Source organism: Mesoplodon mirus, assembly GCF_964341445.2.
Source record: "Mesoplodon mirus genome assembly, chromosome: 14".
NCBI lineage: Eukaryota > Metazoa > Chordata > Mammalia > Artiodactyla > Ziphiidae > Mesoplodon > Mesoplodon mirus.
Genome location: NC_138990.1, coordinates 27760880 through 27905058, shown reverse-complemented (window position 1 = coordinate 27905058; position 144179 = coordinate 27760880).

The following is a 144179-nucleotide window of genomic DNA, read 5'->3' as shown; positions in this document are numbered from 1 at the left end:
TATTTCATAATCCTTAAACAAACAAACAAACTCCAAAAATGTCTTCTTACATTTACGACTGTAATTTCTGAACCTGAGGTTAAATATTCTTTGGAGTCACCAGGGCAACTGGCCATGCAGGATAGGACAGGGCGGGCATGCTCCAGGGACATGTGGACTGTCTCTTCTCCACGAATGACACTCAGGAACCCTAATGCTAGAGAAGTGTTTCCCTCACATATTTGTTAGGGTTACAGTCATAGTTACGTTACACGTAGTGTAAATCCATTTCACACGCATTAAAATCATGATTATGTTTTTCTCCAACTTTTTATTTTGAAATTTAAAAACAGAGAGAAAAGTTGAGGAAAGAGTCCAATGAACAAGCAAACAAAGAGGCCTATGACTTAGACTCAAGATATTTGGCCATATTTGTTCTGCTTATTGATCTATTTATATATATTTTATTTTTTTTGCTGAAACATTTGAAATCAAATTATATACATCATGACAGCCAATGCCTAAAAATAAAATAGCTACCTACAGTTAGCCCATTATTATTCTTAAACCGTAGAATACTAAGAATAATTATTTTACAATGTACAATATCTAGGCTGTATTCAAATGTTTCCAATTACACAAAAATATGTTTATAAACAAGAGTCTAAATTTAATTTGTTGCGTTTGATTGTGTTATTTCTCTTTAGAGACTAAACTTAGAACACCTCCCATTTTTATTTATAATTATAATTATTTTTGCATGCTATTGTAGTTTGAAGAGCCCAGACCCACTGTCTTACAGAATATCTAACCCTGAGTTTGAGTGTTTTTGTGGGTATTTCTCTAACCCCTCTATTTCCTATAAACTGGAAGTTAGGTTATTTGGTTAGGATCAAGTTAGCAGGTTGGGCAAGAATACTTCATAAGTGGTATGGGTTGAAGACTGTCCCCCCCAAAAAGGTATGTTAAAGTTCTAAGCCCCAGTACTTCAGAATGTACCATTACTTGGAAAAAGGGTCCTTGCATATGCAATTGGTTAAGATCAGGTCATACGGAAGTAGGGTGAGCCCACATTCCACATGGCTGGTGTCCTTATGAAAGGATGGCCATGTGAAGACAAAGACACACAGGGGAAGCCATGTGATGCTAAATCAGAGATTGCAGGGAGGCAACTTCAAACCAGGGGATGCTAAGAACTGCCAGTAGCTCCCAGAGCTAGGAAGAGAGAAGAAAGAGTGCTCTGATAGGTGTCGGAAGGAGCCTGCCCTTGCTGGCACCTTGATTCCAGACATTTAAGCAAAGCTGTTTATGGTATTTTGTCAAGGCAGCCCTAGGAAGCTAATGCTCTAAGCAGACAATGTTTTTCATGTGAAATTGTACCACATTTCAAAGCACATGTTTTCGGATGTCTCACTGTTTACTAAACTGAGTTTGATACTGGTCAAGGTTGCATTGCTCCATTGGTTCTTGCTTTTATTTTTTTTCGTTCTTCCTTTCCAATTAACCCGTGATTACTGGAACTGACTTTTGGCACTTTGGAAATTTCCTCCCCAACATAACTTCAGTGTATGACTTTAGTATCCGTTAATGATTGATGATGCTTGACTGAGTCAATTACTTTCTTTGGGGTTGAAACATGGTGTTTTCTATTTCCTTCCACATTTATTGAATTGTTCTTTGTAAAAAGAGAGACTTCTCATGCACTGAGAAAGAACTACTGTGGGTCTGCCTAAAAAAGCAGGAAAAACTTTTGTCACCAATAATGATGCCAAATGATGTGCTCCCTCCACCCCACACCAAGCTCACATCACTATGGACACATGGGTTTTTATTGATTCAATATGGTACAATAAACTACAGTGAGCATTCATTTTTCATGCTGTAATTATCCCATATTTGACCAATAAGAGCAATTTCAACCTAACTTCTCTGTCTTCTACATGTACCCTCCTTGGTCTTGGGGACCTTTTTGTTTGCTCGTACAAGTTATTTCAGGATAACTTTGCCCTTTCTTGTCCCAGAATTTCTCCAAGTGTTTCTTACTTCCTTTGTTGGAAAATGGTATTTAGAAACAATAATTTAGATTCCATTGCTTCCCACTGCTTCTAAGGTTTATTTCTTTCAGGGCCTTCTGGTAGAGAGAGCTAGAAAGTTACTTTTTATTAAAAAACCTGAGCTTATAGTCATATTTAAACTCCAATTCAACATTGCAGGATATTTTCTTAACTTCTCTGATGTTATGTCTACATCTGCTTTTCTCTTTGACACTGGAAATCTCACTTCCTTATAATTTTAACCTACATTCTTATATGTTATATGAGATAGCTTGCCATTTGTTCTAGCTTATTCTTGTGGGGTTTTTTTTTTCAGATATATTTATATTTCCATCACGATAGTTTTGCATATTTAATTTTATTCTTATTTTTTAAACTTTTTGTGGTTATAAATATTCTCTTTTCTTATATTTTCTACCTTGTGATAAAAAAGATATATTTTATGAGGGCTTACAAGGTTATTATTGTTATATCTTCCTGTGTTACTGAAGCATTTATCCTGAGGAAATTTTCCTGTTTAGCTGCATGAGGTTTATCTACTGCAACGTCCAAAGTGCTAGTTCCTAAATAGATATTTCAGTTTGTTTGTTTTGCTATTATTTGCACTTGCCCTGTATACCTTTAATTCATCCCTTCTTCTTCCTCTTTCCCTCTTCTCCTTCTTCTTCTCCTTCTCCTTCTCCTTCTCCTTCTCCTTCTTCTTCTTCTTCTTCTTCCTCTTCTTCTTCTTCTTCTTCTTCTTCTTCTTCTTCTTCTTCTTCTTCTTCTTCTTCTTCTTCTCCTTCTACTTCTCCTTCTTCTCCTTCTCCTCCTCCTCTTCCTTCTTCTTCTTCTTCTTCTTCTTCTTCTTCTTCTTCTTCTTCTTCTTCTTCTTCTTCTTCATCTTCTTCTCCTTCTTCTTCTCCTTCTTCTCCTTCTTCTCCTTCTTCTTCTTCTTCTTCCTCTTCTTCCTCTTCTTCCTCTTCTTCTTCTTCTTCTTCTTCTTCTTCTTCTCCTTCTACTTCTCCTTCTCCTTCTCCTCCTTCTCCTCCTCCTCCTTCTTCTTCTTCTCCTTCTTCTTCTTCTTCTTCTTCTTCTTCTTCTTCTTCTTCTTCTTCTTCTTCTTCTTCTTCTTCTTCCTCTTCTTCTTCTTCTTCCTCTTCTTCCTCTTCTTCTTCTTCTTCTTCTTCTCCTTCTTCTTCTCCTTCTTCTTCTTCTTCTTCTTCTTCTCCTTCTTCTTCTTCATATGTTTAGGTATGCCTACCAAACTTTTTTTTTTCTTTAACAGGAAGATTTATTTCATGTGCATAGATTATAATTACTGAATAAGTTAATCCTATTTAATTTAATTAATTTTCTTTTTGTTCTAATTTTCTTCCTGTTTTGTATCTTGCCTTCTTCTGGATTGATACCTTCTCCTTCATTCCATCCCCTTCATTGTTTTCTGTGGTCTCTGCCAAAATTCTATCTTTTTACTGGATATTAAACTAACTTTAAAATGCCAGCTTTGACAATTTATGTCAATGTCTAAATTAAATCAATATTTTAATCTCTTTATTATAAAATATAAGGGCAGTTAAATTATTTAATCATACTGCAAAAAAATAACTTTATGAAACTTTAACTCTACTACAATAATATTTCAAAATTGACACTAAGTCCTTTCTGATTGTTTAAAATTTTCCTGATCAGAAATAAAAATAAATGAACATATAGATTCCTTACCTTGCAAAGTTAAAAATCAATGAGAAAGTATCTCCGCTTTACAACTGGTAGTTCAGATCTTTTTGACTTACGTGAATATGCTCCCATTATAAAAAAAAAAAAAAAAAAACACAAAACTTTATGTCCTGAAGATCACAGTTTTACAGCATCTTACTACAAATTTTTGAGTGTTCTGACCCTGACCCCAATGATTGGTTAGAACATAAACCTGCACTTGAGGGTACAATTAATTTGAATAGGGCTGAAATGTTAGTCAGTTTTAAACTGCTAATAGGTTTAAGATCTCAACATGTAAGAAGGAATTATCCTCGTGGCTCATCAACCAGGAAAATGTTCAAATGTCCTGCATGTTTAAATTTGTTTTTCTGTAGTAAACTGGTGGGAGTGTTTTGAGGCAAATGACGGTACTATGAAGAAAGTGCACAGTGAAAGCTGCCCAGTGACCATGCATGGTGCTACAGCTACTGAGAAGGTGCAATGACACCAGCAGAATGCTCTCAGACCATTGAGTAACTGATGGTGAACTAGACCGAAAACCCTTCTCAGACCCCTCAATAGAACAAGCTGAAGATTTTCAGACATGCCCTTTTCTTTGATCTGCAATCCAAATGATCTTTAATCCAATGTCTAAAAGTGAAGACAATGGGTTCTGCTGAAGAAAGACATTGTTTTTCCACCTTATGGATGAAATGGGAGAGGAAGGAGGGAGCAAATATTTAAAAGTAATAAACTGTGAGTGCAGAGAAAATTACTTAGTTCCCTGTGGTGTATCAGTGAATTATACAGTAAACTTTCACTTGCAGAAAACATATTATCTTTTACACTGTGTTGCAATCTCAAGAGGTGGTTATAAAGCATTACTTTATATGCTTTACACTGTCATTTCTTGGTTTCAGCTTAGAGGATTGGTTTATCAGTGACACGTCATGGAAAATTAATAGTTACAGATAAAACTATTATCTGTATTATTATCTGTATATTTATTATTCCATAAATATTCATTATATCTCATTACTGCAAATTAATGAGGTATTTTAAAAACAAGTCTAGTTGCACTGGGTGCCGAGAATCTTGTTTTAATATATGATTCTCAGAGATAAATTATGATCATGAAAATGATCGAGCTCACTGGGAGAAACTTTTAGATAGGCTTTTAAAGTAACAATTTGGATAAGGGCTGACTACTATTATACCTCATTTTAGAAATGATGAGAAATTCTCTTTACATCTGTATACATCCAATCTTCTATAATAACACTTTAACTCTTCTCATATAATACTGCAAAGCAAAGAAATTTATATGTAGGATATATAATGCATTTCAACAATTCAGAAAAAAGTCTCTGCTTAGAAATGCATGCCATGATAAATCAACATATAGAACTAAATATGATTTTTTCCATTCAAATAAAGATTTCATTTTATTTCCTGCCTGAATTAGGAAACTGAGCAAATACTTGATGATTTTTCAAGAAAATAAATGCATGCAGTTTAGGATACATTATCTTTTTAGTCTTTATTACATATAATGATAATTCCTCATTTTCATTTGTAATATTAGTTATTTGCACATTTTCTCTTTTCTTTTTTTCAACTGGCATTGCTAGAGGTTTATCAATTTTATTACACTTTCAAAACAACAAATGTAGTATTGTGAATCCTCTGAATTGCATCTTTGTTTTCTATTTTATGAATCTCTGCTTTCATACTTATTATGTCCTTTCTCCTACATCTCTGAGTTTACTCTGTTGCTATTTTACTTACTTCCTGTACTGAATACTTGTTCTATTAGTTTGCAGCCTCTCTTATCCCCCAGCATAAGCACAGGTCCTTTAAATATCTTAATAAGACACTCTTTATCTGCTACTTCCACCCAGCTGATTTTGGTAGGTATCACTTTTATTATTATTTAATTTTAAGTATTTTATCATTTTAATTATTATTTCACATATAATACATGTTATTTAGAAGTGTGCTGTTAAGTTTCTGAGTGTATAGTTTAAAGCTGTGATTCTTAAAACAGTTCTCTTGACCAGCAACATAGCATCATGTGGGTACTTGCTGGAAATGCACTGGGACTCATCTTATACTGACTGAATCAGAATCTATGGTGGAGGGGACAGAAATTTGAGTCTAAAGGGCCCTCCACGGAGGCTGATGTACACTAACAAATCTTTATATTATCTACTTTAAAAGCAGTTATTTGTTTGAAGTATATTTTGAATGATAGTGACTTTTTAAAGTTGATTTATGCCTTAATAATCAGTCCATTTCCATAAAGGTTTCTTGTGTTCTCTGAAGAAAGCATCCTCTCCAACCATTTGGTTTGTTAATGTGTACACTTGTTATAATGAGACAGTGAATCAAATTGTTTCAAATCTGCTGTATCTCCCTGGCTTTTGCATTATTCCATTCCCTCAATTACTGAGAGATTTATAAGAACCTCTGACATGATGGATTTTCCAATTTCTTTTACTCTGTCCATTTCTGCTTCACAGATTTTGAAGGTACACTTTTACATGCTTTTACCTTTCCTTTTCAAAAACAATTTAATCAAGATACAACTTATATACTATAAAATTCACCCATTTAAAGTATTCAGTTCAATGAGTTAGGAAATCTATAAAGTTAATTTTTATAAAGTAGATTTTATATACTTTAGTAAATTTTAAACCTAAACCTAATCACAGTAATCTAATTTTAGAACAATTTTATCAAGCTTAAAATTTATAGTGGTCACTTCCTGTTCCCTCCACCAAAACCCTAGGTAACCATTACTTGTCTCTAGAAATTTGCCTATTCTGGATATTTCATATAAAGAGAGTAATGTAATATGTGGTTCTTTATGGCTGGCTTCTTTCACTTAGTATCATGTTTTCAAGGTCATCCATGTTGTAGAATGTGTCTATTATTCACGCTTTTATATTGCCAGGTATTATTTCATTATATACACACACACACACACACACACACACACATATATATACACACTATATATATGTGTGTGTATGTATATACACATGCACACTATATTTTGTTTATTAATTCATCAGTTGACAGGTATGTGCGTTGTTACTAGATACTATGACCAATTGCATACAGTTTTTTGGGAACATGTGTTTACATTTCTCTTGGTCTAGCAGTGGAGCTGCAGGGTCATATGGTGATCTGGTTTAGGATTTTGAGCAAACAAAACTTTCAATCTTTTCATCTTGAGCCATTTTAATAACTATATTTAGTTTGTATCTACACAAACTAAGACAGAATAAAAACACTAATAATTGTTACTAGATTGGTGTCATAACCAAATAAATCCTGATCAAACCTAACATCTTTGCACTGAGCATGTTTTCAATTCAAGTGTAGGGTCAGTAATTAATTCAAAATATTTGTTGAGTGTCTATAAAAGTATTTAGTCATCCCAACAGACACTCACGTCTCTCGCAGAAATTATATTACATTCATATGGTATAACCCAATGTAAATTGTTAATCTCTTCTAGTTACAAAAGTGTTATCATGGTTGGATTGAAATTGATATGCTTTCCATCAACTCCTAATGAGGAAAGGCTTCTGGACCATCTCATTTTCACATGCAGAATGGTCTCAGAGATTTGTTTGGTTGAAGATAATATGCATCCTGCATCACTTCATTTTTTTCCTCTATCCAGTGTGCCATCCAGATTACCAAGACAAAACACATTCTATGGTAATACTACAATTAATGGTAACATTATCTACTATAAGATCACTTACCTTGTATCTGGTTATTAGTTATATCCTTTGTGTGGATTATTTATGTTAAATCCTCACAATAATCCACGTTTGACAGATGGTGAAACAAAGCTTAGAGAAATCAGATTATTGTCTAAGGTTATATAGGCAGTAAATGGTGGATCTTGGATTCAAATCCAAATAGTCTGACCCAGGGCCTATGATCTTAATCAAGGATGCTATGCTGTCCTTAAATTTATAAACATATTTGTCCATAAACAAACTACAGAATGAAATATTGTTGATGAATTAGAGATATTGCTGGAAGTCATGTAAATATTGATATTCTCTTTATTTAATGTTTTGTGTTTATGTTTTATTTTGGCAATTATAATATAATAAATTTGTAAATATAAAATAAAATAAGTAAAATAAATTATAAAATGAAGTAAAAGATAAAACACTTATGGTGTGTATTTTGTTTCCTTTGTTTGGGTGGGAATTGAAAGTTCCTGTCTAATCTTAGTCCACCTTCCCTCTTCTCCCTACAGCATAACAAGTCTCTTCAATTCTTTTATCTTTGAGGTTCTAAATATAGTCCTTTCAGAATTAAATATTATATATATATATATATATATATATATATATATATATATATATATATATAGTATTACATGTTAAATATTATAGGAGAAAGTTGTGAAATCCAGACTGGTCAGCTGAGCTCATACAGAAAGAGTCATAGCAATTAAATAAAATAATACTGATAGGAAAGCAATGCTTTCTTAATTCAGCACCATTGGTTTAAGCTGTAGAGAGGATTTGCATGAAATTTTAAATTCCTGGTGACAGAGGAGCTCCCATAAAAGATATTGTTTAAGCAATTGTTTCTGAAATGAGCCTTAGCCTTATGTCTGCAAAACATCCTCACAGAGTCTAGAAAGCTTTGTTCAAGCATTAGTTGAAGGCTCATACTTCACCAAGCTTAAAATGTATCTCAACCTCAGGGCATCCTTAATCAAGAGTTGGAATGAAGTAGTGGATAAAACACTGTCTTTGGTGTCAGAAACGCTGGGGTGTGGCAAAAATTTACAAGTAACTAAGTATGTTACAACTTACTAGTAACTAAATGTGTTACAACTTACTAGTAACTAAACTTACTAGTAACTAAATGTGTTACATTAGTTCCTAACTAGTCACAGAGACAAGTATTGGACAGGCCAGGAGCATTGGACAGGCCAGGAGCATTACACTGGTGTGCCCCCTCATTCTGGGCACGTACGTCACGCCATCCCAGAGTTACTCACCTTCACAGATGTGACTGTCAGCCTCCACTTCCTGCCTTTAGATTTACAGGCTCCACCTGACACTCTTTTTATTTATTTTTCTTCACTATTATTTTGGATGGTAAGCTTTGGATTTTAGAACAGATAATGTGTGCATTTCATTTAATTTTATTAAAATGAAATCACAGCTGGTCAGAGTCAGGGTCGGTATCAGAATCCACTCACAGATTTGAAGTCTGCTGGGCTCCCAGGTGGGTTAGAATTGCCTGCGATGCCATAAAACACAATCTCTTGCCTGCCTGGCTGGAAGTGCTCTGTTGAGATTTGGAGGCCTCCACTTACACTTCTCCCTGAGATGGAACATTTTCTGCTCATCTTGGGAAATAGTACTGGAAAATTTTGTTCAAGTTTCAAACAATGAATGATTGGCTGGGGACAAGGCATGAGAGGATATTTGTATTAACGTCCCTGCTTGGCATAATCAGTATATTCTCTCACGCTGGTGGTGAGAACTGTACACACTGAGAGGTGTAGACACTTAGAATGCTCCATGATACATAAGAAAATTCAAAGACAGCCTTTCAAATTATTTCCAGTTGCAGCTAAGGCTAAATAAAGTTGTGAGTAGCGAAGACAGTTTTCTGCTAAAAACTTTTAAATAGTGGAAACTATGGTATTATTTTGTTTTAATTTTTCTAAGTTATTACTCTATACATCTCACCTCCTCTTGCTAGTTATGTCTATAAGGTTTATAGCAGAGTCTTCCTAGCTTATAACTAATTCATATTTTTCAGGGTTGGTGTATCTGCTTAAATGCATAGCGTTGTTCCCTTTTCCTTCAAGGCAGTAAACAGTGTTTAAAGACAAAAAAATAGTCTTCATAAAAAATAAATAAAGTTCTCACTAGATCAAGTGGCCCCTACAAAATATTATTTAATCTTGTAAATATAAATCAATCAGAAACATTAAATTTTCCTTAAAATACAGATTTTTTTTTTCTGAGAAAGCAAAAGTTTTGTAAAATGCTTCAAGGGTTTTGTCAAACCAAGAGATATTTGAGAGTTATTTTCAGCACTTGCTAAACAGTTGCTTTTCTCAGATTCAGTGATAATAAACTATAACAGTATTTTGACATTTCCGATTTGTGAAGAGGAGAAATTGAAAGGTAAGAAAAAGAAAACATACTGGCTGGGTGAAGGTAAAGAATGAGTTTCAGAGCTCAAAAAACCTTGTTCTCATTTGGTAAAATTTGGTGATTGATTTTTATTTCATTTCTCTAACAGTGGGAAGCAGAGTTCCATGACATTATTCACTGAAAAAACGATGAATATACATCATTTCTTTCGTGACTGCTTGTAATCATCCCACTTTGTTCCCCAAACTTACTGCCATTTCCTGATTTAATGTAGTCTAACTGAGAGAGTACAGTAGTAGTGTACTCTGACATTTGACCAGCATTTTCTGAAATGAGGGTTTACCAATATATCAAGGTTGTAGAGACTTGGAGAAATAGAAGGAATAAAACAAGAAAAAATATGGTTGTTATTTGATTTCTCTAGGTGAATAAGTCTGGGGGTAAAAATTTTTGAAAAAACATAAACAGAAATGAGATATAACAATTTTTTTTTAGAAATGAGTCCTTTTGGAAGTCACAGACACGTCTTATAGAAATACCTGATGTTACTAATGCATTTTATTAATGCATGATTTTATTAATGCATATGCTTCCAAGCAATTTCATTTTCACCATTTCCTTTCTGCCTTAGGGCATGTAGCAACCCAGAGCACTGAGCTGTTTGCCAGATGTTATTAGCATGCTACCACTTGCTTTGGATTCTGGGCCTGGTAAGCTGTGGGAGAAATCTCTTTGGACATCCTGTAGAATTTACATGTTTGATGAACACAGTCACGACCAATGTCTACAACAGATCTTTAAGAAACTTGTATGTGTACTCCACTTATGAAGCATTCTTTTAATCCTTAGTATTTAGTTCATATTTTATTTTTCCAATATTTTAGCTTGTAGATATATTTTGAATTCATGTAGAATTTCTACTACAATATTCAAGACATGGGCATCAAAGTCAGATATATCTGTGTTTAGTGCCTCACTCAACGATACTGACTGTGTGTCTAGTTTCTTACTCCTGCTCAGTGGCATGTACTCATTTATGCAACTGTATTTATTTCCCATAATTGTTATTAGATATCAGTAAAATGAAATAAAATTTATTGTACATAGTTATCATCAGAATTACATGAGGTTACATTTAGGAAAGATATACATATGCACTGATATGTAAATACATATATTATGTATATATATATTATTATTTATTTATTTATTATTATTATTATTTTTTGCGGTACGAGGGGCTCACACTGCCTTGGCCTCTCCTGTCGTGGAGCACAGGCTCCGGACGCACAGCCTCAGCGGCCATGGCTCACAGGCCCAGCCGCTCCGCAGCATGTGGGATCCTCCCGGACCGGGGCATGAACCCATCTCCCCTGCATTGGCAGGCGGACTCTCAACCACTGTGCCACCAGGGAAGCCCCCTATGTATATTTTTTGCTTCCCATATAAACGCAGGTTGTACTGCTGCTAAATTTTCCACTGCTGCGTAGCACGATCCCCTCTTCTCCAGTCCCCAGTAAATCTTCTTTCACTATCTTTTAAACCATCACCAAGAGCATCCTGAAGGGATACCAAGTTTGCCCTAACAGTGTCTACAAGACACTTCCCACTTCTGCCTGCCATTTGGTCCTGAAGAAATAGCCATATCCTTAGATTTTTGTTATGGCAGTATTCCATATCTTGTATGAATATCTGTTCTAAATAGATAAACAACAAGGCCCTACTGCACAGCACATGGAACTATATTCAATATATTGTAATAATCCATAATGGAAGAGAATCTGAAAAAGAATAGATATATGACTGAATATATATATATATATATATATATATATATATGTGTGTGTGTGTGTATATATATATGTATGTATATATATATATATATATATATATATATATATATATATATATATATGACTGAATCACTTTGAGGTACACCTGAAACATTGTAAATCAACTATACCTCAATTAAAAAAATACACACAAAGGGAAATTGGAAGCATGTACAAAAATATTCTTTAAAATCTGTTCTGGTTATTTATTTTTGCATAATAAATCACCCCAACACTTAGTGACCTAAGACAACAAATATCAGTTAATGTTGTTCAAATCCCTGTAAATCTTGGATGCAGGGGTGATACCTCATGATGCTGCAACCAGAGGAAGCTGGGGCTGTGGTCAACTTGAAGACATCTTCATTAATGTAGCTGGTGACTTGACCCAGAAGACTCACAGTGTTGGAACAAGTAGAGATCCTTGGTATTTCTTCCCATCTCATGTGGTACCATTCCTCACATGATCTTTCAAGCATGGAAGGTCTATAGAATAATTAAACTGTCTACATCTTGACATAGGGCTGTCATAGTACAAGAGCCAGGAGAGAAAGGGACAGGAAGAATCTCTATAAGTTTTATGACTTTATCTTGGGCATGATGTACCATCACTTCTGCCATATTTTATTGGTCAAGGTAACAACAAAGCTCTACCCAGATTCAAAGGTAGAAAATATTGACCCTATTTCTTGATAGAGGAGTGTTAATGTCACAAGGTAAGAAGAGCTTGTAGCATTGACTATGTATTTGTTTGGTCATATTTGGAAAATATGTTACAGATGTGTGTGTGTATATATATATATATATATATATATATATATATATATATGTACACATGCACTGTATGTAAGCATACTGTAAAACAATACAAGTGGTACTTATTAGTATCTCTTTCATTAAATTATAGACTCCGAGATTTATGTGGATCTTTAAAGTTCTCTCCATCAAATGGATTTTATGGAAGTTAATACCCTATTTGAAGATGTTTCCTCACTTCAAGATATATGGTATACTTGCAGAAGGTATATGTACATGGGGACACACAAAACACTACAATTTCCCCTAAATGGCCCAACAACAGAATCTTCCCATTTACGTATCAGGCTCCAAGCATTGCTACAGTAGTTTCAGCTTATTTAAGTTACTTCTCTCTTTATTTCTCCTTCTAGGAGGTAAAATAGGCTACTGTTTGCATAGATGCTCTGACAATTTCTCTCAGGGTTTGTGAATCTTTTCTACTGTCTTAGTTCCTTATCATAAGAGCATAAGCCTTTTGCTATAATATTTCTTCACCAAAAGGTATTTCTGCAATACTTTATGACATTATGAAAAATCACCTTCAATTTGTTAGATCCAAGGCCATTTGAATTAGATAATTTAAATCTGTGGAAGCAGAAACTATAATACCAATAGAAAATTTGTACTCAATAACTCATGTATAAAATCCTGAAATTGTATTTATTTTTATTCTTACTTATTTCTTCTTTTCCTTTATTTTTATTTTTTCTTTTACTTTTGATAATTTTGATGATGAAATTAGGGTGTAGTTACTGTAAAAACATAATAAAGAAGTATATATAGAGTGAAAACTGAAAGCTCTCAAAAAGTTACTAATAAATTTATATTTTGGTGTAATATATGTATATATTTATGCTTTATAAAGTTAGTTGCATCTTTGGTAAATATTTGAATTCTGTTTGTTTGTTTGTGAATATCAAACTATTTCCCTGGAATCTCATACCTTGAGTTATGTGCTTGTATCATTTCAGCAAAATTTAAAAACAAATCAGTTTTGCAACCATCAGCTATGTTAAAAGCATAGGTATTTCTCCAAAGAAGATTTACAAATGCCAATAAACATATGAAAAGTTGTTCAATATCACTAATCATTAGGGAAATGTGAATCAAAAGCACAATGAGATACCACTTCACACCTATTAGAATGACTGTAGTTACAACAAAAAGAAAGAAAAAAATATTGGTGAGGTTGTAGAGAAATTGCTACACTTACACATGCTGATGGGAATGCATAGTGGTGCAGCCTCTATGGAAAACAGAATAGAGGTTTCCAAAAAATTAAAAATAGAACTACCATATGACACAGCAATTTCACTTCTGGGTATATAGAAAGACTTGAAAACGAGATTCAAATAAAACAGATAATTGTACATCCATGTTCATAACAGCATCATTCACAACAGCCCAGAAGTGGAAGCCACCTAAGTGTCCATCAGTGGACAAATGGGTTAACAAAACGTGCTATACAATGTATATGTGTAACAGAATCTTATTCAGCAGTAGAAAGGAAATTCTGACACATGTGATGACATGGATGGATCTTGAATCTATTATACTAAATGAAATAAGTCAGTCACAAAAAGACAAATACTGCATGATTCCACTTATAGGCAGAACTTAGAGTAGTCAAATTCACAGAGACAGAAAATAGAATTGCAGTTGCTAGGCGCTGGGGGAGAGGGGCACAGGGATTGTTGTTTAATGGAGTTTCAGTTTTGCAAGATGAAATGTAGATGAAAAAGAGTTTAAACTTTGCAAGATGAAAAGAGTTTTGGAGATTGGATGCACCACAATGTGAATGGACTTAACACTACTGAACTGTGTACTTAAAAATGGTTTAGATGGTAAATTACATATATGTGGATTTTACCAAAATTAAAATTAAAAACAAAAACTTTTAAGTACATTATAAAGTGTTTTCTCAGGTAAAATTGTTAGGTTAATGAAGTCATTTAGGAAAGGATGATGGTAGCAATAATGCTAAAGAACATGGATTCTGAAGTCAAAACATTTAATACTTGACTTTCACCCTGACTTACTCACTCTGTGAACTGGGACAAATTTTTTTTTTAATTTTTAAAATCTTTTTTTTTTTTTTTTTTTTTGGTTTCCCTGCATGGCTTGTGGGATCTTAGTTCACTGACCAGGGATCAAACCCAGGCCCTCGGCAGTGTAAGTGCAGAGTCCTAACCTCTGGACCACCAGGGAATTCCCTGGGACAACTTTTTAAAATATATTCAAGGCAGTCAGTGTTTCCTTGTCGATAAATGGATATAATGATACCTAACTCAGAGTGAGAGGATTAAATGAAATGATACATTTTGAAATGCTTAAAATAGTGTTTCACATATATTGTGTTCAATAAACTCAATGCATTTTTGTGAAAAGATAATAATAATATTTTAAAGTGGGCACTGCAGACCTTATATGTCACACATGTTTTTCTAAGAGTAAATAATGTGAGTCAAGAAGGAAAGTCTGTGATCTTAGTATCTGTTCATTAAGAATAGGGGACATTTTGAGATCACTTTTTTTTTTCCTTTTTTTTTGCTACATGTGGGTTTCTTACTGTTGTGGACTCTCCCATTGCAGAGCACAGGCTCCGGATGCGCAGGCTCAGTGGCCATGGCTCACGGGCCCAGCTGCTCCGCGGCACGTGGGATCCTCCTGGACCAGGGCACGAACCCGCGTCCCCTGCATCGGCAAGCGGACTCCCAACCACTGCGCCACCAGGGAAGCCCTGAGATCACTTTTTAATATTTTTTTTTCCCAAGTGTGCTGACTGTTTAAAAAAAAAATGTGAATTTTCTATTCACGTTTTACTTTTCCAATTGTACAGAGTCAGTGTACACAAATGTCTCACATACAACAGCTATACCATAAAATCTTCATGGAGGAAGTTGGCACACACTTTAGGAAACACTGTTATTTTATTAACCCTTCTGGCTCTATTTTCAACAATTTTTCTATTTTTTGCTTTATAAATAAAATAGCCCATTAATCCCATACACCTTCCTGAAGTTGATCTATTTACTGAGAGACCTTATAATCTCGAACTTTCTTTATAATATTTATTGAAAACGTTTACTATATTCACCATAAATTTACTGATATTTGTTCAAGGTGATATTTATGGCATATTTCATATGTTTGATATTTTTATTTTTAGGCAACTACAGATAGGATCATGTTTCTCACCAAAAAAAGTCTTATTCTAGCACATATGACCATTCTTTCAAACACTGCAATGCCATTCTTGATTTTCTTCCCTATTTTTACTATTATCATAATAGAGAAAAATACAATTGTGGAGTAGTTAACTTACATCATCAAATCAGTAAACATTATTGGATTAAAATATCTCTTTAAGAAAAATAAAAATGCTATTTTAAACATCATTAAGGATAAATTTCCTAAATCAAATGATCTTCATGGCATGAAATGAAATACTAGTTTGTTAATCACATAAAAACATAATAGAAAAAATGGGGTGGTGAGCTTTATCTTTTTAAAATGTTTAGCCTCTAATCTGTTCTAACATAGAGTACTTTGATTATACAACGTCCTAAGTTTTAAATTACAATAGGATTGTTAGCTAAACATATCCTTTAAATCCTCAAAATATTTCTTTAAGCAACTTTAGGTTCTAACAGATTTATTATGTGAGAATTACATAGCATGTGGAACACTCATTAAAAGGGATTTGTTTATTTTTTTTTTGTTTTTGAGCACCTTGTGTACACCAACTAAACAATATTCCTTGATTTTGCTGAAATTAGACCATCTAAATATAATGTGCATATAAATCTACATTCTTATTTGTTTTCAGGTTTTAAACATGCAACTCACTATTTAGTGTTGAGTTTCCTAACATTACATTTGAAATAAGCAAGATTATAGGAAGAATAATTCCTGTAACATGGAAGTGAATATCTGTTACCAGTGGGGGGTGAGGGAGGGAGGGAGGGAGGTGAAGGAGATGGGAAGAAATTTTATTTTGAAATATTGTCCAAAGATGTAAAATTATACTTTCCAATATGTTAAAGTCAACTTAATCTAAGTTTCATAAGCATGTTAAAATAATTCATATTTCAATAAAGGGCAAACACTTGTATGAAGATTCTTGAAAAAATCATGGAAAATGCATTTTTTAATATGGAGTTTTACGTAAGGGAACATGCATTAATATAAAGCAACATTATCCAACAATATTAAGTTTCTGCCCTACTTCACTTTCTCTGAGCCCGCTTGATATATATCATCCATTGGAAAACTCTATCAACTGTGCTTTGTGATTTGCATCCAGTGTGACACTTTGATGTTTTATTCATCTGCTTGAAATTGAGTTATTTTTCCTAAAATCCTTTGCTGCCCTGAATTTTTTTTCTGCATTCTGACACATATATCAACAGTTGTCTAAATAAGAGAGTCTACAAACTACAAATAATTGGTAAAGTAGCATATTACATAGAGTTCATTACATGTAATAAGTGGCAAATGAATACTTTTAAATGGATGCATGAAATAGTCTTACCTAAACAAAGAACGCCTAGGGATGGATTTTTGTTTAAAGCCCTTATGATTTCCACTTTTTATGCTTTATTTTACAATACATATCATGGAGCATCTAAGGCAGCTTAGAGATCAATTTGTTCAGAATTGATTTCAAAAGCACATTATGTCAAGTGCATTGAATGAAAACAAGTGGGAAACTGGAAATTTGAACCGACTCAATGAAACTGAGCAGGACCCTTCTGGACTCTCTCGGGTATATGAGCTCCCCCACCCCTGTGTCTCCTGTCTCTTAAAGTAACAGGCTTTGCTTCAGGCCTCCCCTGAGTCTCAAAAGGCTGGTTCAAGAGTTAATGATGAGGGAAATGACAGCATGTAGAAACAAAGAATAGCTATTGGGCCAGGAAACTGGTAACAATTTAAACAATAGATCAGCCATGTAGCAGAGTCACAGGACCTTTAGATTCTCCCTGAAGGACATAGATAATAATGTCTGGTGCATATTCCTAAGATGTTTTTACAGAAACCAGACTCCCACCAGATGGAAATTGCTGACATCAAGCACATAGACCCCAGACCAGTTGGAACCAGAAGGTTGGTTATTGAGATTCCCAAAACATGACCCTGTTTCATCACCACTAACCAATCAAAAGAATGTCCAGGAGCAGAACAGGCAACCTGCAACCCACAGCCCTAATGTTGCCTTACAAAACCCTTCCCTGAAAACCATCAGGGAATTCGGGTCTTTTGAGCACTAGCTGCCCATTCTCCTTGCTTGGTGTCTGCAATAAATGCTGTACTTTCCTTCACCACAACCCAGGGTCAATAAGTTGACTTTGCTGCACATTGGGCTAGCAAACTCAAGTTCAGCTCAATAATATCAGTTTAATAGATTCAAATAAATCTGCATGTTCTTCATGCTCACTTCCACTGATGACCCTTTGTTAGCAAAGCCAGTCCTCTTCCTATGTCTAATGAGGCCTTTCTGATATTACTTAAAGCCTATGATGACCTCACCTGGTGTAGTTATCATGAAAGGCATGCCAATTATCCTTTTGCAAAAATATCTTTTTCTCCCCTTTTCTGTCTCCAGACTTGTAATTACAGTGAGATCTCAGCATGATCCCAGGGCAAAAATGCAACTTCTCACCCAGTAAAGAAGAAAGCTAACACACCAAAACTTTATCTATCTATCTATCTATCTATCTAGATCAATGTATCAATATTTCCTTGGCTATAAAATGGAGATGCATACATAAACATACACATATCTATGCCTGTATCTATATACACACAGAAACTTGGGTGACATGTGTGCAAATGGGCTGTAAATGTTCTGCACCAGTGAAGAAGGAACATAATTTGAGATCATGTTGGCATAAACAGGATGATTTCAGTAGAGATTAGAGTTTTAATACTCTAGTTCAAGCACCTGGGTGTGTTCTCACTGTGTTCTTGGTTGTTGGTTGAAACCTAGACTCTAGGGAGACATACTGTTTTTGTGGTTGAGTTGCCAGATATTCTCATTTCATTGTGGAGTAATAACACAAACCATTTAGGAAATAGGTGGGATTCACCCATCCACCCAGTAATGTTGGCCCCAAGGAGATAGAGATAACCATTCTTTCACAGAGTCAGTAAGAAGCAGGTTGGTAAATGGGGTAAGTGGTGGACAGTCATTATCCTTAGAAACACTTTAGTATTTATCTTTAGGTTATGAGTGAAGAATGTCACTATTGCCATTCAAATAGTCTTGCTAATTTCAAAGAGGATGATTTACCCAGAAGTCTCAGAGGATAATAGGAAGCACTCAACTCTCTTTTGGGATAAAATAGATGAGTAGACTTGAGTCATCATGATTTCTCACCAATTTCTAGACCTACTGTGTCGACTTCTGCTGCAGAGATCTCTCTCTCAACCCATACTTATGATATCATGGAAATACTTTTATGAATGAATTATTGAAAAAAATGAACCTAGTGTATGAGTAGTCCTGTACAATAGGCTAGCACTTATGAAACAACACAAGGTTATAGACTACACAAGCCTGAGGGAAGGTAAGGGGGGAATTCCTTCCAGGGATGAACTTCAAATGGTATTACCACCTGTGGACTTTCTGAATGCCTTATTCATCACCAATTATCCCACATGCTACTGCCCTGATCAAGTGATTTATCTCACTGCAAAAGTAGGGTGGTAGTAGGTAGAAGTCACGAGATTCACTGCTGACCACATTCTCCATCACCCCTATGTAAATGTCCTTAGAGAACAGTGAACTAGTGAAGACTCAGTGATGATGCTGGTTGGAAACAGCATTTTAATATTTGGAGTGATGCCAATAAGGTATGTAATGTGCTTTAAGCTGTTGACCAATCTGTTATGTTTATTCTTCCTCAGATATATGGATTCAGAACTAAGGTGCAGGAATGGACCTAACATCTCTCACAATTACACCTAATAATCCACTTGCAAACAATAATTCCTCTTCCGTGACTTCATGCTCTGCTTGTTTAGAGATCTTAGTGCTCATGGGGAAAATACATTCACCAGGAGACACAATAACTATCTCATTAAACTAGAAGTTAGGACTACCATCTCATTATTTTGAGATTAAAAGGAGATTACTGAATTATCTGGAATTATTGATCCTGGTTATCAAAAGGAAATAATTTGCTGCTATATAAGGTAGAGAAGGAAGTCTACATTTGGAAACCAGGGAAACTGCTGGGGTAATTGTCTTCACTTCTTGGTACTTTATAATGGTAAAAATTCATGGAACAGTATCAACGCAATAAAGATTTGGACGTCTCAGCAATGAAGTTTTGCTCCCTCTTACCAGATAAAAAATTCTGCTCAGCCTAAATATTGGCTGAGGGCAAAGGGCACATTAAAACAGGTAGTAACGGTAGAAAGCTATGCCTCCTGATTGGTAGCAGATAGGAAAGTTGTAATATTGACCTAGTCAGGGCAGACCAGGTTTGGTTGAAACAAAACCATTCCTGGAAATCTCAGTAGTTTAATACATCACTTTGCTGATGCCAAGTTCAGTGCATGTCAGCAGTTCACCAAGACAACTGCCTGTCCAACTTCTTCCAGCTGTAAACACCTGGCACACATGGCTTCCAGACTTGCTATAAGAAAAAAGAAAGAATATGGGGAACTCACATCAGCTGTCATGTATCTTGGATTAGAAGTGAAACTCACCACTGCAGCTTACAACCCATTGTCCATAAAATAGTTATATGGCTCCACCTAAATCAAAAGAGCCTAAAATATGCAGGAACACAAAATACACTGCATTGAGTGAGTACTCTCTCTCCCATACACTATCCTTTGTTATATTTTACACACACACACACACACACACACACACACACACACACAAATAATTTTCTTTAGTTGCCTCTCCTTTTCAATTTCTATGTAGAACAAACCATGGCCACGGTGACTAACATAATTTAGTGGAAGGTCACAAGAAGTTGAAGTAGAATTGCATCAGAAGTAGAATAATGATTACCCAGAGACAAATATAAGAAACCATAGACATTTGTAGAGATGGATTCTTTATGGTAAAAGTGTCACCTGCTTCATATTTGCTAAGAACCAATGGGAACCTCTGCCCTGGTTCTTGAATAATAATCTCATTCAACAATCATTCAAGCACTGGCTTTCTAATTTCAATTACTCAAGTCTCTTCAATTATTCTGTAAATACATAATTTATGTTTTAAAACCCTTTTTGCTAAGAGTACCTAGGATATTTTTGATTTTCACATTGAACTCTGATTAATATGGTTATGTGAAAAACTGTTGTCAGATCTAGGACTGAAATCCAGTCTTTTGATAAATATTATACTATTTTGTCCCACTATATCCCATTGTTTGGCATGGAGAGCAACAACTACAAAAATTATCCATGTTTTAGCATCCATGAACAAGCTTTTCCTATATTCCATAATTCAGAGATCACAGATACTTCCTAAAATTGATGACTGATCATTGAGCAGAAGTGTGTACTGCATGACTTTACTAGAGAAAACTTATACATCTACACGTTCTTAAATCAAATGCAATGGAACATCACTACTATGAGTCATCACTTTTACACACCTGAACACTTAAGACCATTTGATTTACTGACTTGCTTAAAAGCAAGTCAATTTATTTGATAGCCAATTAGACTTAGATTCAGAAACGAAAGACCAAATCACTTGTCATCCAAGCTGTACTTCCTGAAATTGAATTTAGGAGAAATTTGTACTGTGTGACATAGACTTTAATACAGTCTTAAAAACCAATATGATTTAGTAACATAAACAAAATGCTAAAGCCTAGTGTGGTACTAAGCATAGATTTCAATGACTTGAGGAAGCACCTTAGTGCTGAAGGAGATCAATCCAAGCAGTTTCTGGGAGCCAATACAGTAACCTGAAGATTTAGGATATGTACATTTGCTAGATCTAACATTATGGACCATTGGTGTTCGATGTTATGTATTTCAATGGCAAAGTGAGAAATGAACATTGTGTTTGAGGTAGACTATTACCACAGAGAGGAAAATAGGGTGAAAGAGGAGGGAACTAAAGACAATTTTTAAAATTAATTTTTATTGGAATATAGTTGATTTACAATGTTGTGTTAGTTTCTACTGTACAGCAAAGTAAATCAGTTATACATATACATATATCCACTCTTTTTAGATTGTATTTCCATATAGGTCTTCACAGAGTGATGAGTAGAGTTCCCTGTGCTATACAGCAGGTTCTTATTAGTTATCTATTTTATAGATAGGAGTGTGTTTATGTCAATGTCAATCTCCCAATTTATCCCTCTCCTTTTTCCCCTTGGTAACCATAAGTTTGTTTCCTACATCTGTGAGTCTACTTCTGTTTTGTAAATAGGTGAGAATGTAAATTGGTGCAACCACTATGGAGAACAGTATGGAGATTTCTTAAAAAACTAAAAATAGAGCTACTATATGATCCAGAAATCCCACTCCTAAGCATATATCCAGAGAAAAACATAATTCGAAAAGATACATGTGGAATCTAAAAAAGTCAATTGTCTTATGTGTTGTGGTGAGCTGGGTGGATGATGGCCCCATCCAGGAAATCTGAGCCATGATTTGGAGAAGACAGCATTTCAATGAGCTCTGTGTGGTGACGGAAGACCAGAGAGGGGAAGGGGTTCTCTCTGCTGTTTCTAGCATGGGGAGGTCATGACTGACTGGCTGAGCAACCTTTTTATGCCACACCTTCATAGGTCAGCAGGTCTCGTTGGAAATCACAGTGAAGCCAATAAGAACTTCAAACTCAAATGATCCTCGCAGTGTTTTTATTTTTTCTGCTAGTTAATGATTGAATTCCCTGTAATTTAGCTACAGAGTAATCACCATTTGATAAAGAAAGGAGTTAATTTGGTGAGAATATCAGGTTCATTGAAATACTGATTTTTTTCTATTACACTGTGAGGGGAAATTACATGGAATGAAAAAAAAAAACACAAAAAACAAAAAACAAAAAATAAAAAACCTGCACCAACCCTGAGATGGTGGCTGCTAAGTTTCTGGTCTCACCAGCACTGCTAACATTATGGGAAGGATCCCCAAGTGTCACCTTGTTATGGGAATGTGCTTCCTAGAGCAATAGCTAGAGAATTGCAAGGTAGAAGTCCATGCAAATAAGATGGTTTTTGGAATTAATGTGCTTAATAATATAATATCTGCTCTACGTTTGTTTCCAAGAAAGATCAGTAAGGTTTAAACCTTTTAATAAGCTATGTTCCTACGTTGACAATGTACAAATGAGATTCTTTAATATGTGTTTGGGCTATGCTAGCAGGGATGTTTCTAAATATATACTTATCCATGATTTTACTTACTCCATAAATGCAGAGTTAAAATCAATGTCAACAAACTCTTTTTGTATATTTTTATCTCTACTATTTAAAACTGAGTTGTATCTCAAAGGAGTAGAAAGAGAATAGTGACAGTGATGGAGAGTTTCCACATTGATTTAAGGAGAAAGGTGAATCATATTTATAATCTTTGGCAGAAAGTTATGGTAAGAACTGAGTTTTCCATCCCTAGACCTCTCAAGTGAAATGATGGTGCCTGCTCTATTTATTTTAACTTTTTGATATTACACATTCATAATCTGGAAAACACTCAACATAATCCTTCCAATGTTAATTCTTCCCTTATGACATTCTGGACATACTGAAAGTCAATAAACAGTTCAATATTATTCATATACTAAACATAGCACTCAGTGTACTTCTTATCTCAGAAAACAATAGTAATAAGTCCTGAAAAGTTTAGAAGTTATTTCCATGAAGCAACTAAACTTAAGCCTTAAAAATCAGGGCCAGGAATAATGTTTGGCATATAGAATGTGCTGAATTAATGTTCAATTACTACATGGAAAGTGTAGCATAACACATATTTAATCAAAGATAATTTAATATTAAAAATATCTGTTTCTTAACATGAATCCACTGAAGCAAATGTTTATCTTAGTTTATAGCTTTGATGGGGTTTTTGAATCCTTATTTTGTTTCATGCCTAATATCAGTAAATGCCTATGATACAAACACCCCTGAAGACTCATCTGTGGTTTTATGCTACCATTATTTACCAGCACAATTTGGGTATCCTATAAGACACTAATGGACATATCAATCATTGGTGAAATATGGAAAACATTACGATGGAAACAGATTAGTCATCCAAGGTATAATATAATAATGTGCTTGTTGATATCAGAAATTTAGTTGCAAAGGTCCATGAGGTGTCTCCCTTCTAAAACCAATAATTGTCATCACCTCCAGAATAAACACACATTTGTCACTGTTAACTTCAAGATTCTCTCTGAACTCACCCCAAATCACTTTTCCAGGTTTGCTTTTATGGACTGCGTTATTGTCCACAGCCCAAGTCACAACAAATATTCTCAAACATGTGAATCAGAACTCTGTGGTTGTTCTCATGTGTACCTCTCTACCTTCTCCAATCTGCAACTCCATTAGAGTCTTAATCAATTCAAAATATTTTCTATTTTATTAAATATTCATTTTCATCTCATGGGTTAGTTAGAAGTGTGTATTTAATTTCCAAATACTTGGGCATTTTTCCAGATTTATTTGTTATTGCTTTTTAATATAACACATTTATGGTCAGTGAATTTTTTCTTTATGATTTCAACTTGTATATATTTAGAAAGAATTGTTTTCTGACCTAGTACAAAGTCTATCTTAGTGAATTTTCCCATGTATAGGAAAAAATATATATTATTCTGTTTTGGGGTTCAGTGTTCTATAAATATTAATTAAGTAAAGCTGGTTGATAGTGTTTTACAGGTCTTTTGTACCTTTAAGAATTTTTAAAAATCTATTTGTTCTATAAATCACTGATAGAGAAATATTGAAATCTTTTACTGCAATGGTGATTTTTTTTCTATTTTTTCTTTCACTTCTATGAGTTTTACTTCACATATTTTGTATCTGTGTTATTTGTTGCATATATTTCGAATTCCAATGTGTTCTTAATTTATTAACCATTTCACATTATGAAATGTTAATTGTTATCTTTGGAGACATCTCTTATTCTGAAAGTTATTTGCTCTGACCTTAAACATCATCCCAGATTTCTTAAGGTAACAATTTGCATTATTTATTTTTAGTTAAAATCTGAAAAATGGTTTTATATTTTTGTATGAAAATATAGTTACATCTATATGTACACCTTTGTTTCCCAGTTATTGTGCTCTTCATTCTTAAATGTAGATCTGTGTGTCTTTTGGGTATCATTTACTTTTTTACTGGAAAGCCTTTCTTTAACACTTTCTGAAATAAAGATCCGCTGAAGACAAGTTTTCTCACATTTGATTTAATGAAAAAAATATTGCATCTTTAACTTTTGAAAGATATTATCACTCCATGTAGAATTCTAATTGACAATCCTTTTTTAGCACTTCAAAATTATATTCAAATTTCTTATTCCTTGACTTGCTTTTGCTGAAAGCTATAAGGTTATTCTTATAGCTTTTCACCTGTATATAAACACTTTACACTTTTGTACATAGTCTATTTACATCTTTTTTTTTTCTGGCATTCTTAAATATTGTCTCTTTATCACTAATTTTTATCAATCTGAGTATGATATACCTTCCTGGTGCTTTCTTTGTGTTTATTTTGTTTGGAGTTTGTTTTGTTTCTTGTATCTGTGTGTTGAGAGTTTTCATGAACTTTGAAAAACTGTTGGGCGTTCATTATTTCTTCAAAATTTTTTGTGTCACTTTCTCACTATTTTCTTCATCTTGTGTGACAACTAAATGATGTTGAACCTTTTTATACTGTTCTACTAGTCACGTAAGTTTTGTTCATTTTTTGTTTGTTTTTCAGCCATTTTTTTTTCTCTTTCTTCAGTTTGGCTCACTTTTATTGCTGTGCTTTCAAGTTTACCAATTCTTTCTCTTGTAGGGTCTATTCTGCAACTAATTTTATTTGTTTTATTTTTCATTTCAAATATTACACATTTCAACTCTATAAGTGCCATTCAATTTTTATCCTCCATTTTATCTCTCATTATGTTCATTTTCTAAAAATTAATAAACTCATTTATAGTAGCTGTCTTAAAGTTATTGCCTGGTAATTCCATCATCTCTTTCATTTTTGAGTTTGATTCTATTGACTGATATTTTTGAAAGTTATGAGTTACTTTCAGCTGATATTTTATTTTGAATTTTTTGTTGTCTTTCTGAGATTTTGAATGTAACATGGTTGAATGATTGGATTTTACTGTCTTTCTTTAAAGATTTAAAATTTCTTTAGAAGTTCCTTTCAGATCGACTTAGTCCTTTCAGTTTTGTTTTTAAGGTCTGCTAGAGAAGTTTTTCAGTAGCTTTTTCTCCAGGCCATTCTGGAATATCTACTGACTTTGTCTATTCAACACAGTCTCTGGGTTTGGTTGTGACAAAGTCTAACATCTTCTTTCCACACCCACTTAGCAGTGGCCCTTTGCCTCGTCTTGTGAAGTTTTACTCTATCTGTGAGCAGGACAGTATTTAGTCCAAAGCACCATAAGAACCTTATGCAAATTTATGGAATTTTTTTTTCTCTGTAGTTCTGTTCTCTTTGATATTGGCCATGCAGATTCCAAGTTCCACAGCCTCACTGATCTCCTAATTCTGCATCAGTGAGATGATGAGTCTCTGCTGGGATTCCTCATTCCTGAAGCCCTGCCCAGAAATTGCCTGCAGGCAGAAAGCTGGGACAATTGTTTGTCTTACATCATTAATTTCCCTTATCTTAGGAATTACAGTCTAGCACTGCATGTTGTCCAATACCTAAATACAATTCTTTTATATATTTTGTCGAATTTTTTCAGTGTTTCCATAGCACCATAATCCCCATACCAGATATTTCTTTACTGGTGGGATATTTTCAGTTGTTTATTAGAAGAGTGCCATGTTATTAATATATTGACTATGGCTAAGACACTGCATAAAATTGCAAATATTTTATAATTTCTGTTTTTTTTTAGATTAAATGAAAATTTTGAATGTCTTTCCTAAAATTCTGGTGTATTTCCTTATATGTAAGAAATCTTTCTTTTCCTCCCAAGAAATTTGTCTTTTTTATAACAGCATTATTGAATAAAACAACTTAACTTGGCATAGTTAATTTTGTAACAAATCTTGTAGATATGCATCCATTTCACTGACTGGGGGTAACAAAAATTCTTTAGTGTACATTTTTTTAACCCCATGGATACCGGATTTCATAGATGAATTACTATGGAAAACTTTGTAATATTTTAGATTCTTGCTACTCACATGGTTGCCAGCTGACCAGCAGCATTAACATCAGCTAAGAAACTGTTAGAAATGTAAACTCTCAGGCCACATGCCAGATTTACTGAATGAGGATCTGCATTTTAACGAGAACCCCAGGTGTTCTGCATGTATATTCAAATCTGAGAAGCATTTCTGTACGGGATCATAGTTCCTGTGAATGTTCCCAATCTGTCTCACCTGACAGGTATATATTTAGATTCTGCATTAATAACAACACCTGGTAGAAAAGCAATCCGTTTGCTTGAAACACATTTATGCAGACTTTCTGGTCATCCTCAGGCTCCTATATATCATTGCAGCACCCAGAAGTGCTCCTAGGTGGCAGGACCTAGCTATGTTCCCATCCAAAACTCTATTTGAGGTCTATAACTCAGCTACTTCAAATATGAGGAGGCAACAACTTGACCTATATATTCTCCTTTCAGGTGCAGTTCTTTTCAAATGAAATTTGATTTAAACAAATGCAGCCACTGTGACTTAACAATACATTTATTTTATACATTCAACAAGATCTTCCAGCCAAGGGAGAAAATGGTACAACTCAAAATATTTATATTCTTCCATAGTTAGCCCGATAGAAGAGAAACATTTGGAGAAGTCACTTCTTTCTGTTCTGGAATTTAATAGCAAAGAAAATATAGAAAGAAGCAAGATAAGCTTTTAAAATGTGAAAATAAGTATATACTTATCTTGTAACCCTCCTAATACATTTCACCAGCTGCTGTTTATGAAGTTAGTCTTTTGCCTGACCACACTCGGCATTGTTCTTCTCCACTCCAGGTGCCTTAGTAGGACATACATATGTAGATTTGAGATTGGTCAGCACAACACCTTTTGAGGGGGCAAGTAAATGGTTTTACTCATGTCTGTGGACTTCAAGGAACAGTGTGGACATAGATAGGGCAAAGCAGGAAGTAACTATAGAGAAAATTAACTATTTAAATGTCATGAATATATTTTGACACACACACATCATTTAGCACAAGTGAAAAACAGACAAAGGAATGAACAAGTTACTGATGATTTTTTATTTGCTTCTTTTTCAGGATAGTTAGTCTTGAAATACTTAAAAAATCCAAAGTTAGTGGACCTTTCAAACTGCTGAAATAATAAGCTTTGCTAAGACCTGAATACAAGTAAATTTGAGTTTGTGCATTTACCATTGTGATCAGCAGGACATATATTTTATTCTTGGAGATGGTTTCTCTCTGTTAGATATATTTCCAAATGACTAATTTCATGGACTTTTTTTTATGTCCTTTGTGATCTTCATAAGGAATTATATATTTTAAAGAACAAGACAAATGTAAAATAATCTACTTTTAGGACACGTGTGTCAAAAGGAAATTATAGCTAATTTTTACATGTACTAAATATCTGTAAGTAAAGAAAGAAATACTGAAGAAATGAGCTTTACCTAAGGCACAAGTTTAATAGAAAATATATCCCAGACCTGATTGAAATCCTCTGCATTTAGAACATGATGTACTAGAACTGCGTACTCAGTAGCTTGCACTGCTTGTTAGCTTCTGGGTACATTTAAAATTGTAAAGTTAATTTATAAACCTTGAATTCTTTGATCATGAATTTTGGAAAAAAGTCTCTTTTTCTCCCTCTCTGTCTCTCTTATATACACACCACACACACACAGTTACTTTTAGACTAATTGGCATGGCTGACATTTTGGTGTCTACCTTTATTATCAGTTGTGCATTTATGGAAAGAAAGCCAAAAATTCATAATTCTACTTTTTAATTTCAATTTTCTAACTTATCCTCTAAAGTTATTTGGGTAAAAAAATTTTCTTACTTAGTGCAATGAGAAGTATTTAATATGATGTTTTAGTGTATTTTATGTATTTTAAAATAATTTATTGTAATTTTAGTATGTTAAAATACTTTTATCTTAGACTTAAGCAGATATAAATTACATAAGCAAACAATGAATGTATTTTGCATATGTATATATACATACACACACACACACACACACACACACATGCATATGAACTCACAACCCTAATAGAAAAGTATCTCTCTGGCTTAATTTCTTTTCACATTGTTGCAATTTTCATAATCCATATTTATTTATTTTTATTTTTTAATTTTTTTGTGGTACACGGGCCTCTCACTGTTGTGGCCTCTCCTGTTGCGGAGCACAGGCTCCGGATGCGCAGACTCAGCAGCCATGGTTCACGGGCTTAGCTGCTCCGCAGCATGTGGGATCTTCCTGGATTGGGGCATGAACCCGTGTCCCCTGTATCGGCAGGCAGACTCTCATCCACTGCACCAACAGGGAAGCCCATATTTATTTTATTTTAGAAATCACTTTTTTTTTTTTTTTTTTTGTGGTATGCGGGCCAGTCACTGTTGTGGCCTCTCCCATTGCAGAGCACAGGCTCTGGACGTGCAGGCTCAGCAGCCATGGCTCACGGACCCAGCCGTTCCATGGCATGTGGGATCTTCCCGGACCACCTGAACCCATGTCCCCTGCATCAGCAGGCGGACTCTCAACCACTGCGCCACCAGGGAAGCCCTAGAAATCACTTTTACTGAACATTTTTCAATATTTTATCTTGTCATTCTGAAATTTGACATTCATTTTTTCCTGTACCATGGGGAAGGAATAACTCAAGCTAAGTGGGAAGGAGTTAATTTATCAGTGTGTATCTCTTTATAATCTCCAACTCCAAAGTTTTAAGAAATTGGAATTTAATGCAGCCTATTTCAATTGGTAACTATATGACTTTGGTAACTTTCAAAAATCTCTGAGTCTCAATTTATTTATGTCATCTATGTCAGACTATACTACAAAGCTATAGTAATCAAGACAATATGGTACTGGAACAAATACAGAAATATAGGTCAATGGAATATGATAGAAAGCCCAGAGATAAACCCACGTACCTATGGTCAACTAATCTATGACAAAGGAGGCAAGGATATGTAAAGGAGAAAAGACAGTCTCTTCAATAAGTGGTGCTATGACAACTGGACAGCTACATGTAAAAGAATGAAATTAAAACACTCCCTAACACCATACACAAAAATAAACTCAAAATAGATTAAATACCTAAATGTAAGACTGGACACTATAAAACTATTAGAGGAAAAGATAGGAAGAACACACATAGACATAAATCACAGCAAGATCTTTGTTGAACCACCTCCTACAGTAATGGACATAAAAACAAAAATAAACAAATGGGACCTAATGAAACTTGAAAGCTTTTGCACAGCAAAGGAAACTACAAAGAAGACAAAAAGACAACCCTCAGAATGGGACAAAATATTTGCAGACAAGTCACCAGAAAAAGGATTAATCTCCAAAATATATAAACAACTCATGCAGCTCAATATTAAAATAAAACAAACAACCCAAGCAACAAATGGACAGAAGACCTAAATAGACATTTCTCCAAAGAAGACATACAGATGGCCAAGAGGCACATGAAAAGCTGCTCAACATCACTAGTTATTAGAGAAATGCAAATCAAAACTACAATGAGATGCCACATCACCCTTGTTAGAATGGGCATCATCAGAAAATCTAGAAACAACAAATGCTAGAGAGGGTGTGGAGAAAAAGGAACCCTCTTGCACTGTTGGTGGGAATGTAAATTGATAAAGCTGCTATAAAGAAAGTATGGAGGTTCATTAAAAAACTAAAAATAGAACTACCATATGACCCAGCAATCCCAGTAATGGGTATATACCTTGAGAAAACCATAATTCAAAAAGAGTCATGTACCCCAATGTTCGTTGCAGCACTATTTACAATAACCAGGTCATGGAAGCAAACTAAATGCTCATCAACAGGCAAATGGATTAGAAAATGTGGTACTTAGGGCTTCCCTGGTGGTGTAGCAGTTGAGAGTCCGCCTGCCGATGCAAGGGACGCAGGTTCATGCTCCGGTCTGGGAGGATCCCACATGCCACAGAGCAGCTGGGCCTCTGAGCCATGGCCGCTGAGCCTGTGTATCTGGAGCCTGTGCTCCACAACGGGAGAGGCCACAGCAGTGAGAGGCCTGTGTACTGCATAAAAAAAAAAAAAAAAGAAAAGAAAATGTGGTACATATATCTAATAGAATATTGATCAGCCATAAAAAGGAACAAAATTTGTTCATATGTAGAGACGTGGATGGACCTAGAGACTGTCATACAGAGTGAAGGAAGTCAGAAAGAGAAAAACAAATATCATATATTAACACACATATGTAGAATCTAGAAAAATGTTACAGATGAATTGGTTTTCAAGGTAGAAATAGAGACAAATATGTAGAAAACAAAAGTTGGACACCAAGGGGGGAAAGCAGGGGTGCAGGGGTGATGGTTGTGGGATGAATTGGGAGATTGGGATTGATATATATACACTAATATGTATAAAATTGATAACTAATAAGAACCTGCTGTTTAAAAAAATAAATAAAATTAAAAACAAACCCAAACAAAGCAAAATTTAGAAGTCTTGGACAATAAAATCAATCAAATTGAATTACTTGACATTTATAGGATATCCTTCCCAATAATAGTATGATGCACACTACTGTGAAATATACATTGAATAGTCTCCATGGTATACCATATTCTGGGCCACAAAAGAAGTTTTAATAAATTTAAAAACATTGAAGTTCTACAAAGTATGTTCTCTGATCATAATTAAATTTAGTGATCCATAATTGAAAGAAATATTGGAATGCTGCAGATATGTGAAAATTAAATATTAATTCTAAATAATCAATGGGTTAAATAAAAAATAATGAAAGAAATTTAAAAAGTACTTTTAAATGAACCAAAAAACCCCACAATATATCAAAATATAGGAGAAGCAGGTAAAATAATGCTTAGATGAAAATTTGTACCTTTTTAGTATTCAATCTTAAGAAAGTTCAAAAGAAAAAGCAAACTGAATCCAAAATAAGCAGAAGGGAGTATACAATAAAGATAAAACAAAAATTAATAAAATGCAAAAGGTAAAATAATAAAGAAAACCAATTAAATCAAAAGTTGATATTTTGGAATAATTAACAAAGTTGAAAGACCTTTAACTAGTCAAGAAAAAGTAGGAGAAACAAATGACTAAAGTCAGGAATTAAAATAATAATAATGAGATATTGTCAAAAACTTTATATCAACAAATGAGACAACTTAGATAAAATGGATAGATTTCTACAAATTACTAAAAGTCACTCAAGGAGAATTTAATTTTATGACTATATAATTAACACAGAAAAAACATAAAATAGTAATTAAAAATCCCTCCCCTCCCAAAAAGCTGAGGCCTGAATGGTTTCACTGGCATACTATGTCAAATATTTAAAGAAGAAATAATGCCAATTCTACACAAACTTTTACAGGTTATAGAAAATGTAAAAAACATTTTTGAATTCACTCTTTGATGCCAGCATTACCCTCATACAAAGAGATCATGAGAAAAAATATTACAGACCAATATCCTTCATAATCATACACACAAAATTCTCTAACAAGATATTAACAAAGAAAAATCAGCAGCATAAGAAAGGTTATATACCATGATGAAATGGAATTTACCTTTGGAATACAAGGTTAGTTTAACATCTAGAAATCAGTCAATATAATATACCACATAAATGGAGTCTGACATAAAACAAAACACATGACTATCTCAATAAGAAAGTCCTTTTGCAGTAACATAATGAAGAAGAAAATATTTAGGGATAAATCTTGTACAGAGAGAGGGCAAGCTTCCTACATTAAAAATTACAAAACATCATGGAAGAGAAATTTCAAACTGAACAAAATAAAAGAATAAAACATCTATGATTATGAATCAGAGGACACAGTATTAATAGATTGGTATTTCTTTCCAAAAAGAGCTACAGAGTCAATATTTTTAAAAATCCGACTATTTAAAAAAAATAATAAATTAAAAGGCTGTTCCTATGAACATGCAAAGGACTTAGATATCCAAAACAATTATTAAAAAGAAAAATACAGTTGTAGAACATGTCCTACCCAGTTTCAAATATGTTATAAACCTACAGTAACCAAGACAGTGTCGTACTGTCGTGAAGATCAGCATATGGATCAATGGAAGAGAATTGAACGTCCAGAAATAAACCCTTACATTTTTGACAAAGGTGCCAAAACAGTCCAAAGAAATAAAGCATAGCGTTTTTTTGGAAAAAGGTCCTGGGAAAATTGGATATCTATATCTTTTAAGAAAAGAAATAAACTTATTTTTTTGTAATTTTTATTGGAGTATAGTTGATTTACAATGCTGTATTAGTTTCAGGTGTACAACAAAGTGAATCAGTTGTACATATAAACATATCCACTCTTTTTTAGATTATTTTCCCACAGAGACCATTACAGAGTATTGAGTAGAGTTCTCTGTGCTATACAGTAGGCCTTTATTAGTTATTTATTTTATATATAGTAGTGTGTTTATGTCCATCCCAATCTTTCAATTTATCCCTCTCCACTCCTTACACCCTGGTACTCATAAGTTTAGTTTCTACATTTGTAATTCTATTTCTGTTTTGTAGATAAGTTCATTTGTACCCTTATTTTCTTAGATTCCACATATAAGTGATATCATATGATATTTGTCTTTCTCTGTCTGACTTAGGTACAGGATCAAGATGGTGGAATAGGAGAACCTGGAGTTCACCTTTCCCCACAGAACATCAAGAATACATCTACAAATGATAAACTTAGTTTTTATCTCACCTCATTAACAAAAGTAACTCAAATAGGATCATAGATCTAAACATATGAACTCAAAATATAAACTTCTAGAAGAAAATATAGGAGAAAATTTTCATGATCTTGAGTTAGGCAGAAATCTTCTTAGACCAGATATCAAAAGCAAGAAGCATAGAAATGATTAATTGAGCTTTATTAAAATTAAAAATAAAACTTTTGCAGTTTAAAAGTTTCCATTAAAATAATGAAAAATAGGCCATATACTTTATCTTAATCCATTTGGGCTGCTATAACAAAATTCCAGAGACTGGGTAGCTTAAACAGCAGATATTTATTTCTCACCGTCCTGCAGGCTGGGAAGTCTAAGATCAAGAGCTCAGTAGGTTCTGTATCTGGTGAGAACCCACTCCCCTTGTCACTGTAACCTCACATGGTGGAAGGGGTGAAGGAGCTCTCTGGAGTCTCTTTTATAAAGGAAATAATTCCTTTGAGGGCTCCACCCTTGTGAAATACTCACCACCCAAATGTCCCACTTCCTAATACCATCACATTAGGGGTTAGATTTAACATATAAATTTTGAGGGGAAACAATTATTCAGACCATAGAAAACTGGGAGGAAACACTTGAATATTGTTATGTATTGAATTATGTTACCCCAAATTCATATGCAAGGTATTAATTACTCCAGTGCTTCAGAATGTGACCTTATTTGGAGATAGGATCCTTAGAGGGCTAATCTAGTTAAAGTGAGGTCATTAGAGCAGTCTCTAATCCATTATGACTGATGTTCATATAAAAAGAGGAAATCTGGACATGGACGCACAGAGAGAAGACAATGTGAAGAGACACAGGGAGAGGATGGTCATTTGCAAGCCAAGGAGAGAAGTTGGGAAATGATTCTCCCTTGCAGCCCTCAGATGGTGCCAACTTTGTAGACACTGATTTTAGACTTCCAGTCTACAGAACTGGGAGACAATAAATTGGTTGTTTAAGCCACTCATTTTGTGGTACTGTGTTACAGCAGCCCTGGGAGACTTAATAGGCATATAATATATCAGATAAAAGCCTCATATGAAGAATATATAAACAACGTTAACAACTCATTTGAAAGAAGACAAACAACAAAAATTAAAATTGGACAAAAGACTTGGTATGAAAATGTGCTCAGCATCAAGTCATTAGGGAAATTTAAAACCACAGTAAGTTGCCTCCACACCTATTGGTATGGCTATAAGAAAAAAGTAAAACAATATCAAGCGTTGTTGAAAAGATTGGAAGCCTCAAACATTTCTGGTGGAATGTAAAATGGTTTAGCCACTTTGGAAACAGTTTCCTAAAAATTTGACATGTGACAGCAAGTCTACTTCAAGAATCTACTGAGTGAAGATACATGTCCACAAAAGATTCGTACATAGGGCTTCCCTGGTGGCGCAGTGGTTGACAGTCCGCCTGCCAATGCAGGGGAGACGGGTTCATGCTCCAGTCCGGGAGGATCCCACATGCCGCGGAGTGGCTGGGCCCGTGAGCCATGGCCACTGAGCCTGTGCATCTGGAGCCCGTGCTCCATGGTGGGAGAGGCCACAACAGTGGGCAGCCCGCGTACCGCAAAAAAAAAAAAAAAGACTCGTACACAAGTACTTACTGCATCATTATTCATAATAACTAAAAAGTGGAAACCATCCAAATTTCCATCAACTGGTGAAAGGATAAACAAAATATGATATATCCATGCAATGGAATACTATTTGGCGTTAATAAAATGAAATACTGATACATAGGTATGTCTTGAAACTATGTTGATAGCTCTTATGACATTGCCTTTACTGCTGTGTGAGGGTCCTGTCAGCCCTCCTAGTTCTGATTTCTCAACCTGGCTGTGGGACATACTGATGCCCAAGACTCATTTTGTTGTAGGGAATGGAGGAAAGTCTTTGTTCTGGCAAATAGGGATAATAACATCCTGAATGGGTGATAAGACATTGCTTCAAATTTCCACCACCGTATCAAATGTCTATCTAATAAATAGGTAACTAGCTTTTTTAATTCACTTCTGACAGTTTTAGTCTTAGTAGAATATGCCCAGATTTTAATTAAATGTCATAGCGACTTTACATTGTTGTATATCTCAGAGCAGCTGATATTTAAGAGAGATGTTTTCTTCATGAGATTTTACTATAACAATCCCTTGACCATTAAATATGGGAAAGGACAATGTACAATTATTATGAGGTTCTTTCCAAACAACACTATGTCATTAGTAAGATGAAAGTATACTTAAATCAATGGTCCAATAAATATGCAACTAGGGCTTCCCTGGTGGAGCAGTGGTTGGGAGTCTGCCTGCCGATTCAGGGGACGTGGGTTCGTGCCCTGGTCTGGGAAGATCCCACGTGCCACGGAGCGGCTGGGCCCGTGAGCCATGGCCGCTGAGCCTGCGCGTCCGGAGCCTGTGCTCCGCAACGGGAGAGGCCACAACAGTGAGAGGCCCGTGTACCGAAAAAAAAAAAAAATGCAACTAAAGTTTATATGTTATATCCTTTGCTACATATTACATCACAATATGATTATACCCTGATTGTAATGTGACTGCAATCTAATTTAGTAATGAGGTTTTCCACTTCATGGTTTTATTTAGAGAAAAAATATTTGGTCAAATTGATACCTATATTTATCAAATAAATTAAGCAAAGTTTGGAAAAATACTCGCTGGCATTATTTTCTCTTATTCTATTCACATAATGATCACAAATCTTTCATTACATATTATTTTGATATAAAAATCATTTCCCCTTTATATTAACGGTAAAATAATTGTATAAGAGAATGCATTGAAAGGCCAACATTCAGTAATAAACCTGTAGGCATCTTTCGTGCTGTTACTGCTCTGAAAAATAGACCAGTTTTTTTTTATAGGCTGGTTTTCTGCTTATTCTCAATGTGCTATTTGAATTTTCCAAACTTAAATGTTAAGAGAGTCTCCAAGGGGTACTTTCAGTCTTAGCCAAAGCAAACAATGAAAAGTGAAGAAAGTGTTTCCTCTGTAGAAAAATCACCAGCCTTCTCCAGTCAGAGTTTCTCAATGAATATGGCACATCTTCCATGAGGGAGATGAAAGATGCACAATCTCCACCAGGTGATAGGGACCAACATCGTCAGTGGTGAGTCATGTTGATAACATGTGCCCTGGATGTGATGTGATAAGAAGGGCAGGCACTTTACCTCTGTGGTCTTCCTCCCCCGAAAATCATAATCTCAATCTAAGCATAACAAAAATATCAGACAAATCCCAATTCAGGGACATTCTGCAAAATACTTGGCTGGTACAGCTCAAAACTGTTAAAGTCATCAAAAACAGGAACATCTGAGAAGTTTACACAGTCTAAAGAGCCTAAGGAGACATAACAGCTACCTGTAGTGTGGAATCCTGAAACAGAAAAAAGGGCATTAGGTAAAAGGAGGTAAATGTATAAACTCTGGACTTTAGTAAATAACAATATATCAACATTGGCTTACTATTAATTGTGACAAATGAACCATTACTAATGTAAGACATTAATAATAGGAAAAAATGGGTGTTGGGCATGGGCAAAATCTCTATACTATTTTCATTATTTTCCTAGAAACTTAAAACTGTTCTAATTTTTTTTAAGTTCATTACAACAAAACAAGCCTAGAGTAGGAACAGTTTCTATTATATCACAAGCAGGAGTTTCACTGTGGCCAAGGAGTCTACGATCATTACGTGAACAAAAAAAATGAGGCTTACTTTGCCTGCAGGGTAAAGACCCTTGGGCCTGGGAGTATGACAGAGAAAGATCTTTTGGAAGTTGAGGAGCTGGTGCTAAGGTCCCATTTATTCTGTAATTTGTGCAGCAGGACAGGGCATTTCAGAAATTCCTCAGCAAAGACAGCATGATATATTGCTCATCCTCCTTCACTATTGTTTCCTCAGTGTCTGGCAGAAGAACCAGAAAACACAGGTGATTAAAAAAGAAAACAGTGAAGGAATGAATGAACCAAATCAACATCAATTCAATTGAATGATTAAAACAAAACAAAGAAACAACCACCAAGCCAAAAAATAATCAACTCAGTGAAAAGATATCAAAGATGTTATTTAACATAAGGTTGAGAAGAACACCCTGTGGATTGATCTTTTTCTCTCTTCAATCCCATGTTTGGGAATTTTACAGGAATGGATTGTGTTTCCCTAATGTTCTAACAACTGTTTCCTTAATGATCTCCAATTCAATGATGCATTTAAACCTATACCAACCAGATCCTCATCTTTGCACCATCAGCACAAAGTAAATTTCCTTTCAAAATAGACTGAAATGAGTCTTTTTCTTTAGGAGAATGTGAAATAAAAATGTAAAAAATGCTGTTTGAAAGAAAGAGGATGCATGGGGAAGATTAAGTAGCTAGGGATGTTAGCACTATTTTCAGGCAAGTGGACAAAAAACATTTTTGTTGTGCAGTTCTCTTTCTGTACGACATCTTTCTTCTACTTGAAATTTGCTGTCTATTACATGTAAGTAAACGGAAGTGTCTACAATGTGCCAGAGCTATTTCCTGTTGAACACAACAGTGCTCGTTTTTTTTATAAAAATGTTGAACTTCATTTTATTGATCCTTAAGTTATAGTCTGCTGCAAAATTGCACACCAGGACATTTTTGTGAAGAAGACCCATCATACATACAAAGCCACAAGGCAATGAATACTGATTCTTCAATAACTCCGAGGCTTGCACTGATTTAGAATAAAAATGGGGGACAATAACGAGAAACACAACCTCATGTTGGACTGTGTTTAATGTGGCTAATGGTGCATAATCTAGTTTTCTGATATGTCATTATATGAACAATCTGCCTTTTGTTTATTTATTTGTTTTAGTTAAAAATGCAGATATTTCTAAGAATGTAGTTAGTAGAACTTTCTTACTGCAAGCCCTGAACCAGGTTCTTTTGACCCATATTCCTGAAGATCTGAGAAGAGTTGCCCTGAAAATATCACACATAAGAAAGCAAAGAAGGCAAAGCCCCAGTGCAGCCCCAGAGGGACTGCCACTGCCACCCAAGCGCAAGCAACAGCTTCCCAGCTGGAGGAGTCACTGCCCCACGCGCCAGTGGGCCATGCACTGAGAAATACAGAGCAAAATTGGCTTTCTGCTGTGCCTATAAAATCCTATGTCTTCAAAGATCTAAAGAATCTTAGATTCTTTAGAATCGAAGGGGCGCCTTCAAGATGGCAGAGGAGTGAGACATGGAGCTTGCCTTCCTCCCCAAAAATACATCAGAAACACAACTACATGTGGAACAACTCCTACAGAACACCTACTGAACACTGGCAGAAGACCTCAGACTTCCCAAAATGCAAGAAACTCCCCATGGTTAGGGCAAAAGCAAAAAGAATAAACAGAGACAAAAGAATAGGGACGGGACCCATACCAGTGGGAGAGAGCCTTGAAGGAGGAAAGGTTTCCACACACTAGGAGCCCCTTCGCGGGTGGAGACTGCGGGTGGTGGAGGGGGAAAGCTTAGGAGCCGCAGAGGAGAGCGCAGCCACAGGGGTGCGGAGGGCAAAGCGGAGAGATTCCAGCACAGAGGATCGGTGCCCTCAGGCGCTCACCAGCCTGAGACGCTTGTCTGCTCACCCGTGGGGGCGGGCGGGGCTGGGAGCTGAGGCTCGGGCTTCAGTCGGAGCGCAGGGAGAGGACTGGGGTTGCCGGCGTGAACACAACCTGAAGAAGTTAGTGTGCCACGGCTGGCCAGGAGGGAGTCGGGGAAAAGTCTGGACCTGCCGAAGGGACAAGAGACTTTTTCTTGCCTCTTTGTTTCCTCGTGCACGAGAAGAGGGGATTCAGAGCACCGCCTAAATGAACTCCAGAGACCAGAGCAAGCCGCGGCTATCAGCACAGACCCCAGAGATGGGCATAAGACTCTAAGGCTGCTGTTGCAGCCACCAAGAAGCCTGTGTGCAAGAACAGGTCACTGTCCACACCTCCCCTCCCGGGAGCCTGTGCAGCCCGCCACTGCCGGGGTCCCGGGATCCAGGGACAACTTCCCCGGGAGAGCGCATGGCGCACCCTGGGCTGGTGCAATGTCCCGCCGGCCTCTGCCGCTGCAGGCTCACCCCGCACTCCATACCCCTCCCTCCCCCCGGCCTGAGTGAGCCAGAGCCCCCGAATCAGCGGCTCCTTTAACCCCGTCCTTTCTGAGCGAAGAACAGATGACCTCAGGCGACCTACACACAGAGGCGGGGCCAGATCCAAAGCTGAACCCCTGGAGATAAGCGAACAAAGAAGAGAAAGGGAAATCTCTCCCAGCAGCCTCAGGAGCAGCAGATTGAATCTCCACAATCAACCTGATGTGCCCTACATCTGTGGAATACCTGAATAGACAATAAATCATCCCAAATTGAGGCAGTGGACTTGGGAGCAACTGTAGACTTGAGGTTAGCTTTCTGCATCTAATATGTTTCTGGTTTTATGTTTATCTTAGTTTAGTATTTAGAGCTACTTATCATGGGTAGATCTGTTTATTCATTTGGTTGCTCTCTTCTTTTTAAATTATATATATATATAAATCTATCTATCTATATATATTTTTTTATTCCTTTTCCTCTTTTTGTGAGTGTGTATGTGTAGGCTTCTTTCTGTGATTATTTTCTGTATAGCTTTGCTTTTGCCATTTGTTCTAGGGCTCTGACTGTCTTTTTTTTTTTTTTTAGTATAGTTTACAGTGCTTGTTATCATTGGTGGATTTGTTTTTTGGTTTGGTTGTTCTTTTCTTCCTTTATCTATTTTTATTACTTTTTTATTATTAATACTTATTTGCTTTTTAAATAACTTTATTTTATTTTATTTTTTATTTCTTTCTCTCTTTCTTTTTCTCCTTTTTTCTTCTGAGCCTTGTGGTTGACATGGTCTTTGTGCTCTGGCCGGGTGTCAGGCCTGAATTTCTGAGGTAGGAGAGCCGAGTCCAGGACATTGGTCCACCAGAGACCTCCTGGCCCCACATAATATCAAACAGCGAAACATCTCCCAGAGATCTCTATCTCAACACTAAGACCCATCTCCACTCAACTACCAGCAAGCTCCAGTGCCGGACACCACATGCCAAACAACTAGCAAGACAGGAACACAAAACCACCCATTAGTAGAGAGGCTGCCTAAAATCATAATAAGTTCACAGAAATGCCAAAACACACGACTAGATATGGCCCTGCTCACCAGAAAGACAAGATCCAGCCTCATCCACCAGAACACAGGCACTAGTCCCCTCCACCAGGAAGCCTACACAATCCACTGGACCAAACATATCTACTGGGAGCAGACAACAAAAACAACGGGAACTACAAATCTGCAGCCTGTCAAATGGAGACCCCAAACACAGTAAATTAAGCAAAATAAGAAGACAGAGAAATACAAAGCAGATGAAGGAACAAGGTAAAAACTCACCAGACCAAACAAATGAAGAGGAAATAGGCAGTATACCTGAAAAGAATTCAGAGTAATTATAGTAAAGATGATCCAAAATCTTGGAAATAGAATGGCTAAAATACAAGAAATGTTTAATAAGGACTTAGAAGAATTAAGAGCAAACAAACAATGATGAACAACACAATACTTGAAATTAAAATTTCTCTAGAAGGAATCAATAGCAGAATAACTGAGGCAGAAGAATCGATAAGTGACCTGGAAGATAAAATAGTGGAAATAACTACTGCAGAGCAGAATAAAGAAAAAAAGAATGAAAAGAACTGAGGACAGTCTCAGAGAACTCTGGGACAACATTAAATGCACCAATATTCGAATTAAGGGGTCCCAAAGGAAAAAGAGAAAAAAAAAAAAAAAAGGACTGAGAAAATATTTGAAGAGATTACAGTTGAAACTTTCCCTAATATGGGAAAGGAAATAGTCAATCATGTCCAGGAAGCACAGAGAGTCCTATACAGGATAAATTCAAGGAGAAACATGCCAAGACACATATTAATCAAAGTATCAAAAATTAAATTCAAAGAAACAATATTAAAATCAGCAAGACAAAAGCAACAAATAACATACAAGGGAATCCCCATCCCCATAAGGTTAATAGCTGATCTTTCAGCAGAAACACTGCAAGCCAGAAGGGAGTAGCAGGACATATTAAAGTTATGAAAGGGAAAAACCTATAACCAAGATTACTCTACGCAGCAAGGATCTCATTCAGATTTGATGGAAAAATTAAAACCTTTACAGACAAGCAAAAGCTAAAAGATTTCAGCACCACAAAACCAGCTTTACAACAAATGCTAAAGGGACTTCTCTAGGCAGGAAACACAAGAGAAGGAAAAGACCTACAATAACAAAACCAAAATAATTAAGAAACTCGTAATAGGAACATACATATCTATAATTACCTTAAATGTAAATGGTTTAAATGCTCCAACTAACAGACATAGACTGGCTGAATGGATACAAGAACAAGACCTATATATATGCTGTCTACAAGAGACCCACGTCAGACCCAGGGACACATACAGACTGAAGGTGAGGGGATGGAAAAACATATTCCATGCAAATGGAAATCGAAAGAAAGCTGGAGTAGCAATTCTCATATCAGACAAAACAGAATTTAAAATAAAGACTATTACAAGAGACAAAGAAGGACACTACATAATGATCAAGGAATCAATCCAAGAAGAAGATATAAAAATTATAAATATGTATGCACCCAACATAGGAGTACCTCAATACATAAGGCAAATGCTAACAGCCATAAAAGGAGAAATTGACAGTAACACAATTATAGTAGGGGACTTTAACATCTCACTTTCACCAACGGACTGATCATCCAAAGGGAAAATAAATAAGGAAACACAAGCCTTAAATGATACATTAAACAAAATGGACTTAATTGACATTTATAGGACATTCCATCCAAAAACAACAGAATACACATCCTTCTCAAGTGCTCATGGAACATTCTCCAGGATAGATCATATCTTGGGTCACAAATCAAGCCTTGGTAACTTTAAGAAAACTGAAATCTTATCAAGTATCTTTTCTGATCACATTGCTAAGAGAATAGATATCAATTACAGGAAAAAATCTGTAAAAATACAAACACATGGAGGCTAAACAATACACTACTAAATAACCAAGAAATCACTGAAGAAATCAAAAAATACCTAGAAACAAATGACAATGAAAACAATGACCTAAAACCTATGGGATGCAGCAAAAGCATCTAAAACTTCTAAGAGGGAAGTTTATAGCAATACAATCCTACCTCAAGAAACAAGGAACATCCCAAATAAACAACCTAACCTTACATCTAAAGCAGTAAGAGAAAGAAGAACAAAAAAACCCCAAAGTTAGCTAAAGGAAAGAAATCCTACAGGTCAGATCAGAAATAAATGAAAAAGAAATTACAGAAACAATAGCAAAGATCAATAAAAGTAAAAGATGATTCTTTGAGAAGATAAACAAAATTGATAAAACATTAGCCAGACTCATCAAGAAAAAAAGGGAGAGGACTCAAATCAATAGAATTAGAAATGAAAAAGGAGAAGTAACAACTGACACTGCAGAAATACAAAGGATTATGGGAGATTACTACAAGCAGCTATATGCCAATAAAATGGACAACCTGGAAGAAATGGACAAATTCTTGGAAAGGCACAACCTTCTGAGACTGAACCAGGGAGAAATAGAAAATATAAACAGAGCAATCACAAGCACTGAAATTGAAACTGTGGTTAAAAATCTTCCAGCAAACAAAAGCCCAGGACCAGATGGCTTCACAGGTGAATTCTATCAAATATTTAGAGAAAAACTAACACCTATCCTTCTCAAACTCTTCCAAAATATAGCAGAGGGAGGAACACTCCCAAACTCATTCTATGAGGCCATCATCACTCTGATACCAAAACCAGACAAAGATGTCACAAAGAAAGAAAACTACAGCCCAATATCACTGATGAACATAGATGCAAAAATCCTCAACAAAATACTAGCAAACGGAATTCAACCGCACATTAAAAGGATCATACACCATGATCAAGTGGGTTTTATCCCAGGAATGCAAGGATTCTTTAATGTATGCAAATTAATCAATGTGATACACCATATTAACAAAGAGAAGATGAAAAACCATATGACCATCTCAATAGATGCAGAAAAAGCTTTTGACGATATTCAACACCCATTTATGATAAATACCCTCCAGAAAGTAGGCATAGAGGGAACTTACCTCAACATAATAAAGATCATGTATGACAAACCCAAAGCCAACATCGTTTACAGTGGTGAAAAACTGAAACCATTTCCACTAAGATCAGGAACAAGACAAGGTTGCCCACTCTCACCACTATTACTCCACATAATTTTGGAAGTTTTAGCCACAGCAATCAGAGCAGAAAAAGAAATAACAGAAATCCAAACTGGAAAAGAGGAAGCAAAATTGTCACTGTTTCCAGATGACATGATACTATACATAGAGAATCCTAAAGATGCTACCAGAATACTACTAGAGCTAATGAATGAATTTGGCAAAATAGCAGGATACAAAATTAATGCACAGAAATCTCTTGCATTCCTATATACTTATGGTGAAAAATCGGAAAGAAAACATTAAGAAACACTCCCATTTACCATCGCCAGAAAAAGAATAAAATTCCTAGGAATAAACCTACCTAAGGAGACAAAAGACCTGTATTCAGAAAACTCTTAAGACACTGATGAAAGAAAATAAAGATGATACAAATAGATGGAGAGATATAACATACTCTTGGATTGGAAGAATCAATATTGTGAAAATGCCTATCCAACCCAAAGGAATCTACAGATTCAATTCTATCCCTATCAGACTACCAATGTAATTTTTCACAGTACTAGAACAAAAGAAAAACCGAGCTAGAGGAATCAGGCTCCTAGACTTCAGACTCAACTACAAAGCTACAGTAATCAAGACAGTATGGTACTGGCACAAAATCAGAAATATAGATCAGTGGAACAGGATAGAAAGCCCAGAGATAAACCCATGCACATATGGTTACCTTATATTTGTAATGGAGGGAAGAATATACAATGGAGAAAAGACAGCCTCTTCAATAACTGGTGCTGGGAAAACTGGAAAGCTACATGTAAAAGAATGAAATTAGAACACTCCCTAACACCATACACAAAAGTAAACTCAAAATGGATTAAAGACCTAAATGTAAGGCCAGATCTATAAAACTCTTCGAGGAAAACATAGGCAGAACACTCCATGACATAAATCACAGCAAGATCCTTTTTGACCCACCTCCTAGAGAAATGGAAATAAAAACAAAAGTAAACAAATGGGACCTAATGAAACTTCAAAGCTTATGCACAGCAAAGGAAACCATAACCATACAACAAGAAAAACCTCAGAATGGGAGAAAATATTTGCAAATGAAACAATTGACAAAAGATTAATCTCCAAAATATACAAGCAGCTTATGCAGCTCAATGTCAAAAAAACAAACAACCCAATCCAAAAAATGGGTAGAGGACCTAAATAGACATTTCTCCACAGACGATATACAGATTGCTAACAAACACATGAAAGGAAGCTCAACATCACTAATCATTAGAGAAATGCAAAGCAAAACTCTAATGAGGTATCACCTCACACTAGTCAGAATGGCCATCATCAAAAACATCTACAAGCAATAAATGCTGGAGAGGGTGTGGAGAAAAGGGAACCCGCTTGCACTGTTGGTGAGAATGTAAATTGATACAGCCACTATGGAGAACAGTATGGAGGTTCCTCAAAAAACTAAAAATAAAACTACCATATGACCCAGCAATCCCACTATGGGCATATACCCTGAGAAAACCATAATTCAAAAAGAGTCATGTACCACAATGTTCATTGCAGGTCTATTTACAATAGCCCAGACATGGAAGCAGCCTAAGTGTCCATTGAAAGATGAATGGACAAAGAAGATATGGCACTTATATACAATGGAATATTACTCAGCTATAAAAGGAAACAAAATTGAGTTATTTGTATTGAGGTGGTTGGACCTAGAGTCTATCATACAGAGTGAAGTAAGTCAGAAAGAGAAAAACAAATACCGTATGCTAACACACACACACACACACACACACACACATATGTATATATATATGGAATCTAAAAAAAAAAGGTTCTGAAGAACATAGGGGCAGGGTAGGAATAAAGATGCAGAAGTAGAGAATGGACTTGAGGACACAGGGAGGGAGAAGTGTAAGATGGGATGAAGTGAGAGTGGCATGGATATATATACACTATCAAATGTAAAATAGATAGTTAGTGGGAAGCAGACAATAGTACAGGGAGATCAGCTCGGTGCTTTGTGTCCACTTAGAGGGGTGGGATAGGGAGCGTGGGAGGGAGACACAAAAAAGAACGAATATGGGGATGTACGTAAATGTATAGCTGATTCACTTTGTTATACAGAAGGAACTAACACATCATTGTAGAGCAATTATACTCCAATAAAGATGTTTAAAAATAAAGAAAGAAAGGAAAGAAGAAAGTCATGCATTTTCTGTTCTGTGCTCACACCCCACTCACACTGTGTGCAGGAAAAGGGGATTCTCAGTGCTGTGAGAATACTCATTCATTCTGTTGAGTACTGTAACTGTCATCCAACGCACACTCTTCCAAGGGGAGTTTAGGCTCTAATTCTTTCTTTTTCTAGTTTATTTTTATAAATTATCAAAGTAAACACATTCTAAGCACGCACATATACACACAATGAAGAATAGACAGCTTCCAGTCTCAGAGGAAAACTACATAGCAAGTGCTATGTTTCTAGAAATTTTCTATGCTTACATTAAAAATACATAAATGTTGACAAATCTAGGTATGTATTCATTTTCTATAGCTTCCATACATTAAGTACCACAAGCAGAATGACTTAAAATAAGATATATTTATTCTCTCCCAGTTCTGGAGGCCAGAAGTCTGTAATCAAGATTTCAGCAGGGCCTCTTTCTCTCCGGAGGCTGGAGAGGAGGCTGCTTCCTCGCCTCTCCCAGATTCCAGTGGCTCCAGGTGTGTCTTGGCTTATGTCCATACCCTAGTCTCTGTTCTTCACGTGGCTGTCTCCCTGTCTCTGTGTGCTCAAATCTCTCTCTGCTTTTCTATTATAAGGGCACCAGTCATTGGATTTAGGGTGCACCCTAAACCTAGGAGGAGCTGATCTCCAGATACTTAATTTAATAACATCTGCAAAGACTGTTTTCCAAATAATATCACATTCACAGGTTCTGAGGTTTAGGACATGAACATGAATACATTTTTTTGGGGACACAATGCACCCCACTATAAAGCACAGGTGTGTGTATATAAACCCATACAGAGAGCTAAATATATAGTTGCAGTCAGATTCTCAGCAGGAACCAAATGGAACCCTTAAACTAGGGTCCTCCAAGGAGGCTTTAATACAGGGTCTGTCTGCAAAGGTCTGGGTGGGATATAAGAAAAGCAGACAGGCTGGGACAGCCCCCAAGGCTCAAGGGGCAGAGGGCAGGGACACAGAGAGGAACAGCATTGTTTGTCAGGGAAGCTGGAGAAACAAAAACCCTGACTTCCCCTTTCCCACCCCGTCATCTCTCCCACCTCTTGTAAGACATCCCCTTTGGCCAAATACACATGGCAGCCAGAAGACAGGGCCCCCATCCACCCAGGCCAAAGCTCAGAGTGGAGGAGGGGACAGAGAGGATCTGGAAATATGACCAGAGCATTTTCACTCATATGAAGCTACTGGGCATGGATTATATATATATATATATATATATATATATATATATATATATATATATATATTGCACAAATGAGATTATTCTACAAATCAGCATGTAGGACTACGTGCTGGGTATAGTTCTTTAAAAACACATAGGTCCACCTAGTTCATTTTCACTAAATCTCCTGAATAGATACAGTATAATTTATTGCAGTTGTCTTTTGCTAAAGGATATTTAGGTTTTTCCCACTCTTTTTCAATTACAATAAATCTGCAATAAACATTTTTCGACATGTCTCATTGAGAATGCAAGTGAGTAAATCCCCAAGATAAGTTCTAAGAGTTCAACTTCTAGGTAAGAAGGGTGTGTAAATGTTACAGTTAATAACTTTGTCCAAAGGGAATTTTGCAGATGTTGTAATAGTCTCTACACCTGCCTTTAGTGCACGAAAGTACTTCTTCCCCGACAAATTAATAAACACCAAGAATCAGAAAGCTTTACAAATTTCAAGGATCTGAGAACTAATCTCTAATTCATCTGATTCTTTCCTTTGCAACCATCTCTCCTTCCTTCTTACAGGGTGTGCTATAGTCTGGGAACAGTGTATTAGAAGGAAAAATAAGATTCCTTAGGATTTCAGGACTTTGGTTCAGGTCCCAGCTGTAACTTTTACTTTCTGTGTGACCATGGCAAGTCACTTTACCTCTCTGAACTTTCATTACCTACACATGAAATAGGAAATATAAAAATCTACCTCAACCTATGCCATAAGACTATGAAAAAACATGAAAATATGTATATGAAAACATTTAAAAAATATTCCCCGTAATCATACAAAATGATTGTCATTCTCATGGTCTCTAAAATATAATTAAGACCTACTCTTTGAAAAGAGTATTTGCCATCAGGGAGGTTTTCATTTACTTTTCCCTAATGATTATTGAATTCACTGTATTTCTTTGTATTAGATTCTTGGTTTAAAAATTAGATCAAATCCTAAGAATACTCATAAAATTGAAACACCCCCCAAGTGGTAAATGATGAATATATAAGTAGGAAGTATTCTGTTCCTAAAATATTAAATGCATTTTCCCCAAGGTACATATTTTTTAATTTAAATATGTAAGGCTCATCAAAAGGATATTTAAATTTGTACTTGAAGTAGAAAATTTGGCCAATATTTCTCATTTATTGCGGACGAGAATTTCCTCTTTTACTGAATGATGTACCTAGAGAGCACTTTCAGGGACCTCATCTGCAAAATGGGCTAGTAACAATTACCCTCCTACCCCAAGTCACAATCCCAAAATATCTGAGGGTCACAGTACCAGTTTGTTGTCAGGACTAAATAAGAAACCTACAGAGTCTAACTTTGGAAATTTTTTCTTTTCCTGCCCTATACAGACCGAGAAGGCGAGTAGAGCCCCTCAGAGATCAGATGGAAATACGGTAGGCAGACAGGTAGAAATTTTACCAGGATATTTCAAGGGACTATGCAGAACCACACTTCTAGATCACTTGCCTGCTGTACATGCCTGGGTTCCTATTTTCTCCACCTTTCAGGAGACAGCAGAACATACAAGATATACATTAACAAGGTGAGGAGGATAATCATTTCCCTAGAAGGCCCAGGAATGAGAGGTCAGAAAAGGCAAGGTTTAGAACTATTTGTTATTAAAGTTATTTGGAGCCACTATAGTATTTAAAAGGCATTTAGATATACTTTAAATGACTAAATATTTCTGAATCACTCAGAATTTTTTTTTTTGAGTTGGAAATTTTTCCCTGGATTTGGAATGTAGATTTCATGTTTACTCTTCCCTAAAATTAATTGTGGAGACAGCATTTTGTTATGTAAACAATGACTGAGGATATTATTATGATCTACTCCAAATCACAGAATAGAAATTAAATACATCATCACAATGGAAATCAGGTCTCATAAATATGTTGGTTAAGAAAAATGGCAGATGTATTATCTGGCTATAGTCTGTTCTGGCTTGAGTTTTGCTAGTAAAAGACAATGATTTATGTTGCTTTACATGTTTGGTTAAATTGCTATATATTATAGTTTGTCTATTCTGTCACCAACATAATGCATGTTAAACAGATGTCATTCTGTAGTGGAGTGCCAAAATTGGGTCTCCTTCATGTAATAAATTATTTTTTTTCCTATACCAAAAACACTTAATGTTTTGCCTCAAGCCCGTAAATTTGTATTTATTTATGTTATTTGCCCTAAAGTTTATGTGAGTCTCTCCCATGAATAAAGAGATCGAGTTTCACTGAGTCATATTGTCCATCTGTTTTCTAAAAATTAGAATGTAATCAAATACACTCAACACTAAAATCTTAATGAATTAACTGAGTTTCTCTTTGCCGATTCCTGTGTCTAAAATATCTGAAGGTCATCTTTCATTCTGACGTGACAGTGTACATTAATGAACATTCTTTGAAAAAGGAAATTTCTGGTGGTAGCAAGTTGAGTGGGTTTACTCCTCTACCACGTTTCACATCTGGAGCAAGATGTTTCTTAGCGTCTCAGAACAGAACAGTTCAGAAAGCAGGAGACGTATCTCCAGCAGCAGCCTCTCCTCCGCCCTTCCATTACCACTTGTGCATTTCCCACAACGTTGTTACAGGATGCTAGATTACCAACTTTGACTGGGGCACTAGGATAGAAAAGAACAAAATGAATTGTGAGATGGGCCATCTGTCGAACTTTTAAAGGAAGAAGGCTGAGAACATTCCCCCAAAACATCCAGAGAGTGCTCGAAGAGTTAAGGAGTGGAACGTTTCCTTGATGAGAGCTTCTGGAATACTTGTACCTTACATCCAAGGGGGAAGGACAGGAGCTTCTGATTCTCACCTCACACGTAAGGAGATACGCTTTGACCATCCCCCCATGAGAGCTGAATAAATAACGTAAGGCTAAAAATCTCCTAGAGAGTTTGTGTCTGGTGTGTGTGTGTGTGTGTTTGGTATGTGTGGTGTGTGTGTGGTGTGTGTGTGGTGTGTGTGGTGCATGTGTGTCATGTCTGTGGTGTTTGTGGTGTGTGTGTTTTGTGTGCCTGTGTTTGTGTGTGGTGTGTGTGGTGTAGTGTGGTGTGTGTGTTGTGTGTATGGTGTGTGTCATGTGTGTGTGGTGCGTGCATGTCATGTCTGTGGTGTTTGTGATGTGTGTGGTGTGTGCCTGTGTTGTGTGCCTGTGTTTCTGTGTGGTGTGTGTGGTGTAGTGTGGTGTGTGTCTGTGATGTGTTTGGTGTGTGTGGTGTGTGTGTGGTGCATGTCGTGTGTGTGTGTGGTGTGTGTAGACATCACATTGGTTCGTCATGAGGGCCCAGTCCCAAGAATGTTTTCCTCTGTGACTCTGCGTTTGCCTCCAGGTCACGGAGAGGAGTCCCCCTGCTTGTGTTCTTAGTAAGTGTGGCCAGGAAAGTAAGAAAGGAGCTGAATCTTTAAAGCCAGGCTGAAGGAAGAGCAGAAAGTCAACATCAGCCACAGGGTTTTGTACAGGGGAGAAGGAAGGGTTCCTTTGGGTTTTCTTCCCAAGTCCTAGGGCAAGGAGCACAGAGCAAAAATAATTCATGTGGGACAAATGTATGGACACAAAGCGGAGAAAGTGGCAGGGGGTGATGGTTGGATGAATTGGGAGACTGGGATGGACATGTAGACACTAATATGTATAAAATGCATAACTAATAAGAACCTGCTGTATAAAAAAGTAAATAAAATTCAATAATTCAAAAAAAAATCATGTGGTGAAAAAATGAGGAAACTCAGGACTATGGCTCTAAAGAAACTTGGGCTTGGTGAGCAAAGCAGGGTTCTCTTAGAAACTCCAGCAGTTGTCACAGCGGGTCACCAGTCTCAGCCGTCCTGCAGGAAGACAGAGCCAGACCCCATGCCATCAGTTCATTGGCCTTGTGGAGACCAGGACCGGCTGGGCCTCACGTCTGCCAGGCAGCACTGAGTGAACCACTAAGAAGCCTGCCTCTGTGGGAGAATTCAGTGGGCAGTGGCTAATGGGGTCATCCAAGGGCCTCACAGTGTGACTTTGCCCCCAAGCACAGCCTCAACTTTTAAGAATTCTTGCCATTTTCAGGATAAGAATTTCTGCTAAGTGGGCCTTTGTTGGTTCTAAGTGACATTGGTTCTAGGCTAGTAGTCTTCTAAAGTCAGTGGGTGTCTGTTCTGAATACCTGAGCGAGGGCTAGAACCAGGACAAAGATGCACCCACCACTTATGTGGATCAAACGTGCAGCTTATATTAACATCTACTGAGCATCACAGTACCCATCATGGTGTGGCTGTGTAAGGTGAGGTATGGCTGGACCTTCAGTTCAGTCCAAAATCAACCTGTTCTACGTTAATTTTTGTGCTTCTAAATATAATACTTCACTGGAAAAGATCTCTTCTTCAGCTCACATACGTGCACACACACACATACTCTCTCATACACACAGTCATGGCTTGCATGCTACTGTTTAACTGCATATAAATTGCTTGGGATGCTTTATTGTGTTAAGTATAGAAAAACACGTCTTAGGATGAGAAGCTGTCCTACTGGCTTGTAAGGCTCTGCAGAGTTTGACCCTGGACTACAGGGAAAACATCTTGTTTTAAATCTCAGCCACATCTGTCCGCAGCTCTTATGAGAGAGCTTTCACAGGCACTAAATTAACTAACTTCATTTTGAGTACAACACTGGTCTTCTTAAACTCGGTGTACATTGGGTTGAGGTAGATGACCATCTACCTCACCATCTCAGGGTGCTGCTGGGTCATGGTTTCAAGGATAAGCAGGGGATAATTCCTTCTCCTTTTTGCTTTGGATTTCAGACAGAGCCAAGTGAGATATCAGAGAGTGAGCTTGGGTGATGTTTTAAATGTCCTTGATCCACTGAAATTCTTACTCTCATTTTCCTTCATAGTCCTTTGAATAGTTAGTGGTACTCTTGGTTAGATGCCCAGGAACTACTCAAAAAATTGATAAACTTTCCAGGCTCCTTATGGACAAGGCCTCTTTTAGAATAATTCATATCCATTACTGAACTTGTAAATTATTCATCTTTTGATTAATATGCTAATTAAGAATTTGTTGTTAAAAATATAAATATCTTCCATTGCCTAAAGTAATTAAAATAAATAATTACTTAAACATTATGATTTTGATGTTAAATAATGACTGTAAGAGAAAAAAGAAAGAAGATACAAAAATATGCTTAATAAAATTTTAACTGTTGAACCTAGAAACAATATTTTATGTTGTTTATACAAATATATACATATGTTTTGGAAGACTTAATACTTGCTTCTTTTTATTAAAGTCATTTCAATTTTCATTTTACTGACAATCTAGAATAATAATTTTGCTCTCTTCAAGTAGCTTTTTAAAAAAGAAAATATAAATGATTTCAAATATTTATCATGTAACTGTACCTATTTTATGTTAACATTTATTTGATAATTAATTTTTAAACAGCCATTCTTACTAGGTGTGATGCTCAATGCTAGGAATGCTGAGTTGAATAAGGCTTTAGGGTGACCTGAGCCATTTGCAAATTATTCTGGATCATTATGGAATATTCTGGATTGGTATGGAATATTGCCCATCTCTTGAGGCAATTATCTCCAAACTTCATGTAACTTTATTGGTTAAAAAAAATCTTTGGTTCACACCATGTAATTTACATACATTTATTTTTAAAATAAATACATTCACTATCATTATGACCTAGTATTCTTAAATTGATTTTTCTATAACAGTGTATTTGGTCTCTTGACCTGAATCATTTAACGTTTAGTCTCAGTTTACTTAGATTGTAAAGAAAAAACATAAATTCTAGATTTTAACTATTCATTCATCCATCCACCAATACATTTTATGCATACATATTTACATGTTAAATATACAAGCTCACAATATCCATTTAGGTTGAAGCATAAAATGAATAACAGGGGCTATCAATCTATAATAAAAAAGTCTTACTGGTCAATTGGGGTTTTAGGCTGTCGTTGTCTACAGTGGGACCCTAACAGAACCTGAACAAAGAGTGGAAGAAATCTGGATTCTGCCATGCTCTTACTGAGGACATGGTAATATTGTTACATTTCTCTGTTAATTAACAGAGAATAATCTAATGTGTAAATCTTACTAACTAGGTGCTCTGTGATGTATACATGTAGGACAGATGAGCCAGTGGAAGTAAGGTTTCCTTCCGTCCCACTGTGTCCTGTAAACCCATCCTTCCCTAGGGATGACTCAAGTGTCAAATATGACATTTGGTTCTGGATGAAAGTACCAGTCTTAATAGTAAATCAAATATTAATAAAAAGAGGTTTTTCTTTATTTTAAATAAAAATTAAGAGAATTATAAAGTTAATATTTTCTTCCTGTAACATAGTAGGTCACCCTGCACATGTCAGAAGTGGGTGCATATGCATTTAAGGACACAACATTCAAGTACAGCACACGTGTTCCATTAAGATGTTCATGATATGTCCACCCTGAATCATTTCTTCTAAGGCCTCATGGTCTTTTATGTTATCTCATTTGTGACATTGTTTACTTTTATGTAATAGTAGCTAATATGTGATAACTGCTAACCATGGGTAGTCATTTCATATCCTCCTCTGATCTGGTGGTTACTAAGATCAGAAATTTTCTCCTATTTATGTTTGCATCACCATGGCACACAACTGAAAATCATATACCAGGAAAGTCTTTAACAAATGCCAATAAAAGAGTGATCTGAATCTTCCAGTGAGTATTATAGCAAGATAGGACAGCAGGTTTGAGACCCTATGTTGAAGGATGCAACTAAGGAAAAAAAAAGGAGTATTATGACGGTTTTTTGTGCTGAGGGAAACCCTGAGCTAGGATTCATGATTTTTATGCAGAAACTCTGATTAGCAGTTAGTTGATGTACATAGTTCATTATCATGCATCTTTTTGACTGACTAATAGAGGATTCTTCAAATTCAAATGGAAAAGATTATGAACCATATTTGGAGGCAGGGCAGGTAATTTTTCTGGATCAAGTTAGAAAAATATGACTGAGTGCCTTGAATACTATTTATCTCATTGTACATTTATCTGCACAGTAGCACTCAGTGGAGTCTTTGAAACTTGACATGCCCAGATTGAATCCCTGAACCATGCTCTCTGGCTGTGTGAAATTGGTAAGTTACTCTTCTAGTGTCTGCCTTGGTTTCCTCCTCTGTGAAATGGGACCAGACACGCCAACTACAAGGTGTGCTTGTAAGCTTTGTGATGAGTGTAAAGGATCTGGTACAACATAGGTGCTTCTAAATGCTGAATTTCCTCTGATCTTCATGTATATGAACTCACAGTGAATCACACAGAAGATCTTGGAACTAGATCTCTGAGAAAGAACCAAATAATTCACTGCCAAAACGATTCCATTAAGAAAAAAAAAGTTCATTTTTAAACAACATTGACAAGTTAGTCTAAAAGAACGATTCAAGAGTTTTGTGCATATAGTTTTTCTACCATGGAAGAAATTCATACATTATAGAGGGGAAGTATCCCTTGGTAATTGTTAGAGAAGGGTACGAAAGTAGGGTCGACAAGAGACACACATTTGAAAAGGTGCTTTCTTGGGATTTGCTATCTCCCATAATATAGTTGGCAAAATACTATAGTAAAACCCTTATGAGTGTCTCCATTTCTCAAAGCAAAGCCTGTTAAGTGGCTCGTGAGCTGAAATACAGAGATCAGAAGGCAAATAATCAGGAAAAATCTTAGTACCTAAAAGAGGTTCAGGCAAATCCCATACACAGAGTTTACACACTAAGCTATGAATGCAACAGTGGTCACTTATAAAGTCATATTGTGTATATATGGGTTTTTACAGATTTTTTTCCTGTTTCTCATTTATCTCATTCACCCAAGAATAGATATAGCGTAATGAAGAGATGCCCTACAAAAGCTTGAACTCCACAAGGGAAAACAATACTTGTAAAAGTTTACATGAAAAATTTAGGTGGAGAAAATTTGTTGTTACGGTACATTTTTACTGATGAGAAAGGGGATTGGGAAATGGAACAGGCTTTGCTCATTTAGTCTGGTCTCATTTTCCATATATTTCATTCTCAAGGTGTGGTCCCTGGACACATTTGACATATGAGTCATCACAATCACTTTCCCACAACATAGCTCTAGGATTGGGGGTAGCCAGCAAAGACTCAACATGTGATGGTTTCTATATCACCCTCTCCTATCACCTGTCTTTTTTTGTTGAGTTTCAGTATGTATTGCTAGATAGATAGATAGGCATAGATGTGGACATAGATGTTAGATATAGAGAGACATTGATCTGGATCTCAACTTCACATCAGTTATTTATCTTAGAAACAGAGCCCTGCTTGAGCTGCCAAAATGGAAGTGGACTTGGCTCCAGGTGGAGTAAGATTCTATAAAGGCTGCATTCTCTCTTCTCCTCTCTCCCTTGCTCTCCTTGGTCCTCAATTTTTCCCCCGCCCCTCGAAGCTGATGGTGGTTGTGTCAGTGTATGTGAGACAAAGATGCAGGTTGAAGAGTCTCTTACATGAAGGGATGCATCTAACCTTCACCAACCCATTTATTTAACAGATGAGAAATCCAAGACTCAGAGAGATGTTCTTCTTATTCTTTGTTTACGTGCTGTTCACCCAGGGAACTCCAAGCAAAGAACAGCTGTTACTGCCTCTTGCTCTGTATTCAAACTTCTTGATGAGAGTGGGCAGCAAATCTAAGTTAACAGAGATGAGAATTTAATTCTGTTCTCAGGCTCTGGGCTGTTTAATTTTCATAATGAATGAAATGCTTTCTACATCTTCAAAGGAATAAACTCACTTAGAACCTCTTTCTAAAAACAAACAAAAAATATCTACAGTATTATTTAGAAGAGTACTTATATAAAAATATTAGTCAATCTACACTATGAAAAACTTGCCTATGAAAAATCTGTGATGCTTTCTCAAAATTTTTTTTAAAAATGGAAATATTTTTCTTCACCAAGCTTAATGAATAGAATAAGAAAGCTTAATTCATTTCTTTGGCTCCAGAGATTTGTCTCATATGTGGTATATAATAGATGCTCACATAATTTTTTAATTGGATGATTGAATAAATGAATACAGAACAAAGTAACCATATTTTATGGGTTGAGTCTCAATGTCTAAGCATTCGTCTATGTAAGACTACTTATCATGTCACCACCCGAGAGAAAAGGTGTTATTTGATTCAACAAGTTACTACTGGGTGTCCAATATATATTCCACATGGACTTCTAAAATAACAAATGTCAAAATATGGTGATAAATGTGTCAAAAATAGTATTTACAAGACAATGAAACAATACAGGTGGTGTGATTTATTTTTTCCAGAAAGTCAAAAAATTCTTCCACCTGCAAATGAAATTAAAGCTTGGTTTTAAGGGGTGAATGTGAGTTGAGGAGGGCAGCGGGCAGAAGGCATTCCAGGGCAGGAAGGCTTGCATGGAATTTTGGAGGCATGCCCCAGCAGGCATCCTGCACCATCCTGCCATGTGCCTTGAATGGACAGCAGTGGTCCCATTTCTGGAATCAAAAGTAATCGGTGCATTTCTTCTTATACATTCTAAGGAGAGTGCCACATGGACCCAATATGGTACTTGCCCCAAACTAACTTCTGAATATTTCCTTGGATGCTGTGTTGCCCTCCAAGAAACCTGTGTGAACTTATCAAGTCCTCCTGAGTGCACAGTGCACACACAGCTCTTTAAGCAAACTGGGTTACCTTGTTTTTAATAATAAACTGCCTGATGTTCTCTTTTCTCCTGGCACTGATGTAGCCTTTTCTGTAACTTTATTAAACACAGGAGTTCTAGGAACACCTTCCACCGTAGTTGCTATTGTTAAAGAAGTGAGCTTCTCACTCCTGTACCCAGACCTGCAAGATTTTATCTCAAAATCAATGTTGAATTATTAGATTGTAATGATAGCCAGTTTAGTGAGGAAATAAGCAGATGTAAGCCAGACTGCAGAGACACAAATCAGCAAAGCCTGAAGATTGGAAACTCACCCCGTGAGGTCATTCGACAGGCATCGAGCTATGTGGTGTTACCTGAAGAACTGCCTGGTGTCATCACGATAAAATATACTCATAGAAACGTCTGGTCTCATGACCAGCCTGTACTCAGACCAGGAAACAAGGGAACATTTGCATGTTCATTGACAGAGTAGACTTGCAGAGGTTTTATTACATTTAGAACTTTCGGAGTTATTTTACAATGTTCATTACACATATTATACAACACAGATGCCTTTCTTGTGAAGATCTGCACTAAAACCAGTCACTGCACCACATTCCTCATTCCGTAGATTGGTTCATTTGTGGATTAGATGGCATCCCTATGACAATAACAACTTGAAGCAAGTGACTAATCCTTACTATTTATTAAGTACTGTCTTTGTCCCAATGTTCCAAGTAGACACTTTGTACCTCATTTACAGAACACCCTCTGAGGTAAATAATACTTTCTCTATTTTAATGGAGAGCCTAGAAAACACAGGTTGTTTAACTTTTTGAAATCCCCGTTAGTAAGTGAACGAGCCATGATTCAAACTCAGCTGATGTTCAAGCTTTCCTCTTCACATTCTTGCGTTCAGAGGGTACCCTGGGCACTGGCCAGAAGCACATCTGTGTGTCTTCACCTCTGCATCCGTCCCCTTTCTTCTTGTCACTTATCTTGGGTCCCGTGTCACCTAACCATTCTGATGCCCAGTTTCCTCGTTTTAATAAAAGGTCTGATAATTCACTGCACAGGGCTGTTCAACTTAAATGTACAATGTCTGCAGAGAGCCCAGGACATGAAATTGGAATTTCTTCCCTTTCATATGATGTGCCTGTTACCGAAATCCGCTCAGAGGGTTGTGTGTCTTGTGTTTCTCATTGCTGCTTTTAATTCTTTTGTACTACTGTTTATGATTATCAAGGAACCACCACCTTCTGGGTAACATGCTAAGTTCTGGCTATAGGAAGATAAACGGGGAGCAGCCTGTGACTTTGGGGTTTTCATGACGTTGTTGCATGATCCACATCAGGTCCTCTGCATGTGGAGTCTGTGGGGTCACAAAGAGGGCAATTGATTTGCAGGCACGTCTTAGGAAGAGTGTCGTCTTGACTGTATACGCCTCCCTTTCCTCTCTTTATTGCCTTATGCTATTATTTATTTAATGCACAGCCCTGAGAGAGGTTAGAAAGATTTAACCATCAGGACTTTACAGTTCATGGGAAGATTCTCCCCTGACTCTTATTTCTTTTTAAAATATATTGTTGGTTTATAAAGTACACAAAGATAGACACAGTTGGAGCTCCTGTTTTAAGTAAGCAAAAAGTAATACCTCTTTATCCATTCCTTGTCAGCTATGTTAGCTGCTACGTATTTGTAGACAACATGATTGTTAGGACTTCTAAAGAATGAGTCAGGGCTGCACAGAATTGCTGACACTTGCTGAAAAAAAGGACGTCTCTCTCAAATGCACCTTTTCCATTATCGTTCCCAATAATTCCCGGAATTATTGCAATCCCGTTTTCTGTGTGTCATCCAAGTTGGTGCTTTCATTTTTAACACTGGAGTCGTAGCACAGGGTTCTCCAGGGCAAACACCCAAAGCTGACAAACCCCAGCCCTGCAGCCATCAGGCCTCTCACAGCCCAGTGCCCTCCAGATGTTAATCATCCAGCCCTGAGCTGGTTTGTAGCAGCTCCTTTATCTCCCCTCGAGAGAGAGATCGCAGGCAGCAAGATAAAAGAGTTGATTTTCCTAGAATAGAAGCTCTCAAATGTAAACATTCCGAAAGCATTGTATATATAGGTCTATTTTCCTTTGACCTAAGATTACAAACAGGCAAACATTTCTTGGGGAGTCTTGATAGCACAAGGGTGGTTTGCAGAGTAGAAAGGATTTTTCATGTTACCATGGGGACACCTGAGTATGAAAAAATATAACCTTTCCCTCCCCTTAGCTTTTAAGTGCAGAGCTTAAAGCCTTTTATCTGTGGCCATTTATTTATTTTTATAAGAAAAACACAACCTGCTTCATTTTCTTTCTTTACGATTTTTAGGAAAGGCAGGATTTTTGCGGAGGCAGGGGTGCAAGCTTTCACTGGCAATGGCTTAGATGGACTCAGCTGGGCTTCAGCCCTGCCCCTTACCCACTTCAGTCCCCAGATTGGGTGCCCCCTTCATAAGGCAGGGCAGCGAGTGAGGGCGGCTTTACCAGGTGTGAGCGTCTGGGCAGAGATATCCGTGTGCAAATCCTGACACCCGTGCATCTCAGAAGGGTCGCTGCAACTCTGCCTTCCTTGCAACCGAGAAAACGTTTGTGGAGAGCCTGACACAACCAGGTGTGTCAATGAATGTGAGTTATTATAAACAAAGTGAATTTTGACTCAGTATAGACCTCAGCAGATGACACAGCCACCCTGGATTCTGAGTCAAAAAAATCTGACCGTTTATAAGGTTTTCTCACTTGCAAAGAAGAAAACGCTGCCCTTTTCTCCCACCTCCACCTTCTCCCCCCAGGAACGGGAACAGAGAGGGCAGTTCATAACTGGGAACCTCTTAGAAGGTGGGCTTGAGAATACTTCTGTGTCCTGGTGAAATCCAGGCATATCCAGGTCTTCTGAGGGAGCATAGGACACCTTAGGAAAGTCAGTCATTCTCTCAGGAAACAGCCTGTTTCAGCACAGAATTGGTCTTGATGTTCAGATGTGTTTAATAAAAAGAATCTGAATTTATGAATGAGGAATGAGGGACCTTATGTCTGAAAAGTTTCCTTCAGAAAACATCTAGGGAGGATCTGGCTGTAGAAAACAGCCAGAAAACGTGGCTCACGCCCACAGAGTAAGAAAAATCTAATCCAAGACAGAATATAAACTTAGTCCACTGCAGAGCTGACAAGCCTCACCACGGACAGATGGGATGCAGGACCCCGTTTGTCTTCAGCAAAGCCTAGCAAGTCAGGGAAACTGATACATGAAAGCAGCCAACACATCCTCAGGGTCCTGAGGTGCCTGGTGTGAGCCAAGGTCACAGCGCAGAGAACTTGGGACCCCAGACCCAGGGCGGGCACACTCAGGTGCACCCCCTGGTGGCGCAGGCGTGCAGGTGCTGATCGGCTGCTGCTGAGAAGGGGACTCGGATCCGACGCCTTTCAGAAGTCACTGGGCTCCTTCGCGGCTGGGCAGGGGCAGGGAGACCTCCAGGCCCGGAGACTGGAAACGCCTTTGCTGCTTCTGGGAAAGGTCAGATGCAAAGCTGTCTGTCCCTGAGGAGGCGAGATGGACCTTGTCCTGGTGGTACAATGGGTTTTGTTTCTGCCAAAGGAGGGTGGACACTGCCCAGTCCAAGACGTCCCCAGATGCGAGCCAGCACCAAAGAAGAGGCAAAACCAGTCTTCCCCTGGGGAGGGCCAAGGTCAGGAAGGGGGGCCCCCTTTGGGTCCAGGCATGGGGGGTGGGCAGCTAGAGCAGAGACAGAGCTGCAGCCCTGGGAAGGAGAGCCTGGATTCTCCCATAGCACCCCCAGCGGTGGGTGCTTTTCTCTGACCTCACTGACTGTTTTTCCATTTTTTAAGAGCATTTCACTCCCTTCTCCCTTACTGTGAAGTCCCCCTGAACCCTGTGGGGTGCAGTACGGATGGAAAATGCCTATTTTCTCCAACTGGTTTTCACGTGCAGAATTGAATTAATTATACTTCTAGGTTCATTGCATTTCTGTCGGCCTATGGATAGACAGATGATAGATGATAAATAGATGAATATAGCTATATAGATATAGTAGTATCTACCATATCCTTAAGGATATAGTATTAGACACACACACACTTACTATTGTTATATCATTCCAGTAATTTTAACACTGCATCATTTAGGAAGTATATTTCATAATGATAATTATTTTTCATAAAGGGTATTTTGCCTGATATTCAAATTTATATATCAACTTTGTCTCGGTGGAAAACTGCTAAGATTATTTTTTCCTTATTTTTTAGAGGTTTCTCGTTAAAATCATTTAGTGGTTTCTTAAAATTTCGTCAGATTCTATTTGCCTTTTCACTGCTGTGTTCACTCCATTACTTTCAATTTAATGATTTGGAGTTACATCTGCCATTTTCTCTGGTACCATCCCTCACACCTGCCCTGTGTTTCTTTTTCTCTTCTCTCATTTTGCTTTTGGATTGACTATTTTTTATCATTCTTTTCCTTTCTTCTTTGACTTTGGGAGCTCTACTTTCCCTTTCTCTTCATTTAGCACTTAACCTGGAATTTACACCCCATGTTCCTAATTTGTCAGAGCATAAAATTTGTGGGTATATTTATCCTCCTTCCAAAGCAGAAAGACTAGAATATTTTAGTCCCTTTTACTCCTTTCCTGATTATATGTAATTGTTTTGTGTATTTTATCTACATTACACTTTTAAGCTGATAAAATGTTATTTTATGTGTCAGAGCTTATTTATATTAAAATAAATTACATTTAAATATGTAAATGGACATATTTATCACATTCTTTACTCTTTATTCCTTGTAATATCTCTGAACTTTCATCTGGGATTACTGTCATTCTACCTGAAATATAACCTTTAAAATTTCTTTTAGGGCAGATCTGCTGGTGGTAAATTCTCCCATTTTTTCTTTGCCTTGGAATGATTTATTTATTATTTTTGTCCATAGGTTGAGAGTTGCTTTTTTTTTAGCAATCTGTTTCATTGTTGATACTAAAAATTGTGTCAGTGTAACTGTTCCTCCTTTTCCAGATATGTCTTTTATGTCTAACTTCTTTCAAGATGTTCTCTTTGCCTTTGGTCTTCTGCATTTTAACAAGATTGTGTCCAAGTGTGAAAATTGGCTTTCCGTTTGGTCACAGTGCAGAGTGGAGATGCAGAGGAAGTTTACTTTTGATATGTCCTCACAAAGAGTCCCAGCTTTATGGGAGATGCTCTTATGTGTGACACCCGCAATGGGCTCTGTCTTCTGACCCTCACACCCTAGGAAAATAACTCAGGCTCACTGGGTCTCCAGACGAACTTAGGCATACTTCAGATTCCCTCGGAGCTCCCTTTTTTCTTGAACTACATCCTCTCCTTCATTCTCAGTATTTGAGTATTCAGATGATTGCTCAGAGCTGTAAGTCACATTTCATGAATGACTCTCAGATCATTTCCTGTGCTACCCGGGTTTGGCCCTGATTACCTTTCTTCTCTTAACTTTCTCTGTATTACTGTGAAATTGACCTGAGAATCTGCCTCTCCTTGATTCTAGAAGTGGATCTCTACATCATATAGGCTGTTGCCTGTGGTCTTATGGGTTTTCAGTGCTTTTCCAGTGCCTATATGGTAAACTCTCAGCTTCCTGGTTAAAGCCACACTCCCCCTGTTTTCCTCTCCTCCTTCCTGCACAGACCCTACAACCCAGCCACACACAAAGACTGCTGCTCTGTGTCTGCCTGCATGCTGCCCCATGCCTTTGCATGTGCTGCACCCACTACCTGGAACCCCCATCTCCCTCTCTCTCTCTCTCTCTCTCTCTCTGTTTTGTAAATCCACTCATTTTTATAGGAATTAACTCAAAAATATGTTCTTCCACAGAAGGCTATCCTAGTTTCAGCTCTGCTCCCAGACTCCAGATTAGACCTAACCTGTCCTGCCTTGGATTCCCTCTGTTCCTGCATTTAGTTTGTTCTGACATGAGGGCATTTGACTTTGTTTTCCTGTTGGAATTGTCTTCCATAGGATATATGCCTTCAGTAAGAGCCTTCTCCACAATGCTATAAAAGGGCAACTCTCTTCTCATACTTTATTTTCCATTCTTACCCTCCTATATTTTTCTTAGTTTATAGTTTGTGGTACCTATACAATTCACAGCCCCACACTGTAGTTGTAATTGTATATGGGAACAGCTGAGGGACTGAAATGAATTTAACCATGCAGCACTTTGATTTCCCTGACTTAAAGTGGCTCTCTAAATTAGAACAAATGGCTTGCTATGTCCTAATCGGAATTACAAAATCCTTATAACCACCCCCCTTCCAAAAGGTATATACTCATTTTGAAATCTTTCAAGACACAGAAAAGCACAGAAAGGGACAAAAATAATTATCCATAACTCATTACTCAAAGGCAAATATTTCTTTCTTGTATTGCTATAACATTGATTTATGATCCTTTTAGTGCTTAGACAGTTATCAATTTGTCTAAAGATTTGTGTTTCCTGCACTTTTCCATACATATACCATATACATTTTCTCTGCACTGTAAACTCTTTATAAATATTATTTTTAAATTTCTCCACATTACTCCACTAAATGGAAACATCAAAGTATACTTAGTCATTCTCATGCAGTTGGAACCATAGGCTGTTTCCAATATTTTATTAATCTACATGAAGGTGAGATGTATATTTTTTTCCTATATTTGTATTTGTTCTTTAGGAGAGTCACAGGAAGTATCAGTATGAAAATAGGGGCCATAAATTGTTCAAGTTTCTTTGTATAGTACCAGTTTATTAAAAAAATAATCTTTTAAATTGAGAAAACTCAAATAGCTATGGACTACATTACTGATTCCATTTTCCTTTTGCAATAACAGTGAGTTGTTTTATTTGTCTTTATGTGGGTGAGATTATTAATAATGTTCGTCTATTCACACAAGAGAAAGGATCAAAAGAGATTCTGATATTACTGACTTGTCTCCTGAACTCTTCAGAATGGTGAAGCTTAGAGCAGTTAATGCCCCAAATTCTACCATAACTGACAATATAGTTACAGATTCTCTCTCTACCTTTTCTTACCTTAACATTGTTGATCTTGATTTTTCAAGCACTTGAGATACTGCAGAGCTAGATTAAAAAAATATTTATAGCATATTCTATGAATTTTATATATCCTATATAATCTCTCCATATACAACCTACATAATCTATAATATACAGTTAGTATTTTATAAATAGGTATCTATAAATAAGTATCTATGACCTATTGAGTTTACAAAAAGAGGTTTGTTTTTCCAGCTTTACTAATTTCTAGGACATGACCTGCATAGAGAGAGTGTAAGCTTTTCTGAGATGTGTTCTGTTATATATGGTGATCACAGCTGAGTGGGCATTAGTTAATGGCTTTTATTATCAAAACCACAATACATCATAAACAAGCATAATTAGCTAAGGTTAGCTGGTGCTTTCCCAGTAGTTCTTGAGAGTAATCTGTTTTATTTTCTTTACATTAGCTAAATACAGTTGTAGCAGACCTGAATCTGAATCATCGTTAACTGCATGTCCCAAGGCAAACTGGGCTGACTTATAATCAAAAGAAAATAAAGAATAAAAGCTATGGAAGTCATAAAAAGAACACATTTCTATAAATTACACCACAAAAAGTCAAAGTGTATGTTAGTTCCATTTTGGATAATGCACAGCCAAAACTTGTTATGAATAGCCAAACATGATTTAATCCTCACTTGATTTATATGGTTAATGGTGGTTTTGCCTTCATGGGGTAATTTATGGATAGTTTTAAGAATCTCTTTTATTGGATAAAAAACAAAATTAGAAAGTTAAATAGAAACTCTAAAGAAATACTTGAAAATTTATTTTTTAATCTTTAAAGGAGCCTTTTAAGGCAGTTTAAAAAGCCTTGCTTTGAAGTTACAAAATGAAAATCCTATTGTACAATCCACATATAATACTATATTTTTAATCATATTTTTCTAGCTCTGTATTTTCAACTTCAATTTTCAAAAATGCAGCATTATTTATGTGTTTAAAACCTGAAAAACACTCTTTCCAGTGTTGTAAAATATATTGAAATGAGAAGTTGAAAATAGCATACAATGTTTTAAGCAAGGGATTATGAATTTTTACTTTTATTAAAGAATATGTGTGCATTAAAAGAAGAGGGAGTTCTTTCTTCTTTGCCAGTAATTGTTGGTTTTAATGCCATCAGCCATCTCACCATTTTTTTTCCTGCTGTTGTAAACATCAAGGTCATTTTAAGGTTCTGCCAAAATGAAGATCATTATCTGCAGAACAGTGTTAAAACATAGTGGCTGAGCCCTGGGGCTGTCAGGAGCCATGAGAAATGAGCCACCCAGTTGATGCTGTTTTTCTATATATAAAGGCAGGCTGCTGCTTAGGAAACATTCTTTCAAAGTCAGATGAACTGACAGTAACTACTACTGAAATGTCTTCCCTCTCATGCAGATAATGTGCCCAGTGCTGCTTTCCCCAGGAGGCAGGAAAAGAACAATGGTGGAGGGGTGTGTCACTGGGGTCCTCCAAGAAACAGTGGCCAGCAAATCAAGGTCCAGCATGATGGCATGAGGAAATACACTGACCCACTCTCTTGTAAAACTGACAAAAAATGCTCCAAAAACAACCATCCAAAGGGTCTGGAAATGGTCCTAAGGAAAAACAGCAAGTGGGGAAATACCTATTCAAAATAATCTACAAAATTTGGGAAGACAGCAAGTGTCTGTGATATTTGAACCAAGATTTCTCCATCATTGTCTGTCCCAGCACAGTGAGGCAAAGTCTCCACTCCAGACTGCAATAGCCAAGCACACAGGGCTTTTGACTCTCTCCCTCAGCTCCTAGTTGGAAGGCTTTATTCCTTTCAGGAGCAGGATGTGAGAGTTTCTCAACATGCCCCCAGCTGACTTTTGCTGGAGAAGAGTTCCGGGCAAGTGCAGTCAAGAGGTGGGGGGACTACCTTTCCTCATCCGTCACCCTTGGGTCTGGCAAGACTATTTCTGGGGCTTAAGAGTCCTCCCCCTCACTTGTGAGGTGGGAAGGTCCATGCTGGGAGAGGAATTTATAAGGACAAGGCTACTGTTTCTCCCCTTTCCATCAGACTCTCAGCATTTAGGTCAGAATATCCCTACAGAGAGCTTTTTCACTGTCACTACTCCCACCTCAGAGTCCTGGCTCAGGGATTTTGCCTGGGAGGGGGTTGACTAGACCAAAGAATAGATAGCTGTTAATCTCTTCTTGGAGGAACACAGCTTGGAGAAGTTCAAGGTGAAGGTTGTCCTCAAGAACAGGGAGGATGTGGTAGGACATAATTGTGAGGAGACTCATGGATCTAATGAAGATGCAGCCTATGAATGTGCATCAACAAATTAGATAACTTAGAAAACATGGACGTATTTCTAGAAAGACACAAACTACCAAAACTGACTCAAGAAGAAATGGAAAATCTGAATGGACCTATAACAAGTAAAGAGATTGAATCAGCAATCTCTAACAACAAAATAACACAATTCACACAAAGAAAAGCCTAAATTTAGATGGATTCACTGCCAAATTCTACCAAATATTTTAAGGAGAAATAATACTGACTCTTCACAAACTTTTAAAAGAAGAAGAAGAAGAAGGAACATTTCCCAATGTATATTTGCAAATCATATATCTACAAAGGACTAGTAACCAGAATATATAAAAAACTCTTACAACTCAATAATAAAAAGACATAACCCAATTTAAAAAAAAATGAACAAAGGATCTAAATAGACATTTTTTCAAGTATGCATACGGATTGCCAACAAGTACATGAAAAGTTGTTCAGCATCAATAGTCATCAGATAAATGCAAATCAAAACTTCAGTGAGATACCACTTCATACTCACTAAGATGGCTAGAATAAAAAAGCCACACAATAACAAGCATTGGCAAGAATGTGGAGAGCTCAGAATCTTGTGCACTGCTGGTAGGCCTGTAAATAACACAGCCAGTTTGAAAAACAGTCTGGCAGTTTCTCAAATGATTAAACACGGGGTTACCTGGCAATGTCACTCCTAGGCATGTACCTAAGTGAAATGAAAACATGTGTCACATACAAAAACTTGTTCATGAATGTTCATAGCAGCATTAGTTTTAATAGCCAAAAGGTAAAAACAACTTGTCTATAAACTGACAAATGGAAAGTAAAATGTGATATGTCCATATAATGGAAAATTATTCAACCATAAAAATGAATATAGTACTGATTCATCCTGTAACATGAATGAACCTTGAAAACATTATGCTAAGTTAAAAAGTTTGTCTACGTATGATTCCATTTATATGAAATGTCCAAAAGAGGCAAACCCATAGGGACAGAAATTAGATTAGTGATTACTTAGGTCTGGGGGTGAGATGAGAAACACAAAGGTAGGGGAGTAACAGCTAAAGAACAAAGGGTTTCTCTTTGAGGTGATGGAAATGTAAAATTGATGGTGTTTGATGGTTGTATATATTTTCAAGTGTACTAAGAAGTGATGATTTGTACACATTAGATGGGTGACTTGTAAGTTTTGTGACTTGTATCTCAACAAAGTTGTTTAGAAAGGAGAGTTACATGTTTTAAGACAACTTCCCAAAACAGGAAAACAAGTCTTTACCTCCTTTAGCCTTCCTCACTCTTGTACTGTCTTTTGACAAAACCTAATCGAAAGCTAGCTGGTAAAGCAGAAAAAATGGTTTGCAGAGTCCTGATCCAGCATCCCAAATCAAAGTAGAATATTTGGAGCTAGGCGATTATAGCTCAATCACTAACACAAGTAGTCTATAAAAAGTTAGAATTGATAAACCTCAGTTATTTTTATATCATCATGACCAGTGGAAAATCTAGAAGTGGAAGACCTCTAGAGTCAGCAGCCATAAATAAAAGTCTTTCAATTTGGGAGGTTTTAGTAGTTTGAGAGATTTTTGCTTTTTCATATGCCATGCATTCATACCAGACTTGTCAAATAGCTAATGTTCCTTTTCATTATTTTACATTAAGAAGACTAGCAAAAATGTGTACTAGCTGTGCCCAGTCAATATTCCAGCGTTTTTAGAGTGTTACAAAATCTTTGCTAGGAGGAAATATTTCTAATCCATGTGACAGGAGTAAGTGTTACACGATTTGCTAAATAAAAACAAATTCATGGTCATGTCATTTATGCTAATTTGGGATTTAGGAAATATGTTCAGTACAGTCATAATACTGGGTTTACTATATTTTCCAGCAGATTCCTGGTATTTCCACTACAATGAAGATTTCAGGATCCAAACCATGATTCACTTCAACATCCTCTGTAGCAGACGTGAAGGTATCATGCTCAGAACTCCCCTCACAGAAGAACTCGCTGATCATCTGCAAGAAGTGAAGGAGCTGATAGCCTCCAGCAGCTACACCTTAGGGTCCCCCACAGCATTTGAATTGAGGTCCCATTCTTCCCAGGAAGCTCCCAGCCAATGACTAGTTGAGACACCAGTATGAGTGTAATGGAGCAATCTTCCTGGGGAAGACCCCACCATGTCCTCCACCTGCCTCTCATCTGCGGAAAAACTTTAGACAAAGAATAAGTTTAATCAGATAAGTGAGTAAATGCAGAAACAAAGGAAAACAGTCAAAGGAGACCAAATAATAATAGTTTACCCATTAAACAAAGTCAAGGACCTTTAGTTCCTCCTCAAGAGCTATAGATGATATTCTGAGTCATATTCTTTGAGCTGTTTTGCCGATACTGAAACCCCCAACAGGTGGAAGAAGTTAATTGCATGATGAACAGACTGTAGCCATGACAGAAGCTGCTCCATCTTGCACAATTCCAAGAACTGGCCTCAGGGAAACAGGAACAATTTGACCCTGTAGCTGAAGATTAACTGCATTTAAAATAACAAGATAACACTGATCAGACCACAGCATGACCAATTTCAAGATGACTGTCAGAGCTGACTGTGCTGTTCTACATGTGGTGCCCCCCACCCCTGCCTGTGCACCCCTGAAATTCCCCTTTACAATCTCTTGCCCTCTGATTGACAATGGGGAGTTGGTTCGTTGGGACATGAGTCCACCTTCTCCCCAAGATTACCAGCTTCCTCAATAAAGATATCTTTCCTTTTACCAACACTTTTCTCTCAGTATTGGATTCTTGAGTGACAAGCAGCAGAACCTGAGTTCAGTAATATGAGGACCCTTTCTACCCAACTCATGTACAGGCAGCTTTATACCTAGTTCCTCATTGGACTGGGTGAGACTTTCCCAGAACTGCATGCACCCTGAGGGTTTTGTCACCCAATCCTTCACTCTCTCCTTCCATCACTCTCTCCTTTCCCAGGGCTCAGGTCTTCACCATGCTCTGAACTCCTGCTCCCTTTCCCTCTATTCTTCATGAGCATATGACCCCTGAGGACTTTTTCCCTTGTAACACCATCTTTTTTTTTTTTTTTTTTTTTTGGCTGTGGCACGTGGGATCTTCGTTTTCTAACCAAGGATCGAAACCATGTGCCCCTTGCAGTGGAAGTGAGGAATCTTAACTACTGGACCTCCAGGGAAGTCCCTGACACCATCTTGGCAGCTATTAATATTTTTTCTTTCAATGTCCGTAAGTCTAACATGCTCTTTTTTTTTTAACAGTTTTATTGAGATAAAATGTACATACCATATAATTCACATATGCAAAACATAAAAGGTAATGGACTTTAGTATATTCACAGATACATGCAACCATCACCACCATCAATTCTAGAACACTTTCACCCCCTTCCTCTCCAGCTCCAACTCTAGGCTACCACTAATATGCTGTTTGTGTCTATAAATATCAGTGTTCTGGATATTTAATATAAAAAAAATCATATGACATGTACGCTTTTGTGACTGGCTTTTTCATTTAGCCTAAGGTCTTCATGGTTATCCATATATTAGCAGGCATGTATCAGTATTCCACTCCTTCTTAGGTCCAAATACAATTTCATTATATGGATATATCATTTCCTGCTTACCCATTCATCTGTTGATGCACATGTAGGCAGTTTCCACCTTTTGGAAAATTATGAATAATCTTTCTAATAAACATTCATGTATAAGCTTTTGTGTTGTCATAAGTTTTCATTTTCCTTGTGTATATACCCAGGAGTGGAATTGTTAAGTCATATGGGAACTCAATGTTGAATCATTATAGAAACTGACAGACTGCTTCTCAAAGTGGCTGTACTATTTTACATCTTCCCTATCAGGGCACAATTGTTCCAACTTCCTCACATCCTTACCGACACTTGTTATCTGAATTTTTTACTCTAGTCATCTTAATGGGTGTGAAGAGCTATCTAAGTGTGCTTTTGATTTGCATTTCCCTGAAGACCAATGATGCCAAGCATCTTTTCATGTACTTGTTGACCATTTGAAGATCCTCAGAGATTGTGGCTCTGTGGATGAATTCTTTTCTGAGGTCCGTGTTTCATGTTAGTTCTGACCCCAGGAGGACCCTTCCAGCTGTTTTATCCCCAGTTCTCTCTGCAAACTAACTGGCTAATAGCTGAGGCTGCATCATCATTGGACTTACTAACTGCTTCCAGCTACCTTCACCACAACTTCACTATCCTTGCGAGCGCCCTGAGGCTTGACTCTCTCCATTCTTAGTTGCCTTTGAAGGCAGTTCGTTTGGGATGAGATCAGGATATATCTTTTTGAAGGCCTGTTTCTCCCCCTAGGCACCTTCTGGGTCAGGGCTCTTGGGGTGCGTTGAGGACCGTGGCTAGCTTCTCTCTGAGGGCACCACACTCTAGCAGCTTAGTGGTTGGTGGGGCCTGGGGAGTAGTTGCATGTGGTCCTCCTAGCTTGTATCTCAGCATGGAGCCAACACCTAGGGAGGGGGCAGGGGCTATGGGAACACAGCATCTGCAGCCTGCCACTCCCAGGGTAGAGCATGTCATTCAGTCCATGAGGGGGTGCTGTCCTGGACTCAGCCTCTGCAAAAGGTAAATGAAGGCAGTGGAGAAGTGCTGGCATCCTGCTCCTCCAGGAAAGAAAGCCTTCCTGCAGGAAACTGGGGAGAAAGGCCCAAGGCCAGGGGACACTGTGTTCTTGGCTGCAGTGTCTGGAGCCTCCAACTGCCTCACTGAGCTGGGATGTGGAGGAAGGTGCAGTCTGGGTTCAACTGTCACAGACTCTTGTCTTTCTTACTGAATTATTGTAATGCTCTTGAACAGATGTTTCTTCATTTGCTATTTGAACTTAGTACCATTTCCAGAGACCTTAAATATATTTTTTAACAGTTTTCACGGGGGAAAGTGAAGCTCCTCCCATCATCATGCTGGGATAACATTTTTAATTGAAAAAATATATTATATACAAACAAGACCAGTTTGGAAACCAACCAACAAGCAGACATTGGATGACATAATGCCTACCACTGAGAATTCTAATTGATCTTGTGTCATGGAGATGAAGTGATTACCAAAATGTCTCTTGCGTAGTACTTACTGATGGATACCTCACAAGATAATAGAGCGAAGAATGATGGATTATTCTTCTAGTAACAGCCAAAGAAATGGGGAGAAAATGCTCCCTCAAAAAGCTTGTAATGGCGCAGGTGCAGAGGAAATAAGATCTCTGATTTGCCTAAATCACTCTACTAGTCATGTTTGGAGACAACCACAACATGAGATGTGGCCCCCATCCTCTAGGAAATTAGAGATTTGTCTAGGATACAAGATGCTGACTCTCAAAATACTTGAGCTGTATGGTCACCTAGGGATCATCGAGTACAACTTTTATTTTATAAGTGAGGAAACGAAAGCTCGGAGATTAACTTTTCTAAGATTGCTTTGGTAGAAGTGGTCTAATCTAAAATGGAAACCTGATTTGACCTGGTGCTTTTTCCATGAATAGCTATATTGTGAAGATGTCTGTGATCAGTGTTCATAGGAAGTGATTGCTCTGAGGATTCAGAAACAGGGGCCATTTCTCTTGGTGGTGCAGTCAGGGAATAATGCTACATGAGAGAGGTGTCATTTCACCTGAATTGTAAAGCAATAGTTCTCAACCTGGCTACACAATAGAATCGACTATGTGGCTGTTAAAAATCCCAATGCCCAAGCCATGGTGTCAGTAGTTTGTAATGTTCCCCATGTTAAGAAACACCATTGTAGTAGAAAGATAGGAGTGACCAACAAAACTTGGAGGAGGTATTTTAAACACAGAAGATTGATTACCTAATAAAAAGAAGTTGAGAGGTGAATATGTTTTGTAAAGACTGTACACATAGACATTTATGAAGGTATTTATTGTTGTACGAGTCAGGGCTACCTGTGTATTTATGTGGACATATATCATGGAGGATTGAAAACCACTTATGTTTGGGGAGAGAGCGATAGGGCTAATGCTGTGTGTTAGAAGACTAAATAGGGGAAACCGTTGTGAAGCTCCTCCTCAGGTGAATGCCAACGTGTCCTACACTTCCTGCAGTGGCACTTCCTGCAATGACAGTCCTACAGTTTAGTTCTTCCAGCTGGGGGTATGTTAGCCATTCTTAGAAGGATTTGTTCTGCTCTCAGGCTTTGTCATTAGTCTTGTCCATTTTGGGATGAGGACAATCATGACAATAGGATGAGAACTAAGATACATAGCTGACCTGCCATGTGCATGTGTTTCTCATAACTTATCTCTTTTTGTTTTATAAGTTAGGGATACATAAGGAGGTAGCAGATATGGTGCTCAGCCTTTGGCCAACCTAACTATTGGTCCCTTGATGTCATGTGCTGAGACCCTAAGTCCAGGGACATCATCTCCCAAGGAAGGTTTCCTTCACTCTAGGGCTGACCTTCCCTTCCTTGATTTTCTCAGAATACCCTGGTTACTTCGTATACCTTATCATTGTGTGCTTACATGCATATTTTCTACTAAACTGAGACCTTGCCTTTTTTTGTATTTCTTTTAGCTAGCACATGATGGGTATATGGAGAATATCTGTTATTCCTACTTTATAGATAGGAACTCTGGAGTTCAAGGAAATAGCTTGCCCAGGGTGACAAAGTAACCTGTGGCCGAGCTGGGGCTGGCATCCTGGCTGTTTGACTACAGATTCATGCTCTCACAAACTACATCCTCTACTATCTGGTTTGGACCTCAAGCTGGTTTGGACTGTGCCTGTCATGCCTGTCCTGTTTATTCCTAAAGCCTGGCACACCTGGAAGGTAATAAATACCAAATAAATATGTATGTGTTGGGCTTCCCTGGTGGCGAAGTTGTTGAGAGTCTGCCTGCCTATGCAGGGGACTAGGGTTTGTGCCCCAGTCCGGGAAGATCCCACATGCCGCGGAGCGGCTGGGCCCATGAGCCATGGCCGCTGAGCCTGTGAGTCCGGAGCCTGTGCTCTGCAACGGGAGAGGCCACAACAGTGAGAGGCTCGCATACCACAAAAAAAAAAAAAAAGAAAAAAAAAAAAAAAAGAAGGTGGAGGAAGAAATGCTTAATTTTAAAAAGCTTCCCATGTGATTCAGATGAGCGCTGCAAGCCCTCAGAGATGGACTAGCATCCAGAACCTACAATGGGGCCCTGCCCAGGGCACAGGCCCTGACCAGGAGCTGCACTGTGTCACCAATGCCATGCAGGCCTAGCTCATCTCATTGTCTTCTCTCTTCAGGTTCAAAACATGCTTCAACCCACTTCTACTCATGTTGACTTTCCTGAGTTCTCTCAACATTGTCCAACCTTGTGAGGTCCCAGAGGGGACTATTCTCCAAGGAGCCAAGGTGCCTCCCTGAGGGAGGCACATTTTCCCAGTCTCTGCCTTGACAGGAAAAGCTCCTTACTTCTGGGTTTAATTTTAATTTGCTTTGTAATATCAGTGTTCTCCGGGTGACTGTCAGGTATGCGTGATGAAGGGAGATATGGAAAAGATCAAGTTATTCTATGCCAGGCCTTTGTGAACTATAGCACAAAGTAGATGGGGACTCACTTTTACAACCTCTTTCTACAGGAGGCGAAGGCCTGAAACTGGCCATTCTTTTCAATAACGAGTGCTTTCACGTGACAGGAGGAAGAGTCTTCCCTTTAGGTCACTTGGGGTCAGCCGTCAACTGCAAGGCACACAGACAGAAATTCATGGGTCCATCACCAGGTAGCTCTTGAGCATATCTGCAGCCAGTCTCCTGGGACTTCTACTTCATCCCAGGTAAATACAGGTGAGCCATCTGTCAGAGCTCTAGCCATTGTCATCTTTTTTGAAATGTGCCATTTTTTAGTCCCAATAAAACTTCTTACAATGTGAGAAAAGTTAAGCATGTTGATAAACTAGTTTGCAGGTATGGGTGAATTTTATAGATGTGCATAAATATAGTGAATATACACAAACCAACAGACACCCCAAAATTATGAACTGATAAGTGTTTGCTAATCACTGTATATTGTGCAATTACCTGAGATCAAAGAATTTTGGCTGAGTGTAAAATAAACTCACTTACATTTGTCATTTTCTTTTGTTCTCTCTCTCAGTGTCCCTGCCACACAGAAGTTCAAAATCATTAAAGGCAAACAGAGTCATTATTTCTGGAATGCAGTCACCAAAACCGGTATCCCACCCTACCCCCTCCAAATGCTGCTTACAGATGCTGAATTCCAAGAATTTTCACATTAATTCAGACCTCGTGGTTAGTTCACAGGGTCCAATTTAAATGCTGATAATGCTTTTGCATTGGCTTTTAAAGAAAGAAATTCTTTACTGGAAACTCTACTGCTTTCCAGCAGGACTGATTTAGATATACTCAAATCTATCATAAACCAACCATAGAGTTTTTCTTTTTCAATAATAGTAAAGTCAAATATTGTTATGTTTACAAAGTAAACCATACAGGTATAAGATTAGGTGTCATTTAATCTGTATCTGTAGCTGGATACTGAGATGACCTTTTTTTGTAGCTTTTGAATTGGTTTCTGGGGATCACTCTGTGATTGGTGGCTGTTCAGTGTGACCTAATGGCCCAATTAGAATCAGGCCATTTGGTGGCTAATATAACCAGATCTACTGGGCTGCTCATCTTTGTCAGGGCTTTGTTTTCATTCTTGGAAATATGACTTAAATGTTGAATCTGATTTTCACACTTTACACAGGTAAGCATCATCACCAGGATAAAATAATATGAAACACAATCATATTTGTGTGTGTAGTAAATAACTACTATGCATTTATATCGTCTACGGCACTTGCCATTTTTAGAAACCCATTCAGGTACTAGGTTTCAATATACAAGTTTCATTGTCAGTTCTGTACAAGGACTTTCCAAATCCAATACCTGAAAGAAATAGACAAGAAAAAAAATTCAGGGCTAGGACCTGTTTTAAGACAATTCATTTTACCCGAGACCAAGTTTTGTAAAAGCTGAGCATATTTTGATTCACCTAAATCTGTCTCTTTGGAAAAGAAACTAGGGATTAATTTTCGAACCAGCGTCTGTGTCTCCAACTTTAAAATCAGATTTATTTTACTTTCCATTTGAGAGAGATGTTCGTTTTAAAGCCCATCTCTATTTAAGCAGCCTTTGGCCGAGGTTTAAATTGGAGTGAAGTATGATCTGCACCATGAAAGTATTACTATGTCTAATATCATGAACCTTTCATTTCTGAACATGCTTCAACAAGGGAGAGTGAATCATGCAAAAAATGTGAGCCTGGCAAAAGGTTAACTTCAGATTATTTTCAGCATCACCAGAGAGATTCCCTATCAATTTCCCTTACATCTTGATCTTCTTACCATTTCTTGATTGGAGGAAGTAAAGAGAGAGCATGCTTCTCCACTGCCTTGACGCAGTGCCTGCTTCCTCAGGTCTCTTATTAAGAAGGAGGCTTTCAGGGCTTCCCTGGTGGTGCAGTGAGGTTGAGAGTCTGCCTGCTGATGCAGGGGACATGGGTTCATGCCCCGGTCCGGGAAGATCCCACATGCTGCGGAGCGGCTGGGCCCGTGAGCCATGGCCGCTGAGCCTGCGCGTCTGGAGGCTGTGCTCCACAATGGGAGAGGCCACAATAGTGAGAGGCCCGCGTACCACAAAAAAAAAAAAAAAAGAAAAAAGAAAAAAGAAAAAGAAGCAGGCTTTCAGAGAGCACATCAATGATATGTCTGTCATTTGACATGGGGAATGGAGGATGCAGAATCAGATATAGCACTAATGTGTCTTTAGACATTTTAATAGAAGAGATCATGTAGCTAAATGGGTAGACATGATTTTGCATGTTGACGTGATTTAAGCTACTTACTAATATAACACAATGCATGCAAGTAAGAACACCCATGGCTAATGGATATTTTTAGAACATATGTAATTCCTTTGTCTAAAATGCATGCAAGTACTAGAAAATAATAGTAGAAAGCTCATCCACTCTATTACATTTCAAGAATTTTTAAAGTTTTCCCTCTGGTATATATTAATTAATATGTTGTTATTTATTACTTTGTATTTTTTTACCTGAATTGAATTGTGCAAGTTGTGGCCTGCTGAATAGTAACCTTTTAGTCACCAAAATATGCCTATATAGGTAGAAAATAATATGCAGTACATGCACAGATAAATACAGTCATGTATATAGAGGCAGCCATGGTCAAAGGTAAAAGAAAACTTGACTTAGCATTGTAAAACTTGGACTTAAATTCTATATCTGTCCCCTATGCTACTCACCCTCTGAGCCCCTGTGTGTTTAGGGTGTTTATCCATCAAATAACATTTCTATGATAACAAGTATCTACATATGTGTTCCTAAAGTAGTGAATAGAAGGCTAGACCTCTTCTCCTTTCTCATCTTGAGCCTAAACTCCACCCTCACCATCAGCTTACTTATTAATCTCTCACAGTTAAAAAGCACCTCTAATGGAAAACTGCCAAAAAGAAGACAAAAGCAAACCTTAAATACAAGCAATCTCTCTCAATTGATGTTTCTCAAATTTGTATTTTAGCTCAAACTTATTAAATGCTTATTTGGTGTCATGAGCTCCTTTAAGCACTTTGAAATGAACTCCTTTAGTTCTAGGACAACCTAAAACAGAACCACTGAGGAGAAAACCAACAACCAACGCACAAAGAGCTCAAGTAATCGATCCAAGTTACAGACACTTGCTGAAGAGCTTTTGTTTCATTTCTCTTTCATTGCTGTTGTTTTGAACTAAAGTAATTTGGTTTATGTCAGTGCGGTCTGACAAACGAGCTAAAACACCCTTCATACAGCCACATAGAATGTTCACTCTCCAACGCCCTAAAACACGTGGGAAGATGAAGTGCCGTCTGAGAAATGTTTACTGCCGGTGATTTTTGTAAACATCCTCACAGTGGGAGAGATAAGGAGAAATCAATTTGGTTTTGTGTTTTTACCTGAAATAACATTAAAATTTGCTAACTAAACAATGGAAAGATATGTTCTAAGGGGTAAAAATGATTATAGATAAAATTAAATGGTAGATATTGGAATCCGGAAGAGGCTCTTTTTTTTTCTTTTTTTTTTTTGGTTACATTTCTATTGAAATGTTGGGTATCTGCGAAGAGCTACCACTGCCCAAGCCTACACTATTGTTTTTCTACAAAATATTTCTAGATTGTTTCTCCAGGAAAACCTATAAATAGCTGTTTGAGAACTGTAATTCAGAATGGGTAGAAAAATGGACAATACTCACTTTTGGAATTCCCAGGCACATTTTTTGTTGCCAGAGTTATTCAGTGATGAATGCATTCTTATCCCAGTTTTAAAATGAGTTAAATTATTTGACTAAACACATACTTATAAGGAGTAAAAATTTAAAAAAAAAATTTTTGTACTGGCTTCTTTAAAAAGCAGACTGTTTTAAAAAAAATTCCGAATTACTATTAAATTTGTCGAAACACATTACAATTAACTTTCTGGCATGTAAGATAACTTATTAATGCAAGTTTAGATATAAATACTCTTAGATATATTTTACTGAATCTAATTTGTGTCTTCCGATGTAGGTCTTTGAAAATATCCACATTAACTAAAATGGTTATTGGTTTCAATAGCTTAAATTTGGCTCTTAAAACATGATGTTCATGTTAACATTTCTGGAAACTAAGCTTTTATTCTATTATTTTTTCTTTTTAAAAATTTTTTATTTTTTAATTATTTTTATTGGAGTATAGTTACTTTATAATGTTGTGTTAGTTTTTGTTGTACAGCAAAGTGAATCAGTTATACATATACATACACAAGGGCCTGAGAAAATAATTTTTAAAAGCAGCAGTCTTTTGCATCTATTGCATGATTACCCTGTGCTAGGCATTATCTGCTAACCCTCATGACCACTCCATGAGATGAGGATTATAATCCACAAGTTCATTTTAGGAATCGGATGAGAATGAGTAATTAAGACTTCTCCAGGACTTATAACAAACTCAGTAGTGATTCCAGGGTTTATATTCAGCTTTCACTGATTCCAGGCATAGGGTGGTTCTACCACCAATGACATATGGCTGAGTCCATGAGCCCATGTGGGTTTCATTAGTGTCACTACTGGCCTTAGTGGCCCCCAGTGCTTGAGAAAAGGTGGGATGACTCTCCCAGGCCCACAGAGGGCTCTGAACCATCACATCTGCCTTAGCGGCCTCTCCTCCCTTGGTTGTTTTACCACATCAGCCCATTGCATTCATGAGAGACCAGGCATCACCTGCCACAGGGATCAATGGCCAGCATTTGTTCAAAGGTGCACAGAGAGTTTCTTTCCCTCTGCCAGCTTCAGGGTCCAATGCCCACATTCAGCGTGAATTTGAGAAAGAGAAGTCAAGGGCAGCTGGTGTGGTGGAGAATTCCAATACACCATTTACCTTAATAAACGTTTACTTAGCGTCCCCATGTCTAGAATTCTGCTAAGTCTCCTTCCTTCTGGAGATGGTCAAGTGCTATCCATTTTCTAGGAAAAGGAGCTTTTCACCGTAGATGGATGAAGAATAAGATATTCAGAGGAGAGAGTGGCTAGAGATACATGTGCAAATTAGGGTCTGTATGCTTTTTTTTAGGAGTTTAAACTTTATACTGTGAGCAACAAGGAATCAAGAAGTTTTTAGGTAGAAGAGATGTGTATGTTCAATTTAATATTTTTAACTGCAGCTCCTGTGCAAAAAAAAAGGAAACTGTGAATATTGTGGACTGGCCATTGATGACATTAGGCAAAAAGTACAGAAGAAAAGAACTAATAAGTAAATGAAGTTAAATAGTAGAATAATACTCATGAGTTATTTTGGTGGGAGGCTACAATGAAATTATTATTATTATTATTAATTTATTTTTGTTTTTTGCAGTATGCGGGCCTCTCACTGCTGTGGCCTCTCCTGTTGCAGAGCACAGGCTCTGGACGCGCAGGCTCAGTGGCCATGGCTCACGGGCCCAGCCGCTCCGCAGCATGTGGGATCCTCCCGGACCGGGGCATGAACCCGCATCCCCTGCATCGGCAGGCGGACTCTCAACCACTGTGGCACCAGGGAAGCCCGAAATTATTAAAAGGTGAGAGAAGGGAGGGGCTTTAGGAACACATTGGGAAGAGTGAGACTTCTGATTTGAGTGACAGTATGGGTGGTGGAGCCACTATCTAATTGGAAAAGGAGGTATTTTGACAGGTTGTTAAGAGTTACTGTTTGGAATTGTGAGTTAAGGGTGTTTTTGAGTGTCTAAATGAAGATGCTGTTAGAAATAAATGTCTATCTATAGTTAATTGAGGTAGAGGCTGGCACTTGAGAATCTGCCTATTGGGTAATAAAGAAGGATTTTCAAAAAAATAACGGATTGGGCAATCTTTCTACCTAGCACACAGCTGGTCGTCTTTCCAGCAACATCACATCTTTTTAACAGGATGATGCATTTAGCTGATATTTTTAGCATAGATTGATATCCATTAATGAGGAGATGGCAGTGAAAGACAATCCAAGAAGTAGGATGGTGCTGCTAGGTGCAGACTCTCAGCAAGATAAAGGAAAAAGTCAACTGCTTCCAAATACTACGCGTAGACTCAGTGGGTGCTGGCTCGGAAAATGGGCGGCCAGAGGGTAGGGAAGCTCAGAATCTCATAGACAGAAATGGAGTAAAAGGGGACCAGCATCCCTGTGCATAGAAGCAAGAGATGGTCTAAGGAAGCAGAATTGAAAATAGAGCATAATTTCCCTTTCCTGGGAGCAGTGTTCTTCCCGATGAGATGAGCAAATGGCATAAATCATCTATAATTTTAAAGAATATCATACATTTCAAAATAAACACTGCTATCAAATATTTTCTAAGATTAGGGCAACTAAAAGTGTTCTTTTAACATCTTGATTATTAGGAACAGTTCCCAAGTAGATAGAAGAAAAGAGTGCAAAATACATAATCATTTCTGTGCCAAACATTTCAGGGCTGCTGGGCCCTTTGGTGTAATTTGTGCTGTTCTGAAAGGCTCTGACAGACCTTCAGTTAAATAGATAAATGTTGTCCTCTCAGCATACCAACCACGTGAGTTTGTGTGTGTATATATACACATATGTACACTATGCATATGTACACACACATACTATATGTATACACTACATATACTCTATAAATAGCATGTATATATGATATATAGTGTATATATTTATAATGTAACATAATTTTTTCCTTTCCACTGCTTTTTAAATCTTTAAAAATGCATTTATAATACCTGTGTCTGCTCAATACTCTGTAATAACCTAATTAGGAAAAAATTTTGAAAAAGAATAGATACATGCATATTCATAACTAAATCACTTTGCTGTATACCTGAAGCTAACACATTGTTAATCAACTATACTCTAATATAAAATAAAAATTTAAAAAAATAATAATAATATTTTAAAAATATATGTTTTAAAAATACCTGTTTCCTAGGAATATAGCTAGGATCAAAATAAACAAGTTCTGTAAAGAACATTAATGATGATCCCTTTGTGTTAACTTGCTGACTTTCAGTTTGTGAATGTGCTTAAAGGGCATACACGATGGCTATCTACTCTCTACAGACACTTCAGAGACTCCACTGTCCACATAGAGAAACTGTTTAGCCACTGACCTGTTCTATTAATTTCCATACTCCCTGCCTAATGCAAAGGCTGTTTATTTTCCCCAAGATGTCTCAGTTTGGGAGATGAGCCATTGTCTTCTAGTCAGAGTCCCATCAGGAACATGTCTTGATATCCATGAAGAAATCTGACCCCCTATCAGCAGCTTCCTGGCTTCAGTCATTTAAAATATGTCCGCACAACTACACCATCTAATCACAGGAAGTATCTTCCTCCAGAACCTCCAGGGTCAAGAGAAAGGACCTCTCTGAATAGCCCTTTACTTTACACAGGATGCATATTATTGAATAAGCAAAATTATTTCTCTCTTGTCTTTTGAGAACAAGAATAGCTGACTTAGACAGATGCAAGACCTATTTCTTTTATTGAATCAGAGAACAGCAGTGAAGTCAGCCTAAACTGCCTAATTGCAGAAGCTGACACTGACATGAGATGAAGTTTGGGGCCCTGAAAAACTGCCTGCCCAGGAAATACTGTGGAGTTGAATCAGGACCCAGTTGAGGTTCAAATCTGGCCCTTGTGAGAAGCAGCACTTGAGTAAATAGACAGGGATGGTTCTGCAGAGGCTCAAGTGAAGCAAGAGGACAGGTAAACAGGAGGTATCAATTTGGCAGGAAGGAAGAGAGGCAAAGACAGTTAGCTCAGGGAGGCCAGATGCATCCAGGAAAGTCAAGCTACACAAGATGCAACCCTTATATTCTCAGGATGGTGTCTTGATGCCTTCTGCACAGACTTAAGGAGGATTCCCTAAATTAAACCAGGAATGAGAGGTGCTTGTGGTGATGGTGATAGCGTGAACCCTCACTGAAGTCCAAGCACTGCATCCTCAATGAAGCCTCTCAGGTCTGCCATCTTGCATATGCACCTACTTCCATTAGAGCAATTATTTTAGCTACTTTTCACCCAAATTCTTACTCATTTTCTATTATACTATAAATTCTCAAAGCACAGAAATTATGTTTACCTTGATTGAATTCGCATCCATAGCATTTAACAAAGCAATTGGTACACAAGAGTACACGGGAAATGTGTGTTGCATATAAGAACACAATGGTGACACAACTCTGTTTACCATATGGCTGCGAACTATACCAATTTGTAAGGCTGGAGAACGTTGGTTCAGCACGGGTGCAGCATTGCCATGTCCTGTGGTTCCTATTCCATTCCATTCCATTCCTATTCCATGTATGAATATTGAGAGCACTCTTGTTTCTGAGCCCAAGGTGCATCAAACACTAAATATTTCATATACAAAGTTTTCTCTTGTATAATCAGTACAAATTCTTAATGTAAACAATACACAATTAGTTGGCATAGATTTTTTATGGGAAGATCTGTAGTCTAAACAAGGTAGCTTATAAAGGAGGAAAATTTTTTTCTACCTCATTTCCTTATAAAATAGTGGCTGTAAGGCAAATTGTAGGTAATCAATATAATATTAATAAGTTATTTAAAATAAAATATTTAGAAGCTGCCACTAATTTCCATATTAAACAAAGTGAGATTGGAAAACCTCAGTTTGACTATTTAATCTGGGTTATAAAGTATACAGACTACAGATAAACGTTATAGAAAGAAACCCACATTCCTTTGTATTTACATGAATCCTTTATGCCTGATGAGTTAATGTATATAAAAGCATCTAGCACACAGTCTAATTCATAGATGTTCAGTATTAGTTTCCATCCCTTTACTTCTAACTTCAAGTTGATCATCCAAAATGTGCCTCATAGAAGTGTTCTTGGATTTCTCTTTAACTAACAGATTAAAAATTAAATCAATGAAGAAAATTATTTGCCATATTCAATGGTTCATTTTGCTTTTTTTAAAAAAACAGTCTTTCAGTATGATCATCTCCAGGTATCATAGTAAATGAAGTAAGTCAGATAGAGGAAGACACATATTGTATATCGCTTATATGCAGAATATTAAAAAATGCTCCAAATTAACTTATTTACAAACAGAAACAGACTCATAGACTTAGAGAAAGAACTTATGGTTACCAGGGGGGAAGGGTGCCGGGGGAGGTATAGATTGGGAGTTTGGGATTGACATGTACATACTGGTATATTTAAGATAAAATGCCTTTCCAAGAAAAAACTGGAAAAATATTGAATAAATAAATAAATAAATAAAAACAGCTTTTCAGGAGGCATCTAAGTTTATAACATGCAATTGTGCTATTATGTGAAATACACATTGGTGATTTTTGCATTAGAGAAAGTATGTACATGCATTTCCATCTCTGCAGTTTTCTCCTCCACTTTCAAAAGAAAGAATTTTATATTGTAATCCATCATTTTTAACCTACACCTTCATTTCGGAGAGGAAGTTTAAGTCAGATGAACTCTGTGGCTCCTTCTAACTCTGTGGCATTCTAATTTATTTTCTAAAGGCTTCTGAAATAAGGGCAAAACATTTAAAACCAACCCCTGGGAATAGTCTAAGAGATATATAAATGGTTGCGTTCAATGATCTCTTTCAAACATAACCTCTAGTGTGTTTATGAAAAGAATGTGTAAGTGAATATGATTGAAGTGCAGAAAAGGTTTGGCCTTTGCATTTATCATTCTCTGGACACAAATCCCTCCTGAGCTGTGTGTCAACAGCAAAAACACCACCAACAAAAACCACATTAATCACAGGGCACAAACTGCCCGCCTCCTTTATCTGCCTAATTCTCCCTCACAGGATTTCTGCCCCTCATCCTCACAGGACTATTTTGTTTTACTCCATAAAGTTACCTACAGGTCTGAGTACAGGTACAGCTCAGCTGGCTCTCAGGGGACTGGGTAATTTCAAGTCAAACCTTGGCCAACAAAATATGACTCAAATTTTCTCTTTCCTCTATAGTTCTTAATCTGCTTGTTTTCCCCCCAAAAGTGCTATACCCATTTACCTGCCACTAAACTATGATCCGTAAATGAGTCACAGTCACCATGACAAAACCCATTACTTCCCTCAAGTGTAAATATTGCATAATCAATAAAACTGACCATTTAAATGCATTTTATAGGTAATGTATTCCAAAATGAGAAGAAACAGCTAAAAGGAGCATTATATATTCATTTAATGAACCACTTAAAGATTTATCATTTTTTTCTTATAAGAGGAATATATTAATGGTTTAGTTTTTTTAATTGATTGATATTAAAGGATAGATAATGGAAAAATGGTATGGAAAACTTATTCTTAATTCAAAGATAATGAACAAGGCTATATTTTAAAAGAACTTTAATGCTCAAAAAGCCAATCATGAAACAGATAATTAGGTCACAAAATATCATTTTGCAGTGCATATACAGCAAGTGAAAGTACAGTGAAGGTAATTTTTAAAATATTTTTTCATCTCTGTAACCTATCCACTTACATCTTGTTCAGAGAAAATAAGAGTCAAAGAATTTTGTTTGAGAGTCAGATAATAGCTGAAGTAGGAGAGAGATAATTTGATATGACAGAGCCTACATATGAGGCACTTATTCAGTGTGTGTTATGAAAGCATCACGGCAGAGTGGAAGGAGGTGGTCTTGGGAACAGGTGGTCAAGTGTTCACGACTTGGCTTTACCCCTTACTTTCTGCTTATAATACTACTACCAATAAATGTATTTAACCTCTTTAGGTTTTAGTTTCCTTGTATTTAAAATTAATTTCACCCTACCATGCTCTTAATATGGACTTCTGAGCTGGTTCTCATGAATGGATAAATGGATAAATATTAATCAGCTTCTTCAATCTTTTGTTCTTACATCCTCAATTTATGTGTTCATTAAATGTTTGGAACAGCACATTTAGTAAATAAAAGATGTTAGAAGTAAATACTTCTTAATCATGTGTGCATGTGTTTGTGTGTGTTCCTCTGAGTAACAGACTATTCTCCATTTATTTGAGATCAAGGTCCTAACAAGGAAAAATGAGCAGAAGTAAACTGCCCACCAATAAGAATTATGAAATAGCAACTATGAGATGAGAAAGAACGGAAGCTAGTCTTTCTTAAGTTTGGAACTTGTGTACAAATCCTACCTATGTTCAAATCAAAGGTTGTACAGATCCCACATATGTCCAAATTTCTACTCAAGTACACCTCCAAGTTTGGAGCTTGTGTATAAATCCCAGAACCATCTACTCCACTGAATGTGGGCATTGCAACCTTTGTAGATGCCGTAAGGATCTTAGCTTTCCCTATAGATGGTAGAGTTAGGTCTGTATAAATTTTTTATTCGGGAGAGGTTAGTAAAATTATAGAACTTTACCTTATGTCAAAGCCTATAGAGGTCAACATTCACTCACCATCAATTCACAGGCAGGTAAAGTTTACTTCCCCTTTTCCTTTCTTGGATCTACTGCTCCCTTCAGATAACAGCTGTGGGACTACCTTCTCCTCTTTCCTTTTTCCTCTCCCTCTTCTCCCTGGGGTCTGCAGTGGAGAAGTAAGATATGTTAGTGTGGTACAAGATAATATGTCAAGAATTTAGATCTCAATCAAGTCCCTCATTTCAGGATGGAGTGAGCTGAAGCCCCAAGGAAGAAGTGGCTTTCTCCTGCCATGGAGCCACATGCCTTCAGGGTCCACGGCACCTCGTGCCAGTGATTCCACACGGCCCTTACTGTGGCATCTGCCCTTTACCTGTACATTCCTCAACACCTCCCATCAGGTCCCCCACCAGGCAGACTGTGGAATTTCTGTTTTAGTTTCCCTGATCTCCATCAAAATATCTCAGGCTTGATTCAGACAAAGCCACTATCTAGGCAATCAGCTAATTGAAAAAAGCTTTCTTAACTAGATTTATCAATGGTTAATTTTTCAAGTTCAACTAGATCCAGCAGTGTGGAACAATAGAAATAACTCTGGTGAGGCAGTTAGCAGACCTTGTTCAGCTTGGCAGCCTCTTCATTGTGTGATCTTGGTAAAATTATTTACTCTAAGTGGTTATTATTTTTGTGATTGGTGAAAAAGAGTTTAAGTAATCTCCAAAATTCCTCCCACGGCAAAATTTTTATTTTCAAATTCATAGTTGATAAGTATATACTTTTCTTGCTAAAACTTATTTCTGAAATATTTCAAAATACAGAGAAAAAATACTCTCTTCTATTTAGGGTCAATTTCTTTCTTGATGAAATATATTCTTTGGTAGTTCTTTTTATATGCAAGAATATTCTAATAAACTTTTTTAAAATTTATTTTATTTATTTATTTATTTATTTTTGGCTGTGTTGTGTCTTCATTGTTATGAGCGGGCTTTCTCTAGTTGCGTTGAGTGGGGACTACTCTGAGTTGCGGTGCACGGGCTTCTCATTGTGGCGGCTTCTCTTGTTGCATGGGGTCTAGGCGTGCAGGCTTCAGTAGTTGTAACACACGGGCTCAGTAGTTGTGGCTCATGGACTCTAGAGCACAGGCTCAGTAGATGTGGCGCACGGGCTTAGTTGCTCCACGGCATGTGAGACCATCCCGGACCAGGGCTCGAACCCGTGTCCCCTGCATTAGCAGGTGGATTCCAAATCATTGTGTCACCAGGGAAGCCCCTTAAACTTTTAGTTTTGAGACATCTGTAATCTCATATGTGGCTGTAAGAAATAATATAGAGAGATCCCTTCTACCTTCTCCACAGATTTCTCCAAGGGTAATATCTTGGAAACTCTTACACAGAATCACAACTAGGATGTTGCCATGGACATGGTCAAGATAGGGAACATTTCCATCCCCATGAGGATTCTTCTAGTTGCGCTTTTATAGCCACAACCACTCCCTTCCCACTTCTGCCCCCCTCTTTCATCCTGGCAATGGATTTCTACAGTTTTGTCACTTCAAATGTTATATCAATGAAAAATTACTTACAATCCTTTTAGGATTGGTTTTATCCACTCAGCACAATTCCCAGGAGATGCATCCATGTTGTCACAGACATCAATAGTCTGCTATTTTTACTGCTGAGTGATATTCCAAGGTGTAGCTGCACTGGAGTTTGTTTAACCATTCACCTGTTTAAGGACAGGTGGGCTGTTTCCTTTCTTGGCTGTTATGACTAAACTGTTATGAACATTTGTGTATGGGTTTTTGTATGGCCATACCTTTTCAGTTCTCTGGCACAAATGCCCAAGTATGCAATTACTGGGTCATATGGTAGTAGCATGTTTAGTCAACCAACAATAAGAAAAACTGCCAAGCTGTTTTCCAGAGTGGATGTGCCATTTTATATTCCCACCAGCTCTGTATTAGCATCTTCACCATGCAGTATTTGGTGTAGTTACTATTTCGTTAGCCATCTTCATAAGTGTATAATAATATATCATTGGAGATCTTTCCCCAGCTTTTTGAGGTATGATTGATAAATAAAAATTGTATATGTTTCAGGTGTACAACATGATGTTTTGAGATACCTATTTATCAATATATACATATTTTGAAATAATAACCAAAATCAAGCGAATTAACATATCCATCACATCACATAGTTACCATTTGTGTGTGTGTGTGTGTGTGTGTGTGTGTGTGTTTTATTGAAAACATTTGAGAACTACTTTCTTAGAATATTCATTGTGGTCTTCTTTGTTTTGCCCTGATGGCTAATGTTGTGGGCTGAATCATATTCCTCCCAAATTCATATGTTGAAGCCATAACTCCCCATGTTTAAGAATGTGACTATATTTGGAGACAAGGCCTTTAAATAGGTGACAAAGTTGAAATGAAGTTGTCAGGGGATCCCTAATCCAATCTGACTGGTGTCTTTATAAAGAGATGAGGACACAGAAATGTACCAGGAATGGGCAGACAGAGAGAAGATCGCATGTTCACTGTTAGTGTATCGTAATGTGCCTGATCTTTGTGTGTTGATTTTGTATCCTGAAACCTTGCAAAACTCACTTATTAGTACCAGGAGTAATTTTAGTTTTTCGTTCCTTGAGATTTTCTACATAGACGATCATACTTTCTGCAAATAAGAACAGCTTTTTTTTTTTTTCAGTCTGTATGCCTTTTATTTTTTTCTGTGTCAAGGTTACTGAAGGGAGTGTGCCCTCATATACTTGTAAGGGAAAGAGACTATATGCTAAGGTTCTACTTGCAGTATTAGAAGTACAATTAGAGCATTTGTGTATTAGAAAGTTAAGGCACTCTTCACAATCGACAGAGAGAGAAAGAGAAGGAAGGAGAGAGAGTGAAGAGAGAACTCAGAACACATATCTCTAAGACTCTATAGCTATTATATCAATTAATTATGAAAATATAGTACCAGAGCATTTGGGATGTGTTAGCATCCTCCTCTTTCATAGGAATAGGGCAGCCAGAAGAGTGGAGTTTTGAATTTCAAGAAACTGCCTAGAATAAAATAAACTCTTCAGGATATACTTAACTATGGAAACCAGTAACTTGTGTTCAAGTCCAAATCCCCAGTGAGAAATCAGGACATAGTCCAAGGTGCAGAAGAACTGTGAACTAGAGAAAAATCACACTGCTTTATCTTGGTTCAAAAGAGGGATGTGTAACAAAAGTGTGTTAGTCAGGACTCTTTTAGTTGCAAATGACATTAAACAACTCAACTGGGCTTAAACAAAACAGGAAATGTGTTAAACCAAGAAACTGAGATGTCTGAGATACAAGTTCAATGGCTCTGGGCACTCAGCTACCGTCATTACTGTTCTTGCGGGTTAGATTCTTCTCCTGCAGACCTTATCCGAGCATAGCATCCATGTCTGTCGGCAATTCTGGGCTTACATTCTCTAAAGTGAATGAGCCTCAGCACAAGGAGAATGGTTATTTCCCAATATTTTCAGCACAAGTCAGTGGGAGGACTTCCTGGCTTGGCTTTGCTCACACGACCCTCATTGACCCAGTTCCTATGGTTGCTGAATACAATCCTATCATTCGACTAACATTCAGTTAAAATGTACTCATGAAGAATTGACACTCTTTATCATTCTATGCAATGTTTTGGGTGTAGGGGTTGGTGCAGGAAAACTAAGAAATGAGCTTTCACATTTATGCAGAGAGAATTCAAGTCCCCTGCCTCCTTTCACCCAGTCAAGTCTCACGCCAAGACAGTGCCAGGCTGTTAAACACCTCCTTGGTTTCTCTGTGAGTCTCCACAATACGTTGAGTGTGAGCTCAACAGCAAGTGAGATAAGATGTCAGCCTGTCTGCCAGTGAACTCAGGGCCCTCCATCTGAGTTTCAATATGCAGAGTGCATTGGAGGCAAAGACATCTCTATAAATGAGAGCACCAGAGCTTCAAAAGCAAAACACACAGCATCACATTTTATGGATTTGCAGCAGCAAAGTTAAAATCTATGGGAATTCTTTTCAGGAAAGACATGTTGCAAATTTTAAGCTGTCCTTCATTACTTGAAAGAATTCACATTCAGCACACGAGAGGAAGTATTTTCAGGAGGAAATCTACATTTGAAAATGATCACGGTGAACAAAAGTTATCTTGCGAAAGGGATACAGCACCTGAGATAATTGAGGGCACTGGGAAAGATCAAACTGCCTCCGAATTGCCAACATCAGCTAAATGCACTCACACCCTCCCCGTGGTTTCCATCACACATCCTTCAGTGAAGCGTAGCTGGGAAAGGTTCATGTGAGCCCAGCTCTACGATGCCTCCCAGCAGAGACCATACACTCGGAGGCAGGGTTGAATTTTCCCCATGAAAATTGAGCACAAGACACACAGCCTTGTTGTAAAACTTCAGTGGCATCACCTACTGTGCTCTACACAGCACAGCAGGTATAATGTTGCTGTTTTAAGCATAAATAGTTCTATAGCCTGAACGGGAAAAATGTTGACTCTGCCTTTGAAGGGTCCACATTTGAAAGAAAGAGATGACAAAAGTGACCGACCTCAGACCGGGAGGGACAGGGAAGATGCTCATACAGGAGGAGGGAAGGATTCAGGGATTCCTCCTTCCAGGAGGTAAGTAGAGCTGAGACTTAGCAAAGCAGAGATAGGAAGAGAGTCCTAGGAAGATGGATGGGACTACAGGAAAAGAAGATGTGGTTAAGGTAAACTGCAGTATACAGATACGAGAAAGTGCAGTGCATGACCACAGCTGCCAGGGACTTTGAATGTTCAAGGTCCAGAAAGGCAACTGTATTTTCCAGTGAGTGTCTACATATGGGCACTGAGTTTTGATGCTTCAATCTGCAGGAAATTGGATAAGGAGATGTGCATGCTCCATTTTGCTCCTGCTTCCTTTTCCATTTCTTTACCCAAGTATTTGTGTCTTAAGAGGAGAGCCTTGGAGGCCTGAAAGCTTCATTTCAAGCCCCGTGAAAGTCAGCAGGAGGGAAACGGATTCAGGGCTCAGTGACACCCCTTCCACTACATGTCCTCATCTTGTCCACAGGGAGCCATGGTGTTTCTCTTGTCAAATGAGAAGTCCAAAATGATTCAGCAGTGTAACGCCCTGAAGAGTTTGTCAGGAACGCCTAAGAAACAATATCAATCTCCCACCCACCAACCATTTTTAACTGTCATATGTGTGTGTGTGTGTGTGTGTGTATATATATATATATATATATATATATATATATATATATATAAACATATATATACACATGTACATATATACTATATATATGCATCTATATCTATCTACCTATCTATCCATAATTAATCCCAAGATGTTTTGTCTTTAATGAAACACAAGAAAAACATACTGATGGGTACCTTTGTTAATGTCAATGGTCTTCTGGAGAATTCACTATCACTAACCCAGGCCCAGTCCTGAATTCCTGGTACCCTTTCCCACTTCACAGACTGTCTTCTCTGATGTTTGCTCACATGAGAAATCACTTCAGGTTTTCCTGTCCACACTGTTATTTCAGTTCCTTCTTAATAGATAGCCTGGCTCTAATTCCAGGAAGGAATTATATCTATATATATATCTGTATAACTATATATTACATAGATATGTATATATATGAGAATAAAATTCCAGAAAGAAATATATATATCTGTATATTTATACCTATTTATATGGAATGGAATAAAATTCACCTATTTTTATTATTCAGATCCTTCCGTAGCTATGATATAGTGTTGTCCTTGAATCTGTAAAACCCAAAAGCTAGACTTTGAAGAGCACTAACAGTTAAAAAATATACATGAGAGCACAGGAGCTTCATGAATTGCTTACATCTTCCTTCTAAACTGTACACTTGGATACGTTTTAAAGAGAGCTGAAGGAAATAGTTGAAACATTTTCTTTCTCAACTCTTTGCTGTTCTCTTCCATGCACATGGGGAGGGCAGAGGAGAGCGTGGTCACAGCCCACTGAATCAATCACAGAGAGGCTGTGCACCTGCTCAGCACTTAAAATTATGTTTATGTGAAAACCACAAGTAAAGTTAATGAACCATAAAGTTAGGAACAGGCCAGGAAGGTCCTATAGTAATACTTTTGCTGCTCTGCTGTATGTTTTTAAAATTTGTATTTAATTATGTTGCTGTTGTAATTATGGGGAGCTTTAAAATGACTGCGATGTTTGTAAAAACCTTTATTTATTACCCCTAATTGCATTCTGAGCAGAAATGTCTTACATTCATCAAGTGGGATAAGAAGAGAACAGATGAAGCACAGCGGTACTTGGTGATTCAGCTCATGCTGGTGGAACATGTAGAGCTGCCAGCTTCTTTCTTTTTAAATATCCATCCTTAATGTGTAACAAATTTAGAGCTAAGTACCTGAGGGAGAAGATAACACATGCCATATCTCTTTTTCCTGAGTAGCATGATCTCGACTGACCTCAGGATGCTAGTCCTTTAGAGTACTAATTCATTTTACCTCTATTCACAAGACATGAATGGAATTCATTGGTATTTTAGCTCTAATTAGACATGAGAGGTTCTGTGCTGATAATGAAAACTTCTATGTATTCTCTCTACTAAAGTACAGAGAATGGCCGTGGACGTCTACCTGAGCTGCCTATGATCCTCTTTGTTTAAAATTAATTTTTATTGGCATATAGTTGATTTACAATGTTGTGTTAATTGCTGCTGTTCAGCAAAGTGAATCAGTTATATGTATACATAAATGCACTATTTTTTAGATTATTTTCCCATATCTTATGAACCTCTTAATGAGACTTGATTTTGAGCATTTTGACTTCTCTCAGATAGCCAAGGCATATGTATACATATATATAATAAATATATATGTCAGACAACAACAAACAGCCCCACACTAGGTCACTTAGACTCCAAAGATCTTAAGCAGTGGCCCTCAACCCTACTGATATTTTAGAATCACCTGGGAGCTTATTATACACTTGGTCCACACCCTAGAGGACTTAGCTCAGAATTTCTGGAGGTGGCCCCAGGTGTCAGTATTTTTGAAGTGCCTACCTGCTTCCAAGTGCACTCAAAACTGAACTATTACTGCATGAAAGGAATTTGGAGTACATTTAGTTCTACTTAAGGTAGAACTACTACCTTAATTAACAAACTTCAGTACATTTTAAAGTGGTGTGGTAAATCTACTATAATAATGAAGATCGTGATGATGGTGGGGATAGTAGCTATTTAGTGATAACTATTTCTGTTTTCCAAGCCCCTGATAAGCTCTTTATGTTTATTCTATCACTGGCTTCCCACAGTATCTAACAAGATAGGAATTTTTATTATCTTCATTTCATAGATGAGGGAACTTGGATTCAGCAAGTGTAGCTAATTTTACAAGACTGCATACTTATTTATGGGTAAAGCTGGGCTAGGATTTACTTCCAGATCTAACTCTAAAATCATAGAACTTGATCACTGAGGTTCTGCTTTTTTAATATCCTGCAAAGGGAGATCCCAGAGAGAGGACTGGGGTTGGTGGTGTGAACACAGCCTGAAGGGGTTAGTGCGCCTCAGCTAGCAAGTAGGGAGTCCGGGAAAAAGTCTGGAGTTGCCAAAGAGTCAAGAGACTTTTTCTTCCCTCTTTGTTTCCTGGTGCATGAGGAGAGGGGGTTCAGAGCACTGCTTAAAGGAGCTCCAGAGACGGGCGCGAGCCGCGGCTATCAGTGCGGGCCCCAGAGACAGGCATGAGACGCTAAGGCTGCTGCTGCTGCCACCAAGAAGCCTGTGTGCGAGCGCAGGTCACTATCCACACCTCCCTTCCGGGGAGCCTGTGCAGCCCGCCACCGCCAGGGTCCCGTGATCCAGGGACAACTTCCCCAGGAGAACGCACAGCGCACCTCGGGCTGGTGCAACGTCACTCCAGCCTCTGCCGCCGCAGGCTCACCCCGCATCCATACCCCTCCCTCCCCCCGGCCTGAGTGAGCCAGAGCCCCCGAATCAACTGCTCCTTTAACCCCGCCCTATTTGAGCGAAGAACAGACGCCCTCAGGCGACCTACACGCAGAGGCGGGGCCAGATCGAAAGCTGAGCCCCGAGAGCTGTGTGAACAAAGAAGAGAAAGGGAAATAACTCTCAGCAGCCTCAGGAGCAGTGGATTAAATCTCCACAATCAACTTGATGTACCCTGCAACTTGATGATGCCTGCATCGGTGGAATACCTGAATAGACAACGAATCATCCCAAATTCAGGAGGTGGACTTTGGGGGCACCTGTAGCCTTGGGGTTTGCTGTATGCAACTGACTAGTATCTGATATTTATGTTTATCTTAGTATAGGTTTTAGCACTTGTTATCATTGGTGGATTTGTTTATTGGTTCTGTTGCTCTGTTCCTTTTTTAATTACTTTTTATAATCTATAATTTATTTATTTTTTATTTTTTATTTTATTAACTTCATTTTCTTCTTTCTTTCTTTCTTTCTTTCTTTCTTTCTTTCTTTCTTTTCCCTTTTCTCCTGAGCCATGTGGCTGACAGCATCTTGGTGCTCTGGCCAGGTGTCAGGCCTGAGCCTCTGAGGTGGGAGAGCAGAGTTCAGGACATTAGACCACCAGAAACCTCCCAGCCCCATGTAATATCAAACAGCAAGAACTCTCCCAGAGATCTCCATCTCAATTTTAAGACCCAGTTCCACTCATTGACCAGCAAGCTGCAGTGCTGGATGCCCCATGCCAAACAACTAGCAAGACAGGAACACACCCCACCCATTAGCAGAGAGAGTGCCTAAAATCATAATAAGTTCACAGACACACCAAAACACACCACCAGACGTGGTTCTGCCGACCAGAAAGACAAAATCCAGCCTCATCCACCAAAACGCAGGCACCAGTCACCTCCACCAGAAGCCTACACAACCCACTGAACTAACTTTACCCACTGGGGGCAGACACCAAAAACAATGGGATCTACGAATGTGCAGCCTGTGTAAAGGAGACCCCAGACACAGTAAGATAAGCAAAATGAGAAGACACAGAAAGAGACAACAGATGAAGGGGCAAGGCAAAACCCACCAGACCAAACAAATGAAGAGAAAATAGGCAGTCTAACTGAAAATGAATGCAGAGTAATGATAGTAAAGATGATCCAAAATCAAAGAAATAGAATGGAGAAAATACAAGAAATGTTTAACAAGGACCTAGAAGAACTAAAGAGCAAGCAAACAATGATGAACAACACAATAAATGAAATTAAAATTTTTCGAGAGGGAATCAATAGCAGACTAACTGAGGCAGAAGAATGGTTAAGTGATCTGGAAGATAAAACAGTGGGAATAGCTACTACAGAGCAGAATAAAGAAAAAAGAATGAAAAGACTTGATGCCAGTCTCAGAGAGCTCTGAGACAACATTAAATGCACCAACATTCAAATTATATGGGTCCCAGAAGAAGAAAAGAAAAAGAAAGGGGCTAAGAAAATAATTGAAGATATTATAGTTGAAAACTTCCCTAATATGGAAGAGGAAAGAATCAATCAAATCCAGGAAGTGCAGAGATTTGCACAGAGGATAAATCCAAAGAGAAACACGCCAAGACAAATATTAAGCAAAATATCAAAAATTAAATACAAAGAAAAATATTAAAAGCAGCAAGGCAAAAACAACAAATAGCATACAAGGGAATCCCCATAAGGTTAACAGCTGATCTTTCAGCAGACATTTTGCAAGCCAGAAGGGAGTGACAGGACATATTTAAAGTGATGAAAGGGAAAAACCTACAACCAAGATTACTCTACCCAGCAAGGATCTCATTCAGATTCGACGGAGGAATTAAAACTTTTACAGACAAGCAAAGGCTAAAAGATTTCAGCACCACCAAACCAGCTTTACAACAAATGCTAAAGGAAATTCTCTAGGCAGGAAACACAAGAGAAGGGAAAGACCTACAAAAACAAACCCAAAGCAATTCAAAAAATGGTAATAAGAACATACATATCAATAATTACCTTAAATATAAATGGATTAATTCCTCCAAACAAAAGACAGAGACTGGCTGAATGGATACAAATGCTAGACCTGTATATATGCTGTCTATAAGAGACACACTTCAGATCTAGGGACACACACAGACTGAAAGTGAGGGGGTGGAAAGAATTTAAAATAAAGACTATTACAAGGGACAAAGAAGGACACTACATAATGATCAAGGGATCAACCCAAGTAAAAGATATAACAATTGTAAGTATTTATGCACCCAACATAGGAGCACCTCAATTTATAAGGTAAATGCTAACAGCCATAAGCAGGGAAGTGAACACTAACACATTAAAAGCAGGGGACTTTAACACCCCACTTTCACCAATGGACTGATCATCCGAAATGAAAATAAATAAAGAAACACAAGCTTTAAATCTTTAAATGATACATTAAACAAGATGGACTTAATTGACATTTATAGGATATTCCATCCAAAAACAACAGAATATACTTTGTTCTCAGGTGCTCATGGAACATTCTCCAGGATAGATCATATCTTGGGTCACATATCAAGCCTTCATAAATTTAAGAAAATTGAAATCATATCAAGTATATTTTTTTACCACAACACTATGAGATTAGATATCAATTACAGGAAAAAGACTGTAAAAAACACAAAGACATAGAGGCTAAGCAAGACACTGCTAAATAACCAAGAGACCACTGAAGCAATCAAAGAGGAAATCAAAAAATTCCTAGAAACAAATGACACTGAAAACATGATGGCCCAAATACTATGGGATGCAGCAAAAGCAGTTCTAAGAAGGAAGTTTATAGCAATACAATCCTACCACAAGAAACAAGAAAAATCTCAAATAAACAACTTAGTTTTACACAGAAAGCCATTAAAGAAAGAACAAAAAAACCCCAAAGTTAACAAAAGGAAAGAAATCACAAAGATCAGGTCAGAAATAAATGTAAAAGAAATGAAGGAAATGATTGCAAAGATCAATAAAACTAGAAGCTGGTTCTCTGAGAAGGTAAACAAAATTGATAAACCATTAGCCAGAGTCATCAAGAAAAAAAGGGAGAAGAATCAAATCAACAGAATTAGAAATGTAAAAGGTGAAATAACAACTGACACTGCAGAAATACAAGGGATCATGAGAGATTACTACAAGGAACTATATGCCAATAAAATGGACACCCTGGAAGAAATGGACAAATTCTTAGAAATGCACAACCTTCTGAGACTGGAAGAAATAGAAAATATAAGCAGACCAATAACAAGAACTGAAAATGAAACTGGTTGAAAATCTTGCAACAAACAAATTCCCAAGAACATATGGCTTTACAGGTGAATTCTATCAAACATTTAGAGAAAAGCTAACACTTATCATTCTGAAACTCTTCCAAAATATAGCAAAGGGAGGAGCATTCCCAAACTCATTCTACAAGGCCACCATCACCCTGATACCAAAACCAGAAAAAAGATGTCACAAATAAAGAAACCTACAGGACAACATCACTGATAAACACAGATACAAAAATCCTCAACAAAATACTAGCAAACGGAATCCACCAACACATTAAAAGGATCATACACCATGATCTAGTGGGGTTTATCACAGGAATGCAAGGATACTTCAATATATGCAAATCAACCAATGTGATACACCATATTAACAAATTGAGAGATAAAAAACATATGGTCATCTCAATAGGTACAGGAAAAAAAAAACTTTTGACAAAATTCAGCACCCATTTATAATAAAAACCTGACAGAAAGTAGGCATAGACGGAATTTACCTCAACATAATAAAGGCCATATATGACAAACCCACATCCAACATCGTTCTCAATGCTGAAAAACTGAAACCATTTCCACTAAGATCAGATAAAAAAACGTTGCCCACTGTCACCACTATTATTCAACATAGTTTTGGAAGTTTTAGCCACAGCAATCAAAGAAGAAAAAGAAATAAAAGGAATCCAAATCAGAAAAGAAGAAGTAAAACTGTCACTGTTTGCAGATGACATGATACTATACATAGAATCCTAAAGATGCTACCAGAAAACTACTAGAGCTAATGAATGAATTTGGTAAAGCAGCAAGATACAAAATTAACACACAGAAATCTCATACATTCCTATACACTAACAACAAAAGATCAGAAACGGAAATTAAGGAAACACTCCCATTTACCATTGCAACAAAAAGAATAAAATACCTAGGAATAAACCTACCTAAGGAGACAAAACACATGTATGCAGAAGACTATAAGACACTGATGAAAGAAATTAAACATGATACAAACAGTTGGAGAGATATACCATGTCCTTGGATTGGAAAAATCAACATTGTGAAAATGGCTATACTTCCCAAAGCCATCTACAGATTCAATGCAATCCCTATCAAACTACCACTGGCATTTTTCACAGAACTAGAAAAAAACAATTCACAATTTGTATGTAAACACAAAAGACCCCAAATAGACAAAGCAATCTTTAGAAAGAAAAATGGAGCTGGAGGAATCAGGCCCTGGGACTTTAGACTATACTAGAAAGCTACAGGAATGAAGTCAGTATGGTACTGGCACATAACAGCAATATAGATCAGTGGATCAGGACAGAAAGCCCAGAGATAAACCCACGTACATATGGTCACTTTATCTTTGATAAAGGATGCAAGAATATACAACAGAGCAAAGACAGCCTCTTCAGTACATGGTGCTGGGAAAACTGGACAGCTCCATATAAAAGAATGAAATTAGAACACTCCCTAACACCATACAAAAAAATAAACGCAAAATGGATTAAAGACCTAAATGTAAGGCCAGGCACTATAAAACTCTTAGAGGAAAACATAGGCAGAGCACTCCATGACATAAATCACAGCAAGGTCCTTTTTGACCCACCTCCTAGAGAAATGGAAATAAAAACAAAAATAAATAAATGGGACCTAATGAAACTTAAAAGCTTTTGCACAGCAAAGGAGACCATAACCATACAAAAAGACAGCCCTCAGAATGGGAGAAAATATTTGCAAAGGAAGCAACTGACAAAGGATTAATCTCCAAAATATACAATCAGCTCATGCAGTTCAATAAAAAAAAAAAAATGCAATCCAAAAATAGACAGAAGACCTAAATAGACATTTCTCCAAAGAAGATATACAGATTGTTAACAAACAGATGAAAGGATGCTCAACATCACTAATCATTAGAGAAATGAAAATCAAAACTACAATGAGGTATCACTTCACACCAGTCAGAATGTCCATCATCAAAAAATCTACAAATAATAAATGCTGGAGAGGGTGTGTAAAAGGGAACACTCTTGCACCATTACTTGGAATGTAAATTGATACAGCCACTATGGAGAACAGTATGGAGGTTCCTTAACAAATGAAAAATAGAGCTACCATATGACCCATCATTCCCACTACTGGACATATACCCTGAGAAAACCATAATTCAAAAAGAGTCATGTACCACAATGTTCATTGCAGCAGTGTTTGCAATAGCCAGAACATGGAAGCAACCTTAGTGTCCATCGACAAATAAATGGATAAAGAAGATGTGGTAAATATATACAATGGAATATTACCCAGCCATAAAAAGAAATGAAATTGAGTTATTTCTAGTGAAGTGGATGGACCTCGGGTCTGTCATGCAGAGTGAAGTAAGTCAGAAAGAGAAAAACAAATACCGTATGCTAACACACACACACACACACACACACACACACACACACACACACACACATATATATATATATATATATATATATATATATATATATATATATATATATATATGGAATATAAAAAAAATGGCTTGAAAAACCTAGGGGAAGGACAGAAATAAAGATGCAGATGTAGAGAATGGACTTTAGAACACGGAGAAGGGGAAGTGTAAGCTTGGATGAAGTGAGAGCGTGATATTGACATATATACACTACCAAATGTAAAATAGCTAGTGGGAAGCAGCTGCATAGCACAGGGAGATCAGCTCGGTGCTTTGTGACCACACAGAGGGCTAGGATAGGGAGGGTGGTAGGGAGATGCAAGAGGGAGCAGATATAGGGATATATGTATACATATAGCTGATTCACTTCGTTATGCAGCAGAAACTAACACAATATTGTAAAGCAATTATACTCCAATAAAGATGTTAGAAAATAAAAGACTCAAAAAAACAAAACAAAACCAACACTGCAAAGGTGCCATTCCATCTTCACACTATTTGGATGCATTTATTTTATCTAATGCAGCATTGCTTTCCTCATTACTCATCATGGAAGTGTATCCAGTGATTCCAAATATACCATAATAACTTTTATCCCCCAATTTTTCTGATATCAACACAGACATCATACATTCCAGAAATAGACACTACTCTCCCAATATGTAACTGTTTCATTCTTTCCTTAACGCACACACACATACACACACACAAGATTTATGATTAAATTTAGAACACTTGCTCTGTGCCAAATATTTTGCTATATATAGACACAAAACCTGCCCTCTCTTAGTTCCTTAAGTGAGGTACACTGTCATTAAAACATACAATTACAAAATATTATACATACAATAAGAGCAAAAATAGAAATGTTTCAGAGGATGGTATGATTAAGATGGCTGAGGGATGTTGGAACCATGGAAAGGTTATATAATTTAAAAAAAAAAAAAGGAAAAGAATCCCTAAAAATAGAAAAAAAAATGGAGATAAATGTACCTAAAACTATATCAAGTGGGAGGCAGAGAGACTTAGATAAGTATTAAGTGATTTTATAACCCAGTATATCCAAAATAATCACAAAGAAATCTTATATTGTGTTTTTAGTCTATAACAATTTTGTCCTGTCATTTTGTTCTGTAAATAATATCAATATTGCTATTTTACTATTTAGAAACTATTTCATATATGCACACTAGTTAAAATAGGATAAAGAAAATACACACTATGTCAATATTATTAGGAAATAATATTTTCATAAGAGAAAATAAATATAAAAATAAAATCAGAGAATTTTAATAAACATCAAATCATATAATCTTCACGAGTTGTAAAATGATTTATGAATTCATTATTTTTTTCTGTTCTGAAAAGTATACATTGAAGTAATGACAAGCCAGTACCATTTAACACACCTACTACCTATGGTTTCTAAATACTATTTCCCACTAAAAGGAACCAGGGCTCCTTGGAGAAAATGGCTGACTCCAGAATGGAGAATAAAATATACTTATTTGGTCTGTATGAAATTGCCTCTGTGTAGGTTCAAAATGGTTGAATATTGGAACTTTCAAAGGATTCATCTAATACAAAATCAGCCTGGGACATTTGGACATGCAGAAAAGTAAATAAGTTAGATTAAGCAGGAGGATATATTCTGAAGTAGTCATGGATGTCTGAATTTGTCTTGAAATACCCCAACAAACAAACAAACAAACAAAAGCAACATGTAAGTGAAGGACAGGGTGCAAGAATCAAAAACAACAAAGATTGATGAGGGTTGAAGCTCTACTTTGGATGTGCTCAAACATTTTCATAAATACACAATTTTTTTAAATGTTTAAAAATATCGGAAAGCATGCCAAAGAGACAATACTCTGAAGACTTTTATAGGATCAGTAGGAGTTTAATGGCTTCCTGGGAGAAGTCCAAGCAATGAAAACAGCCTGAGGCAGGTGTGGGCATGTGGAATCACATAACACGGTCTGCCAGCCAGCAGCATCTATGTACAAATGGGACATCCACTGAGAGGACTTGAAGATGGCAGAAGGAGTCAGATTGTTAATGAACAGGGAAACAGTGCTATAAAATGGGAGGGAAAACAATCATTGAGGCCAGAATCCTAGCCTGGCACATTTTATTTATTTATTTTTTTTTTAAATATATGTCTTTTTAAAAAAATCTTTATTGGAGTAAAATTGCTTTACAATGTTGTGTTAGTTTCTGCTGTATAACAAAATGAGTCAGCTATATGTATATATATATATATATCCCCATATCCTCTCCTTCTTGTGTCTCCCTCCCACCCACCCTATCCCACCCCTCTAGGTGGTCACAAAGCACAGAGCTGATCTTCCTATGCTATGAAGCTGATTCCCACTAGCTGTCTATTTTACATTTGGTAGTGTATATATGTCCATGCAACTTCCGCACTTCATCCCAACTTACATTTTCCCCTCCCCGTGTCCTCAAGTCCATTCTCTACATCTGCATCTTTATTCCTTTCCTGCCCCTAGGTTCTTCAGAACCATTTTTCTTTTAGATTCAATATATACATGTGTTAGCATACGGTATTTGCTTTTCTCTTTCTGACTTACTTCACTCTGTATGACAGACCCGACGTCTATCCACCTCACTACAAATAACTCAATTTCGTTTCTTTTTATGGCTGAGTAATATTCCATTGTATATATGTGCCACATCTTCTTTATCCATTCATCTGTCGATGGGCACTTAGGTTGCTTCTGTGTCCTAGCTATTGCAAATAGAGCTGCAATGAATATTTTGATACATGACTCTTTTTGAATTATGGTTTTCTCAGGGTACATTCCCAGTAGTGGGATCGCTGGGTCATATGGTAGTTCTATTTGTAGTTTTTTAAGGAACCTCCATACTGTTCTCCATAGTGGCTGTATCAATTTACATTCCCACCAGCAGTGCAAGAGGGTTCCCTTTTCTCTACACCCTCTCCAGCATTTATTGTTTGTAGATATTTTGATGATGGCCATTCTGACTGGTGTGAGATGATATCTTATTGTAGTTTTGATTTTCATTTCTCTAATGATTAGTGATGTTGAGCATCCTTTCATGTGTTTGTTGGCAGTCTGTATATCTTCTTTGGAGAAATGTCTATTTAGGTCTTCTGTCTATTTTTGGATTGGGTTGTTTGTTCTTTTGATATTGAGCTGCATGAGCTGCTTGTATATTTTGGAGATTAATCCTTTGTCAGATTAATCCTTTGTTTGCAAATATTTTCTCCCATTTTGAGGGTTGTCTTTTCATCTTTTTATGGTTTCCTTTGCTGTGCAAAAGCTTTTAAGTTTCATTAGGTCCCGTTTTTTGTTTTTTTTTTAATTTCCATTTCTCTAGGAGGTGGGTCAAAAAGGACCTTGCTGTGATTCATGTCATAGAGTGTTCTGCCCATGTTTTCCTCTAAGAGTTTTATAGTGTCTGACCTTACATTTAGATCTTTATTCCATTTTGAGTTTTTTGTGTATGGTATTAGGGAGTTTTCTAATTTAATTCTTTTACATGGAGCTGTCCAGTTTTCACTGCACCACTTATTGAAGAATCTGTCTATTTTCCATTGCATATTCTTGCCTCCTTTATCAAAGATAAGGTGACCATATGTGCATGGGTTTATCTCTGGGCTTTCTATCCTGTTCCATTGATCTATACCTGGCCCACTTTAAATGCATCTTTTTGGGAGAGTTCCTTAATCTCCCTCTGCCGCAAGTTTATCATTTGGAAACTGGAGTAGAATATATGTACCTCACAGTGTCAACAGGATGGTTAAAGGGGAGAACTCGTGGAAAATGTTTCAAAGTCCAATGAAACAGGCATATGCTAGTTTTGTCACCATTGTTGTCATCTGTGTACAGTGCACACACATAAAACTCTATGACCAGAAATGTTTCTGACGTTAGCCAAGATCTAACTTCATCTCAGTTCCTTTTTTTTTTTTTTTTTTTTTTTTTTTTTTGCGGTACGTGACCTCTCACTGCCGTGGCCTCTCCCGTTGTGGAGCACAGGCTCTGGACGCGCAGGCTCAGTGGCCATGGCTCATGGGCCCAGCCACTCCACGGCATGTGGGATCTTCCCGGACCAGGGCACGAACCTGTGTACCCTGCATCGGCAGGCGGACTCTCAACCTCTGCGCCACTAGGGAAGCCCCCCCCTTTTTTTTTTGCTGTTATTAAATAATGGAGCTATCGCTTCTTAATGCACTTTGATGAATTATAATCATGAAGTTGGAATTATGGAATAATTCTACTTCTTTCTCTCAGTAAATACCAAGCACAAAATTATGTCATATAATTGAGTATATTCTGGGATTAAAAACCTAATTTACTAGAGATCAAAGTTTGTCTCTGTTCCCTGAAAAGAGTAAATTTAATTTTTGGTAACTTTATTTTAAAAACACTTACAATTAATTTACAAAATTGTTAATTGTATTTTCACATTACACATTATTCTTATTACAAAGGTTATAGGGAACATGTAGAAAGCAGTTGGGGGACTCATAAGGAGAAAATTAAATACTTTTATCATTGACTTTTTACTTTTTACACTGACCTGTAATCCTTTCCAGTGCATACGTTTGTGTAGTCATGTGTGTGTGTGTGTCAACACAACCTTCTTGATTTTGGTCACAGCTTAGTCTTGATATTCGGAAGTGATGGCTGCCAGAATACAGATCTCTTTAGGTTCCTAGGAGACTCTATGTCTCATATGCAGCCCCATTAATTCAACCTTCCCTATTCTTTTCACGTGTCATATAATGATTATAATGAATCAGGAAATGGCTATTTGAGAAATGTACAGTAGACTGAACCAATTTATCATATTCTGTTAAATGAAAGAGTAACAATAAAAACAAAACTGCCCATGACAACGCAAAGCCTTCTGAAGGATTTAGGATGAGCTGATGGCAGCACGACAGACTGACCAGCAGTGGTTTCTACCCAGAGCACCAGATGACTCTTTAAAATATTTGGCATACATCAGTAGCTTTAAGGCATGCACACATAGCTATTTTGGGGCAAACGTCCTTGCCTTAAGTCTGTAATGTTAGGAGTTTTTGCAAATAGATGTCAGAGTCTTTAGAGATAAACTAAATGAGGAAGGAGTTTTGGTCTTCCACAGGGAGGATTTCACAAATTCTAGATTAAATAACAGATTCGTATAAATATCAGAGGGACTGCAATCATAGATTAATAGAATTACAGAGTTGGAGAAAATCTTCAAGATTTCACCATCTGTACTGGACACGTTGAACTACCTACAACCCAGACACTTGTGTCCTTTTATGCACAGTCCTAATTATTAAAACTTTCTCTCTTGTGCTGAAATCTGCTTCCCTCTAATATCCACAAATTCATATTAGTTTTACCCTCTGGTATCAAATAGAATCATTCTATACACTCCCAGGTATTTGAAGATGTAGAACCAGCTCTTTTATTCCCTTAGCTAAATGTTCTGCTATTTTCTCCTTCAAATAACTTGTTTTCTTATCCCTTATTATACTGGCCATGTGCACCTTGATTTAGTCTAGCTTGCAACAAGAGTCTACATAACTTATTTAATAGAAGTTGGATATGAGTTCTCAGGGAATTAAAGTAAAATAGAAGAACATAGTCAGTTACATATTCATCTTTGTCTTTGAGGAGATGACATGTCAGGGATATGATCACCAGGCTTTGAAGTAATGTTCTCCTGTGGAGCTTCATGTCAGGAGCAATGTGATGATGTGATGGAGTAAACAATTTCATCTGCAGACATCTCTCCAAGAAAATGTATAAACAGATTTTTGAGACTGCGTAAGACCAACACCAAGGCAAGGTCTACTTCTTGGTCTTCATTGTCCACTCACCTTGTATCCAATCTACTTCCAAGATTTTGCCATTATATTCTAGGGCCACTAGAATTCCAGCTCTCCACTCACCTATTCTTGGGTTTTTAACCCTTCCACCACACATAATTTAATTCTTTAAGGTATTGGCATCTGACCATCAGAAAGTACCATGCTGGCTGCAGGGCTGTGGTTGGGTTCTGTGGGATTAGTAAAATAATCACAAAATACTCTCACATAGCATGTTAACAAAAATAGTTCTAATGTCACATTGTTGTGGCTATTTATTTTTTGTAGGCCCTCTTCCTGAAAATCAAAACAGAACTCCAAATGTATGAAGGAATGAACTCTGGCATCAGGGCACAGAAGTGATCACGAATTCATATGATCTATCTAAACAGTTTTCTGTTCATTCAGCTTGATTTCCCAAACTGTGTTCTCAGAAAATGATATTAATGGATTCTCCATTGGAAAAACAAACAAACAAACAAACAAAATGTGTTCCATGAGAAATACTGAGAAATACTAAAATACCTTTGAGAAATACTGAGTTAAAAATCACACTATATCCTAAAAAAGCAAGTTAATATGTGATGGTTCCAAAACATCTTTCTTTTCTCTCTATGTTAAAAAATTAGAAAATATTTCAAGCATACAAAAATGTATAGAAAAAATTAAAAGAAATCCATATATGCACAGTTGAGATTAAAGTATTGTTAACATTTTGAATTATATGCTTCAAATTATTCCTTTTTTAAGGAATAGATATACACAAGTTACCAACTTTTTATTCTATCCCCATCCTCCATCCTCAGTAGTAATCACTTTCCTGAAATTGGAGTATGATTTTTTAAATTCATTCTGCCATTCAATCAACCACTATTTATTTAATACCAACTATGACCTAGACATTGGTCCAAGAACTAAGGATAGAGATGTTAAAAAAAAAATACAGCAAGTCATCACGTAGGCTCTAATCTAGAGCAGCCATCCCCCACCTTTTTGGCACCAGGGACCGGTTTTGTGGAAGACAAGTTTTCCACAGATGGAAGCCGAGGTGGGGGAGGGGGCATGTTTCAGGTGGTAATGTGAGCGATGGGGAGCAGCAGATGAAGCTTCACTCTCCCGCCACTCTCCTCCTGCTGTGTGGCCCAGTTCTCAGGGTTTGGGGACCCCTGATCTAAACGGAATAGATAAACAAGATAAACAAATGAAAGAATGAATGACTTATTAAGTAGTGATGAATGTTCTGGAGAAAAATAAAGCAAGGAAGGAAGATAAATGGTGACCAGGGAGAGTTTATTTTGAACTTCCATGATTATAAGAAGGTTGGTCACATTTCTATTCATCTAATGGAATACAGATTTTTTTATTTTCTTTAATTCATTAAATTTGTAAAGTTTTATCTATGTTTCTATTTGTTTGTCTTTTCCATTGATATGTTGTTCTTTATATAGCCTGGGTATTAGTTGTTTGTTGGCTGTATGTATTGCAAATTTTTCTTCCCATTCTGTGGCTTGTCTTTTCATCTTCCTTATAGTGACTTCTAAAAAAAGAAAGATTCGTTTTAATGAAGTAAATCTTTCAACCATTTACTTTAAAGTTAATATTTTTTTTATCCTTTTGAAAAACTCCTTTCACTGAGGTCATGCTATTCTGTTATATTTTAATTTAGTTTATAATTTTGCCATTGATACCTACATTTTTAATCTATGAGGATGAGGACTTGCTATTTGTACATAGTGTGAAATTGGGATTTAATTTCATTATTTTTTCATCTGGACACCCAATTGTTCCAATGACATTTATTGAAAATACAGTCCTCTCCTCTCTGATCTGAAATGCCAAAAACAACAAATTGCAAGAACAATGCAGCTGGTATTAAAAAGATAAAAACGAGTAGAATATTTACAATTTTATTTTAGTCAATTTGCATGTTTATACCAAATGGAAAAATTCCTAGATAACTTAACAAATAAAACTAACCTGGGGGGGGTGGAAACAGGAAACCTTAAATAATTCTGAATCCAATAACATCACTGAATCTGCAATGGTATCTCACAAAGAAAATACCAAGCCCAAAAGCTTCAGTAACAGTTTTGCCAATTATTTAATAACTAATTTTAAAACTTTCAAAACATTTCCAGAATATAGAGAATGAGAAAGCACTCTCTGACTTATTTCATAAGGTTATCATAATCATGCTAATAAAAGAAAAATAACAGACAAGGACACTGTGATGAAGGAATATTACAGATAAATACCACCAGTGTTGACACAGATGGAAAAATCTAAACAGAATATAGACAGTAAATCCAACAATACTTAACGTGACTGAGTTACATCCCTCACCCTCCAGAAATGACAACATAATTTGATTTTTGAAAATCAATAAACGTATTGAAACAGATTAACAGATTAAAAGTCACAGAATGGGAGAAAATATTTGTAACACATATAGACAACAGAGAACTAATACCAGACTATATATAAAAATTAGAACATACCAACTAAAAAAAGACCAAAAAAATGGACACAAAAACTTAATTTAATGAACTTAACAAAGTAAGATATATTTATCTCATTAAATGTATGCAAAGGAGAACACACACACACAAACAGGTCTTGGTAGTGGAAGCACAGAATGGGTCCTTCACCTGAGAAAGTGTATCTACAAAAAACCTGCATATACATGTATCTATTCTTTCTCAAATTCTTTTCCTATTTAGGTTGTTACATAATATTGAGCAGAGCTCCTTGTGACACACAGTAGGTCCTTTTGGTTATCCATTTTAAATATAGCAGTGTGAACTAGAATAGGTACATGCATATGTATAACTGAATCACTTTGCTGTACACCTGAAACTAACACAACTTTTTTAATCCACTATATTCCGATGTAAAAATAAAAGTTAAAATAAACAAATAAATAAATACAATATTTTTTTAAAAAAATCTACAGGAGTCTTTCCTCTTCCTCTCCTCTTTTTCCATCTCCTCTTCTCTCTCTCCCCTCCCTTTCTTTCCCTTCTACTCCTGAATCATTCTGTGCAGAAACCATTATGTCTTGCAAAACAAAGTACGCTTCTACATCCAGTTGGAGTGAAGGGGGCAGTGGGCTGTGGGGAGTGGAAGCCTGACAAGGGTGAGGCGTGTGGCCACTTAAGGGTGATGCTCTAGCAGGGGGTGTGGGAGATGGAGCTGGGGAAGCAGGCATCCATGTGAGGATGGCTCGGTGGGGCTCTCGGAGCCTGAGGGTGCAAGGAGGGCATTAGCACAGTTGGGGGAGAATGAGGAGAGGATCCAAGACACCTAAGTGTGTAGAGTGGACACAGGAGTGGGTTGATGAGGGTTTCGAAGTGGGGGGTGCCTGTGGAGGTGATATGATATTGGACACATACAGGGGGATTGATCAAATAAGGACGTATGTTCCAGAAATGGGAGCCAGCTTTCTCAGCACTGAAAAGGGAGCTAGTTACCAAGATGAGAACGGGGAAACTAGGATGAACTCTGAGTGTGGACTGAGATTGGAGTGTGAACTCATGGTTAGATAGAGGGAGGGGGACAGGAGATGAACATTCACATATGTACATTGAGTCTTAAGGACTACATCCTCCGTTGTGCAAGTAGATTGAGAACATGCTCACTGCCGCTTCCCTGTGAAACAGTGCGCTGCTTTCACAGTGTGGATTCTGGGCCCCGGGTGTGTCAACTGCACTGGAAAGACAGAACTGTTCCCAGAGAGAATGGAATGGCAAATTCTAGTTTGTTTTGTTTTTTCTTCCATGGTCCTTGAGGTAGAAGAAAGTCTTAAGCTGCAGCTACTTAATAAAATGTCCTTCATGTTTCATCATGATGTTACCTAATGTCAGCAACTCCCATGAATCCTGATTTCAGCATACTTCAATCTCATAGCTCACATAGTGTCTAAAAGAATGTGAGTATCTGTATTTCCCTTAAAATATCTTTTGGAACCCATGTGAATTTATTGTGGTGCCCTGAGGAACCTTGGCACACAGTTTGGGAACTGTAGTTTTACATGTATAACCAGAATCAAGTTCAGGTGGTTCCTGAAGAAACAGGAACAAGGTGGTACCCAAAAGCAAATGCAATACATACCAAAAAAATTGCCAGATTCTGCTAATTTACACTGGCATGCCGGACGAATATGTATGGGAGTGGTTTCTACGTGAATTAAACTAAGCCCTGCCAAAATGGCAGATTCATGTGCAAACCCACTAATTACTCTTGTTTTAAGCTACTCAGTTTTGGGGTGGTTAGTTACACTTCAATAGATTACCAGAATATTGCTGGTCTAATATATCTATTATATATCTAATATTAGATCAGCAATATTATTATATTTTTTGTTTTAGACAGACCACATTGGCTTTGAGAGAAAAAAAAATGTATTGGAATTAGGGAGCAAGACTGGACCCATAGAAATAAAGTTACTCTTAGATAAAAATGATTGAGGGCATTCTTAAGAGACATTCAGCAAATATTCATTAAAGCACTTTGTTATGCATTGGAGATGTGGGATGTACAGAATAGTCTTAGGCCTTATGTTTTAGAATTTATATTTAACTAAGAAACTGGGTTCTAGACAAGCAATTAAGTAAATGTGAGAGACATTTTTATATGACAAATGCAGGTGCCTAACTTGTTGGTAAGTCAGTGTTAGAAGTAGGGAATGTTTCATCTAAGGGATTGCTATTTAACCTGAGATCTTAAAGATCTGAGGAATTGGCCAATGAAATACAGTGTGGAGCGGTGGACAGAGATGTTTGAGCCTCAGGAAAGAGCATGCCGTCCACATGGTTGTGTGAGTGGTATGCCACGTTCTAAAGTGCAAGAAAGGGCATGTGCCAGTTCTGAAATTCACTTACGTGGAATTCTCCTTTCCCCAAATGTGCCAAATGAATGAAACTTATGACTATAGTAGTTTTTCCTCGATTTGAAGTGTTACTTAATAGGATGCAAACTTGGAATTTTTGGAGTAAATTTCATATTGGCTTTCTTTCTATCTAAATGAGTACAGGAATATCGTCTGTGTCCTTACCCATATGCCTTCTTGTCATATTAAAAACACTGGCAGTCATTTGTACATCTCATCAATCTCCCCCATTAATTCACTCAGAGCTAGTGCTAGACAGCAGATGGGCAAAAATGTGCTCCAACCAGCCAGCCGCTCCCCGAAGGCTGTGGCTGTTATCTTCCTAAGCCCAAGAGCTATTAATTACCTGTACTGCTAGTAGATTATGACGTGCTTCGGAGACAGAAGGTTGTCAGTGTCTCAATTCTCTGAGGTTTGTGAAGGTAATGAGTGGCTTCTTTTGGAACCTTCCTGGTTCACCATTTCTCTCAGCTTCTAGCCCTTCCTCTAATCTTACTAAGAGCTCTTTGTGTTCTTATCACCTGTAATTACAGGGTGGCTCAAGAAGATGTTCAGGCATCCCCAGGTCTCACCCACACTCAGCTCTCCTGTAACATTGTGGCACATCATCTTGGCACTCGTGGAATAAGCTTTGGAATTAAATAAGGGAAGTGGGTATGGGGGCAGCCTTTCCTGATGTTCTCAATTTGGGTGTCCAAACATAGGAGAAGACTGCAAAGTTATCCTAGGGAGTTGGTGGGCATCACCTCAAACCTTTCAGTGTAACTTGCTGCAAAAAGGAAGTGTCACTTTGGGGAGAGCAGATGGTGGATGCCCCACATGTGAGACCCAAGTTCACCTGAGACCAGGAGAGGGCTGTCCAGGAAAGGAGCTTTCTCCCCTTCATTTGGAGCACTCCTAGGATGAGGTGGGTTTAAGATGACAATCTGTTGTCGCCTTTTTCATCCATACCCCCTAAAAACACCTCTATTGTCTTTCCAGATATCAGTGAGAATCAAGAATGCTGGAATAAGTAGGGAAGGGCAATAGAGGGGTAGGGGATTAAGAAGTACAAACTACTATGTATAAAATAAGCTACAAGGATCTATTGTACAACACTGGGAATATAGCCAGTATTTTATAAAAAGTGTAAATGGAGTATAGCCTGTAAAAATTGTGAATCACTGTATTGAACACCTGTAACTCCTACAATATTGTACATCAACTAAACTTCAATAATAATAATAATAAAAGAATGCTGGAATAAACCAACTAACCTTAGAGGAGAGGTACCTTTCACTTTAGTTATGGTGACTAGAATTCAGTCAGTTTTTCAGTCAGGCTTTTTGTTTTTTCTTTCTCTCTGTGTCAGTGAATTTTGAGAGCACTGACTCTGAATTAATCACCAAGGATACAGAACTAGATATAATGGCTTGAGGACTCCATAGCCTAGAGAGGAATTAGGACAGTGAAGGCAGTGATCACTGGCCTGTGGTAAGTACTACAACTGAAAACCAAGCAAGGAAGCCAGAGGGTGCACACTGTCTGGTGCATTTCAAGATAATTTTCAGGGAATCCGGACTTTGAACTGAGTTTTGAGGAGTGTAAGTATTTTTGTCAATAAATAAGGAAGAGCTTCATTAAAGTCATGGGTGAGTAAAAGCCCATGGCTTGTTACACAGCACAATTCCGCTTGTATGCGATGAATGCCTGGTGTGGACAGGAAAGAGATAGTAGACAAGACTGGAAATGTCAGAGTTGCTGACCAGATAGTGAGGCTGCTTGAACCCTGAAGATGTCACAATTTATCCTGTAGGCAGTGGGTTAGTGTGTGTTTGTGTGTGTGTGTGTGTCTGAACAATGGTAAACAATGGAAAAATGGGAAAAGATTTCCTCCTGGGGACACTAGGAGTATCATCCCCCTCCTCATCTGAGATGTATCCTAGCACAACTCTGAAATATGAACAGGACCACAGCAAAATTAAGTGTATGGTCTGTGCTGTGTCACAGTTTGGTGAAAAGACCAGAGGAGTCTCTTCTCACCACAAAGCTACTCACCTCTGGGGTTCTCAGAAGCCACCGGCTCTCAGCCTGGGGACCCTCATCCTCCGGTAAACAGTCTGCCACTAGTTTATCCACGACCTCTACTTAAGGTCAGAAAGGACCAGACGGTGTGTAGCATGTATCCTACAATTAACTGAGAATTAACTCCCAAGACAAGGGTTAGGTGTCTTAACTGAAGCAAATCTGAGAGCACTTAGGATAGAAACTTTTAGTTCTCTGTCCGAGTGACTTTGAGAAGATCACTAAATACTCATCTTTTATTTCTCAAGCTGTGTACTGGGGGTGAAATAATACTTATGTCATAGATTCGTGTTGTAAATGAATGAGATGGTGCACAAAAAGTGTTCAGCATGGTGCCCAGCTCATAGGAATGGCTTGATAAACATTAGCATTTCTCTGATACAGACAGATGCAAAACACAAAAAAATAGCATTGTCTATTCCCACTTCACCTTTGAAATGTACCAAATCTTTCGTAGTGTTCTGTAAAATCCATAAGAGCCTCCGTGGGAGATGGGTTCTGACCACTAGATTCCTGAGATTGATGTCTGATGCTCATCATGGGCTCACTGAATGGAAAATGGTAAGAACTGGCAACCAAATAAATGGATCTTAAAATACACAACTTTTCAAAGGAAGTGTTTAGAGAGTACACGACTGATCTATGATTCCCCAGGGCTCCCTGTTAGACCCTTGGTAAGGAAGAGAGAAATAATTGCCCTAAACAATTGAGCATGCTTGTAAGACCAGAAATAAAGTCAATCAAATGTCTAGAAAAAAACAGAGCTGCCTACAAGGTTGGAAATCTTCCCTTCCTCCCCTCCTTATTCCTTTCTTATTTTTTTTAACTTTGCTTTTCCTTTCTTTTCTTTCTTTCCTTTTCCTGGAATTCTAAAGACTTATCAGCTCGTTGCTAGATACTTCTCTTACCAACCCATCATTTGGCCTTGTATTAACACCAGTTCATCAAAGTACTAGTCAACCAGAACGAGAAGGGTTGGATATTTATCCATTAGTTGCAATTATAATCAAACCTGCTAACAGTCTAATGAAAAACTATCAGAATAAAATAGATGTTAAGTGGGTCTGGAGACTAGAAGGAGGTGGAGCGTAGTCTGCAGCCGTCCAGCTTCTCTTCTTCGCAGCTTGTCTTCTTTAAAATTCTATTATTTTAAAATAAAATATTTTATTTTAAAATCCTGATTATGTGTCACCTAGGTTGCTCATGCCAACAGAACCTTCGTATTATAGTATTTTGGCAGTAATTCTCTTTCCCTAGTTCAAAGTTGAATGCCATCTGATTTGCCTTCTTCTCCAAATTTTCATTAGAATCTGGGCTCCCAGACCTGTGGAAAGTCACATGGGGAGGCTGGGTTGGACTTACCCTGAGGAGATGGAACAGGCAAGCTTGGTGGTATTCATGAGGTCACAGAGATCTTGGGAGGTTTGGAATGAGTCACCAGGTTTGAACTAACAAGGGAGGTAAAAAGCATCACCTGCTTCACCATTTGGCTTTAGCTGGTCAGCTAAAGGGGAAAAGTCACTTATTAGATATAAACACCTCACAAGAAGCAGCTGATCTAGTCTGTTATATTCATGTGACTAGCAGTCAGAATAAGGTCCTGGAAAGACAATAAAATCATCATCAACACCATGCAGAGGGGAGTGATAAATGAGTCCCTTATGCCTTTGAAATATAATAATAATAATAATATTTTTACAGTATAATTATTATTATCATCTCTTGCATTAGTAAGTGTCAAGGAGTATACCAACAGCTTTAGAAATACTAGTTTTTAAGCTTTACCCTATGAGACAGTTTGTGGATTACTAGTCCTCTTGAGAGCTGGTTCTTCTGTATTTTTGGACACTTGGAAAGACCCTCCAGCTTCTCTTCGAGCTACTCTGAAGCCATCAGACTCATTCCAGCTGACAGAATGTGAGAAATAGTGTCTATCCTTTCCAGTCAAAGGCAGTTATTTACAAGTGCAAGATTTTCTCATAATCTATAGTGGCATCCTTTGACACGGCTTGAGTCTCTGAGTCACTATGTGGAGGGGAACTCTGACCTGCTTTGGACTTTCCAAGAGAAAAAAGTAAACATTGATTATGTTAAGCCATGAGGATTCTGAGCTGTGTTTATTATAGCAGCAGAGTCTCTCTATCCTGAGTAATACAAATAGAAGAAACCATGGTGTGGAGAGGGTAAATAACTTATCCTAGGTCACATGGTCAGTAAACTGTGGGACCAGGATTTGAAATCACATTAGTCTGACCTCACTGTCAAGTGCCTAATCAATACACTTTTCTGGATTCACTCAGAAAGGGAACCAGCTCAGTCTCCAGGAGCAAAGAGAGAGAGCTCCCCGATGAGCAGGGCTACCCATATCAACAGATGGCTTCCTGTGCATTTATGTGCAAGGCCCATTCTGGGGAACCTACTCTAACAATTTTTCCTCCAGTTGGGTGACTTCTGACATTGACTTAAGCCCATGTTTGTCTTAGAAATAATGTTAAAAATATGAGTTCCCATCCTTTGCTAAGCTAATAGATTGTAATGAATGTGAGTGATATTTGGCATGTTGTTGTAGCTTAGAAGCAGCGATGTTAATCAAAATACTTAAAAACCAGTGAAGCAGACATGCCAACCAATCAAATGAGACCCTTTTACTATAGGTACAGAATAACTTGTTTGATCATATAAATACATACTCGTTGGATATTAGCTCTCCCTAGAAAAACTTCAGAGTCATTACCCTGACAGTTATCCTAGGATAAGAGTGGATCTAGTGAATATGTAGATCAAAGTAGAAAGTTAATAACTCTGGGATAAAATTGATTTTTAAAATTTGGCTTGCTTTTTCGTTGACTTTTAATATTAATATCTGATAAGATTTTTTTAGTATTTTCTTCTTTATTCTAAATGTGTATTGCAAGGAAAACATTCTGTCTAATTGACAATTTTGGTTATTTGGATTCCTGTTGATTACAATGTTGACCTTTTAGCATATATCTGGTAAACTAAGTTTTTATTATTCATGTTGCTGTAAAAATTTTAAGGAAAAGTCTTAACTTCTTGTGTTTAAATGCATGAACATTTAAAACTTCAAGAGTATATATGTGTGCGTGTATGTATGTGTGTGGGTATGTACCCAAAAAGTATATTTTGGAGAGAGAATTCTTATAATTCAAGATTGTAATGATGCATTCATTTGCCTTTTGCCATTTCAGAATGATCTTTAAATAATTAAATATAGAGTAACATTCCAATCCAATAATTAAGCTGTTTGGATCTTTCTAAATGGAGAACTGGGTTCCTCTAGGCTTAGTGTCAGATTGTGGCTGCTTCTTGATAGCAGCAAAATCACTAGAAAATGTTTGGGGTATGCTGGGATCATCCATGACTGTTTGATCTTCACCACATACTATTAGACTGGAAGGTGGCAAGGTCAGGTGTCCTTGTCTCTATGAGCTTGGTTCTCACTAGGGAAGGTGAAAGGATCCCTAATCCAGCCTTCCACAGATCACATTACATAAACAGAATTTGGCTATCTTCTTCCACAGGAGCATCTGCTCCACCGGTGGTCCCTCGTGTACACATTTTGTTTTGTCCAAGACAGTTATGAGTAATGGATCGGGCTGAGCCTGCTAATGCATGATGTAATTGTCAGAGGGATTTAATTATCAGCACATTACACGTGGGATTGCTGTGCCATGTGATCTCCAGTTCGCTCTCAGGCAATTTAGAAGCAGCATGAATCACAGGAGGTGGAGTTCTCCAAAAAGTCAGTAATGATGCATTTCCTCATATCTTACCTGTCTGAAAACATTGAACAACAGTGACTTATTTTACTTGCTAATTTAAGTAGAAAATGTATAATAGATTACTGCTGCTCAGGTATCATCTCACCACTGCATAAAAACCATTCAACTACCATGCAGGTCTTCTTTGAAAATACTCAGGCTTGAAGACATTCACTCACTGAGTGCTAGCTACTCAACACAAGCTCCATAAAAAGAATAATTTTCAAGCATACTTTCATTTCTCTAGAAACAGACCATCTAAATAATGAAGTAGGACTCTATCTGGTTTCAAGATAGAATAAAGAAAGACATAGTGAGTAATAAAATTATATGTTTTATGTAAAAAACTAAAATAATTATCAATTCAGTTGTTGATAGCTATAATTTTGAGTTTATTTATAAAGCACAGTAGGTAAAGTGCTAGACTAATGTAGTAGAAGGTTTTTTTAAAATTGAGTGTTATATACTAAATAGCTGTAGCATATAGATATATAAGTATTCTATATATTAAACATTTACATTCATAATTATGAAATCCATCTTATGGATTAGGGGACAGATTCAGGGATGTTAGGTAATTTGTCAACAGGAGATAAGAAGAATATATGTAAGAGTAATAAAGACAAATGTCAGAGTTTCATTTTAAAGAATATAGTTAAGGAAATTAACTTATTTTATTTTATTTTATTTATTTTATTTTTATTTTTATTTTTTTTTTGTGGTACGCGGGCCTCTCACTGTTGTGGCCTCTCCCATTGTGGAGCACAGGCTCCGGACGCACAGGCCCAGTGGCCATGGCTCACGGGCCCAGCTGCTCCACGGCATGTGGGGTCTTCCCGGACCGGGGCACAAACCCGTGTCCCCTGCATCGGCAGGTGGACTCTCAACCACTGCGCCACCAGGGAAGCCCAACTTTTTTTAAAATTTAGAATTTTTTAAATCTTAGAAAAGATTTTTGTTGCTTTTTCCTTTAAATACCAAGCTAATGTACAAATATCAATCCATGCTGAGATTCAGAGTTTCTACTTCAGGATCTAGATGTCCTGAACCATGTTCTTTCCATCCAAATTTTCCAAGACTCTTTCTCACTTGGTTAGTGCTCTTCTGTCTGCTAAGAAACCCAAAACAATGCTAATAACTCTATTGACCGACAGCAGAGAATTAAATATAAACATAGTTAATCATTATGCAAATCATTAAAATTATGTTTTCAAAATAATATCTAATCAAATGGAAATGTAATAAAAATATAAACTTAAATGTAAGAAACATTAAACTCTTTATATGTTCAGAGAAAAATAATCTGATTTTTAGTTATCCTTTACTGTATAATTTCAAATTTCTACAATGACTATGTACTTGTTAACTACCTCCACTATTTAGTAAAATTAGAAAACATTTAACTTAATGTTTCATTCATCTTCTAATGTATCACCTGATAGTTCTCTTAGCTGCCTCTTATATATATAAATATATCTACAATTGTATCTATTTATGTGTCTGTAATATATATCAATATATATAAATATATATTTGTATGTATATATATAATAATATATAAACATATATTTTTGTGTATGTGTGTATGTAAACTGTAGTTTTCTTATACCTGTGTATGGAAAATATGACAGTTGATAAACTAAGGTGATTTTTCCCTTAACTCAGAAATACTTGGTCTGATCTTTAATTATAAGTTATCTGTTTAATGCACATGAATCAAATATCAAATGATGATTTAATTTTAGAATAATTATTTTCTTAAATTTTGAAATTCAAAGGGTAATATTTTATTAACATGCTGATATTTTATACGGCTACTTAAACATTAATACTAACCTAATATGTGTTGTTTCATTGAAGATATATAATATATAAAATCTCTCTTCTTGGATCCTATACCCTAAGTTGTATAGTCTATTGGACTATAAACGCTCTCTCATTTGTGAACACTAGTAAGAAAGCCTGTGCTTAAACATCTTTGCTTTTTTAACATCAAGTGGAGCTCCTTATATATAGTAAACATTGGCTGATATGAATTTTGTTTGTTCTTTACAAAGTCAAATATTTGTGAGCAAATTGAGAGAAGTTTTATTTATCTTATTATTAGCTTTCATTAATCTTCACCTTTCACAGTCATTTATTTCTTTATTTTTTCACATCTTTATGAGTCATCATTCCTGGAACCCTAAGTCTTCTATATTAATACTTTTTGGAACCATTGAGATTCTGGAAAGAATGCTGGATTAATTTTGATGCAATCCAAAGCCTCATCACTTACTTGCTGTGTGATCTTGGGTAAGTCAGTCTCTTTGAGCTGCAAATGCCCCCTGGAAAGAAAGTGATATTAACATATACTCTACCTAAGTTCCAAAATTCTTGAAAGCATTTGGTAAATTAATATTTATGAAAGCACTTTATAATCTGAATCATGCTATATGAATGCAGATGTTAGTCTCTTTTCTATTATACTAATATGAATTTAGTTGTTTTCCTATTTGAATGTTTGAAACTATTAATTCAATGCATTATATTTTTATTTTATCTTATCCTGCAACAATTACATTAATTTTAAAATGATGTAAAATTTTAATCTTTTCTATTATATACATTTCTTACCATATGATTACAAATTCAAGACATTATCCAACTTTATGAGCATGTCCCAGTTTTTTAATAAGGCAATATATATTCAGTAATTTAAAGAAATCACTATTCCAACTCCAAGAAATAAATATTATTTGTTGAGAAGGAGGTGGGCTATATTACTTTGTTCTACTTTTTACAATAAATCTGGAGTTATAGAGAGTTGTTCTCAACCTTAAATATCCCCTCAATAACAGAGGTGAATATAACAGAGAAAAGTTAGAAAATCAACAAAGTGAAAGACATATGTTGACAATACCAGCTAGCTCACACTCCATTTAAGTGCATCCTCCAAAGTCTTGTAGCAAGAGCCTGTGCTAGATTGAAGAGCTGTTGTGGCTGGTCTTTTACTAACTAACGATGAGACCATCTGTAATATGATTAGCCTTTCTATTAATATATCAGTAAAATATGAAGATGGGATTGAATTTTAAAAGTCTGTTTCAATCCCAATATATAATTCTATGAATATTTTAGGAAACAAAACAAGCATGAGAGATATAATAATTCTTTGGAGCCACTAAGCCCCACTAGCTCTCTGACATAGGTATCTGTCTTTGAATATACATATAGAAATAAGATCACACAGTGGCTTTTCACCATCTAAAAGTCATCTAAGGTTTGAGATGAGTTGATAATTTCATTTTGTGGGCTCAGTTTATTTTAAAGACATATTTATAACATGAGAATGCCACATATGACAAAGGAAATGTGCTTGAAATGTTTTCTACTTTGATATTAAACATTAAGTTTTGAAAATCCTACTGAAAACAAAAGGTAGAACCTTCATCAAAATGTTCACATTTGACCTTGGACATGTTGTTTATTCTCTCAGTGGTTTACTTTTTTGTTTGCTTATGAAACAGGGAGTAAAGTCCTATTTCCTCATAAATCTTTCAAGATTCAGCCATTTAAATAACAGATGGACCCATTTTAATACTGTAAGTACTGAGAAGAGGCACAGTGTGCATGAAAAAGGTGAATCATTTTGCTCAGATCTCCATGCTAATTTTCAGCTCTGCCCTGCCATGTGCAAGGTTAAAACAGCCATCTGATGTTTACCATGTCAGTTCAACAACCCTTTACTTGAGCACTTGTCATATACCACATAGTGTGTTGGTTGATGGAATGAGCAGTCCCTGTCTCTAGAAGGTCACAAACATACACATATATAGTCATCATCTTCATATCCAATTTCATTACCTCAACCAAGCTCCTAGAGCCTAACAGACCATTCACAAAACATTAATTTAGTAGTAGGTGCCTCTGAGAGGTGCAAACTCTTTGGAGAGATACATCAAGGAAGAAAGAACAGGGAAATATATATATACTTTCAAAAATATATTCAAAGTCAACATGATTAAAGAAAATAATTAGAAATGGATCCAAACAGACAGCAGTGAGACCTGTCCCAGATGGTGCTGAGTTGACCTCTATGGGGTGAGCAGTGCATCCCTCCAGATTTAGCACATCCTTGCTTTTTTCTTGTCCTCTCCAAGATGAGTTTAAGAAATATTAGTGAGTCCAACAGCACTGACCTTATTACAGAAAGAAATGTCTGCTGGGAGTGGTCATTATTTGGAAATATAATCACCAACTGGTCAGGGGTTAAGGAAGGGAAGCTTACATTTATAGTTCTTATTTTTTAGACCTGCTTCCATAAAAGTTTAATTACTATCATGTAAGGATGTCATGATTTATTAAATATTAATTAATACAATATGTGGAAAACACTCATTACAATACACACTTGTTTACTCAATTGAAAGTGATAACAACAAATGTGCATTTTATACTATAGAGCTATATATGGATTATCCTGTTGAATGTTGGTACAATTCTGTGAGATGAGAACTGTCTTTATCACCATCACCATCACCATTCTTACAAACAACAGCCCTGAGGGAGGAGAAGTAACTTGCACCTGGTCTAACAGGTGGTAAGTGACAGAACAAGGATTCAGACTAAGAGTCTCCTCCAGTCCCCGTGCTTAATCATTACGCTCTGCTCCCCCATCACATTTCACTTTGAGTTTAGTTCACATGGTCTGATATTAACATGGTTTCTCCCAACTTCCTCATCCTTCAGACAATTTGGAGTTCAGGTTACTTAGTATGATGGTATCTTCTTCCCCTGAGCAGGACAAGCCCCAGACATCAGAGCCTGCTCTACCCCCAATAACAGTATGGTGAGTGGGTATTACAGAATATTAGGAGGACACTAAAGAACTAAAGATGTTGGAGCATGGTCCTAGACAAAGGACATGAGATCTCAGCTGCTCGGGCCAGTACAGGGATCAGCTCCCCCAGAGGTATTCTGGGTCCAGGTCAGTAGGAGTTAACAAGAAGACAAAGCATGGGCTTGGTGGTGTAGTGGTTGAGAGTCCGCCTGCCAATGCAGGTGACACGAGTTCATGCCCTGGTCCGGGAAGATCCCACATGCTGTGGAGCGGCTGGGCCTGTGAGCCATGGTCGCTGAGCCTGCGCGTCCAGAGCCTGTGCTCCACAACGAGAGAGGCCACAACAGTGAGAGGCCCGTGTACCGCGAAAAAAAAAAAAAAAAAGACAAAGCATGGAACTAAGATCATCAAGACTAATGAAATCTATTTTCTATATTTACTTCCCACACTTTAAAAATATGAGGGTTTCTGTTGGTCTTCAGGTGAATTTCCAAGATGGTATGACACCTAACATTATAGCCTGATGCTTAGCTTAAGAAGCCCTTGCTAACTTGCATTTTATATATGGCCAAGGCAAGGGCTTTAGAGTCACAAACCTCAGGACTCAAGCCACAGCTCTGTCTTTTACTGGTGGGGTAACTGGCAATTTATCCCTCCCACACCATTTACCTCAATCTGACAACTGACAGTCCTGGATGTAGTTTTGAGAAGATGCAGTCTGACTTTAATATATGTGTTTATTTTCATTTTCTCCTTCCTTGCCCCATCTCAGTATCAAAGATACTACCCCTCCTAATTCACAGATGAGGTGTGTGCAGTGGTCTCTCCCAAGACTCCAGGCTTGTAGATCCCACTTTTTCCGGCAGCCCAGGCAGCTTTCTATCTCCTCCCATTGTCTGCATCATCCTCTATTATGGTGATGGACTCAAGTTCACAAACTTGATCTTTTGCAGGTGCTCAAAATGTCCTTCTTTCATTATTGTAATATGCTGTTTCAGTTGCTTCAGTGCTTGTGTATATCAGTCTAATTGAGTGCTAACTGATGCAATACAGCTATCGTTGCTAGAGCTTAATTTGTATATTAAGTACTTCCCCTGAGTTGTGGATATCTTGTTGCTGCTTTAGCACCAGAATGGATGGAATAGGTACGCTTATCTCCCCATACCTGATTGTGTTGTTGTCCTATATGAATTTTATGATTTCTTTATGCCCCCTGACTGTATTTGTGTTTCTAATTTTAGGTCTAAGTATCACTATTTTAGTGCTTAAATTTAGGACAATTTCATGTGAGATTAATTGATGTACTACTTTGTAAATCAGGCAAATTAGAAGAGATCTATAAAATCCTTTTACAGTTAATCAAAATATATTATTCTATGTCTTCTTCTAGATCCTAAATTTTTCTTTCCTCAAATATTTCTGAATGCTTGTGTCAGAAAGCCGAAAAACATCTCTTAAGATTAGAAAATCAGTAATTAGCCAGTAAGAAAGGAGACTTGGGCATATCTGTTGTTTATTGGAGGTAGTTGTGTTATTATCTTTTTTTCAGAAATATTGAGACAAATTTTTTTTGTCACAATATTCCATCACTATATGTAGCATTTGTCAGTCAAGACATTGTTACTGAAATGAACGACCTGACCACTTTGGCAAATTAATTACATTCATCACTTAATTTGCCAAAGAAAATTTTAGTTTCATTTCACAAGATTTCTCTGAGGATTCAAAAGAACCTGAACTTTATTCATTCAACATAAAATTTATTGAAATTCTACTGTTTAGTGAGTAATTATCCACAATATTTAAATGCATGGAGAAAATTACAGTCAATTCAGGCACATTATATAAATTGCACTTCCAAATTCTTGTCCCCAATTTTCTTCTTTATTGAGTAGTTATAATTTTTCAGAACAGTTTCCAATCCCAGGTTCTGATTTCTTAGATTGTTTCTACTCAACCGTCCAATCCTTTATTCAGTACGTAAGTACTGACTGCCTTCTGACCACGGGACCCTATTTTGGGAGCCCGCTTTTCTCTGGGAAATGAAGAACTTGGGTGAAGACTTGAGAAAATTGTGACGTTTCTGTCCTCTACTGACATAAGAAAAAAGATTCGAGGGGGCCTGGAAGGGATGGAGAGGGGTTTTGTGGACCTCACTCAAATAGTTTTTTTCTCCCTAACTCACAAATATAGATTTCACTAATTAGGAATCTGACACTCAAAGCAAATAAATAGGAGAATGATCTGTCTTCTTTATAAAACCTTCTTCAAGGATTTAAAAAGTAGCATTTACATGAAATGACAGGAGCTGGTCTGATGTTGAGTTAATCACAGATTACTCTCACTTCATGTAAAGTCAGCACAAAGTCTGCTACTTCAAAAGCTCTCAGGAAGAATAGCATACTCGTTCAAAAAATTCCGCTGTTTGGGCTTTTCTCTGATTTCAACTGATTCTCACCCAACTAACCACAACAAGCTGCTGTGCAGAGGAGGCCGTATATAAACCGACAAGATTAAAAATCTGGAGCCCAGGTTTACTTTTAGAACATTATTTTTTCAGCTGGATTTTTAAAGCTTCCTAGAGAGGTCAGTCTCAATTGCACTTTCCTCAAGTTTCTGCACGAGTTTAAACTCAGATGGCTGTCAGGGGATCCCAATTCATTCTCCTTGTCGGTGGAGCATTACACTCTAAGATCGAGTGGAATCTTTAGTCCCATCCTTTCTACCCGCAATCCCATGGGGGGGAAATCAGTTCACCTCTGCACCCTTTTAAGAATTAACCTGGCACGTGGCAAGGTTAGCTCTTGTGGCTGCTACTGCCATGATCATCCCTAAAGGAGAGGGATGGCCATTCACTGGCTCTTCCAAAGAGGGGATACCCTTTAAAACTCAAGACTTCAGACTGGAGAGCTTACCAGGTTATACCCCTCTCCTCTGAAACCAGGTAGCATACCCACTGCCCCCACCCCCCCCGGGACTCACATGGCAGAAAATGCCCCCTGGGAGGTGGGGAAGAACCAGGCAGCTATGTCACTTGGCAGCATCCAAACTCAGGGTGTCTCTGAATTGGCTCATCTGCCACCTTCCAGGACGGGAGACCCAAGGTTGGTTTGTTTTTCACTTATACTTATTGTACTCCATTTCCCTCTCAAGGCAGCCTCAGTGCCCTGTGAAGGAAACCGACAGAGGGAGGGGCACAGGGTGAGGGCTGGGTACCTGGGTGCTTTGTCCCTCTGGTCCCAGTGTGGGCTGAGGAGCAGGATTTCCTGGAGAGCAGACTTGCTGGAGACCAATTGCACTTGGCAGGTCCTGGACCATGGCTACCAGCCCTCCAGGGACTGGGCCCTGCTGGCTCCTACTGCCATTGTGGGCAGCTCCCCAGGCCCAGATGCTCTCAGGAGGACCCTGTGTCCCCAGCTGACTTGGCAGGGGGAGGAAAGGAAAGACAAGATGCCCAATTCCCAGGGCACAGGAGATTTTCCATGAAAGCAGTTTGATGGCATCAAATTGATTGCTATTGCCTTTTTTTCCCCCTGAAAATCAGCCCCAGAACAGAAAGAGAGTAGTGCTCAGGGTGTGACCACGGCCAGGATGAGTGTGATGTGATGTCATTGTGGATGAGAGCAGGGCTGCAGCCATTCACACCATGCAATGGGCCCAGCACTGCCACCTTCCATCAGCATTTCTCCACCTGGGCACTACTGACATTTGGGATTGGACAATTCTCCATGGGGGTGGCTGTCCTGCACATTGCTGTTTGTTTAGCAGCATCCTTGGCCTCTACCCACTAGGTGCCAGTAGCACCCACTAATTGTGACAATGGCAAAAAGGCTATAGACTTTGCCAAATTTCTCCCAGGGGACCAGAGAGCAAAATCACCTTGTTAAGAACTACCACATTTGATATCAGATCTCCTCCTTACGCTAACCCGGTGGCTTAGACATCCTTTCCCCGATTCTTGCATTGTGGTTGAATAAGGGTGATGGTGGTAGTAATAGTAGCTAACATCAGTTAAGTGCAAGAAGCATTCTAAAAGTGTTCCTTGCAAGACCATGTCCGCATTGTCCCTCTACCCTCACAGAAGTCCTGGGGGGTGTTGGTGTCCCAAGTTAAGGAACTGAGTGTAAAAAGCACCAACAAAGCCAAGGAGTGAAAGCTGTTTGATTCTAAACCCTTTCCACCAAGTGATGCTGCTTCTTTGGAGAAAAAAAGAAAAATCATATGTATCTGTCTTTATAAGCCTGAGCCACACAAAGTAGGGTGTCCTTAAAAGGTTTCCACAAGTATCTGCTGTATTGATTCAATGTAAAGTAGCCTTTTATTTCCCCTACTTTAGTGTTTTCCTATCACTCTTGTTTCACAGAAAGAGGTATCATCACAGAATGAACAGTTGAAGCATTTCCAATATGCTATCATCAGAAGGTTCCAGAAGTCTACTTTGCTGCATGTCAGATCAATGCACAGCTCAGATTCCAACTCTCCCATGACGTTGTCTCTGATTACTGACTGGAAATGCTCTATACCTCTTCTGAACTTGCACAGGGTGTGATCTGAGCCATCCTCTTCTTGATGCCTCTCATGGTCTATGCAGTACCTGGATAGTTATAAATATTCCTAGTAACCCTGTACAAAAGTATGTCCTCTGAGGACATGACATAGACTCTTGTGGCACTCTGCTTTCTCTCTGTGCATTCTCCCCATGTCCTCCACGCTTATGGAGTGTGGTCGATTGCCTGACTAAATATAGGTGTGATCGAACCCATGTGCAAAACCTGAGGGTTCTGTCTGGTTTCCAAAGCGTGCTTACAAGACATTGAATTAGTGTGGAAGGTATTTAATGCTCCTGTCCATGCTTTACAGCCTAGCGATGGGCAAGGCTTTTTCTTTCCTTCCTTCTACATCCTGCCCTCTTGATTAACAGGTGCAATTTCTGCAAGAAAAGGTAGTAAACAAATACATAAATCTTTACTGTTCTCTTAGAGATCTGTGCTGGGTTTCAAAGAAAGACAGAATATAATTCATACAATGGAGTCATTTTTCCTATGAGGTCGCTAGTTCTTCAGAAACCAGGCAAGATTTTATTTTATTATTTTTTTTAGTGTGTGTGTGGACACCATTGTGGGCCAGGCCAAATTCACTGGGACTGTGCTGTCACTCATTCATTGAGGTGACAGATGCTACAGTGTCACTCCACCCACTCAGGATCAAATGGGCTGGGTGGTGCAATGGTTTTATGGGGAAGAGACTGACAATGGGGTTAATGCTCTAAGACAGACAAAGGCACTACCCCGGACCAGGACCACTAGGCAGATCATTCTAGGAGATGGGATTAAAGTAGCACCCTGAGACATAATGAGGCATTAAACAGGAAACAAAGTAGGAGAAGGGCATTGCTAGAACAACAGCACATGCCAAAATCTAGAGGTGTGCAAGTCCATAATGTGTTTGTGACACACAAGTAGTGTGTGCAGTCCATCTGCAGTGCAGAGAAACTTGACAAAAGCAGGGTAGGTCCAGACCACTGAGGGTCATTTGCCTCGTTTGCTGAACACGTACTAGTTTCCAGGCAGGGTTAGACATTGAGGGGAAGAGACTCACCTGGGAAAGTCTAGTGCCAGACTGAAGGCTGGAAGGCAAGATGGGGGTCAAGGATTGCTATGACGTTCTCAGTGTGTTCTTCATCGGAGAATGCCTTATCTGATTTAGGGCTGTGTTTTGTAATTAGACAACCTGATGACATAAGCCGAGGTGCTGGTAGAGGATTACAATGCTCCATCCTGAAGGTACCATGTCCACTTTTACAGGGGCCTTCAAGGTGCCGAACAAAAGAAATTACTTTATACATCATGGTAAGGCCAGTGGGAGAGGCAATTGGGGCAAAAAGTCTCCTGGGTTCTCAGATTTCATTTCAGAAAACATTCATTGTACATCTCTGTCTAAAGGCTTGTGCCAGGTGATATGGCAGTACCGATGGCATGAGGCTGCCTCTGTCCTCGAGGAATTTACTAGGTCAGAGGAGACAGAGATGTAGAGAACTGAATGCATCTCTTGTCCAGAGCTGTGTAACCTTGAGATGTACAGAGATAGACATGAATATACATATAAAGATCAGCTTCTCAGTCTTGGTACTATTGGTGTTTGGGGCTGCACAGTTACATTTTCAGGGTCTGTCCTGTGCATGTTGGCTGTTTTTCAGTGTGTCTGGCCTCTATCACTAGATGTCAGTACCCTTCTCACACCCCTGAGTGTGACAACCAAAAATGTCTCCAGACACAGGCAATGTCCCCCGAGGGACAAAGACACCATGGGTTGACAACCAGAGACACATGATCCAGATCTAGGTAGATGTATAGATAGATCAATATAACATTTATCTACCCAGTGGTTGTATCCAGCCAGCCTTCCCTCAAACCCCAGGTGGAAAAGGTTGGGGGGAAATAGACCCCGAGAAATGCGTGTTTCCCATGCACAGGGGAGAGTGGGATGATTGCTCATTTTAAAGTAATCAAAGCAGAACAAATTGCAGTAAGCAAAAAGCTCTTCTCTCTCATTGGATTCAGTTTTAATTGTCATTGAGAAAATCAAGAGAAAAGCATAGGAAGAGGTAAGACACATGGGAAAAGCAGATTGAGAGCAAACAGGCACTGATTCTTTCATAATTGGTAGTGAATGTGAAGAATATCATGCACATTATTTACCAAGAAAATCACAGGTGCCAGAAGCATCCTTGAATATTGTCTATGCTCAAACTCCAAAGCCATTGTACACCGAGAATTAGAAGTATACTTTTGGAATAGATTCATTTTTATAATTGTGAAATAATCTTTTTCTGCCTATGAAGAAAATGCCAGTTTTAAAAATATGAATAAAATGCCATTTTTTTACACATTTGAGGAAGTTTTACCTTACCTAACACTAAAATGCCTTTAACTGTTTTTAAGTACATAAATATCAGTAATATCTACATTGTATCTCTTTCTAAAATAATTATCTCAAAAGCCTTGGCTGTGTCTTCCAGGTGGGAAGTTGATATTTCATGAATGCTTAAAAACACAAAATATACCAGGACACTAAACTTCCCTTAATAGTAATAAGCTGCCCACATGATACAATTGGTATGAAACAGAAGGTTTAATCACAAATGTCCTCCCCACCTGCCCTTCCCCAGCAGGGGAGGCATTTCTTTGGGTTAAGTCATTGTCTGCAGATGGTCCTGTAGAAATGCAAATATGATACTCAGAACAAGATAATGCATTAATCAACACATTATCACCAAGTTATTAATGAGGTAAGCCAATTAGGATATTCACTCGATCAACATTTATTGCAGGATTACCATATGCCAACCACTGGCTAAGTGCTGGGAACGCAGAAGGAAAGCAGACATGAGCTCTAAGGGAGCCTATTGTTTATTGAGAAACACAGACTTATGGGTCTATAAGCTGCAAGTGCAAGAGTTTATGCTTTCACTTAAAATGTCAATTTTCCTCTTGTTCTGTTGTCCTCCTCCTCCATGCTCAGTACACCCATCAGTGGCCCCTGGCATGGGCTGCATATGAGAATCTCCTAGGGTGCTCTTCAAACCTACAGATGTCCAGTCTCCCCCAGCCCCTAGCCCAGACAAATTAAATCTGGATCTATGGGATGACTGCTAAGCAGCAGAATTTGTAAGTTTCCCAAGGTGATTCTGCTCACAGTAAGTTTAGGGAAACGCCATTCTACTTGCTCTCCCTTAGATAATTAAACACCAAGTCAAGGATTCAAATTCCGCACTTCCTAATCTTGTCTATTTGCTGAAAAATAATTTCTCAAGGATCTCCCTAGAAGGACTAATTCAGTCCATTTGGGTTGAAATCAAGTATGTACTTCAAAGAAGAGAGTCTATGTGTGATTGTTATGATAAGAAAAGTTTGAAAATAACTGAGAAATATACTTAAAACTTCAAAATTGACTTCCCCTGTTCAGTGTGCTTAGCATTTTCTTCCATCCCCACCTGAGAACTCACTTCAGAACGTTCACCACAGACTGCACAATAACTCTTTACCTTACCCCCACACCTCCCCTTCCTACTCTCCCCTCCAGACATCGGGGGAAGATTCCTTGTTCCTCTGTCTGAACTTCTCACCTCATACCTCCCAGAGTGATGAGGAAGCCAGCAACCCCCAGTGTGGCTGGAGTCAGCCCCTACCAGCTCACAATGTGTTCATTTCTTCCCAACTCCAAACTCAGTCAAATTGGTGGCTTGAATTCAGCAACAGAGGGAGTATTTGCACCACAGAAGTTTGCAAAGACCACAGAAGTGATTTTTTTAATGGATAGCTGGTAAACGTTTACCAGTAAACCACTACTATCCATCTGTTTCCCCAAGGGACAGGAGAGAGTTCCCTTGCTGAGGTGCAGTGGAGCAGAATCTAGACTTAAGGTAGAGCAAGTCAGAGAAGTCCAGGAAATGGGTGTGATGGAAAGTGTCAAACTTCTGACACTGACAGACGAGGTGCCAGCAGAGACAGGGGATCCAGAAAGATGCTTCACTGGCTTAAAGTAGGTACTTCCCAGTTTTTTCTAGGATTGTTCCTGAACAGCATCAATCCATTTTAATCAGTTTCGTAACAAAACGCTTCCAGATTAAATTTTATAGTTAGTTTGGGTCACATCTAGAAAGTATTTACTTTTTGTTAAAGGTGGTGAGTTTTCCTGCTCTCAGGGACTTAATGTAAACATTCTCTTGGCAAAATAATGTACATTAACAATGTTTAGATATAAATTATCTGTATCTTCACAGTTCTTTTCTTTTTAATCAAGATTCAGCAGTGACAGATACTTTGTGATTGGACTGATCCATTTGTGGTATAAGTTCTGAAAATGTTGTTTTACTTATAAAGAAAAGGTGGGGACTAGTGGAGTCCACCACTGGCATTCACAAAGCCTGGGACGACTGATGTGTGTGGAAGACAAGGCGGGGGGGATGTGGTCTTGCTTTTCTTATCCAGCGTGCTCTCTGGTCCTGTGCCTTTGCCATTCTAATGATTTCCATTTTTCACACCAACAAATAAATGAATACTATCAGTCTCTATAAAATGTATAGTGAATATTATTGCTAGAGGTTTTCAAAATAAAAAATAAACAAATAAAATGAAGAATAGCTAAAATAGAACATGGTGAAATTATTATAGACAAAAGAACTGCATAAATAATTATATGTTATTAGTAACATTAAATACTGTGAAAAAAACACTTCAGAAAAATCATATGTTTGAAATAACACAAAATAAATAGCACTAGTTTAAAAGGCAATAAAATAACACAATTTTCTTGGCAGACACAAAATCGGTAAAACGTTCTTGAAAAACTAAACTTGGGAAAATGATTTCTATTCTATATCTATATCTGGTAAATTTGTTATGGGTTAAAATATAAATATAGTAAACCTTCACTTTAAAATATGTATGGTATCTCTTCAATAGTAAACTTTACTTGCACTTCAGTAAAAGCACAATGGAAAGAAAATAGAGAACACAGTCTGGGAAATGAACTGAGTTTAAGAATGTTCATTCCAGCAAATATTTAAGGCAAAATTAATCAGTGTCCATAAAAATTTCATTTAACCTTTTGTATTTATCAACATGTAGTGTCAACATTTTCCTTGGCATCTAGTTTATAGAGTCAAAATAACCATTCTTATCTTTTTTAAGGTCAAAGAGTCAAAAATATTTGTGTAATGATGATCTCCAAACAATAGAAAAAGTTTAAAAAATGTTAATCCTCCAATATACCCGGTATCATTTTGGCCTGTTGACAACTGCAAAGTCTGCAGCTGTTAATATAGAACCATCTGGTCTCCATTTCAGCCTTTTGGTGGAAGGCAGTGACCACATGGCACTGGTGAAACACAGGCCGGGTGACCTTGAATCCACAGGGCAAATGGGGAAGAAAACTCTCAGAAGAATTCCTTAACAAAATGGGACCCCCTGGCACTCTAGCAATTCTCAATGGGAATATGTTACTGATGTTATGTTATAGAAGGTAAAACATGTTACAGCAGGTACAAGCAAAGGTCCATTCTAGTGAAGTTATTATTAAAGTTATTATGAATTATTATTAAAGTGGCCCACAAGTACCTAGAGCTTAGAAAACCTTGATGACATGTGCCCCCAACTGCATCCACCTACCCAAACATGTTAACAAATATCCCAAATACAGGATACTCTGGATGAATGTATATATGTGTGCATATATGCAAGCAAGTATGTATGCATGCATTCACGTGTTATGTATGTGTCACTGTGTAAACCTAAAAACGGGCCAGGCTTCTCATTTGGCTTCTGTTTCTCAGTAAGGAAACACAGGAGCTTGCAGAAACATTAAGTCAGCCTTTTATCAACAGTCCACTGAGGTGAGGTTAAGCCTAGTTTAACCAGGTTTCCAATGGGTAGGGGGTCCTCCATCAACATTTGTGCTTTACCTACATTGCACTGGCCTCCTGGGATTAAGGCTGAATGGTCCACGGAGAAGAAACTTGAGTCTCCCAATTTACAAGAGCTTGTCTTTGATGGAGTCCTCTATTCAACAACAGCAAACATTTATTAAGTACCTCCAGTGTGTAAGGCAGTGTGCTACACACTGTACACATGGAAACCAGAATAACTCTCTGCCTTCAGGAAGTTAAATTCTGATGGACTTTCATATTGACTGGGGAGTTAATTCTGTCCTCTCTGTGGAAGGAGACAATTGGACCAGTGTATTTAGACTGGGACAGTAAGCCAAGTTCCACGATAAAAGTCTTCATGAGGCCAAAAAAGGACTTCTAGCACTGGAGCTCCCTAATCCTGGGCCTCATTTTTGTTCCCATCTCTCACCTTCATCCATCACCCTTCCTTTCCCTCCAGAGCCCCACTGTACTTGGGGGCCTGTATCCATTACCACATGTGAACAGACCCAATGCAACTGTCGTTTCAATTACCTATCTCCCTCCTGGATTCTCATTTCCTTAAGAGCAGAGATTGACCATGTCTCTGAAGAATTACCATTCTATACTAGCCCAAAACAACAAAAAAGAGACTCTATATACTCCTTTCAGGACAGACTTCATCCCAGCATCTCGTGGTTTTGTACATCTTCTTCCTTTTGGCTTTCTCTTTCTTTCCTTAATTTCAGTACATGGTTAAGTGCCATGGTTGCCCCTCACCTGCTATCTGGGCCCTTCCTTCTTCTATGCTAAGGGTATCCCCTTGACTTGTTTTTCTGTGTAACCCATAAAGACCCCGTTATTTTATAAAAATCATGTATTTGAATTCAAGGAGGGCTGTGGTATATAGGTGTTCTCTAATCACCCTGAATTTGATATCGTAACTGTTAGTAAACAGTCATATATCTCTTTTGTTTCCCTAAAGATAAGTAAGAAAAAGTCATGCATTTTATGGAGTTGTAATTTACTGGATCTGTTAAGCTACACATTTTTCTCTGTGTTTTAAAAGATTGCTGTATTTATTAATATTTATGATTAAGTAAGTTATTGGCATTCACAAAACAAATAGCACATGGAAATCATTACATTCAAAAGTCACATTTCATGTGATTCATCTTCACCTTAAAACAGAACAAAGAAATATATTGTTTGGTGACTTACTGGATATTCTTCAGTAGCTATTTCTCAATTTACCACATTATAGAAATTAAATCATCTTATTCTATTTTTTTAAATTATTCATTTCTTAATTCAATAGCAATGCCATGTTGACATTAGATGAACTGAAGTGTCCTTTCCCTTTTCAGATTTATATCATCTTTGTCCCTGGATTCTGAGCAAGAAAATGATCTATGGAATAAATTGTGGTTATTTGTGTATGTTTGCATTTGCAGAATAATTCCCTTCACTCTTTCTTCTCATAAAAATGAGCATAAGAAGCAGCTATTCAGATCAGCTATGATTATTAAAGCTTGTTCTCTAAGTATTGCACAAGTTTGAAATGTTACCTGCTTAGAAAATAAAAGGGTTGAGAGTGCTTTTATATTCATGACCCAGCTCCTTCCTCAATCATTTCTCGGTTGTTGGCCATTCAATGAAGATTCAAAAGATGATGGCATAAGGTATCATGGGACAAATATCATATGTGTTATAGGAATCTGATTGATCTATTCTGAGAAAATGTAAGTTACCTTATTTCTTAAAACACCACAGGAGTAAGAAGCCTGAGCCTATGATTTTTTTCCCTTGAATTTCTTCCCATTATGGTACTCATCTTAGTGTGTGTACACACACATCCCACATACACATTCCTTTGTTTGATTTGTTTCCTGATTTCTCTTTCCTTAAAACAGCTACAGTGGCATGAGGGCCCACATTCTGCAGGCGTGGTCATCATCCGGTATTCACCCCATAATCACAGAGCTTTCACAGAACTGATTCACTAATAAATAACTCTACATGTGAATGAAAAGCTAAATAAATTCTAAGAAAATTAACTTGAGGAAATAGAGATTCTTTCTGACAACATATTTTGTGCTAGAAGGATATTTATGCCTAATTAAAAAGAAGCTGTTAGTGTTTATAAGCCAAAAAAATTATTAGAAAACCATTAATTAGAATCATTTTTGACTCCACTCTAAAAGACAATCACTCTTTAGCTTGCAGATCTAAACATTGAAATTTGCCACTGAGTAAAATATTGGGATAAGCATGTCCTCTTCTGGGACATTTCACAGGTAATTGCACAATCCACGAGGTTTAAGTCTTACTGACAAGACATAATGATTGTAATAAACAAAGGAGCAGAGTCTTAGAATCCTGTTTAAATAAATAAAAAATTTGTATGATAAAGCAAGTGTGCATATGCTAATCAAGGAGTTTCCTAGTTTTCCCCTTTTTAATCAAAAAATACTTATTGAGAGTCTACTAAATGCTAAGGTACTTTTCCTGCCAGAAAGAAGCTTATAATAGCCTCAGTACTGTTATTTGCTCTTATGTGTCTTCGGGCAAGGTACTTATGATTTTTTCTGTATGTAAAATAGATACAATAATAATAAGTATCTCATAGGGTTGCATCATTTGTACAAGTGCGTAGTGTCAAATCCACACGTTGGAAAGTCTCAATAAAGCCTAGTTATTATTTTTAAATAATAATAGGACAGTATCTATAATAATAATAGGAGACAATACATGCCATATTTTTCAGAATAACTTTTTAGGGCTCTAGATATTTCAAGAAGTTATTATTATAGTGAGCTGAAATAGGAAACTTTTACGTGTTCGTATTTGACTAACTTCATCCCCACAGTCAGTATGAAGAACCCATTGAGATCCTGAGCAGGGTCAGTCCAAAGTCGGAAACCTACAGGGACATAAGCACGCTTTTGATAAGGGTTGGATATATGTACCTGAAGCCTGGAGGAAGAAAGAGAGAGAAGTTATTCAAAACGAGTCCAGCAGTGACGACTAATAGTTGGAAGTAGATTGGCATCAGAATATTACCATAGCGTTACAGAGGTACTCTAATGTGATAATCATTAAAACAGATATTCTGGAGGCAAAGATTAGTGTAGTTGAAATGTGAAAGTCATGTGGAAGACCCTGAACAGAGCCACAGAGCCAGGAAAGCAGGTGACAGAGAAGGACCACAGGGATTGGAGAGGAGGGGTCTGTTTCTTGAGGCACACAGGGTCTGGCCAGGCTAGGGCTCTCCCTCAACACCCTTGTGCCTGTTTGCACACACAAAGAGCATTCCACCAGAAACCCTAAACTGGGGGCCTCCTTGGTGGTGCAGTGGTTAAGAATCCTCCTGCCAGCATAGGGGACGCGGTTTGAGCCCTGGTCTGGGAAGATCTCACATGTTGCGGAGCAACTAAGTCCATATGCCACAACTAGTGAACCTGTGCTCTAGAGCCCGTGAGCCACAACTACTGAGACCATACGCCACAACTACTGAAGCCCACATGCCTAGAGCCCGTGCTGTGCAACAAGAGAAGCCACCACAATGATAAGCCCGCACATCACCATGAAGAGTAGCCTCCACTCACCGCAACTAGAGAAAGCCTGTGCACAGCAACGAAGACCCAATGCAGCCAAAAATAAATAAACTAATTAAAAAAAATCTAAACTGAAGAACTTTAAGACCTTTGAAAGCAGACTTGCCAGATTTAGCAAATAAAAATTCAGAGTGCCCAGTTACATTTTAATTTGAGAAAAACAAGGGATTTTTTTTTATTAGATGTATGTCCTGAAGAGTGAGATATTTGAACAGGTGGAAAAGAAAAGGGAAGCAGTCCAAGTGAAAACATTATTACAAGGGAAGCTTAGAGGCCAAGTTAAGAAGGCATATATTTAGGGAGTAATGAAGACCTTACTTTGTCTAGAGTGCTAGGCATGAGATCTTAGAAAAGGATACTAAATCAGCGTGTGCTTTTCCTCTATATTGGAGACTATGTTAGACGTATTATATTCTTACTAGATTGACTCTTTCCGTAAGTTTCACCAGGTCAATATTATAACTACCATTTTACTAATGGGGAAATTGAGCTTCAGAGATGTAAAGTGCCATGCTCAAATTATACAACAAAAAAGTGACAGCCGGATATACCCGGGGCTATCCAACTAGAGGGACTGCCTCATATGTAGGTAAATGATAATTATTTGTTCAATTTAAGTCAAAAAATGAATATTAAACCTGTGCTCAGATTCTGGAGGCATTAAAAGTAGAAGACAATTCATTATTCAATGTGTAAATTTTTTTTCCAGAAACAGAAACATATAACCATGTGCCTCCAACTCACATCAGTCACATTGGCTTCCCTACAGACCTCTTAGCAAATGCTTTAAGCTCCACCCAATAACACAGATACAGTGTAGGTGGTCCATTCTGCATTCAAGTCTCACTTTCTTACAGGTGCTAACTTCTAAACCCCTGATCAAAAACAGTTGTTAATTAAGAATATACAATATAATTCTCACCTCCCACACGTTAGCTCCAAATTCCCTGATAAAATTGGAAACTGGTATGATACCCCCAATAACTATTTATTGCTAAGATCACACTTTCTCATAGTGAGGTGCACAAGTATTCACATTCTCCATTTGGGGGTAATTGTATTAGTTGTTGTGAAATTCACCATAACAGTCTCCATGGAGATCAATGTTATGGAAAATATAACAATCACAAAACCATGAAGAATAGATTTGAGCAAAGTGTACTCAAGATGAGATTCTGTGTTCCCTCAATCGCTCCTCTAATATTCCTGATGGCATGTCTAAAATCATGACCAGGGTAATGTAGCAGCATTGGATTTGATTCAACTGTGGAAAAATAAGTATATAATTATGAGATTGTCATAGGTATTTTTTGTTGTTGTTATTGTATTTTTAAAGTTCAAAGAAATAGGCAAGAAACCAGGAATACAAAATGCTTTGGAGAAACAGATAAGATTCTAAAAAAAATGCAAGTGGAGAAAAACTTTTGGCACTAGTTATGTTGGTCTATTTCAACTCTTTGACTTAAGTTTGGAGAGTTACATGCTATGGGAGTGGCCTAGAGAAGAAAAATCAGAGGAATTTTTTGATAGACATTTAGAAGATACGGTAGAAAGAACATAGGATTTAGAGTTAGACAGACCTCAGTGTGAATGCCAGTTCCTGTTTATTTCTAGATGGATGGAACTTGCTAAGCTTCATTCTCACTGTTGTTTTGGTTTTCTCCTCTGTAACGTGGGCTATAACAAAAGCACATAGTGCAATATTAGTAGGTAGTTTATGAGTGTTCATATCCTGTAGTAACCTCCAATGTCCAATTCAAGGGGGATTTTCTTTAACTTGGACATGTGTGTGTTGGTCCAGTGCTACGACGAGTGTTATAAAGAACTTCGAAGCGTTGCTTTTAACACGCAAAACGAACTGGTAGCGTGCGAGCTCAGTGTGCAGCCCGAGATGTCTGGACACGTTTCCACAACAGTACAGTGTAATGCCTCCTCTGGCTGAGAACCAGGGTCAGATCGATGGTCATTCCTGCACACTCTCTTGCTGTAATGTGTTCCCGGTCTTTTAGCTGGACCCTAGAAAGCATAGCAGCTTCTTGACCCTAGAAAGCATAGCAGCTTCTTGACTCTAGAAAGCATAGCAGCTTCTTGACCGAGGGAACAGACCTCAGCAACAGGACACCTTTAATTCTTGTCTCATATTTGCCTCCAAACTTCACGACCTTCTGAACTGTGCCCTTCTTGCTTCTCATTGGCTGAGTAGTTCCTGGTCGTTCCTATCTTTTCAGTCTCACGTTCTTTATTTGTTAAATGAGATAAGACCGTTAAAATTAAATAAAATAGCATTTGTTGAGCCCTTGGTTCAATCGCGACACTGCATAGTTTTCAACCCAGGGTAGTGAGTTCTGCCCTTGTATTGATCTCCTCCTCTTCCGATTAATCACCATCTCCTCTTCTAGCTGTCTGACTGGTTTGGAAACTTAGCCCATCTTTGTTGGACTCATGTTTGCAGTCTGTCCACTTTGCTTCTTGGTTTCTGACTCGCTGGCTGACGCCTGACTTTTTGACTTGTGCTAGTTCCCTTCCTGTTTACACATTCACAGCTCACAAAGACCCTGTCAGCCTATCTCTTTCATATCTTTTCTAAGGCAACCTTCCAAAGTCGAAGCCCTAGCAAGAACATAAGCCACTTCCCTAGGCAGGGAGAGAAAATATGGAAGGAATAAATTTTCACAAACCTCTTTAGCCTATGTTTAATTTTTTTTTCAGTTTTATACTGCAAAATATTGTTTCAGAAGAGTCACCTGACCTCACTGAGGTACCATAAAATACGTAAGTGTTGCTTCAGAACAGAGGTCGCCAGAATATCAAGATCACCCCTTTCCTTAACACCAAACCTCATAATACTGCTGGTACTAATAGGGTCCAATTAAGAGTGAGAACCTCCTACTTGTCACTGAGACAGACGACTCAGAATTTCTATCCTCAGAGACTGATTCAGCAAGCTAGCTTATATAAACTGATACGTCATTTAATTATTTTCTGGATTTTTATTTATCACCTTTTGGACTTAGATTAGTAATGATGTTTGGTATATGAGTTTAGACTTATAAGCCTATATTTTAACTTCTTTGTCCCAAAGTTATAGCTTTGCTACTCACAAGAGATGAGGCTTCATCCAATCACTAAAACATCAGTGCTTCTTATTAATTTTTAGTATTAAGAGTTCTTTGTGTATTTTGGATACAAGTCCTTTACCAGATACCTGTTTTGCAGATATTTTCTCCCAGCCATTGTGTGGTCTTTTGAGTCCCTTCATAGTATCTTTCATAGTCCAGATATTTAAATTACTTATAATGTTTACTTTCATGTATCATACTGTGGTTTTCATCACCAACTCAAGGTAACAGATTTTTCTCCTCTGTTTTCTTCTAGATACTTTAGAGTTGTGTGTTTTTCATTTAGGTCTGTGGTCAATTTTGAAACAATTTTTTTTGAAAGGTATAAGATCTATATCCAGGTGATGAGGACATGGATGATGATTTTTGATATAGACATCCAATTGTTGCAGCATCATTTGTTGAAAAGATTATCTGTTCTTTTTTATTTTTAAAATGTTTTATTGGAGTCTAGTTGATTTAAAATGTTGTGTTAGTTTCAGGTGTACAGCAAAGTGAAACAGTTATACATATACATATCCACTATTTTTATTTTTTAGATTATTTTCCCATATAGGCCATTACAGAGTATTGAGCAGAGTTCCCTATATTATACAACACGTTCTTATTAGTTAGTTATTTTATATATAGTAATGTGTATATGTCAGTCCCAGTCTCCAAATTTATCCCTCTCCCACCCCTTTATCCCCTGGTAACCATAAGTTTGTTTTCTACATCCATGACTCTACTTCTGTTTGTAAATAAGTTCATTTGTACCTTTTTTTTTTTTAGATTCCACATTTAAGTGACATATGATTTTGTCTTTCTGTGTCTGACTTACTTCACTCAGTATGGTAATCTCTATGTCCATCCATGTTGCTGCAAATGACATTATTTTGTTCTTTTTTATGGCTGAGTAATATTACATTGTATATACTTATCACATCTTCTTCATCCATTCCTCTGTTGCTGGACATTTAGGTTGATTCCATGTCCTGGCTATTGTAAATAATGCTGCAGTGAACACTGAGGTACATGTATCTTTTTGAATTATGGTTTTCTCTGGGTATATGCCTAGGAGTGGGATTGCTTGGTCATATGGTAATTCTATTTTTAGTTTTTTGAGGAACCTCCAAACTGTTCTCCATAGTGGCTATAACAACTTACATTCCCACCAACAGCATAGGAGGGTTCCCTGTTCTCCACACCGTCTCCAGCATTTATTGTTTGTAGATTTTTTGATGATGGCCATTATAACCGTTGTGAGATGATACCTCATTGTAGTTTTGATTTGCATTCCTCTAATAATTAGTGATGTTGAGCATTGTTTTCATGTGCTTTTTAGTCAATTGTATGTCTTATTTGGGGAAATGTCTATTTAGATCTTCTGCCCATTTTTTGATTGGGCTATCTATTTTTTTTTATATTAAGCTGCATGAACTGTTTGTATATTTCAGAGATTAATCCCTGGTTGGTTGCTTCATTTGCAAATATTTTCTCCCATTCTGAGGGTAGTCTTTTTATCCTGTTTATGGTTTCCTTTGCTGCGAAAAAGCTTTCAAGTTTAGTTAGATCCCATTTGTTTCTTTTTGTTTTTATTTTCATTACTCTAGGAGGTCGATCAGAAAAGATCTTGCTGCAATTTATGTCAAAGAGTGTTCTGCCTATGTTTTCCTCTAAGAGTTTCATAGTGTCTGGCCTTACATTTAGGTCTTTAATCCATTTTGAGTTTATTTTTGTGTATGGTGTTAGGTAGTGTCCTAATTTCATTCTTTTACATGTAGCTATCCAGTTTCCCAGCACCACTTATTGAAGAGACTGTCTTTTCTCCATTGTATATTCTTGCCTCCTTTGTCATAGATTAGGTGACCATAGGTACGTGGGTTTATCTCTGGGCTTTCTATCCTGTTCCATTGATCTGTATTTCTGTTTTTGTGTCAGTACCATAATGTTTTGAATACTGTAGCTTTGTAGTATTGTCTGAAGTCAGGAAGTCTGATTCCTCCAGCTCCATTTTTCTTTCTCAAGATTGCTTTGGCTATTTGGTATTTTTTTTATGGGTTTTCATACAAATTGTAAAATTTGTTTGTTTTAATTCTGTGAAAAATTCCATTGACAATTTGATAGAGATTGTACTGAATCTGTAGGTTGTTTTCGGTAGTATAGTCATCTTCACAATATTGATTCTTCCAATCCAAGGACATCGTACATCTCTCCATCTGTTTGTGTCATCTTTTATTTCTTTCATCAGTATCTTATAATCTTCTGCATACAGGTCTTTTGCCTCCTTAGGTAGGTTTATTCCTAGGTACGTTTTTCTTTTTGTTGCAATGATAAATGGGATTGTCTCCTGAATTTCTCTTTCTGATCATTCGTTGTTAGTGTATAGGAATGCAAGAGATTTCTGCACATTACTTTTCTATCCTTCAACTTTACCAGATTCATTGATGAGCTCTAGTAGTTTTCTGGTAGCATCTTTAAGATTTTCTATGTATAGTATCATGTCATCTGCAAACAGTGGCAGTTTTACTTCTTCTTTTCCAATTTGGATTCCTATTATTTATTTTTCTTCTCTGATTGCTGTGGCCAGGACTTCCAAAACTATGTTGAATAAGAGTGGTGAGAGTGGACATCCTTGTCTTGTTCCTGGTCTTAGAGGAAATGCTTTCAGTTTTTCACCATTGAGAATGATGTTTGCTGTGGGTTTGTCATATATGGCCTTTATTATGTTTAGGGAGGTTCCCTCTATGCCCAATTTCTGGAGAGTTTTATCATAAATGGGTGATGAATTTTGTGAAAACATTTTCTGCATCTATTGAGATGATCATATGGATCTACTCTTCAATTTGTTAATATGGTGTATTACATTCATTGATTTGAGTATATTGAAGAATCCTTGCATCCCTGGGATAAATCTCACTTGATCATGGTATATGATTTTTTTACTGTGTTGTTGGATTCTGTTTGCTAGTATTTTGTTGAGGATTTTTGCATCTATCTTCATCAGTAATATTGGCATGTAATTTTCTTTTTTTCTGATATCTTTGTCTGGTTTTGGTATCAGGGTGATGGTGGCCTCATAGAATAAGCTTGGGAGTGTCCAATTTTTTGGACATTCCATCTGAAAGCAGAAGAATACACTTTCTTCTCAAGTGAACATGGAACATTCTCCAGGTTAGATCACATTTGGGGTCAGAAATAAAGCCTTGGTAAATTTAAGAAAGTTGAAATCATATCAAGCCTTTTTTCCCAAACACAATGCAATGTAATTAGAAATCAATTACAAGAAAACAACTGTAAAACACACAAACACATGGAGGATAAACAATATGCTACTTAGTAACCAGTGGATCACTGAAGAAATCAAAGAGGAAATTTAAAAAAATACCTAGAAACAAATGACAATGAAAACACGATGAGCCAAAACCTATGGGATGCAGTAAAAGCAGTTCTAAGAGAGAAGTTTATAGCAATACAATCCTACCTCAAGAAACAAGAAAAACCTCAAATAAACACCCTAACCTTACACCTAAAGCAACTGGAGAAAGAAGAACAAACAAAACCCAAAGTTAGTGGAAGGAAAGAAATCATAAAACTCAGAGCAGAAATAAATGAAACAGAGATGAAGAAAACAATAGCAAAGATGGATGAGACTAAAAGCTGGCTCTTTGAGAAGATAAACAAAATTGATAAGCCTTAGCCAGACTCATCAAGAAAAAAAGGGAGAGGACTCAAATCAATAAAATTAGAAATGAAAAAGGAGAAGTTACAATGGACACCACAGAAATACAAAGATCATAAGAGACTACTAAAAGCAACTATATGCCAATAAAATGGATGACCTGGAATAAATGGACAAATTCTTAGAAAGGTACAACCTTCTAAGACCGAACAAGGAAGAAATAGAAAATATGAACAAACCAATCACAAGTAATGAATTTGAAACTGTGATTAAAAATCTTCCAACAAACAAACATCCAGGATGATATGGCTTCACAGGAGAATTCTATCAAACATTTAGAGAGGAGTTGACACCTATCCTTCTCAAACTCTTCCAAGAAAAGTTTATCCTTTCTGCATTGAACTGCCATTGCCCCTTTGTCAAAGATCAGTCACTGATTTTGTGTGCATCTATTTCTGAGCTCTCTATTCTGGTCAATGGAATCCTGTGTCTACTTTTTTTTTTTTTAAACCAATATCATGCTACATTGATTACTGTAGCATTATACTAACTCTTAAAATCAGTTTGTGTCAGTCTACCAACTTTGTTCTTCTTTAGTGTTATTTTGGATATTTTGAAGCTTTTGTCTTTCAATGTAAGCTTTAGAATCAGTATGTAAAAATTTATCAAAAAAACTTGCTGAAATTTTGATTGAGAATTAATCTACAGATCAAATTGGCAAAAACTTATTTATCAGCAATAATGAATCATCCAATCCATGAACATGGAATATGCCTCCATTTATATAGATCTTTGATTTCTTTTTACTTTTCTATGTCTCCATCCTGTATATATTTTGTTAGATTTTCACCAAAGTAGTTCATTATTTTGTTCTATTGCAAGTGGTATCTTTATTTTCAAGTTACAATTGTTCATTTTTCATATATCAAAAGTGTCAACTACAAATTGGCACTTGCCATCTACCTCTACAAGGATTAAATCATTTGCTGCCACATCTGCTGACTTTCAACACCCTCTGTAAGTAGTTCAGGGTGGAGAGCAGAAATGAGGCACTCTGTGCTCTGGGAAAAACTGGTAGAACAGGTCTTCGGATAGTTAGATATTTTCAGGAGTCAATTTTATTAATTCAATACTTGTATTTCCTCATATCTAGAAAAGTACCAAATCCTTCATGGTGATGACTGCTCCTTGTGACTAGCAGAAACCCTCTGCAAAAAATACATGCTTGATTGCATGTACTCCCCCCTCACCAAAATCACATATATACCAACCTTCCCCCCTATCTCTTTGGAGCAGTTTCTCAGAGCTATCTGAAATGCTGTCTCCGAGGCTATAGTGCTCATTTAGTCCCCAATAAAACTTAACTCGCAACTCTCATGTTGTGCATTCTTCTAAGCTGACAAAAGCAATTAATCTTTTTCTATAATATTCCTATTTCCTGCACCCTTGCTATACTAACTTATTAGTTCTAGAACTTAAGAAACTTAGAAGTTAAGAAACTAAGAAGTTTCTTTGTTCATTCTCTGAGATTTCTACATAGACAATCATGTCTAAATATACCAGTTTTATTTCTTCTTTCTCAACCTGTATATCTTTTATTTTCTTATCTTTCTAGGACTTCTAGTACAATGTTGAATAGAAGTGATGAAAAAGGATAAGGACATCCTTACCTTGCTCCAGATAATAGTGGTAAAATATCCAACTTCTCATCAATAAGTATGATGTTAGTTGCAGGGGTTTTTTGTAGATATTTTTTAACAAGTTGAGTAAGTTTCTTCTATTCCTATTTTGGTTATTTTTTTTAAATTATGAATGGCTATTGCATTTTATCAAATACCTTTTCTGTATTTCTGCATCAATTCATATGATCTGATTTTCCTTCATTAGCCTGTTGATGGGTTACATGAAGTGGTTTTCAAATGTTGAATTAACTTTGCATACCTTGTATAACTTCCACATGGTCATGGGGTGTAATTCATTTTTATACATTTTTAGATTTAACTAGCCTATATATATAGATATAGATATAGATATAGATATAGATATAGATATAGATATATTTTCGGTACGCGGGCCTCTTACTGTTGTGGCCTCTCCTGTTGTGGAGCACAGGCTCTGGACACGCAGGCTCAGCTGCCATGGCTCACGGGCCCAGCTACCCCGTGGCATGTGGGATCTTCCCGGACCGGGGCACGAACCCGTGTCCCCTGCATCAGCAGGCGGACTCTCAACCACTGTGCCACCAGGGAAGCCCCCTGTTTATATTTTTTTTACATTTAATTATCTGTATATTAATGACAGTAATTTTAAATTACTTATGGGATAATTCTAAAATCTGAGCCAAATGCTGATGTTTCTTTTGTCTCTTCAGACGGTGTTTCCTTGAATTTTACCATGACTCGTATTTTTCATTATGGTTCTAAGGCAGATATGGTACATCAGGTAGTAGAAACTGAGGTAAATAGGCCATCAGTGTGAGTTTTGCTAATTTTGCTTGGAGCTGGACCATATTTTAATGTGTGCTGTACCTGTAGGTGTCAAAGTTTCACATTTTTCTAGTGCCCCTGTTGAATTTGAGTTTCCCCAAGACTTCTCCTTAGAGAGTCTGTGTCTTGTAACATTTTCAGCTGAAATTCACTGTTATTATGCTAGAGCTCAGCTGGTGTGGTTTTAAGGCCCCAGAGAGAAGACATGTTCTATGATCCTATGCTTGAAAACCTTGTAATGAAATCTCAGGCTTAGTGTGACTGAGTCCCTCAGCTGTGGTATTCACAAGGGTTTCTTGGGTCCCTCCTCCCCCAACTTAATGAGACAGGAAAACTACAAGGGA